The sequence below is a fragment of the Dama dama genome, chromosome 15 (genome assembly GCF_033118175.1).
Source record: "Dama dama isolate Ldn47 chromosome 15, ASM3311817v1, whole genome shotgun sequence".
NCBI lineage: Eukaryota > Metazoa > Chordata > Mammalia > Artiodactyla > Cervidae > Dama > Dama dama.
The window spans coordinates 9,273,298-9,417,476 of NC_083695.1; the positions used below are offsets into that span (position 1 = coordinate 9,273,298).

A 144,179-nucleotide genomic window follows, 5' to 3' on the forward strand; every position below is an offset into this window, starting at 1 on the left:
GAACTGCTCCACAGATGGGCCAGACGAGCCAGCTGGTGAGTGTTGTCCAAACAACCGGTTCAATATGCTTCTCATTTTTCATCATTTGTTTTGCCATAAGCTATCATTAGTATAAACCTAGAAAGCAAAAAAAACCCCGTCTCAGTTAAACACTCCTCCCCTGAGAGGATCTCAGGCATACTGTCTCTCTTTACATTTGTAAATATTTAGCACTCAAGTTCCTGGAAGAAGAAAAGTACTTGACTTTCCTAAACCTCCCTGGGCTGCGGGACAACCCCATGGGGCATATGTTCTGAACCAAAATGTCACACCATATTTGGGCTGAAATGAGTGGATGGCTGATGGTTTTTGTTTCAGATCTTCTAATGTGAATGAAGACTATTAGGTCTACACAGTTACCAGACATAAATAAACTGTATAAACTGTATGGGTAGTAGATCTGTACACTCACAAAAATAAATGACCTCAGGGGTTTCTGGCCATTTATTTATCTGCAGGGTTTTGAGGCCAAGAGGAAATTCATGTGCGTTACACACAACATCATTGGAGTCCCAAGCTGGCAGACATATATAGTTACATACACATTTCTATATTCTTTATGTGGGTCTTCCCCGGTGGCTTAGCAGGTAAAGAATTGGCCTGCAATGCGGGAGACCTGGGTTTGATCCCTGGGTTGGGAAGATCCCATGGAGAAGGGAAAGGCTACCCACTCCAATGTTCTGGCCTAGAGAATTCCATGAACTGTATAGTCCATGGGGTCGCAAAGAGTTGGACACGACTAAGTGACTTTCACTTTCACTCCTTGGTGGCTCAGATGGAAAAGAATTTGCTTGCAATATAGGAGACCCAGGTTTGATCCCCTGGTGGGAAGATCCCCTGGAGAAGCAAATGGCAGCCCACTCCAGTATTCTTGCCTGGAGAATCCCATGGACAGAAGAGCCTGGCAGGCCACAGGCCACAGGATCACAAAGAGTCAGACACAACTGAGCAACTAACACATTCACTTTTCATTCTTTAAGTGTATTTTTCATAGTTAACCATATTCAATTAAAAGAACTCTTCTTGATTCTGACCCTGTGTAATTCCTATATTTGAGTGTGAAATTATCCTGTCATTTATCAAGTGATGGTGATGACCATAGAAATTTGCTGATTCTATGTTGAGTCCCTCAAATTTCACTTTAAATTTCATAGATCTCAGGATTCCACAATTCTGGGAGCTAGTAAAAGAGATATTAATAATAGGGTCCCAGATGGCCTGGCTGTACTAGGTGATGCCCTAAAATAGAAAGCACCATCTGTGTTCCCCTCCTTTTGGTACACATAGGCTGGGGGTGGGGGCGGGGTGGGTCTTTCCTTTCGCAGGAAGTGGTTCATTTTTTCTCTCCTACAGTAAAGATCCTGAAAAACAACCACCCAAAATATCCATCCCCCTCCCATTTGTCCTTTCACCTCTCATAGGAAATCGTCTATTTTTCCCCTTCATTTCCAATCTGAGAGGTTAACTGATGTTCTAGTGAGTTTTTGACTCCCCCTTAAAACAGAGGCCCTGCTCATTAGCTTGTATTCCTAACTCTAACTCTTCCCCACAGGCCAGGAGAGGGGGCAGGCCTGGGTCAAGCCACTGCACAGACTGGAGAGGATCAGGTGAGATGACCCTGGGCAAGGACTCATAGCCGGTCCCTAACCCTAACCCTAACCCTAACCCTAACCCTTTATGGTTTAATCGGGAGGAGCAGAACAGAATCAGGCTCAGAAAATAAGGCAGAATTCAGATACCAGGTGGTGGCCCTTTCAGCAGCTGCTCTTCACACCCCAAACGCCACAGAAGCACACGTACACACACCACGCACACTCACATACACATGCACATGCACAGGAGTCTACACACACCACACACACTCACATATACATGCACACGCACAGGAGTCTACACACTGACCTCACCTACCACTCCTCCCTCTCACCCTGGCTCAGCCACCCTGACTGCCTCCATACCAGCCCTGCTCCTGCCTCAGGACCTTTGCACGGACGGTTTCCTCTGCCTGGAATCCTCATAGCTCATTCCTTGGCTTCCTCTTAGTTTTTCCTCAGTTGACACCTTTACAGTGAGACCTTCCTTGACCACCTGATTTAAAACTCACACTTCCCTATGGCAGAAAGCAACCCAATATTGTAAAGAAACTATACTTCAATAAATAAACAAAATCCACACTTTCCTTCTATCACTACATTCCCAATACCCAGTTCATCTCTGTTTTCTTGATAGCACTTAGCCCTTTTTACATATTAGATAATTTACTTATTATATTTATTTTCTGTCTCTCTCAATTAGAATGTAAATTCCATGATAAAAGGAAAGTTCATCTCTTTCATTCAACGCTCTATCCCCAGTGCCTAAAACCAGGGGTCAGCAAATAATAGCCACTGGCCAAACCCCACCCACCTTAGTTTTAGTAATAGTCAGTAAGCTCAGAAATATTTTTATATTTTATTATTTTACTATATATTATTTATTTTGATGGAAAAGCAGTTTAATGAAATGACTGAAAAATAAGCTTACATGAAATAATTATTGACTTAGCCAAGGATATAGAATGCCAAGACCAGTGAATTTCTAAATTGAAAGTTGAAATAAGAACTTTAAAATTTCTTTTAAGCTGTAAAAATAGCTTACTTTTTTGGGGGGGAAGACTGACACCATTCAATATTTAGTCTCAGAATCCACAAGTGTTCATGATATATTCAGATAATAAAGACCAATTTAGACCATTGTTTAATTTATTAGAGAGGTCACCCGCACATCTATATCATTATCTATATTTCATTTGAATATAGATTTAATATAAGTTTAATGCAGAAATTTTTTGCATTTAAATTTTTTTTTTTAAAAACAAACCAAAATAACAACAAAAACTCACTATTTAGCCTTTTGGAGAGAAAATTGTTTTAAGAGCTGAGGTCATTACCTCTTGATCCACAAAGACTAAAGTCTTTACTATTTGGCCCTTTACAGAAAGCATTCACCTATCCCAGGCTAAAACATTACCCGGCACATAGCAGATGCTGAAAGAATGAACAAACAAATAAATGAACACCATTTTCCTTTTAATCAAATAACTCAATAGAGATCAGACCTGTGGTTGCCAAGGTGAGATATGGACTGAAACCCACCAGGCTCCTTTGTCTATGGAATTCTCCAGGCAAGAATACTGGAGTGTGTTGCCATTTCCTCCTCCAGGTGATCTTCCCAACCCAGGCAGAACCGTCTGAGCTACCAGGGAAGCCCAAGTTTGAGATTACCAGCTTCAAACTAGTATGCATAAGATGGAGAAAAAACAAGGTCCTATTGTATAGAACAGGGAACTATATTCAATATCCTATGATAAACTATAATGGAAAAAATATGAAAAGTAATGTATACATATGTATAACTGAATCACTTTGCTGTATAGCATACATTAACCTAATGTTATAAATCAACTATCCTTCAATAGAATAAACTTTAAAAAAAAATAGGGAAGAAAGGTTGAAATGCCCCTCCTTGATATCTTTTCAATGTCTGGGTTTAAATTTTGTTTGTGCTTACAACTTCATTTGTGCATAAGGAATGGGTCACTTGTAATCAGAACTAAATGGAGTGATGGGAATTATCTGGAATGGAGCCTGAGGAGAAAGTCCAGTTCCAACAGTCGGCAGACGGGCAGCTTTGATCAATGATTCTCCATCTGTCCAGCCCCTTCCTTCCCACCTTGCTGTCCCACCTACTCCCCAGACCTGGGCACACTCCCAAGCCTACTGGAATCCAGGGAAGGGAACTCTGACCCCACATCCCTTCTCCTTGCCTCTCACCTCTCAGCCCACCCTGCTGGGAACCACTCTTCTGGAAGACAGTGTTTTTTTTTCTGGAACCTGGTGGAGTTTCTGAAAGCTGAAGAGGCTACCTGGCCAAGTGTAGAAGTCAGCATTATTTCAAAAAGCCAATGTAGCCAACTCTTGGGCAGCAGCCTCTTTGGACGAAGACCAAATGGTCACTAGTGATCCGAGTTGTCCTCTTATAGCTCTTTAAAGGGAAGAGCCCTGCCTTTGAAGACCGAGCACTGCCTTTTGATAATTGAGTGTCCCTGAGCCAAGTATTTACTCTGAACCTCAGTTTCCTCATCTGTAAGATGAGGTTTAAAGTACTCTTGCAATAAATAAATAAATAAATAAAGTACTCCTGCAGATTAGGTGAGATTGTAGATATACTTTGTAAACTAAAGAGTTCTCAGCCAAGATGAGATGTGGCTATAATCACTGATCTAGTAGAGTACGAGGGCTTCCCTGGTGGCTTAGCAGTAAATACACCTGCCAACGCAGGAGACTCAGGTTCAGTTCCTGGGTCGGGAAGATCCCCTGGAGGAAATGGCAAGCTGCTCCAGTATTCTGGCCTGGGAAATCCCACGGACAGAGGAGACGGGCAGGCTACAGTCCATGTGGTTGCAAAGGGTCGGACATGACTGAGCGCCCACGTGCGCGCACACACACACACACACACACACAGAAAAAGTAAAAGGTACACGTCTCATTTCTCCAGTGTCAGTGGTGATTTTGTCCACATTCTACCTCTCACCTCTCCCTACCCTCACTCCCAACAGTGGCAATACATTATCAAAGACCATAAAAATGTTCACTTTCTTTAACCCAGCAATTCTATTTGGGGAAGAAGATTGGAAGAAATAATGCCCAGAGAGAAAGAGCAATATTCACTGCAGATGTTTTTTAGTAATAGTTCCCCAAAAGGAAACACCCTAAATGTTAACAGATGGGAAATGCTCAGCTTAATTAAGTGCTAATAGATGCAATGTTTGCAAAGTAAAGATTACGAAAGCTTTGTCACAGCATGAACATTACCATGCTATCTGGAAAAAAGTGAATATAAAGTGGTGGTGGCTCAGTGGTAAAGAAACTGCCTGCCAATACAGGAGATGCAAGTTTGAACCTTGGGTCAGAAGGATTCTCTGGAGAGGAATGGCAACCCACTTCAGTATTCTTGCCTGGGAAATCCCATGGACAGAGAAGCCTGGCAAGCTATAGTCCATGGAGTTGCAAAGAGCCAGAGGCGACTTAGTGACTAAACAACAACAATGTAACCTCTAATGGCAGTTTTGTATAGAATATTTGCATATATGAGCAGGTTAGAATACAAAAAAAAATACTTCTATTTCAGGAATGGTCTTCTGTTCAGTTGCTCAGTCATGTCCGACTCTTTGTGACCCCCATGGACTGCAGCACACCAGGCTTCCCTGTCCATCACCAGCTCCCGGAGCTTACTCAAACTCATGTCCATCGAGTCAGCAATGCCATCCAACCATCTCATCCTCTGTCGTCCCCTTCTCCTCTTGCCTTCAATCCTTCCCAGCATCAGGATCTTTTCTAATGAGTCAGTTCTTCACATCAGGTGGCCAAAGTATTGGAGCTTCAGCTTCGGCATCAGTCCTTCCAATGAATATTCATGCCTGATTTCTTTTAGGATGGACTGGTTTGATCTCCTTGCTGTCCAAGGGACTCTCATGAGTCTTCTCCAACACCACAGTTCCAAAGCATCAATTCTTTAGCACTCAGCTTTAGTTATAGTCCAACTCTCACATCCACACATGACTACTGGAAAAACCATAGCTTTGACTAGATGGACCTTTGTCAGCAAAGGAATAGTCTCAGACTGGCTTTAAAAATGTTTACACAAACAGTCGAATATAATTACATGAGTAGAAAGAGTATTCTGCTTGCCGTTAGAAGAAGACCATGTTCTTTAACCTCAGCTATAACATTTATTGGCTACTGAGACCTTGGGCAACCATTTAAATACTGAGTCCCAGTTTGCTCACCAGTAAAATGAAGACTGTCATATACCCTCACAAGGCTGCTATAATGGTTAGTGCATGCTCAGTCACTCAGTCGTGTCCGACTCTATGCAACTCCCATGGACTGTAGCCCGCCAGGCTCCTCTGTCCACGGAATTTTCCAGGCAAGAATACTGGAGAGGGTTGCCATTTCCCACACCATGGAATCTTCCCGACCCAGGGATCGAACCTTAGTCTCCTATGCCTCCTGCACTGGCAGGCCAATTCTTTACCACTGGGCCACCTGGGAAGCCCTGTGATACATACCAGGTTGGTAAAAAAAAGTTCATTTAGATTTTCCATAAGATCGTACAGAAAAAGCTGAGTGGACTTTTTGGCCAGCCCAAGTACCTTGTGAATGGCACAGAGTTAATCATCCCCTTTGACCGCCAGGCGGTGAGTCAGCTGGTCCCCAACCTGGACCCATTTTCTTGGGCCTAAGGAGGACCAAGGGAGCAGGAGAAGGCAGGGAGGACCATCAGACTCAGAACAGGTCTCACACCTGTAACAGGAGGCGGGGGAAGCAGGAGGACGGTGGGAAGACACTCAGGCTGTGGCGTGACTCTTGGCCACATCACCTGAAGGAGGTGAAGGAAGCTTCCTGCAGGAGGGGGACTGCTCATCAAACTCAGGAGAGGGGGACACGGCTGGATGTGGCATGGGGGCGGGGGGCCTGCAACCCGTTCCGTCAGTCGGCTGTCCTCCCTGCATCAGATCAGAGCAGCGCCCTTCCGTGGCTACCACAACCCCCTGTTCCTTTCTCCCCTGCTTGAGTTCACCTCCATGATGGATTGATATCTTTCCATTGTCCCAGATGCTCCCATTTTCATGACATTTCTTCACTAATTCCATTTAAAGCATACTGATAGAGACAACTCCACTATGTCACCACTCAGACACTATCAGTGACTCCTCATTGCCTGAAAATATACCCCCATCTCTGACCTGTGTGATAAGCTGGGCCAGGCCTGCTCTTCCAGCCTCTTGACGCCCTAGACTGACCTTTCTTATCTATTAACTGATCATCATGAGGTAGCTGCAATGTGATTGTTCCTAGGGTTGTTATTTAACCCACAGAAAACACAAGAAGTCGGTTCTGGTTATGCAGTAAGAAACTGTACTTGGATTTTATCTTCAGGGAAGATGGGCTTGCTTTTGCAACCCAGTTTCAGGAGGAGTGAATGGGTATGTAAGAGGTTTGATAAGACCCCACTTGAGGTATTCCACAACCTGGCAGCATTTCACCTGAAGAGGTGGAAAACCACCAGCAAAAATTACCTTCTGACAGCAAAGAACTCACTAGAAAAGAAGGGTACTGAGAGTCAGCCAGTGGAAGTAAGTTCAGAGAGGTACATTAGAGTCAAATGCAGCAGAACTCTGAACATCCAGAGGGACAGCTGGGAGAGCCTAAAGTCAGGGTTTTGACATAGAAGTCTTATACAAGTCAGAGCTGACTAGCACAAGCACATTCCCTTTTTAGGGAATGGCTGGCTGAGGAATTTTCTGGAGTATCATTTCCCAAATCACCCCAACTGCCTCATGGAAAACCACATGGGCTGGTGGTTACTGAATTATTTTCAGGTGATGGCCAACTGTCCAAAGCCCTTACTGGGGCTCACTCAGTTCTGCCTCCTTGGTCCAATCGCTATTCTTTGAACAGAGGGAGTCCCTTCTCGTTCAGGAACTTGAAATCTGCACTTCCTGGTGCCCCAGTGCAGCCCTGCCCAGACATTCAACTGGAAATCTCCTTCACCCTGCCCCACCACAGCTCACTCCCTCACTTCCTCAGACCTCTCCTCCAAAGACAGATCCTTGAATATGACTTCCCTAATCACCCCAATCAAACTCTCTCTCACACCCACCTGTGTAAATTCTTTTTTAAAAACTGGAGCATAATTGCTTCACAATGTTGTGTTAGTTTCTGCTGTACAATGAAGTGAATCCGCTATGTGTATACATATATCCCCTCCCTCTTGGACCTCCCTCCCAAACCTCCATCCCACCCATCTAGGTCATCACAAAGCACTGAGCTAGGCTTCCTGTGACTGTGGCTCAGATCATGAACTCCTTATTGCAAAATTCGGACTTAAATTGAAGAAAGTAGGGAAAACCACTAGACCATTCAGGTATGACCTGAATCAAATACCTTATGATTATACAGTAGAAGTGACAAATGGATTCAAGGGATTAGATCTGACAGAGTGCCTGAAGAACTATGGACAGAGGTTCATGACATTGTACAGGAGGCAGTGATCAAGACCATCCCCAAGAAAAAGAAATGCAAAAAAGGCAAAATGGTTGTCCAGGGAAGCCTTACAAATCTCTGAGAAAAGAAAAGACGCGAAAGGCAAAGGAGAAAAGGAAAGATATACTCATTTGAATGCAGAGTTCCAAAGACTAGCAAGGAGAGATAAGAAAGCCTTCCTCAGTGATCAATGCAAAGAAATAGAGGAAAACAATAGAATGGGAAAGACTAGAGATCTATTCAAGAAAATTAGAGCTACCAAGGGAACATTTTATGCAAAGATGGGCACAATAAAGGACAGAAATGGTATGGCCCTAACAGAAGCAGAGGATATTAAGAGGTGGCAAGAATACACAGAAAAACTACATAAAAAAGATCATCGTGACCCAGATAACCACGATGGTGTGACCTAGAGCCAGACATCCTGGAATGGGAAGTCAAGTGGGCCTTCAGAAGCATTACTGTGAACAAAGTTAGTGGTGGTGATAGAATTCCAGTTGTGCTATTTCAAATCCTTAAAGATGATGCTGTGAAAGTGTTGCACGCAATACGCCAGCAAATCTGGAAAACTCAGCAGTGGCCACAGCACTGGAAAAGGTTAGTTTTCATTCCAATCCCAAAGGCAATGTAATGCTCAAAATTCTACAAGCCAGGCTTCAATAGCATGTGAACCGTGAACTTCCAGATGTTCAAGCTGGCTTTAGAAAAGGCAGAGGAACCAGAGATCAAATTGCCAACACAGAGAAAGCAAGAGAATTCCAGAAAAACATCTACTTCTGCATTATTGACTACTCCAAGGCCTTTGACTGTATGGATCACAACAAACTATGGAAAATTCTTATAATAGAGATGGGAATACCAGACCAGCTGACCTGCCTCCTGAGAAATCTGTAGGTCAGGAAGCAACAGATAGAACTGGACATGGAACAACAGACTAGTTACAACTTGGGAAAGGAGTATGTCAATGCTACATATTGTCACCTTGCTTATTTAACTTATATGCAGAGTACATCATGTGAAATGCTGGACTGGATGAAACATAAGCTGGAATCAAGATTGCTGGGAGAAATATCAATAACCTCAGATATGCAGATGACACTACCCTTATGGCAGAAAGCAAGGAGGAACTAAAGAGCCTTTTGATGAAAGTGAAAGAGGAGAGTGAAAAACTGGCTTAAAACTCAACATTCAGAAAATGAAGATCATGGCATCCGGTCCTGTCACTTCATGGCAAATAGATGGGAAAACAATGGAAACAGTAACAGACTTTATTTTCTTGGGTTCCAAAATCACTGCAGATGGTGACTGCAGCCATGAAATTAAAAGACACTTGCTCATTGGAAGAAAAGCTATGACCAATCTAGACAGCATATTAAAAAGCAAAGACATTACTTTGCTGACAAAGGTCCATCTAGTCAAAGCTATGGTTTTTCCAGTAGTCACATTTGAGTGTGAGAGCTAGACCATAAAGAAAGCTGAGCTCCAAAGAATTGATGCTCTTGAACTGTGGTGTTGGAGAAGACTCTTGAGAGTCCCATGGACAGCAAGCAGATCCAACCAGTCCATCCTAAAGGAAATCAGTCCTGAATATTCATTGGAAGGACGGATGCTGAAGCTGAAGCTCCAATACTTTGGCCACCTGATGTGAAGAGCTGACTCATTAGAAAAGACCCTGATGCTGGGGAAGAAATGAAGGCAGGAGGAGAAGGGGACGACAGAGGATGAGATGGTTGGATGGCATCACGAACTCGATGGACGTGAGTTTGAGCAAGCTCCAGGAGTTGGTGATGGACAGGGAAGCCTGGTGTGCTACAGTCCATGGGGTCACAAAGAGTCATACACAATTGAGTGACTGAAGTGAACTAGCTATTTTACACCTGATAGCATATATATGTCCATCCTCATCTCCTAATTCACCCACGCTCCCCCTCCACCCCTGGTGGCTCAGAGGTTAAAGCGTCTGCCTGCAGTGCAGGAGACCTGGGTTCGATCCCTGAGTCGGGAAGATCCCCTGGAGAAGGAAATGGCAACCCAGTCCAGTATTCTTGCCTGGAGAATCCCATGGACGGAGGAGCCTGGTAGGCTACAGTCCGTGGGGTCGCAAAGAGTCAGACACGACTGAGCGACTTCACTCACTCACTCACTCACTCACTCACTCCCCCTCCACCCCTGTGTTCACAGGTCCATTCCCTACATCTGCATCTCTATTCCTGCCCTGGAAATAGGTTCGTCAGTACCATTTTTCTAGATTCTACATATATGCATTAACATACAATATTTGCTTTTCTCTTTCTGACTTATTAAGTCTGTGTGACAAACTCTAGGTCCATTCACACCTCTACAAATGACCCAATTTTATTCATCTTAATGGCTATATAATATTCCATCCACCATTTAAATTATTATCCTAATTTCCTCTCTAATTTATTTTTATTCACATCACAGAACAGCATCAGGTACCTAGTAGGTTCTTAACAAATACTGATTGATGATAAATTACCAGTATAGGTTATTAATGGTATAATCATCAAATGCTAGATAAAATTATTTGGCATCAATTAACCCATCAAAAATTATGCCCTGTCCTGAATATTTGAATGGATACACCCAGCGGACCCCCATGGGCCTGTGAAATAGGCCAATCGTGTCTTAAGCATCCTGATTGTCCCAGGCTATTATTTTTGTTTTCATTGGTGTTCTCTCATGCCTCTTTTAGCCCCTTGAAATTCTCTGTTATGTCAAAACATGCTTTTCATAACTCACAAACTTAGGTGGCCAATTATTTTAGTTGGAAGGAAAACCTCAAGCTCAAAAAGCAAAATTAAAAACAGTTGGTAAATCAGGAATTGGAGTCTTTCATACCCTCTAAAATAGTCCCATGAAGGCAGTTGTCTCATCTATGAAGTCAGTTGTCTAGTCTATTTTATAGAAAGATAAAATATCTGGAGAGATGTTTACAATGCAATATTGCCCGGAAGGTACAGATTCTAAGCACTAGAGGGATGATATGTGGCCTGTACTACAGAACTAGGTGGTCCAAAGATGTTCTAGCTCAACATACTTTTTTTTTTTTTTAACTTTATCCCCCTAAGTATACTTGATGTCATATGGAAACAAATTTTAATTTTTTTTTTTTAAATTTTGGAAAATCTGTTCCCCACTCACTTTGTTCAATGGTTAGTTGGTCTCAGCATCAAGCATAGAACCAGAGGCCAAATGGTGATGACTGCTTAATCCCATTCCAACAAGGACATTTTTCATAAACATAATTTTGTAATTACTTGTCGTCTAACTAGTTAAGACGAAGTAATGAGCCATCAAGGTCTAACAACCTCCTCACCAGTCATCACATCAGTCATCACAATTCATGCTGAATTTACTTCATTGTGTAATTTTGATCTGTTTAGTTTTGTTACAATAGACTTTACTACGTGAAAATGGGACTTTATGAAGATTTAGTAACAAAAGAAAACCAAGAAAAGATAACTCTTTTTGCACTCAACTCAGATTGAGTGATATTCAACAATTTTGGGCCATGAGTGTGATCTAGCACAAATCACTATTTTTTCCTCTCGCTTTTTTGGCAGTATTGAGTCTTGTTGTGGTGTGCAGGCCTCTCTTGTTGTGCAGCATGGGCTCTAGAGCGTGAGGGCTCAGTAGCTGTGCCACACAGGTTTAGTTGCCCCTCGACATGTGGGATCTTGGTTCTCTGACCAGGGATCAAACCCACATCCCCTGCATTAAAAGGCAGATTCTTAACCACTGGACCAAGGAAGTCCCACAACTAATATTTTCAATATATACATGTGGGTCATCTAAAGTGATCATGGGTTACAATATTAAAAGTCTTTGCTATTCTCTCACAGAAGTAGAGAGTAGAATGGTGGTTGCCAGAGGGTGGAAAGTGAAGAAAATGGGAAGAAGCTGGTCAAAAGGTACGCATCTTCAGTTATAAGATGACTAAGTTCTGGGGATGTAATGTACAGCATGTGACTGTAGTCAATACTGTATTGTAGAATACTGGAGTGGGTAGCCTTTCCCTTCTCCAGGAGACCCTCCCAACCCAGAGATCGAACCGAGGTCTACCTCACTGCAGACGGATTCTTTACCAGCTGAGCCATAAGGGAAGCCCAAGAATATTGGAGTGGGTAACCTATCCCTTCTCCAGGGGTTCTTCTTGACCCAGGAATCGAACTGGGGTCTCCTGCATTGCAGGCAGATTCTTTACCAGCTGAGCTATCAGGGAAGCCCCATTGTAGAATTGAAATTTGCTAAAACAGTCAATTTTACGTGTTCTTACCACAAACATAAACACACACAAAATGGCAATGATGTGAAATGGCAGGTGTGTTAATTATGATAATTGTGATAGATGTGTTTATTACATGGTTATGGTAATTATTTCACAAGTATATCATAGCACATTGTACAGCCTAAGTATATACAATTTTAATTTATCAATTATATCTCCATAAGGATAGAAAAAATAATACAGGTAATTAAATTAACATATGAAAATCCATTACTGGAATAAGAAAATTATGAACTGGAGCTGAAAAGTCATTAATATAAGCTTTTGGGCTAATCTCCTAAATTTCCTGTAGTATTGTCTTGGGATGAACATATCTTGGAATTCAATGTGGTTATAATTGTTATTCTCACAAATGATTTTGGAGAGGAAAATTTATATGAAGTGAAAAATTTGAAAAATAGAGATTGGAAATGGAACTAAATATATGCAGATGTTTTACAAACCCTGAAAATGGGAAAGATGATAAGATTTTATAAACAACAAGAGTAATACTTCTGGTGCTTAAGGAAACCTTACTAGCTAATTTTACTTTTGAAAAAAAATCAAGTGGAAAAACCTGGCATACACTACTTGAATCAACTGATCAAAGTTAACAGTCATGTCAATGTCATTATTTCAACTATTATATTGTGGCTATGTAAGAGAATGTTTCAGTTTTGAGGAAATACACATCAAAGTATTTAGAGACAAAGAAACATCATGGTCAAAACGTATCCTCAATCATCTAGATAAAACTTGTGTGAGTATCTATCTATATACAGAGAGACAGAGAGAAAAAGGAGACAGAAAAAGCAATTATGGTAAAATGTTAAGAGGAAATTTGGGTGAAGGGTACATGAGAGTTTTTGTATTACTCTTGCAACATTTACATAAGTCTGTAAATTACACAAATCAAAATAAAAATAATAAAACAATGACAAGAGGCAGGTTATGCTGGAGGTCTGATGAACCAGCATAATGTCCAGATTTGAAAACAGGATGTAGAAATAGAAGGATTAAACTTTATCCTGAAAACGGTGGTATCCTCCAAATGAAATATGTTGATGGACATAACCGTATTTCCTCTAAATACTTTTAATTCAAATCTCCTTTGAAAAGACAATAGATTGAGCACCAAATCCTGTTTGATTCTCATCGTCTAGTAGGGATGGTCATTTAATTTATAGTATCCTTGGCACAGTGGTAAATATGCCAATGCAAGGGGCCCAAGAGACACAAGTTTGATCCCTGGAGTGGGAAGATCCCCTGGAGAAGGAAATGGCTACCCGTTTCGGTATTCTTACCTGGAAAAAATCCCATGGACAGAAGACCTGGTGGGCTATAGTCCATGGGGTCCCAAAGAGTCGGACACAACTGAGCAACTGAACACACATGCACACATCCTTATAACAACTGAGCTTAAGTTTTTTAAAATAGCAATCACCTTATTCCTGAATTAAGTGAGTTTCCCTGGAATTGAAACACTAATATATTGAACTCTGCATGACATCTGGTAAGTAAAGAAAGCTTCCCTGGCCATGTGGGGTCAGTGACCAAACCTCACAGGAGAGTGAGACTATAACAGATGTCTCCTTCAGTGAAACAGACAACTGAGTTATTTTTCTGCTCAATTGCCTGGATATCTGTCTGAATAAGCCAAACAGAAAAGATACCTTGGCTTCTTACAGCTACAGACTGCTTTTTAAATTTTGTCTTGTTGCCTCATCTGATTATAGCTGTCAACAAAAGAGTACACATCTCAAAAGTATAGGGTTTAACTTCAAAACAAAATGAAAACTGGTGGGGCTTCTCTGGTGGCTCAGTAGTAAAGAATCTGCCTGCCAATGCAGGAGACACAGGTTCAATCTGTGGTCTGGGAGGATTCCCACATGCCACAGAGCAACTAGGCCCATGTGCCAAAACTACTGAGCCTGTGCTCTAGGGCCCAGAGCCGCAACTACTGAGCCCATGAGCCACAGCTACTGAAGCCCGCATGCTCTAGAGCCCAAGCTCCCCAACAAGAAAGGCCACTGCAATGAGAAGCCCACACACTGCAACTAGAGAGTAGTCCCCACTCACTGCAACTAGAGAAAAGTTCACATGGCAACAAAGACACAGCACAGACCAGAAGTCAATTTTTGTTGTTGTTCAGCTGCTAAGTCATGCCCAACTTTTCGCTACCCCATGGACTGCAGCACGCCAGGCTTCCCTGTCTTTCATTGTCTCCTGGAATTTACTCAAATTCATGTCCATTGAGTTGGTGATGCTATCTAACTATCTCATCCTCTGCTGCCCTTTTAAAAGAATATAATATATGCAAGGGTTTACATTTCCAGCCATAGAAAAAAACTGGTGTAATCATGTAACTGTGAGTACATATATGAGATGGTTGGATGGCATCACCGACTTGATGGACATGAGTTTGGGCAAGCTCCAGGAGTTGGTCATGGACAGGGAAGCCTGGCGTGCTGCAGAACACGGGGTCAGACACAACTGAGCAACTGAACTGAACTGAATGCTACTGCAGATATCAAATGATTCTTAAAAGTACTAGGGAATTCTGAAACTCTTGACTTCTATTAAAGGTTGCATACAGCGTTGGGTTAGGCTCCGTGAACTTTGGAAAAGAAACAGAACACATGATCCTCACTCCAAGAAGCTTATATCTGGAAAGAAAAAACACAAAAAACAACTAGAAAGAAACATCTAGGTGTTAAATACACTTAGATAATGACCGGAGCAAAGTATGAAATTAAATATTCTATGATGTGGATTGTGATTACATCCTACATGTATTTGAAACTATAAATTCTAAAGTGGCTGGCACTCAGCCCACGTTGTTCTAATGGGAGGCACAGCAGAGATGTCACGTTCCCCCAGCCCACGAAACGTGCAGTGAGCATAGGGCTATAAATAGGAAATGAGAGACAGTTTACAGTATACCCCAGACTTATTAAGCAAGATGATGCTAATGACATTAGGGAACAGACATATATGCAAATAGGCTCCCCAGGTGGTGCTACTGGTAAAGAACCCGCCTGCCAATGCAGAAGATGTAAGGCTTAAGAGGGTTCAGTCCCTGGGTCAGGAAGATCCCCTGGAGGAGGACATGGCAACCCACTCCAGTATTCTTGCCTAGAGAATCCCATGGACAAAGGAACCTGGCAGGCTACAGGCCACAGGGTTACGTATACATGTATTGGTTTCAGATACACTGGGATTCAAACCCTGGCTCTTCCACTGACTGTGTGAAACTGGGCACATTAACTTTCGCAGCTCTCATTTCCCCTACATCTACTATAAAACTACTAGCTTGTGCAGTTGTTTTTAGTATTAAATCTGATGTTCCATAAAGCATCTAGCAGAAGCAGGCATTCAACAAGCGGCATCTGCTGTTGCTTTCTATCTGTTAAATATCCCACGGTGTTACAGGTGTGTCTGTCTTTCCCAGTAGACTATGAGCTGCTTGCAAAAGGGATCATGAGTTAACGGTCTTTGTATTTAGAATTCCTAGTACAGTGTCTGACTCCAAGTGGATTCTTAGTAATTGCGGAAATAATAAGAATCATGAAAAACATACATTTAGATGATGATGGCTTAGTATTAACTGAGTACTTCCTTTATGCTCCAGTTTGGTGCTAGGAGCATTTTGTGGATCATCTTGGGTAATTCCCATAACAATTATTTGATTGTAGGTACGAACATTCCATGCAAACGAGAAGGACACAGAAACCTGCCCAAGTGAACAGGGGTAGTAAATGGCAGAGCCCAGGCCTCAGACAGACTGGACTCCAAGCTTCCCTGAACCGGCAGAGTGGAGAAAGGCTCTTGCTTCTGTATTAGCGAAGGAGATTTCCATGGACCAATGGGAGTTTCAGAAGCGGTCTGCGTACTAAAAAGGCAGAGAATTCAGGAGAAGGGGTGAGATCATTCCAGGGGCAGACTGTGGCTTCAGAGCCGGCAGTGATGTGAGATAAAAGGTGTGGGGAAGGAGGTTTGGAAGGGGAAAATCTGAAGGGCAGGCGGGATAAGACTGGCTGGGTACACATTGGGAAATCTGAGGCCGTTCAGGTGAGCACGGAGGAGGAAGAGTCTCCTGGAGACCAAAAGACAGAAGTGGGTGATGCAGCAGCTGAGGCTACTATGGATAGCATGGGACAGAGTCAGAGGTCTTCCTGGGCAGGACAGAGGCTCCGGGGCACTGCATCTCTGGGAGGGAATTGAAAGAAAAGCCACTGAATTTGGCAACAGATTGCAGGCTGTGTTAATCACTCTTTAGCATCAAGGGAAACAACTGTAGCAATAATGGCTCCACCTAATGCTGTGGTTAAGGGGTCCCTGGAGTCGGACCACCCTGGGTCCCCATAGAGGCTTCCAGATGTGTAACTTTGGCAAAGTGATTTAAACCTCTCTGGCTCTCTCTGTCCATCTTCTGTATGTGGGGGTGGTTTCTGTCTCCCTGGGTTATTGTGATCGCAAAACATGGGTGTATTTCATTGACTTTCCTTGTAGTTTCTACTGGTCCAGGACTCATGTTTCCTAAATATCTAAATATGATACAGAATTCACTGTTTATTGGGAGAATTCTCCCAGACTGGGTCCCAGGTCTTTAATTTTAGCTGGCAACAGGGCTGGGGGTTGGGGGGTGGGGAGGGAAGGACTGAGACCCTGTTGACCTCTCCAGGTTAACAAGTCTGACATCAAACAAATCCAGCTCCCAAAGTCCCAACTCCCATTCTCTGACTTTATAATGCAGCAGAGGGTTTGCAATGCTCTAGGCTCAAAACCTTTCACTCAATGTAAAAGTTTCTCCCCTCTCCCTTCCCATATCAAGTTTATAATCAGGTTTTATTCCTTATTTATTATAATGCCTTTTAGATTTTTTTTTCTCAACTTCCACTTTTTTTTTCCTCATCCTTTTTAAATTTTTCCTTTCAATGATCCTTGGATGACCCCTGCGTCTCTTCTTTCAACCCAGGGCCAAATTAATGATCAAGGGATTATTTAGGATACAATTTACACCGTTTATCTCCCTTTGTCAAAAACTCTAAATAATTCTTCTGTGGATGTTAGAGAGAGTTCAAATTCCTAGCGTTGGTATTAAAGGTTTTACTAGGAATAGGATTCCTTTCCTGGGGGAACGGCACCCGCTCCAGCTTCTAGAAAGTTCCTTCTCCAGCCCCCTGGATGAAATTCTATCCTTTCCGGAAGAACTGATTTCCAAATCCCCAGAGACGCTATCCTTGACCAGTTATTCCAGTCCCGATGTCCTTTATCACTTGGGGGCTTACCCTGCCCAACCCTGAATGGTGTTCTACACTCATGACTTTGACTCTGGAGGTTGGACCCGATTTTTGGCCCAACTACCCATTACGAAGCACAGGATCCCGCACTCAATGTTAAGTTGAAAGAATGGATGTTTGAGTAAATAGCCGTGGTCCTGGCCGGATCCCTTCTTGTTAATCCTCAGCACCTACCTCCTCTTCCTACCAGTCTGACCATGTGAGTCCGACCTCCGGACGCCACCAAACAGCTTTGGGGTGGGCTGTGCCCGCATGCGGGGCATTTCCACGTCGCCGGATCTCCACGACTTAGCCGTGGGCCAAGGACAATGGTGCAGAGCCCGGCACTCTATTCTTACCTCCCGCAGGGGCCGTTCGGGAGGAACTGGGTTGGTTTTGGGAATCGCGGCCTCTAGCGCCCATTACCCGGCGGGGAACGAGGGCGACCGGACCCGGACGGCTGGGGGATGCGGTGTCGCCCCTCGCCCTCCCCCTCGCGGCCATTGGGCAGCCTCCGCGGACGGGGCGGGGCCCTCCCCATCTCCCCTCGGCTCCCCTCCCCTGTTTCCCGGTGTGGAACCTCGCGAGGAGGGAGGCGCGGAGGGGCTGCCGAGGGGCGTCCGGTTACATCTCCGCCTTCCTCAGCCTCCGGCCGCAGAGCTCCTCGGTTTGCGGGACGGCGCTCCGGGAACATGTTGGCCACGGTCCGCCGGAGCGGAGCTGCGTGGACGCGGGCGCTGCTGCTGCAGCTGCTGTTAGCGGGGCCTGGGGGCTGCCTGAGCCGCCAGGAGCTCTTTCCTTTCGGCCCCGAACATGGGGACCTGGAGCTGGAGGCCGGAGACGACCTCGTCTCTCCAGCCCTGGAGCTGAGCACCGCGCTCCACTTCTTCGACAGATCCGACATCGACTCGGTCTACGTGAGTGCGACCCGGGGCGGGAGGTGGGGGCACTTGGGCGGGAGGCCGCGGGGGGCTGAGGCGGCGTCTGAAGGAAGGCCCGGGCGGGCCGGGGGCGCCCGCGGAGCCGGACGGACCTGAGCGTCGTGGGCGGGTGGCCCATGGGTGGCCGGTGGCCGCCGGGGCGCGGGCTGCGGCGCTCCGTCTCCAAGCCCAAGTGGGCTCCCGCCTCTGCCCGGCCAGCCGACGCCTGCCCGCCGCCTGGTCACGGTCGCTCGAGGAGGGGCACTGGGTTCTGGGGAGCTCGCCCCGTCTGCGCCGCCCCGCGCGCGCACTGCCAGACTCCAGGACTCTGTGACCCCGGACCCCGGGACCCGGGCGGAGTTTCCTCTCCCGCGGCAGTGGGCCGGGAAGTCTGTGCGCGTCTCGCCATTGTCCCCTGCTTTTGGGGGACAGGACCCGGTCCGCTTGGGACCAGGCGCCGGACGAAGGCCAGAGCTGGGTCGCAGCCGGCGCGCGGGCCCCGGGGACTCCCGTAGGTGCCGCGGTTAGGAAAAAAACCGCCAAGCCCAGCTCTCCTCCCCGGGAATGCAGTCGACAGCCCCTGCATTTGTGTGTGCGGACTCCGGATATGTCTTGGCAACGATTCTGCTCTGTGTCCAGAGTTCAGGGCTGGGAAAGCAGGGCGCCCCGGTGATCCAATTTCCTGTAGCTGACCATTGTCACCATGGGGGGTGGGGGGCCAGATGGGGAGAGGGACAGGGAGGGACCTTTCGCTCTCTGGAGCTTCTCCGGACTGGCTGGGCGCGGGGACGCTGTCAACTTGGTTAAGTCCTTTCGTGCCGCCTCCTGTCGCTGCCGCGCACCATGTGGATTTCATATAAAGCTGTGTGCATTCCAGAAGAGGGGCGGGGGGACAGCGCCAACAGCGGCTGGAGCCTGTCCTGCCCCTGAAATGGCTCTGCTGGTCTGATCCTGGCAGACTGCGCCCGGGACAACACCCACGTGGAGCTTGTCGGCTTTGCAGAAAAAGAATGAGCCCTTGAAGTCTTCACCCACAGAGGGTGTCCCCTTGCTATCCCCACCGCCCTGACTTCTTGGGCAGTCTGCTGTAGCCTAGAAAACTCCCTCTTACGCTTTTAAATGTGCAAGATAAAATCCATAGGATTGGCAAGGAAATCAATTCTGTTGAAATACGAGTTAAAATATTTTTAAAAAGTTGTTTGAAGTCATACATGTCATTTAAAAAAAAAAAAAGCATATTAAATAACAAGGTGAAGTAGTGGCTCCAGTGTATGGTCAGCTAATGACTCAACTTTCAAGGTCATGGGACTGTAAACAGTATTCAGAGACACCTATTATAATGACTATATAGTGACTATAATGTGATAGGAGCATATCTGTGACTTCTGTTAGTGGCAAAGTCATTAAGCGCTAATACAATTGCTGCCTACACTTACAATGGAAGGAAATGCTAAATTTGGGTTATGGGCTACTGAAAATTAAGATTAAGTTTATTTTTCTAAGTTAACAGACCCATGAATTCTATTGGGGGGGGGGAAATCATTGGATTCTAAGCTCAGAACCTCTGTGTTAAATTAGGGCTCTCCTCCTCTCCTTTACTTGTGACATCAGACTAAACACATTACATTCTACAGACTTAGAGAATCTATTGTTGAAAAATGATTCCTGTCAATCCACATCTTCTGAGCCTATTTGTTTATAAAAATGTTTATATATTTGGCTGCACCAGGCCTTGATTGTGGCATGCAGAGTCTTTAGTTGCAGCCTGAATTATCTTTTTTTTTTTTAAGTTGCGACTTTGGAACCCTTAGTTGTGGCATATGGGATATAGTTCTCTGACCAGGGATAGAACCCTAGCCCTCTGCCTTGGGAGGATGGAGTATTAGCCCCTGGACCACAAGGGAAGTCCCCTAAGCCTATTTGGGGTTTTAATCTGCAAATCAAGGAGAAAGACTCCCAGAGCTCTCTTCACATTTTAACTTCTGTGCTACAGGATCAGTTCCCAGGAAGGACCCCGAGATAGAGATTGTAAGTCAAAGTGTTGGTCATTTAGTCATGTTGGACTCTTTGCAACCCCATGGACTGTATCTGGCCAGGCTCCTCTGTCCATGGGACTCTCCAGGAAGAATATTAGAGTGGGTTGCCACTCCCTTCTCCAGGGGATCTTCCCAACCCCGGGATCAAACCCAGGTCTCCCAAATTGCATGCAGATTCTTTACTGTCTGAGCCACCGTGGAAGCCCTGAGATAGAGATTAGCAGGCAGGATATTTCACTAGGGGGAGCGCCTCAGATCCACCCCTGTGGAAGGGAGGGCAGTGAAGAAGGATTGAGTGGAGGGAGTAGCTGAGCTTCAATGCAAGTCAGCAAGATGCCTGCTACCCTTCTGGGAGCTCTGGAGGTGGGATAAGCCTTTCAGAGCTCTCTCAAGTCTCCTGAGAAGGTGATCAGTGATTAGATTAGGGCTGCCCTGGAAGGAGGTATGACCCTTGGGTGAGGCAGTTATCAAAGAGGAGGGCTGAGGGCTGCATTCCCAGGAGCTGAAGAGGGATCTGGGGCCATGCCACAGCGTCCACCACTGTCTGTTGTATAGATGCTCTTTTAGCTGGTAGAAACCCTTACAGGGCTCTGAATGAAAAAGTGAATTGACGGGGAGTGTGAGTATGAACTAGATGGTCTGTACTGTTCTGGGCACTAGATTAGGAAAAAGAAAGGAAATTCACTGAAATGGAAAACAGTTATTGGGTGAGTATATCTACATGTGTCAGGGTCTAGCTAGTCTTACATTATTTAATCCTCACGGCAACTTGCCCCTCTTTTTTTAGATGAAGGAATAATAATTAGTAATTACTCAAGGCCATAGCATCAATTAAAAATGCCCAAGCTAGGATATCAGCCCAAGTCTGTGTCTGACTCATGATGCTTTCAACATCAACCCTAAAACATGTGATGGACCAAAGGGATTGCTGTGAATTGGAGTAGTGAGGGAATATTTTACAGAGAAGATTACATATAAGATTTGAAAGACAGGTCCAATTTCGGTAGATGGAGGCAGAAATGGAGAAGCCAGAAATAGAAGATACTGCTGGGGCAAGTGCATGATGGTGGAACAAGCTTGGCAGGTGCTGGGAAAGTGAGGAATATGATCCCACTGGAGCAGTGTTTTTGTTGGAATAGGAGGATTCTTCCTGGGATAGGCAGGTGGAAGTCAGAAAATAAATGTATCAGCTAGCTCTTGCTGTGTAACAAACAACCACAAAACCTCAGTGGCATGTAACAATAAGCATTTGTTGCTTATGTGTCTGGAATTAGTAGATGGTGGGTTAATATAGGGTGGCTTCAACAGGAGCAACTGGGATAATCTGGTTCTACTCTAGGCAGGGAAGTGGGAAGTGTCTATCATGTATCATAGCTGTTTTGCCTAATATGGTAGCCATTTAGCTACATATAGCTATTTTAAATTAAATTAATTAAAATGAAATAATATTAAAATTTCAGTTTTTGAATCATAATAGCTGACATTGCTGTTATTGAATGTATGCATTACCACTAAAAATTCTATTAGATGGTGATGTTTCAGAGGGCCAGCTGAAGCATGTTCTTTTTTCATGGGGTTGTCAAAAATGTAAGAGCATAAGCGGAAATGCATAGTGCTTTTTCACGTCTTCTCTTTTGGGTCTTGTTTCCTAACATCTCACGGACTAAAGCAAGTCTCATGACTGAGCCAAGGTGGGGCGAGGGGCCATCTTGGTTGCCCAACTTGCTCTTGTGGGACGTTGCATGATCTGTTTCCCCTTGTGGAATAACCTCTTATTTTTGAAGTGGCGCAGTCCCAGTGATGAAGCCAGTCATTCTTTGGACCCTATCCTGGATAATGAGTGGGGAGTGGGCCAGTCTATAAATCTGCTTAGCCAGCTCACTGATCCAACGAGCATTTTCCATGAGCTCTCCTGCCTTGGCCAATGCTGTGAACTCCGCCAGGCAAGAGTTCTTCAAAAACACAATGCAGTTGTACAGAACAATCAAGAAATTTACTTCTTTTGTTTGGAATCATATTACCTTGATTAACTAAGGCTGGTTATCTCATGCTGATTGAAAGCTCCAATTGCCTGCAGGCCAATAGAAGAAATTCTAGAACATGATTCAACTGCATATGATATTCTTTATGTCTTGATTCATACACATAGTGAAATGAATTAGTTTATTTAATATGTTCACTTGGTGTGGGGAACAAATTTCTTCCTGTGATGGGAAAAGAATAAAAGGATATCCTTGGAAGAAAAAAGATTGTATCCTGACTCTCCGGACTCATCTCCTCATCTTCCTTCCTTGTGTCTGTACGACTGTCTGTCTGTGTCTCTCACACACACACCACATCTTCCACAAATTGATTTTCATTGTACTACTTACACATAGGAATCTTTTCTTAGGTAGGGTAAATTTAACTCTCCTTTTAAGATCTTCTAATATTCTTCCAACTTTTACCCTACCTTCTATGCCAATATAGGCTGCTCATTTTCTTCAAAACTTGCTTCATTCCCACCAAGGGATTACCAAGGGATTCTTGTGTGTTGTGTGGGACTGTGCTGGTCGCTGGGGCTCTAAACCACGTGAAATGCAGCTTCTGAATATGACCAGGTCTGTGCCCTCAAGGAAGTCCCAGTGTCAGGAGGGAGCCACAGAGGAGCAAGTGGTCCAAGTGCCCTACACTGTGAATCGTGATGGAGGAACAACACCCAACCCTTGAGGAGCTCAGAGTCTCTAGACAAGCTCCACTCAACTGGGTTCAGTCCCTGAGCCCAGTAGGTTTGAGCTAAGTCTTTGAGCACATTGTACTGTGATCATTGCTGCTCTCATCCTCTATTCTGTCTGTCCACAAAGAGACAACAACGCCCCTGAAGTTGTAGAGTGTGGCGCATTTCCTTTGTTCAGTTTTTCCTTTCTTTGGGGATTGTAACCAAACTCTGTGGCTTCATCTGCCTGCTCCATGGCAGCGTCTCTGGGTTGTCTTTAAACACTGTCGTGAGGCAATGTGCTCTAAAACTGGACTTTCTTCTCCACTGAGAGCAGAGATCGCATCTTTAAAAAAAAAAAAAAAAAAAATACAAACCTTTCTTCTATACTTCACTCTTGGTATTAGAGTTTTTAATATTTATTTTTATTTATTCATTTGACTGAGCCAGATCTTAGTTTCTGCATGCAGGATCTTTAGTTGTGGCATGCAAATGCTTAGTTGCAGCATGTGGGATCTAGTTCCCTGACCAAGGGTCAAACTTGGGCCCCCCTACATTGGGAGTGAGGAGTCTTAGCCACTGGACCACCAAGGAAGTCTGTGATGTTCAATTTTTTGATGTAACTTTTGAGAAACATGTTTCATGCACAACAAACTAATGCTACTCTTTCAAAGTCATCAACAAAAAGATGTTCCTCATACACGTAATATACAGAACCATAAAATATGTCAAAGTGGAAACTCCCTGCAATTTCTTAATGTACTAGGAAGTATAGCAAGGCAAAAGAAAGCATTACAGACAAATAGTGTTTAGACATTCTGGCATATATAGTGTTCTTAGAGTAATTGGAGTGAAACTCTTCTGTGTATACATACAAAATATTTTAGAAGCCAGTAAAGTAAACAGAAGCACCAGTTCTGTAAATTATTCTTGATCATGCAGGCAAGCAAGTCTCTTATATAGTTTATGGTGTTAAGCAACACTTGTGCCCACAGAACCTACTGACTCCGTGGCAGTTGCATTTGAGATCAAGACCAGCTTCATCTGCCATTTCCTTTTTTTCTATTATTTATTTAAATTTTTTTTATTCGGGTCTAGTTCTTTTACAATGTGGTTTTCATTTCTACTATACAGCAAAGTGAATTAGCTGTAAATGTACATATATCCCCCCTTTTTTGGATTCCCTCGCATTTAGGTCACCACAGAACATTGAGTAGCATTCCCTATGCCATACAGTAGGTTCTCATTAGTTACCTGTTTCATACATAGTATCAATAGCGTCATCTGCCGTTTCCTGCAGCAACACACCCACTTGGTTTTGTGGTGTTGTTAGGGTGTGGGACTGCTCGTTGCGTCTTCCTTTTGTTCTGTTTGAACCTTCTGCACTTCCAGTTGGTGTTCTCATCTACCCATCAGGGCAAAATCTTTTCAAGGTTCATATTCCTTAGTGTAGCATCTGCAGACCCAACCAGCAGCTGTGAACTTTGTCACTTTGCTGGTAGTTTGAACTTCCCGCTGCCACAGCAGGAAGCCCAGCGTTCATGCTCAAGAAATTAATTGCTTGCTTGTGTACCTCTGGCTGATTCATGTTGATGTATGGCAGAAACCAACATAGTACTGTAAAGCAATTATCCTTCAATTAAAAATAAATAAATTAAAAACAACAAAAAAGAAATTAATTGTTTGGCTCTTCTGGTGGATTGCATTTTCAACATGTGTTCTTGTAATGTCTGGATTGCGCTTCTGAATTGGCTCTTTAACCTTGGCCTTTCCAACCTTTTATAATTTCTCATATGTCTTGGCATTCCAATTAAATTCTTTTATAGCAGACTACAAGCTGAATAGATGTTTCTCCATATTCAACATGTTCCCATGACTTTTTTGGGGAGGCTAGAGTCTGGGCTTGTTGGGAGGTTGCATGCAACTCCATCCTAGTTTTGAGTGGCTTGTGGGCCAGCCTGGCTCCCTGAGATTGTCGTATGCCTCTTGTCATCACTCATGGACCTGACGCACTTAACTGGCACAAAGAAAGTTTATGGTTAATTCCAAGATCACCACCCATGGTTATGCAAGTGGTTTGCAGCACAGGGCTCTGACTGAGAGGACAGACTGGCTAAAGTCCAGCCCACAGGCCACTCACCAAGCCCTGAACCTCAGCATGGGCCTTTCCATTCAGAGAAAAGAGTACCTGCTTCTATTTTGCCTAAAGGCCTCCTATAGTCTAACAGTGGCCCTGGCTGAGTCACAGAATACTTAATAGAGTATTAATTTCCATCAGAAGTGAAAAGGAAATTGATGAATCATGTTGATTAACTGATTTATAATTGAGGTCCAGTCACTTCATTTATCACCCTTTTACTATTCCAGACCTCTTTTTATTATTAAATGAAGAGGTTTAACAAAATTATCTCTAAGGTTCATTTTATCGTGGATCTTTGATGTTCTCTGATCAAGTGACCAGATGTTGAATAGATACCTTCACTTGCTCAGTCGCATCTGACTCTTTGAGACCCCATGGACTGTAGCCCGCCAGGCTCCTCTGTCCATGAAATTTTCCAGGCAAGAATACTGGAGTGGGTTACTGTTTCCTACTCCAGGGGATCTTCTTGACCCAAGGATCAAACCCGTGTCTCTTGAGTCTCCTGCACTGGCAGGTGGGTTCTTTACCACTCTACCACCTGGGAGGCCCTATTTCAGGACACTGGCTATTTCTTATAAAATGCAGTGCAGTGTTGAAATACATCGTCTAGTCATTCAACAAATATTTAATTTGTTGCCTAACATGCCAGGACCAGTGCCAAACTTTGGAGCTAGAGATTGAACCGAGACCAATGTTGTTTTTGCTCTTCATAGTCTAGTGAGGAAGACAGACATTAAATCAGTAATGATACAGATCACTGACCAATTGCCGCTCTGATAAGTGCTATGTAGAAGAAGTACTGTGGTGAAACTGAGGTAGATGGAAGGTCAGGAGGACCTTCTCAACCTGAAACTGAAGCCTGGAAAAAGGGGGTTAGCCATGTGAAAAAAGGGAAGGTCAGGATGGTGGCTCATCCTCTAAGACCAGGAGCATGTAGAGAGGAAGAGCTTGGCGTGTCTTTGGGATGGGATGAGAGCCAATGTGAGTGAGAGTGCTGGGGCAAGAACTGGAGGAGCTAAGTCAGACTTGGACACGCCGGCTCAAAGCCCTTTGAGCGTTTCCCTTTGGGCTTGACATCAGCTTCTCACCACGTGTCTGCAACTTACATGGTGCGGCCGCGCTGGCTACCCGCCCTCGTCCTATTACCCTGCTCTTCTCTCATGCCAGGCTGCTGCCTCACCAGCCACCTTTTCTTCCTTGAGTACAGCCAGCTTGTCCTACCCTGGTGTAGGCTCTTCTGTCTGATCTCCATGTGTCTGCACCTTCCCGTCACGCAGGTCTCTGCTTAGACACAGACCCCCCGTGTGTGATGTTTTGTTGCCTTGTCTTAATTTCATCCCAGCATGTATAGTCACCTAAAACTAGCTTGCTTATTTGTTCACTTGTTGGTTACTTGTCTTTTTCATTAGACTCTGAGCCCTTTGAGGGTGGGGTAGTCTGACCTGCCTTATTCACCGCTCTCTGCCTGGTACTGGGAGTAGTGTCTGGGGGACAAAGTGGGTGCTTCGTTATGGTTTGTTGAATGAATGAAGGAAGGAATGACTCCTAGGTATTTCTTTATTCTATAAAGCAGTGGGATGCGATTAGAGATTCTGAGTCGATGAGTGACTTGATTTGTAAAGATTTTTATTTTATATTGGAGTGTGTGTGTGTGCTAATTGCTCAGTTGTGTCAGCTCTTGGCGACCCCGTGGACTGTAGCCTGCCAGGCTCCTCTGTCCATGGACTTCTCCAGGCAGGAATGCTGGGGTGGGCTGCCGTTTCCTTCCCCAGTATTGGAGTGTAGTTGATTGACGGTGTTGCATTAGCTTCAGATGTACAGCAAAGTGATTCAGTTACACATGTCTTACTGCATGTATTTACTTTTCAGATTTACTTTCCCATTTAGGTTATTACAGAATATTGAATAGACTTCCCTGTGTTATACGGTATCCTTGTTGGTTATCAACAACAATATCCTTGTTGGTTATCTGTTTTAAATATAGCAGTGTGTTACGTCGATCCCATGATCCTAATTTATCCCCATCCCCTCCTGACATGATTTATTTTTAAAAGATTTCCATTTCCTCAGCAAAAAAATGGTGTTAGAGAAAAAGGAAGGAGAACTGCCTAGATTAAAAGGGTTTTAGAAACAGTCAAATGCAAAGTGAGGACTTTGTTGGATCCTGATGGAGACAAAGTGTTCAGAAAAAACATTTTTGAGACAAGCTGCTTTTCTAGAAGAGCTGCATAGGGAGTCACTGATGGGTGAAATAATTGGATGCCTTGGATTTCATTTAAAATACTTCAGAAGAGAAAACCAAATAATGCACATGTGTGGGGAGAATAGATAAATGAGAACTGGAGCATGTGGGTGCTTTGGGTGGTTCTTCCCTGTGTGTTTGAAATTTTTCCCTTATAAGTTATCTTATCATAAGAAGCGTTTAAAAAATTATGCTGCCTCTGGATAGAGGACTTCTGGGGGAAGTGTGGCAGAGGAAGAGCAAAGTCCCCTGTGCCAGCGTCCAGGGGAGGGTGTGACGGTGTCTGGACAGGGGTTGTGTGTGTAAGGAGGCTTGCTCGTGTGTTATCACATCTGAGACATGCAGCTGCCTTGTGAGGTCATTCGGGCAGGTGACAGGACCAGCCCCATACTATAGACAAGAAAACTGACCCCTGCAGCTTGTCACATACCTTGTCAAAAGGCACTCAGCTGGTGCTGAGGTGGGCCTTGAACTCAGATCTTACCATTCCTAGTTCCATGGTCTTTGTACTGTGCCACCTTGGACACTGATTTCTTCCCTTCCTTCACTGGTTTATCCGTTTCACAGTCTCTCATCAGCGCTGTAGTGTACAGATTTGGGGGCCAGGTGTGTGGGGCCACATCACATGATGAGTGACACCCCACGTGGTCCCTGCTCTCATGGAACTCACTACCGTCATAACATACACGGCATCACAACACTCACCATTGTATTGCTTGTGAAAAAAGTTGGTTCCTAGTCCTTAAGGAGCAGGCTTATTAACTGCTTTTTCCCCAGGTAAATTTTTTCCTTAATTTTTTTTTCTGGCTGTGACATGCATATGGGATCTTAGTTTCCCAACCGGGGGTTGAACCTCTGCCCCCTGCAGTGGAAGTGCAGTCTTAACTACTTGACCGCTAGGGAAGTCCCTTTAATTTTTACTTAGAAGTGTTTTCATACACATACAAAAAAGGAGAGAAATACTAATATCATGAACACCCATGGACACATTTCGTAAATGTAACCTTTGTTAAGATTTTCCCTATTTAATTAATTCTTCTTTACTCATGTATCCAAAGTAAATTAAAGTCAGTATGACATTTCCTCACTAAATATTTTATGTGCGTTTCTAAAACAATAAGAGCATTTCCCTAACTAGCCAGCATACTATTATCACACTAAACAAAACCAACGTGTGTGTGTTAGTCACGCAGTCGTGTCCGACTGTTTGTGATCCCATAGACTGCAGCCTGCCAGGCTTCTCTGTCCGTGGAATTCTCCAGGCAAGAATATTGGAGTGGGTTGCCATTTCCTCCTCCAGTGGATTTTCCCAATCCAGGGATCAAACCTGGGTCTCCTGCATTACAGGCAGATTCTTTACTGCCTGAGCCACCAGGGAAGCCCTAACAAAATCAATAATAACAGAAACAAAATCAATAATAATTTCCTATTTTCAATTTATGCCTGTCCATATCAAATCTCTGATATCCCCAAAGCTGTCTTTATAAGCTAGAATTGTTCGGACTGGGGACCAAAGAATGACAAGTGCTGCATTTGACTCTTTAGTCTCTTTTAATTTTACCAATCCTCTCCCTACTTTTAATTTATCAAGTTATTTAAGTGTCACTGCTTATTGTCATATATAATGCCCTATTTTCTGCATTTAGCTATTTTTTGTAATGTAGTCTAGCCTGTTTTTGCATCTCTGTAATTTCTGAAAACTGGTAATTTTGGAAATATTCAGGTTCTTGTTTTTGTTAAAAAAGGTAGAATTTTATTTTCAAATTAACTTGGGGAATAGTAAGACAGTGCAAATGGTTAAAAAAAACTCACAAAAACAGTGTTAAGTTTTCTTACTAGCCTGGCCTTCAGCCCCATTGTTCTCTCCCCAGAGACAATTATTATTCATGAATTTTTTATCTCCTCGCAGAGAGATTCTCAAATGTACAAACATATGTATGTACACTTTCCCTCTTGTTTTGTACACTTCCTTGATTTTCTAAATAGCAGCCTTAGGAGATATAATTTACGTACTATAAAATTCGCCCCTTTACAGTGTACAATTCAATGGTTTTGCATATCCCAGGGAATTGTGCAACCGTCATCATGGTCTAACTCTGGAATATTTTGCTCACACCTCCACCCAAACAGACCCAGTAACCTTTAGCAATCATTCCCATCTCTCCCCACCTCCCCCAGCCCCTGGAAACCACTATCTACTGTCCGTCTCTATGGACGTGTCTGCTCTGGACTTTTCACATAAATAGAATCATACAACATGTCATCTTTTGTGACAGGCTTCTCTTGCCCAGCATAACATTTTCGAGGCTTGTCCACTTGGCAGTACATGTCAGTTCCCGGTTCTATGACTGAATAATATTCTGTTGTTTAATTTGTCCATCTATAGGCTCATGGATATTCAGCTTGTTTCTCCTTTCTGGCTGCTAGGAATAATGCTGCTATGAACGTCGTGTCCAGGTTTTGTGTGGACATCTGCTTTTAGGTCTCTTAGATAAACCTAGGAGTGGAATTGCTAGATCTTATGATAACTCTATGTTTAACATTTTGATGAACTGTCAAACCAGTTTTAAAAGAAGCTGTACCATTTAACATTCCCATCAACAATGTATGAGGGTTCCAGTTTCTCCATATCATCCTCAACACTTGTTGTTATCTGACTTTATGATTTTAGCTGTTCTAGTGGGTATAATGTGGTATCTCATTGTGCTTTTGATTTGCATGTCCCTGATGCTAATGAGGAAAAGGAGTATGTCAAGACTGTATATTGTCACCCTACTTATTTAACATATGCAGAGTACATCATGAGAAATGCTGGGCTGGAAGAAGCACACGCTGGAATCAAGATTGCCAGGAGAAATACCAATAATCTCAGATATGCAGATGACACCATCCTTATGGCAGAGAGTGAAGAGCAACTAAAAAGCCTCTTGATGAAAGTGAAGGAGGAGAGTGAAAAAGTTGGCTTAAAGCTCAACATTAAGAAAACTAAGATCATGGCATCCGGTCCCATCACTTCATGGCAAATAGATGGGGAAACAGTGGAAACAGTATCAGACTTCATTTTTTTGGGCTCCAAAATCACTGCAAATGGTGATTGCAGCCATGAAATTAAAAGACACTTACTCCTTGGAAGGAAAGTTATGACCAACCTAGATAGCATATTAAAAAGCAGAGACATTACTTTGCCAACAAATGTCCATCTAGTCAAGGCTATGGTTTTTCCAGTGGTCATGTATGGATGTGAGAGTTTGACTGTGAAGAAAGCTGAGCACTGAAGAATTGATGCTTTTGAACTGTGGTGTTGGAGAAGACTCTTGAGAGTCCCTTGGACTGCAAGGAGATCCAACTAGTCCATCCTAAAGGAGATCAGTCCTGGGTGTTCATTAGAAGGACTGATGCTGAAGCTGAAACTCCAATACTTTGGCCACCTTGTGCAAAGAGTTGACTCATTGGAGAAGACCCTGATGCTGGGAGGGGTTGGGGGCAGGAGGACAAGGGGACAACGGAGGATGAGATGGCTGGATGTCATCACTGACTCAATGGACATGAGTTTGGGTAAACTCTGGGAGTTGGTGATGGACAGGGAGGCCTGGCGTGCTGCAGTTCATGGGGTCGCAAAGAGTCGGACACGACTGAGCGACTGAACTGAACTGAACTGATGTTAATGATGTTGAGCATCTTTTCATGTCCTTATTGGCTATTTGTATATCTGCTTTGGAGAAACATCTGTTCATATCCCTTGCTCATTTTTAACTGGGTTCGTATTTTCATTGATGAGTAAGTTAAACATTTAACAAGAATATTTCATAAATGAAGCTGTGTATGTCACACTGTATAACATCAGGAGACAAGTGATGTCTGCTTACTCTGTTAGCTACTTGTGTTAAGGTGATGACAGCTTAGATCATGTCTGTTGGGTTACATTTTCCCCCTTGTGAGCAGAGGGCAAGCAATGGGGTGATACTTTGATTTTACACAGCTGTCCTCTTGCCCACCAACTTTTCACTTAATGTCTTTAGCAACTATTGATAATCTTTGCCTATATCAATTACTTAATTAAGGGTTGCAAAATGGTGTTCTATTTTGTCTTGCTGTTGGCTTGTTGCCTTTGTTGGTTTCTAGCATTCTTTCAGTTAATACATCATTAGCTGACTTCACGTGTGAAGTGAGTGAAGTGAAAGTCCTTCATCAAATGGGGCTTTGGGGTTATACTGGGGTTCTGTTAGGTAGTTAGAATAGAAAACAGGAGTCCAAAATGGCAGTGGCTAAAAGACAAGGAAGGGAAAAGCCCATGAAAATAGAACAAAGGAAGGTCCGAGGACCAGAGTGAGGACTTCAGTTAGAACAAACAGCACTCCTGGCTAAGCCAGTTTACATAGGGCAGGCCGGGGGTGGGGAGGTGGGGAGGGGAAACATATAAAAAGAGGAGCCAAAGGGCTGGGGGGGTCTCTCTCTCTCCCGTGTGTTGGGGCGCTCTTCTCTTTGTGTATTTGGGTCGACATGCCCTCACGCCTCGAGGATGGATTTTCCTGCTATTATCTAAATAAAATAGAGCTGTAACACGGAGCTGTAACACTGATTTGTCTAAGAGCTATGACACAGTCTGTTCAAGACCTGAGAGCTATAACACGGTCTGTCCAAGACCTGAGAGCTGTGACACGCCGAGGGGGCTTTAATGTCCATCACTCCAAATCTTTGTTGTGACCAGACAGAACCAAGGAGAATACACTCACCTAACCGTTCATTCTGGAAAGGCAGATGAGTGCTTAATTCTTTCTTTGTAATATTTGATGTTCAAATTAGGGGTTGATATAATCCAAGTTCAGGGAATCCTGGTGCCCTAGTCAGCACAGGTAAACTTCTGATTTCTTCATCGGAGGTGGTAGAGAGGCAGGCTTCTCCCCAGAGACTGCCGGTTTGGACAAGGTCCTTCTCTTCCCTTCCCTGATCACCTACTGTTCTGGAATGCGGAAGGACACTTCTACCTCTTCTGTGATAGACACATCAGAAGTTAAAATTTAAAGACTCCCAGCCACTTTTCAATGTCTCAGTAGTAATTCCCTGCAGAAGAAATGGCTAACTGATCCAGAGCCTCTCATTAGGCATTAGCTGGATTAAGTTTAAAACATTGGCTCATCTTTTAACTATTACCCCTAGGTTGCCCCTTGTTTTTAATCTGCTAATCCTTTTGTTTCTGTTTGAATTCAAGCCAGAGTCATTTCCCTGGCTCAGTGGGGTTAAGAGAAAACATTTGCAGTTTAGACTCAAGAGTTTTGTTCTGGCACTTCTAGTGTATGATCTTAGGCAAGTCTTATAAACGGAAATTCATTTTTTTCTCAAGTGAAAGATGAATATGATATTGAATCTGCCTGCCAATGCAGTGAGACACAAGAGATGCAGTTTTGATCCCTGGGTCGGGAAGATCCCCTGGAGTAGGAAATGACAACCCACTCTGGTATTCTTGCTGGGAAAATTCCATGGACAGAGGAGCCTGGCAGGCTACAGTCCATGCGGCCGCAAAGAGTTGGACACGACTGAGCAACTGAGCACTTATTAGATCCACTGTGATATCTGGAGTAAAAATGCTTTGTAAACTGTCAAATACCACAAAAGTGGGTCAGGGGTTTCTTGGTGGTCCGGTGGCTAAGACTCCCATGTTCCCACACGTTCTGGGAAACAAACTCACTCAGAAGGACAATGCAAATAGTGGAGTGCAGTTTATTACACCAGAGGGCCCAAGGCAGAGTCTCCACTTAGCCAAGGACCTTGACCAGTTTTGCTGAAAATCCTATATACCCTAAGTGTACGTGCCCAAACCCACCTCCCCAAATTCCCTGAAACTAGTCTGAACAAAGGAAAAGAAAGATACAATCAAAGTTAACCCATGATTCATATGCCTTAAGCCTAGGTAGTTAACAGTGGACAATTATCAATAGGCCTGTGGTCATACCCCAATAAGCATAATAGAATTTATGATTCTATTTGGTTACACAGATAATTAGGGTATTCTTTTAGGCAACAGAGAGTCTAAGTATGAGCCCTGGGGCTCTTCCATCCGGGGGGCCTGGTTCCAGTAGGTATGTCGTTTCCATAGATACTGGGCATATAGCTCAAAGGCCACAGTCCGGCCCAAGATGGAGTCCTGCTTTCAAGATGGAGCCTGTTCTGTCTGTTTCCTCCTTCATTCCCCCCTCTTGATGCTCTTACCTCAGAGTATGAGCATCATTCATAGGGATATATTGCACCCTGACTCTTCGACCTTCAGTTTGGGAGAACGACATCAACCTTTGGGTTACCAAGTTCACAATACGTTGTAAAATGAAGGGTCCACAAAGCAGAGCTATCAAGGCAACTGAGTGAAGTGAGTGAAGTTGCTCAGTCGTGTCCGACTCTTTGCGACCCCATGGACTCATGTGGCCTACCAGGCTCCTCCATCCATGGGATTCTCCAGGCAAAAATACTGGAGTGGGTTGCCATTTCCTTTTCCAGGGGACCTTCCCGACCCAGGGATCGAACCCAGGTCTCCCGCATTGCAGGCAGACACTTTAACCTCTGAGCCACAATGGTAAATATAGTTTTCCACCAATCACCCTTCACCCAAGATAGGACTGAAGTTCAAAAAGGAAGACCATCATCAGACATAACTTTTACCTGACCTTTCATGTCATTTAGGGAGGCTGATATATAGCCAGATAAATCAGGAATATATGCACAACATTCAACTTTAATTATAGCACAGGTCCTTCCTTGTGCTGAAACTATGGTTAGTCTCAAGATGATACCAGCAAGTCCTTGTAGCAGCAGTTGATTGTAGCGCTTCATCTCTTTTTCTTCTGTAAGATGATCTTGGTTTCCCGGGGATCAGTGGGGTCCTTTGTGTGGTCCCCTCGGCGTCCTCCAGGTCTGCATGGTATGCGCTCCTCACCCTCACGTGGTGGACCCAGGCGGTGACACCTGCAGCCTTAACCGCAGTCGGGCTGCTTAGAACAACAGTGCACGGACCCCTCCAGTGTGGGGCCAAGGAGTCGTGAGTCCAGTCCTTGACCACACCTGATCCCCGGGCACAGATTCGTGAGTCTCCTCCCCAAGGGGGAATGGCGCCCTTTCTTGCACAAACTTAGGTACCTGATTTATTACCTTACCCAATTCCATCTGCTGTGAAATCTCATCTCCCCTTAGCTGAGGCAAATTTGTTGACACCTGTTTTATTATGGGAGGGGGCCTCCCATACTTAATTTTGTACAGAGAAGAGCCGTGGGACTGTGGGGTCATCCTGAGTCTGAGCAGAGCCGTCGGCAGCAAGCCCACCCAGGAGCAGTCAGTCTCTAAGATCCACTTGGAGAGTGTCTCTTTAAGTGTCCAGTTGGTTCCTTCCACCGTCCCAGAACTCTGGAGCCTATATGCTGTATGTAATTTCGACTTGATGTTTTAAGTTTTGCTTACTTGTTATACTAAATCAGTTACGAAAGCCAGGCCATTGTCTGATCCAGTGCTGGTAGGAAATCCAAATCTGGGAACTATTTCCCTAAGCAGACAACTGGCTACTTTTGATGCTCTTTCAGTCTGGGTAGGAAAGGCTTCTACCCATCCTGAGAGCATACATACTATGACCAGCAGGTAATAGTAGTGTCGGTGAGGTTTCATTTCAGTGAAGTCCACTTCCAGATGTTCAAAGGGCAGCGTGCCTTTTACCTGAATCCCTGGAGGTTTCTGTCTGTGCCGAGAAGCAGCATGGACCTGTGAGCAGGCAGTGCAGTTCTGAGATTTTGTCCTGCAGAAGGAAGAGAGGCGGGGAACAAGAAATATTTTCGAATTAGCTCTTCCAGTTTATCATGGCCTAGATGGGTCGCTTGGTGTGTTTGGCTTACCAGAGTGGGTGCCAGCTCCTCTGGTACCAATAATTTACCACTTGGCAATTCCCACCATCCCTTTTCAGTCTTAATGGCCCCTCTGCTTTGGCTAGTTGGTTTTGGGCTTCAGTGTATTTTGGAGACTCCAGCGTTAGCTCAGGCAGCTCCGCCAATATGAGAGCTTTAATAGGGGCTTCACTTGTCACTCCCAAGCCCTCGGCTGCTTGTTTAGCAGTCTTATCTGCCAGTGTGTTCCCTGAGCCCAGGGGGCATCCTCTTTTTGATGTCCTCAGCAGTGTAAGACTGCAACCCTTTCTGGTTCCCAGGCAGCATCTAACAGGGTCTTAATTTCTTCCTTATTTTTAATATCTTTTTCACTAGCTGTCAAAGGCCTCTCTCCTCTTACAGAGCCCTGTAGTGTGGCAAAAGCATACCTGGAGTCTGTGTAAATGTTTGTCTTCTTACCTTTTGACAGCTGGAGGGCCCGGATTAGAGTATATAGTTCAGCCCGTTGAGTGGACCAGTGTGTTGGCAGAGAGCTAGCCTCAACGATGGTTTCTTCCATGACTACTGCACATCCCGACAGTCCTTGTCCTCATTTCACCAGCCTGGCGCCATTGGTGTGCAGGACCAAATCTGGGTCCGGGGTTGGCTGGTGTCTCAAGTCAGGTCTGCTGACATATTTCCTTTCAGTCATGTGAGGGCCCACCTTCTCCCACAAGAGAGAGAGTGGCCAGATTCAGGGCCTGACAAGGCTCAGTAGTAACATGGGGGTTCTCACACAACAGTCCCTGGTATTGAGTAATCCGGGATGTTGACAGCCATTTATGGGGGTCCCCTCGCAGGAGAGTGTTGACCTCATGCGGGACTTTTACGATCAAATCTTGGCCCAAAGTCAGCTTGGTTACCTCCCAGACCAGTAAGGAAACTGCAGCCACTGCCCGTAACCCTGTGAGCATCCCAGCCACCCAGTGGAGGTTACTTTTGCAACTCCTACCAATTTCATTGTCTTCCCAGTACGGCTATTTGCATTTCTAAAATGGGCCCATTTGTTTCTTATTTGTGCCTGCCTCAAGGATTCTTAACCGCATCTGTTCTAAAGAAGGCTTTCCCCTCAGTAGTTGCAGGCTGCTTTCTGCCCTGAGGTTCTGCTACTAGGCTCATTGAAGCCAAAAAAGATGGATGTTGTTTCACTGCCTCAGTGTGCACTTAAATGTGAGAAATCTAACACATGATTTTAATGTTTGGAGTATCTGCCTTTGACTTTCTCCTAGGCTTCACGTGTCTCTAAGCTCACTTTAAAGATGCACGGAGATTGGAAGTGCTTTTTAAAATGGGGACCACTGCTCCGCTGTGAGTTTGTGCTCTGCCCCACGTCTTCTTACTGTCAATAAAGTTGAAAGGATGGTAAGTGGATCCAGCTGTTAGCTGCGTGGCGCTTGCATTTTCACCAGGGGCGTTTTGTGATGTAATTGATGGTGCAGCTGGATGAAGAGCCTAGTGTTTGGTGTGTCCTTGGGGTGAATGAATAGGCGTGTTCTGTACAGGGGTGTTAAGTTGTGCTAGTAACACGTTAGGCTGAACATTACCTTTGCTGAAGGAACTTCTTTTTTCGCAGTGTAAACTGTCAGCAAGATTCAGGGAGGTATTTACTTACATTGGTCAATGTGCTGGATGTGGCTGTTTTTCAATAAAGAAGCAATGTATTATTTACTCTGCCAAAAACCTCAGCTAGGCAGTATTTGGTGAGAGTTACCCTAAGACAATAATATTATTACTACTTTAGCCCTCAATGATCCAGACAGACTTTCTCAGGAATGCATTCAATTTACAATCGTTTTGACAATTCCCTGGCAGTGCACTGGTTAGGACTCTGAGCTTCCACTGCAAGGGGCACAGGTTCAATCCCTGGCCAGGGAACTAAGATTCCACAAGCCGCATGGCACAGCCCCCCCCAAAAAAAATTCACAAGAGTTTTGCCATGTAACAGTTACCAAGTCCAAGCTCATACTGCTCACCTCATGACAAGGCAGTAAATGAGAGTGGTTGGGGCAAGGAGTAGTGGCTTTTTCAGAAAGTCAGCAGACCAAGGAGATGGTGGACTTGTGTCCCAGAAAACCATCTTCCCCAAGTTACCAGTCAGGTTGTTTTTTATACCAAACAGGAAGAGGTATTGGTTGCTGCAAGCTTTTTGGTGTGAGAATCCTCTGTTCTTACAGTGCTCCATGTAGGTTTGGTGACAGTGTCCCTATAAACTTCCAACAAGACAGCTGTTATTCTCTGTCTTGCAACTTTTTATCTCTAGTGAATGGAAAATGTTACACCTTTAAAGGTCAGGGCCTTGAAAATGCCTGTATATTTCAGGCCATAGGCAACATGCTTGTAGCAAAAGCAATAGGATACAAAGGATAAAGGAAAAGAAAGATCCAATATGGAGTCAGATTTGCTCTTCCCTATTACATAATCTACAGCAAGGAATGTGCTGCTGCCATTGCAACTCAGGGAACCTGAGTCAGGATTCCAAGGTGCTGATTTGCAAACTGTTAAAAGATAAACTGAGGCATATATTTTAAAAAATTGAGAGTTTATTTGAGCAAAAATTGATTTGAATTGGGCAGCATCCAATCTAGCAAATAGAAAGAAGCTCTGAGGAGCTGTATGAAGTGAAAGCCTTTATTAGGCAGAAGGGAGTGGGAAGAGGAAAGTTATCTGGCAAAAGAAAAAAGTAGGTTGTATTATTGCAAAGTTATTTTTCTTTAGGGTAGCAGGAGTCTACCCAGAAGATTACCTCACTACTGCTAATCAGATGGTTCCTGATTTAACTTTCCATATAGTGGAAACTATAATTAAGCCTCAGTTTGGTAATGTGGGGCTTTAGCATAAGTGACTCCATTTTGGGCCTGTTGTCTTTTTCTTTGTTTGTTTTTTCCTTTTTTGTTATTGTTGCTTGTTCCTTTTTTTTTTTTCAACAAAAGAGAGAGAGGTGCAGATGTTCAGGAGCTGGTGGTAAACCCTACTTGGAGAGGGCAGGAGGGCTTCACAGGGAGAAATGAGACTTTGCCAAGGAAGAAAGCTGAGCAAGGATCTTTGGGGCTGAGGGAACCATAGACGCAAAAACTTTTATGCAGCTAAGTAGGTGAAACACCATGGTAAGTTTGGAGAAGTGTAAGCAATTAAACAAATTTTTCTAGCACATGTATTTCTGCTTTAGCCTTCTCCTTACCACCCATTTCTCCTCACCCCCTCCACCCTCTCTGCCACCTGCCCCTCTAGGTTGTCACGGAGCACCAGGCTGGGCTCCCTGTGTTATATAGCCGCTCCCCACTAGTTATCTGTTTTACAGATGGTAGTGTGTGTATGTCAGTAGTACTTTCTCAGTTTGTCACATCCTCTACATCCCCTGCTGTGTCCACAAGTCCATTCTCCACATCTGTCTCCATTCTTTCCCTGCAGACAGGTTCATCAGTATCATTTTTCTAGATTCCATATATATGCATTAACATACAATATTTGCTTTTCTCTTTCTGTCTTACTTCACTCTGTATTAATAGGCTCTAGGTTCATACACTTCACTGCAACTTATTCAAATTTGTTCTTTTTTATGGCTGAGTAATATTCCTTTGTATATATGTAAAATAACTTCTTATCCATTCATCTGTTAAAATTCATTCAGGTTGCTTTCATGTCCTGGCTATTGTAAATAGTGTTGCAATGAATATCGGGGCACTGCTGCTGCTGCTAAGTTGCTCCTGTCGTGTCCGACTCTTTGCAACCCCATGGACTGTAGTCCACCAGACTCCTCTGTCCATGGGATTCTCCAGGCAAGAATACTGGAGTGGGTTGCCATTACCTTCTCCAGAGGATCTTCCCAACCCAGGGACCAAACCCAATTCTCTGCATCTCCTGTATTGGCAGGCAGGTTCTTTACCACTAGTGCCACCTGGGAAGCCTGAATGTACACAAGGGGTATGTGTGTCTTTTAGAATTGTGGTTTTCTCAGGGTATATGCCCAGTAGTGGGATTGCTGGGTCATATGGTAGCTTTATTCCTAGTTTTTTGAAGAATCTCCATCCTGTTCTCCATAGTGGCTGTATCAATTTACATACCCACCAACAGTGCAAGAAGGTTTCCTTTTCTCCACATCCTCTCCAGCATTTACAGTTCGTAGATTTTTTGATGATAGCCATTCTGACTGGTGTGAGGTGGTACCTCATTGTAATTTTGATTTGCCTTTCTCTAATAATGAGCGGTATTGAGTATCTTTTCATGTGTTTATTGGCCATCTGTATGGCTTCTTTGGAGAAGTGTCTGCTTAGGTCTTCTGCCCATTTTTTAAATTGGATTGCTTGTTTTTCTAGTATTGAATTGCATGAGCTGCTTATATATTTTGGAAATTAATCCTTTGTTGATTGTTTAATTTGCAATTATTTTCTCCTGTTCTAAGGGTTGTCTTTTCATCTTGTTTATAGTTTCCTTTGCTGTGCAAAAGTTTGTAAATTTAATTAGATCCCATTTGTTTATTTTTGTTTTTATTTCCATTAAACTAGGAGGTGGGTCAAAGAGGATATTGCTTTGATTTATGTCAGAGTGTTCTACCTATGTTTTCCTCTAAGAGTTTTATAGTTTCTGGCCTGACATTTAAGTCTTTAATCCATTTTGAATTTATATTTGTGTATTGTGTTAGGAAGTGTTCTAATTCAGTCTTTTACATGTAGCTGTCCAGTTGTCCTAGCACCACTTATTGAAGAGGTTGTCTTTTCTCCATTGTATATTCTTTCCTCCTTTGTCAAAGATAAGGTACCCATTGGTGCATGGTTTATCCCTGGGCTTTCTATTTTGTTCCATTGGTCTATATTTCTGTTTTTTTTGTGCCAGTACCGTACTCTCTTGATGACTGTGACTTTGTAGTATAGTCTGAAGTCGAGGAGATTGATTCCACCAGTTCCGTTTTTCTTTCCCAAGATTCCTTTGGCTACTCAGGGTCTTTTGTATTTCCATACAAATTGTGAAATTTTTTGGCCTAGTTCTTTTGAAAAATACCCAGAAATAAACCTACCTAAAGGGATTAAAGACCTGTATGCAGAAAATTATTAGACACTGATGAAAGAAATCAAAGATGACACAAACAGATAGAGAGATATACCATGTTCTTAGAAGAATCAGTATTGTGAAAATGACTGTACTACCTAAAGAAATCTCAGAAGGTGTTATTTCAGTGGAGCCCTGGAGGATGTGAGAAACAGCCCATTATGTGGATGCAAGAGGTGGGGAACAGGGTGCTGGTGGTCTCAGGGATGGAGAAAGTGCTGTATACTTCGGAGACAGGACGCACGGTACATGGGATGAAAGAGAGGAAGAAATCAAGGCCGAATGCCAGGTTTCTTGGCTTAAGCAGCTGGGTCAGTGGCGGTGATGGGCATAGCCCTGGGCAGCTGGACAGGGGGACTGCATGACTCTCTGTGGTCTGCAGTCTAGTCCCCTTGGAGATGGTGTTACGCACCTGGTTCTTGGACTCTTTAATCAATAGAAATTGATAAGAAGCCAGACAAGAAACTCAGGCAAGGCTCTACGGGGACTCATGCTGTAGCATGAGGGGCCAAAAACAAGAAACAGGTGCCCTTGCTCGCTCTCCTAGAGAGAAGTGAACTGGTCCCCTAAATGTGGTGAGGGCGGAGGCAGATTGGTGAGCTGGGCGGAAGGGGAGGCCTGCGTGGCCAGCCTGCCCCCGTGGTGGTGCTGTGTGCAGGGATCATGTGCCGTTACCTGCTTTTGCTCCAGGCTCCTCAGAAGTGGCCCTTGGTTTGTGGCTTTTTTGTATCTTATTGTTCACAGTGTGTCTCAACTGCCATTGCCTGTGGTTATTTTTAGTACTTTATAGTTTCCTTGTATTCTGTTGCTGGGGGAGGCATTTGTCCAGGTCCAAGTGCAGGCGCTCAAGTAGAGGGTCACAGGTCCCAGCCTGTCTCAATTGTACTCAGTCGCTCCTCATGGTCCACTAGGGGCCTTTGAGGCCCTTCTTTTTGTGCGCCTGCCCTTCTATTGAATTGCTCAACTTCAAAAAGATTGAGAAAAGGAACCAGTCCAGTAGGAGCATTACAAGCTGGATGGATTTGTGAAATGAGACTGGCACCCAAATGTAAGAGAACGTTGTTCATCAAGTCTGCCATTAGTTGTTACATCTGGAGAAAACAAAATCAGAAATGTTTACTGAGACGTTTAAGAATCGAAACTTCAGGATGTTCTGTATATGACATCTTTTTTTCATTATCACAGAGAAGTGAGTTGAAGGTGCCATAAAACTGGCTGAAAAGTAATTTTCCTAATAGTGCGAATATTAATGACCGTTATCTGGTCTTTGTCCAAAGTATTTGCAGGCAGGGATTCATGATACTTGTCTAAAACCTCAATTCCTAAAGCATTTCTTGTGAAAATAGGAACATTCCTGTGCCCAGATTCTCAACAATAAAAGACACCAGGAACGTTTTCAAAACTGTTGGCCTGATTTAAATTTCACTGGAAAACAGCTTTTTAAAACCAAGTTGTCTGTATGTGGTCTCCGTGTGATCACTTCCCACTGGCAGCTGGTAACTGCCAGCTTCTGGTGGCTTGAGAAAGTGAGCTGTTTCCCACGCTCCCACACGGCAACCCAATCAGGATGTTTGTGCTGGGAGATGTTTGGATGGGGTTGAGGCAAAAAGGGCGAGAGACCAGCTGGACGAGGCTCCTTCCCCAACTCCTGTCTCTACAGCCTGTCCATGCATTCCAGAAAATCATTGCTGGTGCCAGGTGGTGATGGAAATTATGTCACCTGAATACTTAACAGCCCATGAACTTTGGTCAAATGGGAGGGTTTTGCTAAGTCTACAGTAACTCCCAAACCTGTTGCTCTTCTCCCTTCCCGGGGCCCAGAGTGGCTCCATCAACGCTGAACCTTTTACCTGGTTCTTGGCAGGTTGTAGTTTATTGTCTGCCTCTGCCCCCTCTAGGAATGAGGTCTGAAGTGACTGAGTGATAAGGCCATGGGCAGAGGAGGGAGGGAAGTAAGTCAGCTGGAAAACTCACAGGACTTCTAATCAACTGAACAACTGCAACTCCCTTCGATGCATTCCTGTTCTTCCAGTCTGTAGCTTCTTGAAGTGCAAACTAGGGTGCTACATGCAAAGTCGCTCCCATTGCATTCAGGATTTTTTAAAAAATTAATGGACTCCAGAAGTAAAAAGACCACTTGTGTGGTGTTCTTTGCCCCCAGATTCTTTACCACTGAGTCACCAGGGAAGCCCTGGAAGGATATGGGAGAGGCTCAAAGCCTCATCGTAAGCCCGGTTTTGCAAGGAGGCCCAAGCATGCCCACCACCAGGGGGGATATGGTCCCTTCCCCATTTTCCCAGGGAATGTGGATTTTCATAGGCTTTAGACTGGTTTCAAGAAGTGTTACCTGGACTTCCCTGGTGGTCCAGTGGTTAAGAATTTGCCTGCCAATGCAGGAGACATGGGTTTGATCCCTGGTCCTGGAGGATCCCACATGCCATGGGGAAACTGAGCCCATATGCCACAACTACTGAGCCTGCACTCTAGAAAAGCCACCACAGTGAGAAACCCAAGCCTTGCAACTAGAAAGTAGCCTTGCTTGCTACAACTAGAAAAAGCCCTGGTGCAGCAACGAAGATCCAGTGCAGATTAAAAAAAGAAAAAGAAAAAACATGATAATTGATTTCAAGAAGTGGTAACTGATAACTGGTTTCAAGAAGGCTGAATTAAGTGACTAAGTGAACATAATGAACTAAGTGAATTAAGTGAACATAGTGATTTTAAGAAGGGTCGATTTGGAGTTGGTCTCCCTGGGTTCAAATCCTGGTGCTGCCACTTATTGGTAACTTTGGACAAATTGATTCACTTATTAATACCTTATTTTCCACCTAAGAAAAATGTGGATAATAGTAACAGCTATTCTTGGGTCTGTCCTCCATGATAAATAGTGAAAGTTCTGTTTGACAACTTCATTGGCAAAAGACAGGGTTAATCTATGTTTGATTCATTATCATAGTCATTTTTCTTATTTTAAAAGAAATTCAATTGCAAACATCTTTGGGACCCCAGACACTGTGCCTGCTATCTGCCTGGCGGGGCTGTTAAAAACACCCTCAGCTGAGAGTAGCACCGTATTGCTTTTCTTGGCACCTTTTGATACCTGGTGAGGTTGAAATGGAACATGTTCCTCTTATTGGTCTTTCTTCTTGAAAACTGTTTGAAATACCCTTTGGCCTGCTTCCCATTGGAATCTTGATATTCTTTTATTTACATATAAACTTTGTTTTCTGATCATGCACATAATACATTTATCTTGAAAATTTTGGGGAAAAAGCAAATTTATTAGAATAAAAATGACCCTCAGAATTAAAAAAAATGGTAATAGCTATTCCTATGGGGTTCTTTTGAGGATTAGATATTAATAAGAGGTCTGGAACATGGTAAGCATCCAGTGATGTTAGCTATTGATGTAGGTCATTAATCTGCTCAAAATAACAACACCCTCGTGGCCCATTCACATTTACTTCTTGACTCTCATTTGCTTATTGTCTCATCATCTGTTTGTGTTAGTCCTCCACATCCTTCTGGATTGGGGGCGCCTTGAAAGCAGAGTCTGGGTTGTGCCCATTTGTGGACCCACAGCTCTAGCACAGCCCTGGTTTGTCATGATTAGTTCATCTGTTGAGTAAATTAAGGCAGGCTTTGATGATGACTTATGTTTGAATGGTGCTTTTTGTGCCACGAAGCACACACATGGGAAGCCTAAGACTCGAAGTTTAGAACCCTTGCCGAAGTCATATGACAGAGCCAGGTCCTGTGATTCTTTTATTTATGTGTTTATTTAGTTGGGTCAGGTCTTAGTTGCAGCTCCTGGGCACTCTAGTTGCTGTGTTAGGGCTTAGTTGCTCCGAGGCATGTGGGATCTTAGTTCCCCAACTGAATCAAACCTGTGTCGCCTGCATTGCAAGGCAGATTCTTAGCCACTGGATTACCATGGAAGGCCCAAGGTCTGTGATTCTTGCCCTTGCTCCTTCCAGTAGGCTGTCCTCTCTAGGAAGAGAATGCCAACTTCTGTAAGTCCAGATCATGTCTTTTGCCAGTTCTATTGTATCCGAATCTCACATAAGTGAAATTTTATAGCATGTACTACAGTTGTGTCTGGATTCTTTTGCTCAGCTTAATACTTGCGAGATTCACTCATGTTGTTTTGTGTATTTTTAAAAATCACTGCAGAGTATTCCACTATATGCTAAGACCAAAATTTATTTACCTGTTCTCTTGTTGATGGGTATCTAGGTGGTTCCCAATATTTGGTTGGGCTTCCCCAGTGGCTCAGTGGTAAAGAATCCCTCTGCCAGTGCAGGAGATGCAGGAGATGTGGGTTTGATCCCTGGGTCAGGAAATGGCAACCTGCTCCAGTGTTCTTGCCTGGAGAATCCCATGGCCAGAGGAGCCTGGTGGGCTATAGTCCCATAGGGTCATAAAGAATTGGACATGACTGAGCATGCACCAAATTTGGTTCTAAGTCTCTGCACTCCTTTTAATGATGCTTGGTTTTTTTACAGGTCACCACAAATGGCATCATTGCCATGAGTGAACCCCCAGCCAAAGAAACCCACCCTGGACCCTTCCCACCAACCTTTGGAGCAGTCGCCCCTTTCCTGGCGGACTTGGACACAACAGATGGCCTGGGGAAGGTCTACTATCGGGAAGACTTGTCTCCCTCTGTCACTCAGCTGGCTGCGGAGTGTGTCCAGAGAGGGTTCCCAGAAGTCTCTTTCAAGCCCAATAGTGCGGTGGTTGTCACTTGGGAATCCGTGGCTCCCTACCAAGGGCCTAGCAAGGACCCCGCGCTGGAAGGCAAGGTAAGCACCCGTCCAGGCACAGGGGCAAATAGTCTAACACGTTGGCTTTGCACACTTTGGTCTTCTGGTTTGTGCTACTCTGATGTACACCACATCCATGCGATTGATAAAGATAGGACATCCAAAGCAAAATCTAATAAGCTATTTATTGCAGGTCTGAAATGTCCAAAATCGTATCCACAGGGCTACCTAAATCTGTGTTGTAATGATGATCCAATGTAAAGAAAGCCAAGATCCCTGAGATAACTAGCCACATGGCAAGGACAGAGTTGATAAATTACAGCCCTAGCTGCTCTTACTTTGGGTGGTAGATAATGGGAGGTGGTTTCTAGACAGAGAATTTATTATGAGTTTATGAATATGCAGTGATAAAATAATAAAGCAGTCCCAAGAGATGTGAAGAACTAAAGACAAGACCCAAGTTCTAGTTGGGGGGACAAACCCCCCACCATCTATTTGTACCATGTGAATGGTTCAGGACACAGGTTTCTTTATAACCAGGGCTGCGGTTTCTGTAGATTCAGTGGTTGGGAAAGATGTTAGGCTGTGTAGAGCTTGGACCTGCACTTAGACGGGGAATATTTGAGCAGGTCAAGAAGCCCATCTCTAGATCTGAAGTGAGCCTTTAGGACATGCTTCAGTTTCTCCTTGGAAAAATAAATTCACTCCACCATTATTTAACTTTTATAGCATGACAGGGTAGAGTACAACTTGAAAGGTCCAAAAGCATCTTTAAATGGAGGAAATGTTCCAGGCTGGTGGTTCCCAACGTGTGTACCACAGAATACTGGTCCTACAGACAGTCCTTGAGGAAAAAGACTCCTTGGGCCAAATAAGTTTGGGAGATGCTAAAACTATAGGTCCCTCTTGGTGTCTCAGTCTGGAAAGCCCTACAGTATGGAAACCTGCTTACCTTAGTTTAATTTAGTCAGCCCTAAACCTCTTGGCTGTGCCGTTTTCCCTCCCAAATAAGACATTGCATCCCAGAGAGCACACTTTGGAGAAATCTGACACGTTTTGCTTTGGCACCTATACCCGCCTGAGTGGCATGCTTGAAAACTGTTTAAAACCTTCAGTTTCTTGGGACTTCCCTGATGGTCCAGTGGTTGAGATTCCATGCGTCCATGACGGGGGCATGGATTCCTTCCCTGGTGGAACTAAGATCCCACATGCCACATGGCATGGCAAAAAATAAATCAATAAAATAAAACCTTAAATTTCTCAAGTGTGCATCCTCTTTACTTGAGTAATAACTGCCCGACCCATTGTACAGAGCTCTTGCCTGCCTCAAGGGTCCAGTCCCCTCTCATCCTGACTTCTCCAGTCCCCCCTGTAGCAGCTGGACCAGATTGTTTGCAATCCCCTGATGAGGCTTTTTGCTTGCTTGTTTCAGCCACAGCCTCATGCGCTGGTTGTGCTCTGCTTGTGATGGCCTCTCCCTGACCCTCACTGCTCGCGTTGAGCGCCTGCTTGTTCACTCAGCCTCCTCTGCCCCCGCCCCTTCCAGCCCTGGGCACTCTGCCTGCACGCAGCTCGGTTACAGAATCCATGCTTTAGTTTGGGAATGTTTTGTTCAGATGTCAGTCTTCCCACCTAAACTGTTAAATTCTCAAGTGCCGGGATCATGTATTTTTATCCTTCGTCTTCACAGTGCTTGGGGCCATGTCTCGCACCCAGGAAAGGTACTAACGTGAAGGAATACGTTCTCTGCCCGATTCTCATGTGCTGGCTCACATAGTCCTCCTAACATTTCTGTGCAGTAGGTGATTTTCTCTCCATTTTACAGATTCAGAAGTCAAGGTTCAGAGAGGTTAAGTAACATGCCCAAGGTCACTCAGCCAATGATGAGGGCAAGGAGTTGGATTCAGATCTGTTTTCTCCCAAAGCTCATGTTCTTTCTCACTGAACAGTGCCTGGGCTCAATAAACTAAATAATAAATGTGGTTCAATATGTTTAATGACTGTGTAAACAATTTCTGGGGATAAGAATTTGCAAATTTGCTTGAGAGAGAGAGGTAGCATCTCTATAATTTTTGGTTAACCCTAGGGTCACAGTTAGGCAGAAGGTATTCATTGGCTAATTAGAAAATTTCATGTTGACGTAGCCTTAGAGATATTTAAGTGGAATTATCCTGGAATACTGTCCTTGCTACAAAAATATTTCTTTAGAATAAGGTGCAAATAGTGCCATCTCTGTATTTTTTATATGTAGTCTGGTGAATAGCACAGTTTAAGATCCTGAGTAACTGAATCTTAACTCATCTTTGCAGAGAAACACATTCCAGTCCATTCTGGCCTCCTCTGATTCCAGCACCTATGCCATTTTCCTTTATCCTGAGGATGGTCTGCAATTCTACACGACGTTCTCAAAGAAGGAGGAGAACCAGGTTCCTGCGGTGGTTGCTTTCAGCCAAGGTTTAGTAGGATTGATATGGAAGAGTGACGGCGCTTATAATATATTTGCTAATGACAGAGAATCAATTGGAAATCTGGCCAAGTATGCTTTTTTATTCTTCAGTAGATTCTTCCTTTAATAAGATTCTCAACTGACTGTTTTATAAGAATAATGTAATGGGCTTTATAGAATATCACCTAAAAATGTGGATTTAAATTCTGTAGGGGACTTTGCTGCAAGTTCACTGGTTAGGACTCTGCATTCTCACTGCCAACCGCCCAGGTTCAATCCCTGGTTGGGGAATTAAAATCCTTTAAGCCGTGCAGTGTGACCAAAAACAAACAAAAAGTTTAAATTTTGTGTATAGTTTTTATATTATGTAGTACTTTTCTCCTGATGAATTCAGGGAATATACTCTTAGAATGAAAGGCATCCAAGTTTTTAGATATCATTTTCATTTGAAACAGTTTTATCATGTCTTCTATAAAGTTAGAAATACAAATTATTCAAAACTATCTCTTGCTATGAATCCATGGCTGAGAGGGTTTTTCCCTACACTGACTGGGGCTGGGAATGTTGTTATGATAGAAACAGTGCTCTCTTGGCCTATTTTGTAGAATTTGGCAAAAGGGGGGAAAGCTCAGACTTCTTTTTCTAATAATTAAACTTAATTATTCTTTAAAAAAGGAAGCACCTCCTCCCCCCAATTTCATTTTGTCAGTGGAGTCTGAAACTCCTCTACCTTTTGATAATGTACTGGTAAATATTTAACAACTGACTTTATGCAGGTTGGGGAAGCCCTCACTCATTTATAGCATTTGCCTATTTCCGTGGTATAAATATGTCTACCATGGCCGGTTTTCAGCTGTTACATCATGTCACTCACCCGGAGGTTGAGAAAAGGTGAACCATTATATAGTATTCTCACCCTAGAGGTGCAGTAGATCCAGATAACTTCAAGAACATAGCTAATAGGAACATAATTCATATGGGATAGCTTTTTAATATAGTTTGTTTAATTGTAAGTTTATATAATTTGATTTTTTATAAGCTGGTTCAAGCATCACTGCCTTTACTCAAGTCCCAGGTAGACAGACTGATTAGACATCCAATTTCTGCAGGACTTTCTTGATTTCTCATTCCCTGTCCCAGTCCAGTCTTTTGCTCAATGTTCTCCATTGAATAATGTATGTCCCTTCTTTCTATCATAAAATCTGGTCACTTTGTACAATTTCTGATAGTAAAACAGTATCAGAACAGTAAAAATGGTAGTGTAAGAGGCAGAGATTAGGGCTATTGTATTTTATAACTATAAAATGCCCTTAGATTCTGAATATCATTTGCATTTTACTATACCCTCTGAGCATAAAAAGGTTAACTGAGACCTGTCCAAGGTTCCACAGCCAACAGTGTTAGGATTTCTAATAAACCAAGTCTGTCCTGTTTTCACTCATAACTTTTGACACTAAATGCATGGTTTTTTCCCCTCTTATCAACTAATTCTTCAACTCTTCAGATACCAACTGGGTATCCTATAACTTAATTCAGTTCTGACACTAACTGCTTAGAATCAGCACAGACCTCACAGCTTAAGGGCTCACTCCTGCAAGGCTGCCCCCCCTTCAGACATCCCTTGAAAGTCCCAAGTTGCTGCCTACACTTCCTATTAACCAGCTATAAATTGGGGTCTCCATGACTCCCTGCTCAGGTTTGATAATTTGCTAGAAAGGCTCACAGAATTCAGGGAAGTACTTCACTGACTATTACTAGTTTATTATAAAGGATACAACTCAGGAACAGCCAAATAGAAGAGATACATAGGGCAAGGGGCAAGGTATGAGGGGAGGAGGAGGTAAGGGGCTTCCATGCCCTCTCTGGGCACACCACCCTCCTAGCACACTTCAACTGTGTCCACCAGTCCAAGAGCTCTGTCAACCTGATAACTTAGGAATTTTTATTGCATAGGCATGATTGATTAAATCATTGGCCATTGGTGATTAACTAATCTCCAACCCCACTTCCCCACCCCCTTCCTGGAAGTCAGGGTGTGGGGCTGAAAATTCCAACCCTATAATCATGCCTTGGTCTTCCTAGTGACCAACCGCCTTTCTGAAGCTACCCAGGGTCCCGAGCCACTAGTCATCTCATTAGCATACAAAAAGGCATTCTTATCACTCCAGAGATTACAAGGACCTTAGGGGTTATATGCCAGAACCAGAGACAAAGACCAAATACTCTCATATCACAGCATGTCCCCAGAAAGAGCATAATGGGAAAAAAATGCACACAAATCCAGTCAACAGGTTGCTCATACTGATGAGCAATTTGTATAAACACATTTTAAAGTCTGAAAATATCCCTGAGCATGCCTCTGGAGTGGCTGAGAAGAAGCCTTTGCTGGGGTTGGGCCCACTGGATATAGCTTCACCATATCCTGCTGGATGTTCTCAGCTCTGTGAGGAACAGACAGGACCACATCTGCTCACCTATCCTCCACCAAGGCTGTGGGCAGTAGCAGGCCATGGGGTTTGAATTGACATGGATCTCCGGGGCTCCTTCTGCTTGGTTGGTGGGGGCTGTTGGTAGGTTGCTGGCCTGTTTCCAAGAAGCCTGTCCTTCCTTCTAGGAGCAGCAACTCTGGGCAACAGGGCGTCTGGGTGTTTGAGATTGGGAGTCCGGCCACGGCCAGTGGCGTGGTCCCCGCGGACGTGAACCTGGGACTGGATGATGGAGCAGAGTATGACGATGAGGATTATGACTCAGTGACGCATCTGGGCCTGGAGGACGTGGTTACTACATCCTTCCCTTATGAGGCCCCAAGAAGGGGAGACAGTGGCACGTACAACACACCCAGTGACCTCTCCCCCCGCCGCATGGCTACTGAGAGACCCCTCACACCTCCCACGGAGAGGACCAGGTCTTTCCAGCTACCCGGGGAGAGGTTTCCCCAGCAGCAGCCACAGGTCATAGATGTGGACGAAGTCGAGGAAACAGGAATCGGTAAGGCCATTTGTGTGGCAGGTGGTATGTTGTTGGATATTTGCGTTTCCACACAGGGGAGCGTTGCTGGGGGTTGTCAGCTGTGTGCATTATTTGGAAGTTTGTAAGGATGAGAGCCTGGAAAAGGAGGGGGTGGAACTTATGGCTACAAAGCATGAGTGAAGTGAGAAGTGAAAGTATTAGCTGCTCAGTTGTGTCCAACTCTTTGCGACCCCGTGAACTGTGGCCTGCCAGGTTCCTCTGTCCATGGAATTCTCCAGGCAAGAATGCTGAAGTGGGTAGCCATACCCTTCTATAGGGGATCCTCCTGACCCAGGGATTGAACCCAGCCCTCCCACGTTGAAGGCATATTCTTTACCACTGGAGCCACCAGAACACGGGTGGAGGGACCCAAAGGCTGCAAAGACCAAGGGATCCAGAGTTAGGGCTGGGGTTAGGGATCCAGAGTTAGGGCTGGGGTTAGGGATCCAGAGTTAGGGCTGGGGTTAGGGATCCAGAGTTAGGGCTGGGGTTAGGAAGAGTGTAGAATGCGTCCTCTTTCAAGTTTCCTATTGTTCTTTTTGTGTGTGTTTTAAAGAGAAAAGTGCTTTAGAATTAGTTTGAAAGTCAGATTTCCTTCCTTATTTGTGATTTCTGAGATCAGCAATATACTCACCCACCTGAAAAAACATTTTAGAAGTTCCTCTGTTGACATGGTTTATCTTTGACATTTATTTCCTCTTGGTTTATGGAAGGAGGATGGTTGATTATTTTTCCTCCAGGCTCCAGTCAGTTTCAGAGTTTGTGAACATTAAAAATACAAAATAACCGGATCTACTTTTCGAGGATGGTTTTAAAGTACAACGTCTGTTTTTTCCATAAGATGTTATGGAAAAACCCAAGCAAACTTAACTTTTTGGCCAAATCAATATATCAGACCATGACTTCATGGCAAATAGATGGGGAAACAATGGAAACAGTGACAGACTTTATTTTCTTTGGCTCCAAAATCACTTCAGATGGTGATTGCAGCCTTGAAATTAAAAGATGCTTGCTCCTTGGAAGAAAAGCTACGACCAACCTAGACAGCATACTAAAAAGCAGAGACATTACTTTGCCAACAAAGGTCCGTCTAGTCAAAGCTATGGTTTTTCCAGTAGTCATGTACGAATGTGAGAGTTGGACTATAAAGAAAGCTGAGCGCCAAAGAATTGATGCTTTTGAACTGTGGTGTTGGAGAAGACTCTTGAGAGTCCTTTGGACAACAAACAGATTCAACCGGTCCATCCTAAAGGAGATCAGTCCTGAATATTCATTGGAAGGACTGATGCTAAAGCTGAAGCTCCAATACTTTGGCCACCTGATGTGAAGAAGTGACTCATTGGAAAAGACCCTGATGCTGGGAAAGATTAAAGGCAGGAGGAGAAGGGAACGACAGAGTATGAGATGGTTGGCATTGCTGACTCAATGGACATGAGTTTGAGCAAGCTCTGAGAGTTGTTGCTAGACCAGGAAGCCTGGCGTGTTGCAGTCCATGGGGTTGCAAAGAGTCAGACAGGACTGAGATACTGAAGTGAACTGAACTGAATGTATCATATTTTTGCTAGTTTCAGAGGAAAATGTAGCATTTTCAAGTGTACCATTTGAATTCCAGCATGCTTTGAATTGTCTTATAAAAGACATTGGAACTAGACTGTGTTCTTTTTTTATTTTTGCCCTTCAGGTTGACCAGTAATATTCCTGTCAAGGGGCTGGCCCAAGCCTTTAAATGATACTTAACTATGATTGTTTCTACTATGAAGTTATCATAAGGCCCTCAAAAAACCTACTCTTAAAAAAAAAAAGAAAAAAAAAAAACCCTACTCTCCCCCCCAAAAAAGAATTTAAGATAGACAAAGTCAGATTTCCCACACTTGAAAACCTTGAAGAAATGTAGTAGAAGCTAATAATAAATAATCACACTCAAAAAAGAAAAATCTACCCCATTCCACGTTATTCACCCATTTTTATTTCTCCTTACTTGTTGTGGTTTGTCTCATAGCAATTGCCATAAATGTTTATTCTTATCAAGTATCCCAAAGCATGGGCAGGATTTGGTGGCCAGAGAAGTGTGCTTACTTCCTTCTGAGGCACAGAGATGGAGAGGTGACGTTTAGTGACATGATGAGGACCTGGGTTCATGTCTCAGGGCTCCCCTTACACACATGGCACCCTGGATTTCCCGGGGTGATGCTGACATCTAGCATGTGGATCTTACAGCTGGATCTCAGAGTGATCTCTCTAGGATAGGTCATGCGCATGTTTATTTGCATATGTTGAGTTTTGAGGGCTTCTCAGGTGGTGCTAGTGGTAAAGAAAGTGTTAATCGCTTAGTCGTGTCCAACTCTTTGCGACCCCTGGCGACTATAGGCTGCCAGGCTCCTCTGTCCATGAAATTCTCCAGGCAAGAATACTGGAGTGGGTTGCCATGCCTTCCTCCAGGTGATCTTCCCGACCCAGGGATCGAACCCAGGTTTCCTGCATTGCAGACAGACTCTTTACTGTCAGATCCACCAGGGAAACTCCAGAGTGGTAAAGAACCCACCTGCCAATGCAGGAGATGTAAGAGAGGCGGGTTTGATGCCTGGGTCGGGAAGATCCCCCGGAAGAGGGCATGGCAACCCACTCCAGTATTCTTGTCTAGAGAATCCCATGGACAGAGCCTGGTGAGCTATAGTCAGAGTCAGCAAAAATTCAGACACAACTGAAGTGACTTAGCATGTGTGCATGCATGTTGAGTTTTGAGTCTCATCCTGCTTTCACACCACATAGGTGTCTCTGAAATTCTCATTTGTGAAGCCATCACTTTGAAATGAGAGCATAGCTAGTCCCAACAACTCATGGTAATATATTAGTTGGTACTGGTAACAACAACAACAAAAAGCCTAGATCTGAACCCCAACTGTGTTTAAAAGAGATCTTTCTCTGCCCTTAATCCCAGTTATTTCACTGTTTTTATTAGAAAGGTTGGTCTTCTGTAGCCAGCAGTGCATTCCTGGTGTTATTTGAATAGTCATCCACAGATATATCAGCCATAACAGACCCACTGGGAGCTGAGCTTAAGCAATCAGTAGCATCACATGCGTTCAGCTCAGGGCCCAAGTGTCTTTGACTCCAAATGCCATGTATACATCCAGGAAATTCCCTTCTGGGTGTGTAGAACTCCTGGAATCTACCTGGGGTCAAACTTTACTGTTATTTTCACTCATAACAATTATAAATTGGGTCATTATCCCCTCCAAAAGTTCATCCCTTCTTGTGCTTTTGAATTCATTCCAAATTAGTGTGCTTTGGATTTTTAAGTTTAATGAGCTTGCTCATCATTCTAATAAAAGCAACCTTGGCGGGAGAACCATTTGCACTAGGGAGAAATTCATGTTTCTTGGGCCAAAGGCTGTTAGAGCAGGTATGACTGAGGAATAAACCAGCTTTTAACTCTAAGAGCTTCTGACTTACCCCCTGGTGAGAACAATGGGGCCAACAAGTTTAAAATACTTTAAGCTCATTAAAATGGCACATTTTGTGTTATATGTATTTTACCACGATAAAAAAATAATTTTAAAATATTTTAACGTCTGCATCCAAATTTGATGCTGTTTTTATTAGAAAGGTCAGTCTGATGCATATCTGATGATGTTTGATGGATGCCATATTAAGATTGACATTGGACAGCTATCACCCAATATTGATTCATTGATACCAAGGACATTGGATTATAGCATTTAAAAAAAATTCACCCTTGCGACTTCCCTGGCAGTCCAGTGGTTAAGACTCCATGCATCCATCTCGAGGGGAGCAGGTTCAATCCCTAGTCAGGAAACTAAAATCCCACATCCCTCATGGCACAGCCAAAAGGTAAAAATTAAAATAGTAATAATTCACCTATGTGATTTCTCAAACTCCTTTTAGACCTACATGCCTCAATGATTGAGTGATGGAACCACTGTACTAGTTAAGTGGCTACAGGTAGAGAGCCCTGTGTCTGAAGGGCCTGAGCAGACGTCTCTGCAGGTAGAGAGCCCTGTGTCTGAACGGCCTGCGCAGATGTCTCTGCAGGTAGAGAGCCCTGTGTCTGAAGGGCCTGCGCAGACGTCTTTGCAGGTAGAGAGCCCTGTGTCTGAAGGGCCTGCGCAGACATCTCTGCAGGTAGAGAGCCCTGTGTCTGAAGGGCCTGAGCCGACGTCTCTGCAGGTAGAGAGCCCTGTGTCTGGAGGGCCTGAGCGGACGTCTCTGCAGGTAGAGAGCCCTGTGTCTGAAGGGCCTGAGCAGACGTCTCTGCAGGTAGAGAGCCCCGTGTCTGAACGGCCTGCGCAGTCTTGCACACTCGGGGGTGCAGTGTTCTAAAGCCCCCTCATCCCGAGTCCGGCGAAGCGCTCACTGGTGTGCTGTGTTCTCTCCGAGCAGTGTTCAGCTACAACACGGACTCCCGGCAGACGTGCGCCACCAACAGACACCAGTGCTCTGTGCACGCGCAGTGCAGGGACTTTGCCACCGGCTTCTGTTGCCGCTGTGTTGCTGGCTACACGGGGAATGGCCGGCAGTGTGTTGCGGAAGGTACTGTGCCTTTCTCTGATCCTTTTTAAGGGGGAGAAAAGGGAGGAGTGGAGATTTTGTTTTTGTGCTTGTTTTGAAATCTTGCCTTTACCCAGATCTCTAAAGGTCGGTGGTGGTTTCAGCTGGGCAGTGATATTTCATCTCTCACTCCTCGTTCTCGCTCTGTTTCTCTATGGGGGTGAGGGGCGGTCCTGGGGAATGCCCTTTTTACTAATAAGGGGAGGTCTCTTTCCTTCCTGTGGTGTTTCTCCATCTCTGAAATGATGACTGTTGAGAACCCATCTTCAGGCTGAAATGTTGAAATTATGCAACCTGGACCATGAATTGTCAGCCCCCCTCGTTTTCCTCCATTTCTTTCAAACCTCTTCTTTTGGCATCATTCAGACTTATGTTGATGGTGGTTCAACTCCAGCAGGGCCATGGTGGGCTGGCCAACCCAAAATGTTGGGTTGGCCCAAAAGTTTGTTCAATAAGTACTTTATTCAGTAAAGGTCTTGGTGAAAATGAAGAATATGTCTTTTATTTGTACTTTAAACCAAACTAACTTTCTGGCCAATGCAATATGTAGGGGGTAAGGACTATTCCAGTCCCCCTTCTCTCTGGTATTCCTGTCCTTGTGTCCCCAGAACCCCAGCATGGTGATGGAGGAGCAGAAGGGGCGCATCACAGCTAACTTTGGAGACCAGACCCATTGTGCTGTCAACTCCAAAACAGATTTGTCTGTGGACTGGCTTCAGTCCTGAGCTCTGCACCCCCAAAAAAGGATCAACCAGTCTTGATGTTCTCAGATGTTCTGAAAAATCTCTGTAAAAGTCTAGAGGGTCCAAATAACACTTTACTTAGAGAGGTAGACTTATGGGAACCCAAGACCATAAATTAGAATGAAAGCAAAAATAAAACAAACTGTACTGAACACCTGTCTCTGCAGATGCCAAATCACTCCACTTGTCACCCGTCATTTTCCTTGTGTGTTTAAGGAGGAACATCAGTTGCTTGGCAAAATATGACTAAATAAAACTCAATTGGAGGAATACTTTTCTGTTTTTCAGATTTCCTGCCATAGCTAAAGTTAAATCAGTTATTTTAATTTGCTTAAAAAAAAGAAAAAAAGAAAGGTTCCAAAAAAAAAGTTCCTTCTAGGTCACAATTAATCTTGTAAATACTGTCTTTAGCAAGGACAGAAAATTCTGTATGCTTTGCGTGTTAATTTGGGGGGATGTTTTAAACATCTATAAATGTGTTATCTCTTTTCTTGCCCGTTGCCCCAAGAATGACATGCTTTTGCTGCTTTGTTTCGGGCTTGGCTTTTATATTTCGCTTGCCCTGGGAAGAACTTCCACAATTTACAATGAACCCTTCTTCTCAAAGACCAATCTCATGAGCTCTTTCCATGCCAAATGTCAGAGCTGGAAATGCTGACAGGTTGCATTTGGCAGCAAGCTTGGATATGAAAGATTGCTCAGCTACATTTTTTGACGTACTAAACACGCCCTGTCATAGTTTTGTGGTTTAAATATTTGTTGGAATCTTACTACTTTTGAAATATTTTTCTAGCTCCAAGTTTGATGGAAAAAATTTGGTTTTCTTCCCTTGGCTTTCCTGCTTGTTTCTGTAATTGTTTGGGGGAGGCATTTTTTCGATATTAGTCTTCTAACTTTGTAGCATTTCCCCGGTGTAATGACACAGTTTATGTGCAGAAATACTCTGTGTGTCAAATCTGCCTTGACTTGTCAGTGACCTTGTTTTGGGGGGTTTTGTTGCTTTGGGGGCCACACCGTGTGGCATGAGGGCCCAACCAGGGATTGAACCCATGCCCCCTCCAGTGAAAGTGTGGAATCTTAACTGCGGGACTGCCAGGGAGGTCCCTCAGTGACTGTTTAGCAGCTGTGCTATACTTAGTCGCTCAGTCATGTCTGACTCTGCGACCCCATGGACTATATGTAACTCACCAGGCTCCTCTGTCCATGGGGATTCACCAGGCAAGAATACTGGAGTGGGTTGCCATGTCCTTCTCCAGGGGATCTCCCCAACCCAGGGGTCGAACTCAGGTCTCTCACATTGCAGGCGGATTCCTTACCGCCTGAATCACCAGGGAAGCCCTGCTGCTGCCGCTGCTAAGTCGCTTCAGTCGTGTCCGACCCTGCGCGACCCCATAGACGGCAGCCCACCAGGCTCCTCCGTCCCTGGGATTCTCCAGGCAAGAACACTGGAGTGGGTTGCCATTTCCTTCTCCAATGCATGAAAGTGAGAAGTGAAAGTGAAGTCGCTCAGTCGTGTCCGACTCTTAGCGACCCCATGGACTGCAGCCTACCAGGCTCCTCCGTCCATGGGATTTACCAGGCAAGAGTACTGGAGTGGGGTGCCATTGCCTTCTCCAAGGGAAGCCCTAGGGTATATTAAACACAGCAGAAAGTCTTTAGAACACAGGCAGTGGTGCTCAGATGAGAGCTCATTTGTCTGAGATTAGTCTACAAATTTTACTGAGAACTTACCATGTACAGAAAGCTCTGCTATGATGGAACCAGGGAATTGGGTGTGAAGATCCTGTCTCTAGTCATTTACAATCTAGGAAGAGAAACATGATATGTACAATCAATAAGTGGTAGAATTTAATTCTATATCAAACCTGATGTACTTACCTCTTCCTTCAGCTTTTTTTTTTTAAAGATGTCAGTAACACAATCAAGGTATACCATTTGGTGGTTTTTAGTATTTTCACTAAGTTATTCAACCGTTACCTCTAATTTTAGAGCATTTTCATCACACCAGAAGGAAACCTGGATCTTTTAGCTGCTATCCTCAATTCATCCTCACTCCCAGGCTCTGTCAACAGCTAATCTGCTGTCTGCCCGTGTGGGTCTTCCTGTTCTGGACATTCCATATAAATGGAATCATATATCATAGGACTTTTGTGTTTGGCTTCTTTTACTTAGCATAATGTATTCAGGGTGTATCCATGTTTTAGGATATATCAGTACCTTATTCCTTTTTCCTAGCTAAATAATATTCTACTGTATGGATTTTCCACATTTTATTTATCTGTGCATCAGTTGATGGACATTTGAGTGCTTTCCCATTTTGGCTATTAATGAATAATGCTGTTAAGAACATTCATGTATAAGTTTTCAAGTGAACAAATGTTTTCTGTTTTCTTGGGTGTGTATATATACTCAGGAGTTGGAATTGCTGGGTCATATGGCAACCTTCCATTTCCTTATTCAAATATAAGAACAACTTAATTTCTTGAGATTTTTTTCTTTTCCTGATTAAGCAGTAATAAATACATGCAAGTTATTAATATCCCAACATTATAGAGATATATAGTATAGAAAATGAAAGTTCACCATATCACCCTGAATTAACCTCTGTTAGCAATTTTATATACCTCTCTTAAGACATTTTTCCTCTATGAGTATGCTAGCATTTATCATTAATGCAATTTTTAAAGATGGTGTCCTACATATACTATTTGGTAATATATGAAGAAAGCTTTTAAATATGCCATAGTAAGTATGCCATCTTTCCCAGTTATCTAAAAGAAATGATCAACAACAAACACACCCTAGCCCACAGGCTGGTTCTGGGTCAGAGGGCGTATTTGTGTGACCTGCAGTACCCACTGTGGCTACTTCCATCTGGCTTGGGTTGAGTGAGGGTCTGGGACTCAGACTGGCCAACTTATATTTGAGCCAGAGATGCTCTTTGAGAGAAGTCCCTGAGAGTCTAGGGCCTTCCCTGGTGGCCCAGTAGGTGAGAATCCATGTGCAGGGGACACGGGTTTGATCCCTGGTCCAAGAAGGTTCCACGTGCTGTGGAGCAACTAAACCTGGGCACCACAACTACTGAAGCCCGGGCGCCTAGAGCCCATGCTCCGAAACAAGAGAAGCCCCTGCAATGAGAATCCCGCACATCGCAATGAAGAGAAGCTCCCCCAGCCCCTGCTTACTGCATCTTAAAAAAGCCCATGCACAGCAACAAAGACCTAGCTCAGCCAAAAATAATTATTTTTTTTTAAAAAAGATATGTTAAAAATCAGACAACCTAATGTCCCATCCAGTTTAGCCCCATTGTCCCAATGAAATGACTAATTCTGTCCCTGATATTCTCAAAAGTAATCAGTTATATATCACCGTAGTTCTGGGTCACCCATGATGCTGTTCTCCTGAATTGTTTCATTTGCCTCTGATGTTCCTTCATCATACAGTGGGTCCCACTTTTCTGCTATCCATTATCCATCAGTATGGAAGAGAGAAAGAAAGTTGGGATTTCTACAGCTTACAGACACAGCTGCAGGGACTGCCTTCGTCTTGGGAAGAATGACTTCTTTCACTTACCCCAAAAGCCCTTTACCCCAGCACTGTTGGGCTCTTTGCTTTACAGGTGCAGAGTCCACCAGACACAATATTCTATTCTGAAGGGCTGGCTTCTTTCTTTGTTTCTCGTTCAGGTTCCCCCCAGCGAGTTAACGGCAAGGTGAAAGGGAGGATCTTTGTGGGGGCCAGCCAGGTTCCCATTGTCTTTGAGAATACCGACCTCCATTCTTACGTGGTCATGAACCACGGACGATCCTACACGGCCATCAGCACCATTCCTGAGACTGTCGGGTACTCGCTGCTTCCCCTGGCCCCTATTGGAGGCATCATTGGATGGATGTTTGCAGTGGAGCAAGATGGATTCAAGAATGGCTTCAGCATCACAGGTAATTGACCTTAAAATTAATGGGCTGGGTTGAATGGAAAGGGAACTCTATGTGTCTGCAAATAAGTTACAAATAAATATTTTGTGGCTCTGGAAATAAGGTGTTGGGGTAAAATCATCAAGTGTTTCATTAGTATACAGAGATCAGACCAGTCAATCCTAAAGGAAATCAAGCCTGAATATTCATTGGGAGGACTGATGCTGAAGTTCCATTACTTTGGCCACTTAAAGCAAAGAACCGACTCATTGGAAAAGAATCTGATGCTGGGAAAGATTGAGGGCAAGAGGAGAAGGGGGTGAGAGATGATGAGATGGCTAGATGACATCAATGGACGTAAGTCTGAGCAAACTCCAGGAGATAGTGAAGGACAGGGAAGCCAGGCATGCTGCAGTTCATGGGGTCGCAGAGAGTCGGACACGACTGAGCCACTGAACAACAACAGCAATATGTTAACTCAGACTATCTAGAATTGCATTTTGATCAGGGAGCAATTTCATATTGGTGATGCTTTGTATGTGGGTTGATTTAAACTGAAGATACTTTGTAACTTACATCAACATCAGGGAGGCAGAGGTCATCTTTACAAATTCCCTACAACAGCAAATATTTGTTTCTACAATGGCCCTTCTTAACTGCCCCAGAACATGTGTTATCAGCGGGGTATCTGCTTAGACCTGGGGACTGTAAAGCAGAAGTTGTCAGACTTTTTCTGCAAAGGGCCAGAGAATAAATATTTTTAAGCTTTGCCTAAATATTTTAGGCTATTCGTTCTCTGTTGCAGCTATTCAGCTCTGTTGTTATCAGTTGAAAGTAGGCATAGATAATATATAAATGAATGAGCATGACTGTGTTCCAATGAAATTATTCATGGGCACTGAAATGTAAATTTCATATAATTTTCACATATCATGAAATAGCTGCCAGCCATGCTAACAGGGGAGACTGAAAACGGGGAGAAGGGAGGAAGCTGGAAGAAGGTGGAGTATTTTTTTCCTACTTGTCTGGGGCTGCTGCCCTGCATAGACCAAGGGGAGGTCCTGAGCCAGCACATGTGGCATGTGCTCCTAGGATGGTATCTGGACTTGGTGATGGTTTGCCCTGAACAACTCACCCATTCTGGCCGGGGCTTAGCTGTGAACAATAGTCATCCCCCTAACTGATGTCCTAGAGCCCTTGATATTTGGCAGAGCACTTTTTAACATACTTATCTAATTTCTGCAAGATAGATATTGTGCACCTTTCATCATCAGGAAATGGAGGCTCAGTGGGTTTAAGTAACTCATTCAAGTTCACCCAACCAGTTTTGAGCACAAACCCCGATACCCTGCTTTTTCCAGCACAAATCCTGAGCCCACCCATCTCAGATGCTGGTTTTTCAGATGGGAAATGGCTTTTGTTTCTTGTGCGTGACTGAGTTGGGCTGCGAGGATGGTCCAGCTCTTTCCTTGACATCACCGGCCCTGTTTCTACTCCCGAGACTAAAGCATCTGTAGAGGAGGTGAGAGCCTGTCCCCACCGTGAGTCGGGGCAGGCATGAGTGTGACTTCTCTGACAGCAAAGTGACAGACTGACCTTGCTTTGCAGGAGGGGAGTTCACCCGCCAGGCTGAGGTGACCTTCGTGGGGCACCCAGACAAGCTGATCATTAAGCAGCAGTTCAGCGGCATTGATGAGCACGGACACCTGACCATCGACACGGAGCTGGAGGGCCGCGTGCCGCAGATCGCCTTCGGCTCCACGGTGCACATCGAGCCCTACACGGAGCTCTACCACTACTCACGGCAGGGTAAGCCACGTCCCGCATCCCGCATCCCGGGGCAGTGCTACACACGGGCTCCAGCCTGGGCTCACGCTGGCTGCCGGTCCAGAAAGGAAACGCAGGGGTTACCTCACTCAGATCACCTTCCCTTAACACAGACACTGAGCATGCTCACTGGAGAGGCTTTAGTGCAGAAAAGAAAATAAGCATAACTTACAGACCTAAAACCAGGACACGATTGTTAAATTAAGTGTATTTCTTTTCAGCCTTTTCCTTATATACAAAATATGTCTCAATGTATATATATCTCACATATAATAATTTATATATCAACAAGTATTCTGTCCTTATATATAAAAAGTCATGTACTTCTCTTTATATACAAAAAATATCCAAACATATATATATTGCACATGTATTCACATATATATCAACATGTATACTAGCCCAACATAAATGGCTCATCATATTCTATAATTTCAGAATAAAATAATTTTATTACATATCTATATGTAGTTTTTAAATTTTTTATTTCAAATTTACACAAAGTTGAAAATAGCACAATATCCACATATCATTTCCCCAGCTTCACCAGTTGTTAACATTTTGCTACATTCTCTTTATTGTTCTCTCCCTTCCTTATATATAAGAGAGAGTAAGTTGTAGACGCTGTGATCCTGCATCTCCTAAATATTCTACAATATTTCACATGTTTTTTCTAATGACAAGAATATTCTCTCATGGTCCCAGTACAGTCATCAAAATCAGGAAGTTTAACATTGATGCAATACTATTGTATACTCTACAGTCAAGTATATAGTTTCAATTTAAATTGCAATCATACCACATTATTGTACATTTACTTTTCCAGTTAGGTCAAATCACGACTGCTGGATAGTTCCATTAAATAGGCGTTGCAAACACTTTTTAATGAATCTATTCCATTTTATTGTATGGCTATCAATTTAAACCATTCTCTTTTCTAAAGCTTACATTATTTCCAATTTTTCCTTGTCTCCATGAGTTGCAATGATCATCTTCATCATAAACCTTGACCAAATTTCTGATTCTTTTCTGACCGAATTCCTAGAAATAGAAGTGATGAGTCAAAGGAAACTCTTTAAAGTCTCTTATTAAATTGCCATCTAGAAAGGTTGTACCGATTACCATGACTTCGTGGCCTGTTCGGGCTCTCCTGGGGGAAATGAGAGGGTGGGTGGGAGGTGGGCGGAGTAGCAGGACCCCACCTGCATGTCAGGCTGTGACCAGATGGTGTTTCTGGCAGTCCCGCACATGGCGGCTGGACAAGAGGCAGCTTACATCAATCTTTTATTTATCTTCTGGCTTTTATTGCCAACTACAGCAGAGCACACAAACATAAAGAGCCTTTTGTGCTTCTTTTTTTTAAATAGGAAGTCAAGATTTTTCACTGCATGGGCCAAAAGTAAACTAGCTCTCTTCTGAGAAGTGAAGACTGTCTCTCTTCTCTGTTGAGATCTGCTCACAGCTCTTTAGTAATTTATAGAAATTGGCTACTGAAACCTATTAGTGTCTCATTTTTATACATCAGAGAACCATTTAATCAAGGGTTATTTATAGCAGCCACTACTTATTGAATCCTAAGTGAGATAACCCATAGAAAGCAGTTAGCACTCTGCTCGTCACGTGGTCAATGCTCCATAAATGGTAGTTTGTCTTATAGAGTATTAGCCTGCTTGATTCCAGAAATTTTATATACATTACCTCATCCTTACCCCAGTCCATGTTGTAAAGGAGACAGGGTAAAGAAGTTAGTAACTGGTCTGTGATCATGCTCCTTGGGAATGAAGGTGCAAGTTGTGAATTCTCTTTTCAAGCTGGTGCTCTTTCCATCAGGCCTTAGTCCCTGAGTTGACCAAGGAACTTACAGAGAAACACTTGACGAGAAAAAGCAGTAAATATTCCTAATGCAAATAACAGCAATAATACAAAATCTAGGTAGTGGAATGAATCTCAACACTGAAATAAATGGTTTTATTTATCGTGTTCCATCTGACCTCTCATCTGGTCGCATTATGAGCAGAGAATACTGCTGATGATTTTATTTATTTATTTTGGGTCTTGGCTGGGTCTTCATTTCTGATCAGGCTTTTCCTCTAATTTCTGCTAGTGGGGGCTACTCTCTAGTTGTGGTGGGCAGGCTTCTCATCGCAGTGGCTTCACTTGTTATGGAACACCAACCAGCTCTAGGGTCCCAGGGCTTCAGGAGTTGCAGCTCCTGGGCTCTAGAGCACCAGCTCAATAGTTTTGGCACAGGGGTTTAGTTGCTCCACAGCATGTGGTATCTTCCTGGACCAGGGATCGAACCCGTGTCCCCTGCATTGGCAGGCAGATTCTTTACCACTGAGCCACCAGGGAAGCCCTGCTGATGATTTTCATGTCCTAAGCCTCTTGCATCCTCAAGCTCTCTCCTCTGTCTCCCTGCTTGCCGCCCGTATCCAGTGATCACATCATCCTCCACCCGGGAGTACACAGTGACGGAGCCCGAACGAGATGGCACTGCCCCTTCGCACGTCCACACTTACCAGTGGCGCCAGACCATCACCTTCCAGGAGTGCGTCCACGACAACTCCCAGCCGGTCCTGCCCAGCACCCAGCAGCTCTCCGTGGACAGCGTGTTTGTCCTGTACAACCAGGAGGAGCGGATCCTGCGTTATGCTCTCAGCAACTCCATTGGCCCCGTGCGGGGTGAGAGGCGGCGGCTCGGACTGGGCGTGTGTGTGTGTGTGTGTGTGTGTACATGTGTACGTGTGTGTGCGCACGTGCGCGCGCGCATGTGTACATGTGTGTGCGTGTGCATGCGTGCATGTGTGCGCGCGTGTACATGTGTGTGCATGCACGTGTGTGCATGTGCGCGTGCACGCGCATGAGTGTGTGCCTGTGTGTACGTGTGTGTGCGTGCGTGCGTGTGTACGTGTGTGTGTGCGTGTCCACCTGCACGGCCCACTCTGGGCTTTTGACGTGTTGTTTTTCGTCTCTTGTTCTCCGTAAGAAGAAAGTCATGCTAAAATAGCTCCTGACAGAAATAAACAGCTTCTCACCTATGATTCTTAGAAAACTTAAGGTAAAGAGTAGACCATTCAAGGGCTGCACCTGCCTGCAGTGGGCATTTATTTTTATTTATGTATTTATTTTCTCTTCTTTTCTGTTATGATTTATTACAGGATAGTGAATATAGTTCCCTCTGCTATACAGTAGGACCTTGTTCTTTATCCAGTCTATACCATTTTATATGTAATAGTGTGTATCTGCTAATCCCAAACTCCCCAGTCCAACCCTCCCTTGCCCCCCAACTTGACAACACAGGTCTGTTGTCTATATCTGTGAGTCTGTTTCTGTTTTGTAAATAAGTTCATTTGTGTCATATTTCAGGTCGCACATATAAATGGTAACATTTATTTGTCTTTCTGACTTCTTCACTTAGTATGGTAGTCTCTAGGTTCATCCATGTAGCTGCAAAATGACATTATTTCATTCCTTTTTCCCTGTTATGGCTGAGTAATATTCTGTTGTATGTATGTACCACATCTTTGTCCATTCATCTGTCAGTGGGCACTTAGGTTCTTCCCTGTCTTAGCTATTGTGAATAGTGCTGCTATGGACATAGGGGCACATTATCTTTTTGTAGTTTTGTCTGGATATATGCCCAGGGGTGGGAGTGCTGGATCATATTGCAACACTGGTTTCAGCTTTTTGAGGAACCTCCATACTGTTTTCCATAGTAGCTACACAAATTTACATTCCCGCCACAGTGCAGGAGGTTCCGTTTTCTCCACACCCTCCCCAACATTTGTTATGTATAGACTTTTTAATGATGACCATTCTGACTGGTGAAAGGTAGTACCCCTTGTAGTTTTTATTTGCATTTACCTAATAATTAGTGATATTGAGCATCTTTCCATGTGCCTATTGATGGAGGGTATTTTAAAAACTGACACTCTCTATGAAAGGAATGTGTGCTCAGGGCTTGGGGAAATCCAAGTCAAATCTGCTAAGTCAGGCACCGAGCCTACAGTGAGTTCTCTGCCCTGGGACAGCGTGGAGCTGGGGTCTGGTCTGGGGTGCTTCTGGGTGTGGAAGAAGCTGGAACCAGTGTAACAGCCCAGCCTCAAGGTCTCACATAGTCCAAATCTTGAAGCCCTAGAGGTTCTGTATGTTTGGTGCCTGGGTGTGGCATTTCTCTGTCTCAGTTATTTTTGGTTCTCCCTCCCTACCCAGGCCACTTCTCCAGCTGGCCAGATTGGCCCTTGGCTGTCCATAAACCAGAAGAGGACAGGTGTTTCTCTCCCTCCTGTGACCGCTGTAGCTCCAGGCATCAGGGGTTGGCATATTTTTTCTTAAAAGGCCAAACAGTAGATATTTGAGGCTTTGCTAGTCATGCAGTCTCTGTCATGAGTGCAGATCTACAACTGTAGCACAACAGCAGCCATAGACCACTTGCAAGTGAATGCATGTGGCCGGTTTCCAACTTTATAAACATAGACATGAGTCCAAAGGGACGTAGTTTACTGATCCCACTCCGAGTAAGCAGGAGTCCACAGGTTTCCTGGTCATCAGTCCTGTCCTGCTCTCTGGGGGAGGAGGTGACCTGTAAGCATTTCTGAATCCTCATGGGGTTTCAATGTCTCCGCCTTCACAGATGGCTCCCCTGACGCCCTCCAGAACCCTTGCTACATCGGCAGTCATGGGTGTGACGCCAACGCGGCCTGCCGCCCTGGCCCAGGGACCCAGTTCACCTGCGAGTGCTCCGTCGGCTTCCGAGGAGATGGACGGGCCTGCTACGGTACGGCTGTTCTCTCTGACGTGTGGGGAGGTTTGCAGGGGGCAAGCAGATACTGTAGAGCAGAGAGCTGGGAGAGGCAAGGAAACACAGGGGAGATAAACACTGATGGGCATGCCGGGTTGTTTAAGCCCCACACTCGGTGTTTCCCCACGATGTTAAGGGTCCTGGCCCTTTCATCTTCTGATCAGATGCCCCGACTCTAAGCAGCAGAGCAGAATTTATAAGGCCATACACCACTTCAACTTGAGAATACGCAGGTTTAAAGGAAAGAGAGAGTCAGGGCTGCTTATAACACACATAATGTGACCATATGGAGTAGGAAATGGCAACCCACTCCAGTATGCTTGTCTGGAAAATTCCAGGGACAGAGGAGCCTGGTGGGCTACAGTCCATGGGGTCCAAAAGAGTCTGATACGACTGAAGTGACTTAGCATGTGACCATAACTGCTAGTAACATTGTTGTGTTTGGTGCTTCATAAACATCATCTCATCTAATTCAGCAACTCTGATGAGATAGATGTTTTCATTTCTGTCTTTTAAAAATTATTTTTAATTGTGGTAAAGTGCACATAATATAAAATTGATCCTTCTAACCATTTTTAAGCGTCCGGTTCAGTGGCATTAAGTACTTTCACGTTGTTGTGTGACCATCACCACCGTCCATGTCCAGATCTTTCATTTGCAAAACTGAAAGTCTATTGCCATTAAATAATGACTTTCCATAGACCCTGGCCCCAGCCCCTGGCAACCACCATTCTACTTTCTACAAATTCCAGGACTCTAGGTAACTCATGTAAGTGGAATCATGCACTGTTTGTCCTTTTGTGACTGGCTTATTTCACATAGTATCATATCCTCAAGGTTCGTACATATTGTAGCCTGTGTCACAATTCCCTTACTTTTAAAAAAAAATTTTATTGGACTATAGTTGATTTACAACGTGGTATTAGTTTCAGCTGTACAGCAAAGTGAATATGTTATATGTATGCATATATCTACTCTTTTTTAGATTCTTTTCCCTTATAGGCCATTACAGAGTATTGAGTAGAGTTCCCTGTGTGAAACAGTAGGTCCTTATTAGTTATCCATTTTATATACAGTAGTGTGTTTGTGTTATCCCAGTCTTCCAGTTTGTCCCTTCCCCCTTACCCCCTTCCCTCCTTTTTAAAAATGAGAAATATTCCATGGTATGAATATATTCCTTTTTTTACAAAAAAAACCCATTCATTTGTCTATGGACAGTTGGGTTGCTTCACTTCTTGGGCTCTTGTGAATATTTCTGCTGTGAACATGGGGGTACAAATATCTGTTTAAGACTCTGCTTTCGACTCTTTTGGGGATATACCCAGAAGTAGAATTGCTGGATCACATCAATTCTGTGTTTGGCTTTTTTGAAGAACCATCATGTTGTTTTCCACAGCAGCTGCATCATTTTATATCCCACCACCAGTACACAAGGGCTGCAGTTTCTCCACATCCTTGCCAACACTTGTTGTTTTTTTGATAGCGGCCACCCTAATGGGTGGGAAGTTTATTCCTGTTTTTACAGATGAGAAACGTGAACTAAGGATATTAGAATGTTGGACCTTGAGTAGCTGACTCAAGTGCCTATATTCCACTGTCCTCATTGTATAATACTTATTACTTATAATTTCACTTTGAATACTTTCACATAAACAGCTTGATATTTATGTTTATTACTAAATTTTAATTCACCACCAAAAGACAGTTAGTTGATGCCTATCTCGATGAAAAATCCACACAGATGCAACTAGTGGAAGAATATCAAATGCTAGGAATGCCCTGGTGGTCCAGTAGTTAGGACTGTGAGCTCCTACTGCAAGGGGCACAGGTTTGATCCCTAACTGGGGGACTAAGATCCCACAAGCTGAGCTTTGTGGCCAAAAACAAAAACGAAAACCCACAATGTCGAATGCTTCCTTAACCTGCCACGGTAGGCTCACCAACAAATGTAAGGGATGCTAGAGGTAAGCTTCCCTAGTGAAATGGGTAGTGTGCACGTGTCTGTTTGGTTAGAGTGATGAGCAGCCCCCTTGAATGACTGCAGCCAAAATAATCTGGGGAGCCCAGCAGAATTTGGAGTATGGGAATGATGCCTCTGGTCTGGAATCCACTGAACTGAATCCACTGAATGCCTCCAATTAATGGCAGCTTTAGTGTGCTGATTTAATGTGAGGGTTAACTGATCAGGCTGCATTGGCTTCAGAGTGAAATTTATGAATGGTGCTCATTGGAACGTCTAAAAGGATGAAGAACAGAAACTAGGCTTATGGGAACAGCTTGTACGATTGTTCAGCCAGCTTGCTGATAACTTTGTCCGTGTGATAGAATTCAGTCTGAGACTTGTTTCCCTTGTGACATACCACTGCGTAGGGGACATAGTTCCTACTCACCCCTGATCTTCAGGTTCCCAGTGTTTCTCTGGAGAGCCCATCAGTCTTGAATGGCTGAATTGGCTCAGGCTGGTTTAGAGCAGCATGATCCCGTGTGTTTGTGAGCCAGACAACACACAGAGACGGGGCGACCCCATCTCTCCAGCAGAAGCCTCCAACTCTGTAGTCTTTATGCAGCCCAGCTTCAGCTTCCTAAGCAAACTGAGCATTAATAAAACGTGGAGCCATCTTCTCCAACTGCTGAAGCCACACGTGCGTGAGTGCTCAGTCGCTCCAGTTGTGTCCAGCTCTTTGCGACCCCATGGACTGTAGCCCACCAGGCTCCTCTGTCCAAGGGAGTCTCCAGGCAGGAGTACTGGAGTGGGTCACTGTGCCTGCCTCACTGAAGCTGTAACCTTTGGCTGATTCTGCTCTGGCTGGCTGCTTCATCTCCCAAGGCACAACCAGCCACGCTTTATGGATTGATGTGTTGCTGCCCTGGAAACCCTTCTTATGTCCTTGCCCACGAAGACACGTTCGTGTGTACTTGGTTTTGCCCTGTGATTAGCCCTCAACGTGGCAGATTTGCACCATGGAATGCGGGTCTGTCCCCAGTCCTGCCACTTTTTGTTCTGGGTCATGAGAATAAGCCTCATAGTATTAATGCATTGAGACACCAGGCTGTTGGTAGGAAATTGCATTAAGCAGATCACTTCACATGTTATTTTGACCCGGAAAGTGCCTCAGAAGAGAAGAATGAGGATGGGCTTTTGTCATTCAGTGTGTGTAGCATTGACATAATAATAGATGACATGCAGAACAAGGATGGGGTTGGTTGGACACTGCAGGGTGACCATCCAAGGTAATTTGGAGAAGATTTCCAGTTGAATCAGAGCTCTGGTGCCTGGTAGGACGACTTCCCTGTATTTCTCAGTTGGGAGGCTATAAGAGAGTTTTGGACAATCTCTCATTGAGTAATTTTGAGTGCACTCAAGGCATTTAACAAATCTGTCCTGAGACTGTTCTCCTCCCAGAGCCTGGCATTTATGAGGAGGGCACACTGGAGAAACTTTTATTTGTTGGAATTTTTGAAAATATGTGAAAAGTAGGTACTCAGAAAAAAAGTCAAAACGGAAGCAGTGATTACAGAATAATTCAGGATCTTCCTGTTGGGTTAGGGAATGATTTATTTGAGAGGAAATCTCTTCCTAGAGAAAATGTTGTCCAGATATTGACCAGTAAGAATAGTAATGGACTTCCCAGGTGGCTCAGTTGTAAGGAACCCGCCTGCCAATGCAGGAGACAGAAGAGACGCAGGTTCCATTCGTGAGTCAGGAAGATCCCTGGAGTAGGGAATGGCAACCCACTCCAGTATTCTTGCCTAGAAAATTCCATGGACAGAGGAACCTGGAGGACTATAGTTCACAGGGTTGCAAAGAGTTGGACACAACTGAGAACATATGCACGCACACACATACACACAAGAACACTCATCTTCAAGGAGATATTGTGATATATTCATAAGGAACAGTTATCACTAGTTCATTGTTTCTGCTGAAGAATGGATTAGAGTCCTAGCCTCCACTTACAGGAGACAGGGTTTCAATCAGGCATTCAAAGAATTTCCAAACTGTAAGGACCGTGAGATATTAGCAGGGAGATTGCTAGGGTTTTGCTGTACAAATAAAAAAAAAAAAAAAGGCATCACCCAGCTTGGATTTTGTGTGTAGACCTGCATGGAGGTGGGAGTGGTGCTAGTGGACCATCCCCTCCCTCATCCCAGGAGCCCCCAGATCCTATCTGCCAGTGGTTCTCCTGGTAGGGCCTGCCAGAGACCATCTTTCCAGTCACCTAAGAAACTTTCTTGAAACATGCAGTCTGCCTTTCCATAAACCTTCCAGCAGCAGACTTCCCCAGTGGCCCAGTGGATGAGACTCTGCACTCCCAGGGCAGGGAGGCTGAGTGCCGCCCCTGGTCAAGGAGCTAAGACTCCCAACTGCGACTAAAGATCGCACGTGCTACTGCTAAGACCCAGCACAGCCAGATAAATAAATAATTTTTAAAAAACCTTCCGGGGGGGAAACGAAGCTTGGAAAATTTCCCCCGGTGATTGCGTTCTGTCCCTGTGATTGAATACTGCTGCTCTGTGCTCTGGCAGTTAAGTCTGGGCTGTGGAGCCCTGCAGTCTGCACGCGGTGTCCAGACATCTGGTCCCGGGGTGTCCTCTGAGAGCTGCAGTGCAGAGACAGTGAAGCCAGAGTGAGCTTTTCCCCCCATGTTGCTGAGGCAGCAGCTGGTGGATAGAGCTGGGAAGCCACACTTGCTGAATATCCCTCTACCCCAGCCCAGCTCCAGCTTCTTAAGAGGGGGCTTCGGAGGGGCTTTGTTCTGTAACCTTCCAGTGGTGCCTAGACTTGTCCCCTGATCTGACAACTTGTAGCTTTTTTTTTTTAATTGAATAGTTGACTTACAGTGTTGTGCCAATCTCTGCTATACCGTAAAGAACTCAGTTATACACATATATAGCTTGCATTTTTAATATTCGTTTACATTATGGTTTATCTCAGGATATTGAATATAGTTTCCTGTGCTATACAGTAGGACCTTGGTTTTTATCCATTCTAAGTGTAATAGTTTGCATCTTCCAACCCCAGACTCCCAGTCTGTTCCTCCCACCCTGCCTCTTGGCAACCACAAGTCTGTTCTCTATGTCTGCGAGTCAGTTTCTGTTTTGTTGCTGTTGTTCAGTTGTTAAGTCGTGTCCAACTCTTTGCGATCCAATGGGCTGCAGCACAGCAGGCTTCCCTGTCCTTCACCGTCTCCCGGAGTTTGCTCAAACTCACGTGCATTGAGTCAGTGATGCGACCCAACCAGCTCATCCTCTGTCACCCCCTTTTCCTCCTGCCCTCAATCTTTCCCAGCATCAGAGTCTCTTTCAGTGAGTCGGCTCTTTACATCAGGTGGCCAGAGTACTGGGGTGTCATCTTCAGCATCAGTCCTTTCAATGAATATTCAGGATTGATTTCCTTTAGGATTGACTGGTTTGATCTGTTTTGTGGATAGGTTCATTTGTGCCATAGTTTAGATTCCACATATAAGTGATATGAGATCTTATATCTTAAGCATAGCACAGAAATGTACGTTGCAGGACAGTTTCAAAAAGCTGAATGCCATCTGGTTTGTGTTTTTGTCTGAGTGTAGGTCCACCTATGGGGCTGAAGTGGCAAAAATGCTTGTGTTGTGTGACATTGTCTAATAAGACAGCAGGACTTTTGCCTCATCAGGGAAGAGACTGGCTAGACAGGCCATTGGAGATGGATGCACAAGCAAGATTCATGTTATGGAATTGAGGAGGGGAGGTTGAGAGGGGAGGGGAGTTGTGTGGTCTCAGCCATTGTGAAATCTTCCTCACATGCATCTCCAAGAGTTCGAAAAATGCCAGAAGTAACTACACCCTGAGAATGAGGTTGGCACAGAGTCATCTTGTGTGACTGTTTATTTCAGATTATCAGTGGGCAGGTAACCAAGGTGATGACAGACCAGCTTGATTTTTTGTCTGGGCCAACCAGCCTTAGTATAGTGGTAACTACAGACTGGCCTCCCAATGCCATGGCCATCCAAGGGCTGTGTTCCTAGAAATAGAACATCCCCATGCTGGTGGTATAGGTATTATACTTAATAATAGGCACATTTCTTTTATTTTTATTTCTTTTTTCTTTTTTTGGCCATACCACATGACATGAGACATCTTAGTTTTCCAACCGGGGATAAAACCCATGCCCCTGCACTGGAATCATGAAGTCTTAACCACTGGACCACTAGGCAAGTCCAAATAGGTACATTTCTTGAGCAGGTTAGGCTTACATCTATTTTCTGTAATCTTCAGAAGGACTTCTTAAGATGAATAGTAGTGTATGTACTTACTAACAGGGAAACTGAGGCAGAGTAGTTTGGCAGCGTCTCCAGGACCACACAAGCTAATCACCAAAGGAGGAAGGATTTGAACCTTAGCTGTGTTCAGCTCCAGTATTCTTGCCTGGAGAATTCCATGGACAGAGGAGCCTGGCGGGCTACAGTCCATGGGGTTGCAAAGAGTCGGACACAATTGAGCAACCAACACATGTATATGTAAGTATGTGTTCAGCTTAGAAATGTGCATTTTTTTGTTCCCGTCACATCACTTGATGACCTCAGAATTGTCCTATGAGAGAACATCACTTTTAATCTTATGAGTTAATGGTTTGCCTTTTAGTGCATTAAACTCAGGATGGTGGCATGTGTGTGATCAGTCATGTCTGACTCTTTGCAACCTCATGGACTGTAGCCCACCAGACTCCTCTGTCCATGGGATTCTCCAGGCAAAAATATGTGCCTTCTTCCAGGGGATCTTCCCCACCCAAGGACTGAACCTGAATCTCTTATGTCTCCTGTATTGAAAGCTGATTCTTTACCACTAGCACCACCAGAGCATATTTAATTGCAGTTTGTAGTTTAGGAACCTTATTCAGAGTCTGGAGACTTGTCTGCACATCTTTCTAACACAGATTTGCCCATCTGATGTTAGTGGTACCCAGGTCAACAACTAACTCCAGAAGATGGAAGGTGGGAAGGGTTGGGGGGAGGTGGGAGAAGCACAGTTTTATTTATGAGGAGGGCCTTGGGATCACTGTCTCCAGTTATGCACAGAAGAAAATATTTAGTGATACTTTTGGAATACTAAAAATGTGTTTTAAAATGGATCCATTTGCAGGCAAAAATACTTTATATTTTATTATAGTGATGTTGGGACAGGTGTTTTTCTTTAAAGTCTGCTTTTAAAACAAAATTTTGCTTTAGATATTGACGAATGTTCCGAGCAGCCCTCGGTGTGTGGCAATCACGCGATCTGCAATAACCACCCAGGAACCTTCCGCTGTGAGTGTGTGGAGGGCTACCGGTTTTCAGAGGCAGGAACATGTGTGGGTAAGTTCTGTGGGTGACTTTTTTTTACGTTCTTTTACCATATTCTTTTCTATTATAGTTTATCCCAGGATATGGAATATGGCTCCCTGCATTACCCAGTAGGACCTTGCTGTTTATTCTGTACATAATAGTTTGGATCTGCTAACTCCAAACTCCCAGTCCTTCCCTTTCCCACCTCCCTCCCCCAGGCAACCACTAGTCTGTTCTTTATGTCTGTGAGTAGGTGACTTTTCAGAACGAGTGTTCATAGGATGTATGTCAGCACCTGTGTGAATGGTATAGCCTCAGTAATTATCCTGGCTGAGATGGAAGATTCCTGGTCTTGTTGTTGGGGAGGGCAGTTTACAAAGGTGAATCAGTCTCTGCTCCTTTCTTCTGACCGCCTGGAGAGTCACAGGTACAAGGCATAAGCAGTGTTATTTGTCTACACTAGTAATACCATTCTCTTCTTATAAAACTCCTTTTAATTCTTTCCATTATTATTTAAATAGCTATTCAAACAATTAGACATGCTTCTCCTTATAATCAGTGGCCTTGGGATTCATGTGGAGGGAATACCTTATAGGTATTTGTGTCATTATCTGCCTTTGATTAAATTCCTCTTGGTTTGCATCTAAAACTCATTTGGGGCCTTTCTGTTTATGGATTTCCATTTTACAAACCACAAGTACTAGCATAACTTCATAGCCTATCAAAGTTAGAAGTGTTAAGGGGACTTCCTTGACGGTCCAGTGGTTAAGACTGCATCTTCCATGGCAGAGGGCCTGGGTTCAATCCCTGACTGGGGAACTAAGATCCCACATGCCATGCAATGTGGCCAAAAGAAATTTTTTTAAGTTAGAAGTTAAGGCCATTAATTAGACTAATTATGCTTTACATTGATAATTTTGGTGGTGATGATGGGCCAACTACAAAGAGCCAGATTGTTTAAATTTCCTCCTCCCCTTTTCCACTGCTGCATTTTGACCTGTAGTTTCCAAGACTTTCAAGTTCAAAGATTTCTAGATATTTCCAGGTCTGGAGGGCAGCATGCTGAAGGGGGCATCTGAACTCAACATTTATTCCCAATTTAAAACATATTTCTCTTTCATTGCATCAATGAACCATCTCTTTGCCCCTTCCTTGCTGTTTACTAAACCCTAGCAGGCTTTGTGTTTGCTCTGTCTTGAAACACATATGAGGCTGCCAAGGTCCCAGGGTGAGGTGGTGTCTTGAGGGTGGAGGGAACAGGCCGTTCTCATATTTTGAGTATGACCCAAACATCTGTGAACTGAGACATGGCCAGGCCCCTTTGCACAGAGCTGAGATTTCAGCTCTGCTAAAGTTACCTCTATCTTTTTTTTTCCCATTGAGAACAACAATTTCTGTGAATTTGGCCTGACTTCTTTCTCTGCTTTTTTAAATGAAGAAGATTCAAAGCTCTATTTTTGTGGCAGTACCATTTACATTACATTTCGGCTCAAACTTGGGTGGCAGATCCTTTAACCCTTGGGTGGTGACATGAACGAATGCTGGAACAGATATGCGTGAGGCATGATGTCCTGGGTTTCTGTTTCCAGCCGTTCCTGGCGTCTACCCTCATGGAAGGGCTAGAGCGGGGTGTAACACAGGTGGTAAGCAAATGTCTACTCCTAGGCTTTTGATTTTGAGGAAGACACTTAACTGCTCTGGGCCTCAGTTCCTCACCTGTAAAATGAGGTGATTAGACTGAACCACGGGCTTCCTGTGTCCCAAAGAGCCCTTAGAGATGCCCCAGGATCTGCCAATAAGGACACAAGTAAGCCATGGACAGACTATTTCCCTATATATGAAATTCCGAGTAACATTTTGTTTAAGTAATGGATCCCATTGCTCAGAAACAAGTGTGAAAACCACTTGATGATCATTGAGTTCAAGTGCTTCTCCCCCTGTCAGTAGCCCCTGTGCAATTCCATTTTCCTTGGCCTTTTGTCTGTTTTAATTGGCTCCTTTGAGACTTAACCACACAGAGTGATGGCTCACTGGATAAAACCAAGTCTGCCTGAAAGCAAAAAAGATACTCTGGCTCATCACTGGATAATTTAGTGGTCAGTTTCACTCTCCCGGAATTCCTTGTTAAAACTGGATCCTGGGAACTGGTGATCCAGTGGTTAAGACTCCATGCTTCCACTGCAGGGAGCACAGTTTCAACCCCTGGTTGGAGGAGTAGGGTACCACAAGCCTCGCAGCTTGGCTGCCCCCCAAATAATAATAAAATAAATAGAAGCATAGATGAAGCTGGTGGCTGAGCAGGACCCATCCATCCAGGCTGTAGCAGGTTCCTTCCCTGTTATGATGGGTGGGGCGAAATGAGGCGGGAGCAAACAACATGTGAAGTGGTCACTCACATACTTTAAATGACAAATATTTAATGGAGGAGGACTGAGACTCCTTTGCTGGTTATTCTGTCTGAATACATTTTTTCTACCTTTTTTTGACCCCAATTCTGCATAAGTGTCCTTTTCACATTTTGTGAGCTGAAGGAATTGGTCAAGAGAGGACCCTGGAGGAAAGAAGAATGTTAGAAATGATGGGGAGTGAGAAGATGGGAGGGGTTCAAGGAAACAGAGTGTGTCCTTGGGTTGGTTCTGTGTAATCTGGTTTTCTGTTTTCCAGGCAGAAATTTGGACCGCTTGTAGCAATTTAAAATCTAGTAACCCTCTGGCCCACAGGAGTTTCTTCAGTGATCCCTGTTCCATTCCTTCGGAGTTAGTTAACATTTAAACTTCAGGAGTTTAAGCTGCTAAGTCCACAGGCTGGGCCTTCATCCACCAATACGGTACTTTGCTAACCTCTCATGGACCCAGACCTTTGAAGGGCTTCCTCTTCTTTACCTGTCCTCTGGCAGTGTTAAGAACTCTCTCTCTCAAAGCCCTTGAGGCAGGATAAACTGGAACTAATCTTGGGAAGGCTCACTGAGGAAAAAGATGAGGAGTACTCTTGTATCCAGGATAATCTAAACATTGAGGGCCTCCTTGGAGGGAAGGAAAGGTTCTATTATGACATTGTGAGGGCTAGTACTCTGACCTGGGCCTTAGAACTGTAAAACCAGAAGTTAAAGTACCTTATGAACCCCGGAGTATCTGAACCAGTCATCAGAAATCTCCTCCTAGACCTCAGCCCTTGACTTTTTTTAGGCTTAAATTATTGTTATTACGGAAAATTTCAAACATATACAAAAGTAGAGAGAAAAATATAATGAACCCTGTGTACCTATTATTCACTTTCCATATTATAAAACACTTTGTTAGTCTTAATTTATTTCCCATCCCTATTACTACTATTTCTACTGCTGGGGAGGGTGGTAGTGTTTTGCTGGTATATTTCAGTCTTTAAAGAAAACCCCAAATATCCTGTCATCTAACTAGAGTTACTAGTTTTTTATGCACATTTTATGCATAATATATATCTGACATATAAGGGCGAATATTTTTTAACACAAATATAATGCTGTTACCATACCTAACAAAATGAATAATTTCTTAACATGATTGAATACCCAGTCCATATTCAAGTTTCCTTGATTATTTCCAGCATCTTTTAGAGTTAGTTCATCTCAACCCTTGCCTGTCATCTTGAGGCAAGAGTACAAGATGGAGTCTGAATGGAGCCTCTGTGTCACATGCCTATTTCCTGAGTCCTCATCCGAGGAGTCTTGTCATCAGGACCCTTTAGAAAATAATAGTCCCAGCTCCTGGACCTGTCTGTGCTTGGAAAGCTGGAAGTCATTCCTATTCTACAGAGGAAGAAAGTGCAACTCTGGAAGGTTAATAGGATTTATCCAAAGCCACATAGTTGACTCATATGCGCCTGGTGGAAACCCAGGGCTTCCCTCCCCAGATCCCCGCAGTCATTCCACTCTCCCTGTCTCACTTCCCTGGGAAAGTTTGTCTCTCCTTCCTTGGTGGGAAATGGATGACTTTGACTTTGGCATTCATAATAAATATTCCTCCCACCTAGTGAGCCAAGGGCTTCCCGGGTGGCTCAGTGGTGAAGAACCCACCTGCCAATGCAGGAGACATAAGAGACACAGGTTCAATCCCTGGGTCAGGAAGATCCCCTGGAGGAGGCATGGCCACCCACTCCAATATACTTGCCTGGAGAATCCCATGGACAGAGGAGCCTGGTGGGCTATAGTCCCTAGGGTCATAAAGAGTCAGGCATGACTGAAGTGACTTCACGCACGCACAGTGAGCCAAGATAAAAAATACTGTGTGGAAGTCTCAGATCCTCAGGCCCAAATGCTCCACCAACAGAGTTACACAGGAAACGTGTCTGCCTGCAGCGTTCCACCTCCACATCCAGATGAAGGGGGAGCTGGGTTCCAGGCACTGGGTGTGGAGAGTGGCCTGAGACAGAGCCACTTGACGTTGAGGTCGAAAGCCAGGCTGTGTGACCCAGTGTGGGGTCAGTCTGTGAACACTTAGAAGAGGCGGGATCCAGGGGGCAGGCAACAAAGGCGGGCAGGGATAGAGCCCTGCTGTGAGAGGGGATGGACCTGAAGAGACGTCTGGGAGTCTGGGCCCCAGGTACAGTCTCCACTCATTGGACTACACTGCTTGGAAGGCCTGGGGACTGCTTAGGGGACTCACCTAAACCCTGTGTGTTAACTTTCTGTCTGAAGCTGTCATGGACCAGCGCCCCGTCAACTACTGCGAGACTGGCCTCCATGACTGTGACATCTCCCAGCGGGCCCAGTGCATCTACACAGGCGGCTCCTCCTACACCTGCTCCTGCCTCCCAGGCTTCTCTGGGGATGGCCGAGCCTGCAAAGGTGCGTGGCTGCTCTGACCTTCCTCTCTGTGCCGCCTGAAAAAATGCCCCAGGTGATGCTCATCATATGCTAATTACTCACTCACCTCTGAATTCAAGAGAATTAGTCTCTCTAGGAAACAGCAACCCACTCCAGTATTCTTGCCTGGGAAATCCCATGGCCAGAGGAGCCTGGCAGGCTACAATCCGTGGGGTCACAAACACCACTTAGAAACTAAACAACAAATTCTCTCAACTCTATTGAGTAAACAGACTGCATTTTGTGTCTCTAGTAGTCTGAATTATGCATGTTGTTTGGGGAGCTCTGTCTTGTTGGAGAAGACACCTGTTCTCCCCATTTTGTTCCATGTCACTTGCTTGTTTGGGCATAATTAAATGCCTGCTGTCTGCTAGGGACTAAGGAGATTGTTTGTCTTTCGTGAAAAGACTGACATTGCTTATACATGTAACTTCCGTGTAAAGTCCATGTAATGTCCAGCCTTTAATTTAATAAGCTATATACAGTTGTTCATCTGGCCTGCTCTAATTTTTTGCTTCCCCTAAAATTAAGTCCCCCTTTTGACTGCAGAGGCAGAGAATAAACAACTCCACAAAATTCTCTCAGACCTCAGATCAGCCGATCGCTGGTGGCCAGGGTGCTCGAAATAAGATAACTCTGAACATAGTTTCCTGGTCCCTTGGTTTGCAAAATTACTTAACATTATACCCTAGAGTATTTCTGGAAAGTCCGAGCTTTTCTAAGAGATCATGATTTCTGAAATACTTTCTCTTTGTTACTGAGAATATGAATTTTCTCTGGTCTCTGAGATTTTTCTGTTTCTGTCAATCAGTTTCTGTCAATCTGTCTCCCAATTCTTAGACGTTTTTGAAGCTCTCATTTATAAGAAGGAAATAATGAAAAAAAATCCTTTCATTTTTTTCCTTTTGTATGCTTGATTTTTCATGAGAACATCAAAGTGAAATGCATTTGTAAATGTACTAGATAGAAATTGAGGAATCTGTTTTATAATTAATGTTTAGTGAGTTCTTAAATCATGGTTCCCAGATCAGAAATTGGGTCCCTAAAAGTGGAGCGAGTGGCTTATATTATTGTGTAAACTAGGAATTCTGGAAGAAATCTCACTCCCTGGGCTTGGTGGCTGTCTTGCAGATGTGGATGAATGCCAGCCAAGCCGATGCCACCCCGATGCTTTCTGCTACAACACACCAGGGTCCTTCACCTGCCAGTGCAAACCTGGTTACCAAGGAGACGGCTTCCATTGCATGCCTGGAGGTGAGGTGTTGGGGTGTTTGGAATAGATAGGTCATTGCTGTCTATATCCATGAGCACAGAGTCCATAGCCCTGGGAGAGAAGACAAGGTGGGTAGTGGGAGGCTCATGGAGAGCTGAGGTGGGTGATCAGAGCACAACTGTGGTATTGAGCAGTACAGTTGTGTACTGCACAATTCCAGGGGTACCACACCTAGATCAGAAGCATAAGAACTGGTCTGTATTATTCAGGGTTCTCCAGAGAAGTAGATCTAACAAATATGTGTGTGTGTGGAGAGAGAGAGAGAGAAATGTATTTATTTACATATAAAGATATTTATTAGAAGGAATTGACCCACACACAGTTATAGAAGTCTGTTGGTCTCAAGGACTGTAGTCAGCCAGCTGGAGACCCAGGAATAGCCAGTATTTCTGTTCAAGTCCAAAGGCAACAAAAAGCTCATGCTCCATTCATAGGTCATCAAGAAGGGAGAATTCTTTTTTACTTGGAGAAGGGTCCACATTTGTGTCCAATTCTGGCCTTCAACTGATTGGATGAGGCCCACCCACGTAAGGGAGGGCTATCTGCTTTGCCTAGTTTGCAGAGTGAAAGGTTAGTCTCAGGCAAAAACACCCTCACAGAAACCAAACATCTGGGCACTCTGTGGCCCAGTCAAGTTGACACCTGGTATTAACCATCGCACGTTCTGAAGAGTCATGGGAAATAGAGCTGCGGTGGGGGTGAGGGAGGTGAAGGGCCACCAGTTATGGGAAGAGGCAGGCTGAGGACTCTGCAGAATTGTCTGTATTACCTATTATACCTGGACTGTGCAGCTTCTAAAGTTGCTTACTGACCTGAGACTTTTGTGATAGTCTCATTAGATCATAAGGATAATGATGGCCCTAGTTCTGTACCTGGAATGATCCTGGATCTCAACAAATGCTTTTGAATGAATACATATAATTGGCTGCCTTTTCTGTGGCGCCTACTGTGTGCTGGGTGCTTTATCTACTGCTTCATATAATGTTCCTAATCTTCTCTTTAAAGTAAGTAGTAGTATTATTTCTATTTATATAGAAGATGCTAAAACATAAAGAAGTAAAAGCACAGTCAAGATCCCAGAGATAGTAAGTGCTAGAACTAAGACTCAAAGTAAGCCCAAACTCTGCCCAATGGACTCTAACCCGAATTCAGTTCCCCAAACCACATGGTTACCTGTCATGAGATTAAGGATGCATTTGACACCTCTGACTGGAGTTAACCAGTTGTGTTGGTATTTACTTTAACTGTTGATACCGTTGATGGTCAAATTTATTTATCAATGTTTCAATAAGAAATACATGGAACTTTCCACATAACCACTTTTTTGAGTGATTAAGAACTGTTTCAATGTCTGTCTCCTCCACTAGCCTTGAATGCCTTGAGCATAGGTGCCTATGCATTTTATTTTCATGTTTCCAGTGTCCAGTAGAATTACATGGTCTGTAGGGGCTCATAGTTCTTTATAGTTATCAAGGAAATAAATGACTGCATTAGTTTCCATTCCTGCTGTGGTATATACAAGTATTTATTTATTCATACTCTCAGCAGGACTGGTGTGGCTGGTTTTTAGGACAGTTGAGGATCTAAAATGAGAAAAATATTAAAGTAAGTTTAAATTTTGGTACATAATACTACATATTGCTGGTCTAAATTGTTTTCTTCTGCTTAGGACAGAGATCAGTAAACTATGACTCGCAGGTCAAATCTGGCCCACTGCCTGTGTTTTTGCAAATAAAGTTTTATTGAAACACTCAGACTCTTTAGTTTATGAATAGTCTACAACTGCTTTCATTCCACAGAGGCAGAGGTCAGTAGTTGTGGCAGAGCCTTTAAGGCCTGCAAAGCCTGAAATATTTACTACCTGGCCCTAGACAGAAAAAATTTACCAACCTCCAGCCTAGATGAACCCAAGCAGCACCAACCTTTTGTGCCTGAAATTAATCAAGACATTCCAGCAACTATTAAAAATGACTAAGTCATTATTTCCTTAGGCTTCCTTCACATCTCCAGTTCAAAAGGAAGCAGATGTTTCATTTTTTTCTTTTTGTTTTTTTAACCCAACTCCTTGCCCCCCTTGGCTCTGTTGACTGTACAGAAACAAATCCAGACCTGTAGCCTGGGATACAAAAGCGGGACAAGGATAAAACCAATCAGAGTTCTTTGCTAGGATAATTTTGGTATTTAATCCTGTTTTCTTAAGAAATTCATCATCTATTTATATGCTTGAGAGAGAATGTACTTTAGAAATATACATGTCTCCATCAAGTATTGTTTATAAGAGAAAAAAAATCTAAGAGACTACCAACAGGAGAAATGGACAAATGAATGTGGGTGCAGTTCATACCATGAAATAATATATGCCGGTAGTTGAAATGAGTGAACTAAACGGAATTCCCTAGTGGTCCAGTGGTTAGGAGTGTGCCCTTTGACTGCCATGGGCCTGAGTTCAGTCCCTGGTCAGGGAACTAGGATCCCGCAAGCCATACAGTGTGGCCCCCAAAATTAATTAATTAAATGAATGAACGAGAGTTAATGAAAAAACCTCAACAGTCTATTGGGCGAAAAATGTAGTCATACAAAGCTCTCACTTTTCGAGATGGCCCACACTCATTGTGTGTGTCTCTCTCAATAAATTTACTTCTTACCTATTAAAAAAATATTCACAAAAGGATATAGGCAGTGTGATCACATTTATATAAAATATAAGTCTATATGAAAGGAAACCTGCATATGTGTATACATACATGATAAAATGATAAACTGCACAGATGAGAATGGGAAACCAAAACTTCAGGATGAAGGTTACCTTCTATGACAGGAAAGGAAACTGGGGTTAGGGAGCCTTGCTGCATTCATATTTCTACTGTATTTCCAGTTGGAATAGGAACCCTGACATTTTCATCATGTTTTTTAAAAATTTTATATGACTAAATACCTAATGAAATATTGACCAAAAAATTAAGTATAGTATCATTCAAACTCCTATTGCCAAACATAATGAAGTGTAAGGATTAGATATTCAGCATTTTTTGGTACCTACTCTATACAAAGGGGATTGATTTTTAAATAAAAACTAGCTTTAGAGGTTAGTCAGTTAAGGGCGTGGCTATTGCATTGTTAACCAACGATAAGTAAAACAAAAAAATGATGACTTGTTCTCTGCTGTCTTTCTGCACTCTTCACCCAAAATGCGTGTGTGGATTGTGAAATCAACTTAGTGGGTTGTTATTACCATTTTCGTTTAAATGGAATGGAGTGAAATAGAAAACAGTAATCAAGAAAATAGAGTATGCAGAGTATGTGCAGTAGGAATAAGTCTTGTCTTATGAAATGATAGTAGTATATCCTTGTCTAGCGCATGACTGAGTTTGTGTGCACATGTGTATATGTGTAAGTGTGTGTATGTGTATATGACCTGAATTGCAGAGTGGAATGCATTTCTATGGCTCATGGTCAGGAAGTTTGAAAACTGCCGTATTAGTTATCTATTTCTCTGAAACAAATTATCCCCCAGAGTTAGCAGCTTAAAACAGTAAATGTATATTACCTCACAGTTTGTGTGGGTCAAGGATTTAGGAGCATAGCTTGTTTTTCTGTCTGTAGTTCCCTCTGCCATCCCTTTCTTATCCTTTAAGTTTGTCTATTGAAGGACCTCCTGTCTTTCTCTTTGTCCTCAGTTTGAGAAAAGTCACCCCAGACTCCCTGCTGTTCCCCAGATAAGTATATCCTAAACGCTTCCTCCCTCAAGCAAATAAAGAGATGAGTAAAGAGAGGAGATGAGTAAGGAGTGAGGAGAATCTCGCCTCAGTTATCACTGTACCAACCAGAAGCCAGGACGGGATATGTGTCTTTACCATCCTACCCTTACCCCACCCAGAGTGGGACCCTCCCCATGTGGCCTGGAGGGGCCGCTGTGGGCCAGGCTGAGAAGCCATTCCCAGGAACACAGTGGCATCGTAAACACAGCTTCCATAAACACACTTGAAGCTCTGTTTCCTGAGGCACCACTGAGGTCTCCCCCCACTGTTATGTAAGTTCAAGACACAGCACTTCAAAGTTCCACTGGAAATTCTAGATCACTGGAGAGTTCGTGTATTGGCTCACACAGTCCTGTCAGCCACAGAAGAGGGAGGTGCCTCTGCTCCCTTCGAAGTCTGGTTTTGTGGACAGTACACAGAACACCAGGCGTGATTGCTGATTGGAAAGGCAGCACCATATATAGATGGTGATGGAAGGGAAACAAGTCCATGGGCCTCAGATAATTTCAGTGAGTGTGTTAAGCTAGTGTGTGTGTATGTGTGTGAGAGAGAGAGAGACCACGGACGTAACATGTTCAGTGTGCAGGGGCCGTCCTGGGCACTGGGGGTGTGTGTGCAGAGGGCCCGCGGCCGGGCTGGGCATCCAGAGACCTGGATTCCAGCTTGAGCTAAAGCATGTGCTAGTGCTGTGGCCTGGGGGAGCCAATCCACACTTCAGTCCTCTCATTTGACCTAAAGCCATAGTTGCCTGTTGCACAGGATTATAGTGAGAATTAAGTGACCCCTGTGTGAACAGACACAGCTGGTACAGAAACTAAAACCCTGTACAGATGTCAGATGCTGAGGAAGTAAGCAAGCCCTGCACCTCAGAGTGAGCAAGACCGACATTTTTATTATCAACCTGATGGCTTATTTGTAAGCCATCTTTGTTCGGCTCTTCCTACATCAAATACTTTTTCTTTTTTTAACTGAGGTATAGTGAAGGACAGGGAAACCTGGTGTGCCGCAGTCCATGGGGTCACAAAGAGTTGGACACGACTGAGTGACTGAACGAAAATAGTTGATTTACAGTGTTGGGCAAATTTCTGCTGTACCATGAGGTGGCTCAGTTACACACAAGGAGACATTCTTTTTTTAATATTCTTTACCATTCTGGTTTATCACAGAATATTGAATATAGCTCGCTGTGCTGTACAGTAGGACCTTGTTTTTGGTTTTTTTTAGTTTTTCTATTAGCCTCTGGGACAAAAGAGCAGACCCAGTTGCACCTTGCCAGGCTCAACACACACTTTTCTGGCGGGCTCACTGCTGCTAATCAAGAGGGCAGCCACATCTAGCAGGCTGTCGTGAGAGCTGGCAGTGCAGACAGAGGCACTTGCAACATTCACTGGCAGCTCACACCGAGTGTCGAATGTCGCTGTGAAGGCCTGGTGAAGATACAGTCACAGACGAGCACTGGAGTGCAGGACTTAAAATTCCAGCCGTGCACATTGTCTCATCACATTCCTCCCTTGTCTCAAATAATACCAGCGGATTAGTTACTCCTGACATCACTGGCTGACCAGCATTGCTGACAAGAGCAGAAGTGGTGGAACTGAGGAACAGAAACACTTTTCAGACGTGAAATTCTATGAAATATGTAACATATTATTATCTATTCTATTATCACTATATATATAGTATTAACACAGTAATATATTAATACACGAGTATTTATATAAGATTTCTCCCTAATGTAACTAGCAATGTCTTAGAGCCAGGGTTGAAAGCTACATCCCCCACAGGCCAAATGTGGCCACCATTTGTGTCTGTTAATAAAGTGTATTGAAACACACATTCATTTACATATTAAACTTGAATGCTTTCATGCCACATCCATAGAATTAAATTGTGACAGAAATCATATAGCCCACAAAACCCAAATATTTGCTCTCTGCTCCGTAGCAGAAAAAGTCAGTAGAGCCCTGCCCTGGATTGTATAACCACAGTCTTCCGATAAAGATTAAAATAAAAAAGCACTCCCACCACACCTTTGCTCTCCAAGCCCTACAGAGAGGATATTTTGGGAATTCCCTGACGGTCCAATGGCTAGGACTCCATAGTCTCACTGCCAAGGACTCGGTTGGGGACTGGTTGGGGAACTAAGATTCCGCAAGCCATGTGGTGCAGCCAAGAAAAAGAAAGGATGTCTTCAGTGTATCTTTTGTGTCCCAGGCTCTCCTGTCAAGCAGTGACTCACTGGATTGTCACTGTGTTTGCTCGTTCCCTTCCCTCCGGACTAGGAGCTCCTTGAGGGCAGGGCCCGGGGGTTCCCATGTGCATCCTGACTCCAGCCCAGGAAGTGCTTCCCAAGTTAAGGCTAAGGGGATGCACTCACTCGCTGTCTTCTCAGAGCCTAAAATCTGCTCAGGGAGACAGACAAGGAACGTCCTCTGAATCTCAGCATCAGAGTGACGAGAACCCAGAGCGTCCTGGGAACTCTTGGGAGGCCTGAGAAGCCTTGCTGGAGGGAGCACGTGCCTGAGCTGATTCTTATAGGATTCACCGAGGAGGAGGAGGGGGAGTCACACAATAAATGAATGAATGGATGAGGGAACGGAAAGGCCTGCAAAAGAAGGGCAGCTGACATGGTTCAGTCTGGCTGAAGTGTGACTCAGCTGTGTCTGGGCATCTCTTTATATGGAGGATGCTGCACAGGCCATGGCGATGCTGACCTGTCTGGATGCTGTCATGGCTAGGCTCTAGTCACTGTGGAAGTGGCTTTTGTTGTTGTTGTTCAGTCACTTAGTCATGTCTGACTGTTTGTGACCCCGTGTACTGCAGCACACCAGGCTCCTCTGTCCTTCACTATCTCCCAGAGTTTGCTCAAATTCCTGTCCATTGAGTCAGTGATGCCATCCAACCATCTCATTCTCTGGAGCCCACTTCTCCCTTTGCCTTAAGTCTTTCCCAGCATCAGGGTCTTTTTCAGTGAGCTGGCTCTTCATATCAGGTGGCCAAAGTATTGGAGCTTCAGCTCAGCATCAGTCCTTCCAACGAATATTCAGGGTTGATTTCCTTTAGGATTGACTGGTTTGATCTCCTTGCTGTCCAGGGGATTCTCAAGAGTCTTCTCCAACACCACAGTTCAAAAGCATCAATTCTTTGTCACTCAGCCTTCTTTATGGTCCAACTCTCATATTCATATGTGACTTACTGGAAAAACTATAGCTTTGACTATGTGGATCTTTATTGGCAAAGTGATGTCTCTGCTTTTTAATATGCTCTCTGGGTTTGTCATAGCTTTCCTTCCAAGGAGCAAGCATCTTCTAATTTCATGGCTGCAGTCACCATCTGCAGTGATTTTGGAGCTCCCCAAAATAAAATCTATCACTGCTTCCACTTTTTCCCCTTCTATTAGCCATGAAGTGATGGGGGTGGTGCATACTTGAGAATTGTTTATTCTAGAATATAGCATCTCATCAGCAATTCCACACAGATGGAGTGGTATTTCCCAGCCTCGGGATATGAGTTGCACACTTGAAAGGCCATATTTCATGCCAAACACTAGCCCATAATTAAAAGGAAACACACATATGCTGGTAAATGGGCCCGATCATCACCCATATCTTTGACCTGGACTCAGTGTGGGTAATCAAGAAACTGGTGATGACAAAAAGAACACATTTAAGAAAAACTTAAAGTTTCTTGAAACAAATGTCAGTGCTGTCCATGAAGTGATGAACAGTAAACAAAATGTGGTGTAGACATGCAATAGAATATTATTCAGCTATGAGTAAAGAACTAAGTACTGTTACATGGCTACAGTGTGGATGAACCTTGAAAACATCCTGCTGAGTGAAAGCAGCTAGACACAAAAGGTCACTTATTGTAAGATTCCATTTATGAGAACGAACCAAAATAGGTAAATCCATAGAGACAGAAGCAGATTTGTGGTTGCCAGGGGCTGGAAGGAAGGAGGAAGTGGAGACAACTGTTTAATAGATCTGGGATTTCCTTTTGAGGTAAGGAAAATGTGTTGCTACTACTAGAGGGAGTTGGTGGTCACTCAGCATTGTGACTGCACTAAATACCCCTGAATTGTTCATTGTAAAATGGTAGATTATGTATTATGTCAATTTTGCCTCAGTTTTTCAAAACTGAAAAAAAAAAAAACATGGCCTAGAAAGGAAAAGAAAATGTGGACATACTCTTCTTGACTGTTAAGTCCACTAACTAATAATGATGTTTAAAAATTTTTTTTTATTAGTTGGAGGCTAATTGCTTCACATTTCAGTGGGTTTTGTCATACATAATAAAACATCTGGGATTAAAATATACACACTTCTGTGTATAAGATAATCAGCACGGCCTACTGTAGAGCACCGGGAAGTCTGCTCAATACACTGTAATAACCTCTGTGGGAAAAGAACCTGAAAAAGAATGCATATGTGTGTATGTATATGTATAATCACTTAGCTGTATACCTGAAGCCAGAACGACATTGTAAGTCAACTATACTCATTCAATATACAGTAAAAATTAAATTAAAAAAAATGTTAAAATAAGCTCACAGCATAGGGAGTATAGGGCTTCTGAGGTGGCTCGGTGGTAAAGAATCTGCCTGCCAGGAAGCATACTCAAGTTCGATCCCTGGGTCGGGAAGATCCCCTGGAGGAGGAAATGGCAACCCACTCCTGTATTCTTGCCTGGGAAACCCCATGGACAGAGGACCCTGGCAGGCCACGGTCCATGGTGTCGCAAAGAGTCAGACACGCCTGAGCGACTGAAAAACGGCAGCAACAACAGAGAATAAAATCAATATTTTATAATAAGCTTAAAAGGAGTATAATCTATAAAAATTTTGAATTATTGTCATGTACCTGAAACTAATAGAATATTGTAAGTCAACAAACATCCTTCAATAAAGGTGAACAAAAAATTTTTTTAAATTAATAAAACAAAATGGGGCGATGACCAGGCAGCTCCCCAGGTTCCGAGTTGGGTTTGGGGACTTGAACTGACGACCCTCCTTTTGCCCCTCTCTCGGACAGAAGTGGAGAAAACCCGATGCCAGCTTGAGCGGGAACACATCCTTGGGGCGGTGGACTCCCAGCGGCCCCGGCCGCCTGGGCTCTTCGTTCCCGAGTGTGACGAACACGGCCACTACGCTCCGGTCCAGTGCCACGGCAGCACCGGCTACTGCTGGTGTGTGGACCGCGACGGCCGGGAGGTGCAGGGGACCAGGACGAGGCCCGGGATGAGGCCGCCGTGTAAGTCAGAGAGCCGCGCTGGGGGCGGGACGGCCGGGCGTCCGCGAGCAGTGCTGGGGACCCTTGCCTGGGGCACAGTTGGCGCGCTCTGCCTGCCCTGAATCCTGACCTGCTCCGCTGACTGTCCCCTCCCTTCCTCTCTCCCCTCTGCCCTGCTTTCCATCTCCCTATCACTCACACCCCTTCACCATCTCTCTCCCCACTCCCCTCTCCTTCCTCTCCCCTTTTTCTTTTCCTTTTCTGCAAATGATGGGCCTGCCGGATAAGACTGCAATTGAGAGCAGAGAGTGTCTGTGTGCTTGGGGCTCCTGCGGGCAAACCCTGCCCTGGGCAGCCTGGCCTTGCAGTGGCTCTGTGCTGGGGCATGGCAGGGATGGGAGAGACCAACCAGAGCCCCTCCTCAGCACCCTGGTACTCAGGCATGGAGCTCTTCTCCTTCTGTCACACCGGCCCCCTGCAAGGTTGTGCCTGGACCTTTAGGTACTTGATCCATCGGTAATGATGCCAGGAACCAACAGCCACAACGGTTTCTGCCAGCTGGCTCTGCGACAGTCCGTGCTGGTAGGAAGGCACCAAGGTGGGACTGGGCCAGGTTGTGTGACACTGGACAGGCACTTGCCTGAGGCTTGGCGTCCTTGGCTCCAACATCACACTTGAGCAAAATAAACTCTAGGATGCTTTTCAGCTCTAAAATTCAGTCCCAGATGTAGAAAATGCTAATTATCACAAGTTACCAAAATCGAATCTAATCATTCCTGACATCTCCATTTGCCAGATAGCCAATAATCATAAATTGATCCCCTACCAGATAGTTTCCCAGAGCTGCTAAGAAGGAATCACTCACAAACTTCATTATCCCACCCAGCCAGCATTAACCTGGTGTGTCAGATGCCGTGGTCTTACAGGGATCCTCAGAGGGAAAGGCCCCAGTGTGGGCCCTAGAACCTCAGGGGACAGGCAAACAGAGGCAGGGTAGGGAAAGGAACCCTGAGAGAGAGAGGCAGACCAAGGACCACGGTGTCCCTGACTTGGGGGGGTAGTGGGTTGGCCAGAGAAGGCTTTGCAGGCAATACCGCCTGACCCAAGGTTTTGACAGGACCAGAGTCACCCGCACTGGGAAAGTGGGGTTGAGGAGATCTGTGCTCCAGGTGGCAGGAACAGGTTGAGGGGCAGGAAGGAAGCCATCAAGAGTTTGTGTTCCATGCTGGGGGAGCAGAATGGAAGTGAAGACATCAGAGGCTCTGCTCAGGCACCTGGCTTGATTCTGAGGGCAGAGGGGAGCCCAGGAAGGGTTTTGAGCAGGTGCTGGTGTGACCAGGTTTCAGTTTTAGAAAAGCTGAGAGGAAGGAATGAGACCGTGGCCATGGGGAGGCGGGGGCTGCTGCAGTATTTACAGTTAATCCAGGTGAGAAATGGCAAGGGTTGACCTGAAGTACGGGCAGTGTGTTTGGAGGGATAGATTCGAGAGATATTAAAAAGTTCCACCAGATTGGTTTATGTCACTGAGTGGGTCTAACAGGCACAATGGGCCAGAGAAAAGAACTGAAAATGAGCTTGGGCATGACCTGGTTCTGCCCTCTCACCGCAGAGGTCCGTAACGTGTCCACGTGGTGAGTGGCAGGACCGGGGCGGGGACCCAGGTTTCCCAGCACCTACCGCGTGTTCCTTACCCTCAGCACAGGTCCCCTCCTGGGACCTTCTCCTGTCAGGTGAACCAGAGCTTTGCTGGACATGCAGGTCAGCGGGGAGGAGGCAAGGCTGCATCTCAGGGAGGATGAGCCTCGCCCCGCGTTTTTGTCCTGGACAGTCCAGAAGGACTGTGTTCCTGCTTGTGGGGCCTGAGACCCTCCTGCCCCCGGCGGTTGGGGTGAGTGGGGCAAGTCCACTCTGATGGACTTGCCTAGACTTTCAAGTCCACTGGGCATGGAAATGCTCAGCAGCTTCCTATGGGGGTGCGAGTTCCCTGTGGCCAGGATTTTGGGGTTTCTGCTGTTGCCTTGTTTTGGATCGCTGCTGCAGCCTGAGTGCCCAGCATCCAGGGCGGGGCAGCCTTAGCCAGGTTAGTTCCATTAAGGGGGAGGCTGAGCCATTTTTTTCACTTGATGTTTAATGTTATCCTCAAGCCCTGTGTCATCTTCATCACAAATGCCCTTTGATTGGCTGCAGTCTTTCTGTGCTCCTTGTGCTCTCAGATATTAATAGGCATATGTGATTGTGCAGTTTGTGGTGCCTAGAAGGTGACATGGCCGGGTGTGTGGGTGCACATGTGTGAGTCCGTGCATTGCCCACACACGTGTTTGTGCATTCCTGCTGCATACGGGCCTCGCTCAATGCCATCTCTTGCCACCCAGGTCTGAGTACAGTGGCTCCTCCAGTTCACCATGGACCCCCAGTTCCTACTGCTGTGATCCCCCTGCCTCCTGGGACCCACCTACTCTTTGCCCAGACAGGGAAGATAGAGCACCTTCCCCTGGAGGGAAGCACCATGACCAAGTCGGAAGCCAAGGCACTGCTTCACGCCCCGGTAAGTGTTGGCTGATGGCACTTTAGTGACGATTTCTGCTTCCGTGGCCTAGAGCCACAAGCCAGCTGTGGTCAAACCAGGGACTGGGACTAGATCCCTGGACCCAGGGCCTCTTCATTCTGTGTGACCCTGGGTGTCCACCTCTAAATAGGATCACTTTATTCCCAAGTCCCCTCCCCTCCCCCCAGGAGATTCAAGGGTGGGAGACCACTTTGGAATCTGAGCCCTAGTTGGGGGCATCACCTGCACTTGCTATATCTTATCTGCGCGCATCTGCTGGGTTTGATCTCACCATCCTTGCTAAATCCACAAAGTGACTCATCTTTTGGCAGCCACTCAAACGAGATCCTCATGTCTGCCTGGAGGCAGTAACCAGAGCTTTTCAAAGCTTCAAAGATGCATTTTGTGAGCTGGGGAATTTTTGTCCATTAGATAGAGGTCGGACACTTCTGAGAACCTATTGTTTTATCTGGGATCCTGACCTTCTGCCAGAAAACCAAACTTAAGACCTGGTGGAGATTTCTGACTGTGGACTTAAGGGGTGCCAGGACAGTGCAGCAAGTGGTCCATCAGGCCTTGGAGATGAAAGTCCAGCAGAAATCCTCGTCGCCCCTCAGTGCTGGTTGCAGAGCCGTCTTGAAAATTCTGGATAGAAATGTTGCTTTCTTCTCGTCTTCCTTCCCCACTTCCCTGTCTTTGCTGCCTGCATCAGTCTCCACATCATAGATGACACACACTGCCACACCCCCTCTTCTTTTTGGCCAAGGTCAAAGCAAGTCTGCAAAGTAAAAATGCTTCTTTTTTTAAATTTTATTTTACTGAAGTATAGTTGATTTACAATGCTGTGTTAATTTCTGCTGTACACCATAGTGTCTCAGTTACATACACACACACACACACACACACACACATTCTTTTTCACATTCTTTTCCTTTATGGTTTATCACAGGATATTGAATGTCGTTCCCTATGCTATACAGTAGGACCTTGTTGTTTATCCATTCTCTACACAGTAGTTTGCATCTACTAATCCCGAACTCCCACTCCTACCCCTCCACACCCCACTGCCTTGGCGACCACAAGTCTGTTCTCTGTCTGGGTCTGTTTCATAGATAAGCTCATTTGTGTCATATTTTAGATTCCACATGTGAGTGATGTCATATGGTATTTGTCTTTCTCTTTCTGGCTTACTAACTTACTAGAGATGGTAATCTTTAGGTCCATCCATGGTAAAAAATGCTTTTCAAAAGCCTCTTGCAAAGCAGCCTTGATTGTTCTTCCCCAGCACAAAGCCCTCTGATGGATTCCCCCTTCACCCTGAGGAAGAAAAAAAAATCAGTTCTTTTCATGGCCTTTGGCTACCTGTCCCAACCCCATTTCCTACAGCTACACCTCACTCAGTGGCTGCAGCCCTCTGGCCTTCTGGCTGATCCCCAACTCACCACACACACTTGCCCCTCAGGGCATTTGCATTTGCTGTCCCCTGCCTGGAGTTTTCTCACTCTAGACACTTGCACGGTTCACATGTACATAGACACAGCCACATGTGCATTACGCAAATTTCTGCTGCATATCACTTCTGGGAGAAGCCTGTCCTGGCTGCCCTGTTCAGACTGCAGCCTCCAGTCACCTGTCTCTGTCTTTCAGCAAGCACTCAGCACTACTCAATACATTGTATATCAGGGTACATGTTCTATGTCTCATGTATCTCTTCCCACCAAGAATAGAGACCTGGATGGACCTAATGTCTGTCATATAGAGTGAAATAAGTCAGAGAAAAACAAGTATCATATACTAAAGCGTGTATGTGGAATCTAAAAAAATGGCACAGATGAACCTGTTTGCAACACAGGAATAGAGACGCACACATAGGGAACGGATGAGTGGACGGGGGTGGGGGTGGGGGGTCAGGTAAGATGAACTGGGAGATTGGGATTGACACGTGCACTCCCATGTGTAAAACAGGTAGCTAATGGGAATGTTCTGTCTTGCACAAGGAGCTCAGCTCAGTGCTGTGATGCCCTAGAGGGGGTGGCTTGGGGGAGGTCCAAGAGAGAGGAGACAGGTGTACACATATGGCTGATTCACTTTGTTGTAAGTGGAAACTAACACAACATTGTAAAGCAACTATACCCCAATTAAAAAAAAAGAATGTAAGCACACCAAGACCAGAAATTGTCCGTCTATTTCATGGAGGTATTTGTTTCACAATGGTGTTTCCAGACCCCAAACAGTGTTTGGCACTTTAAAAGTATTTACTGAAGGAATGCATAAGTGATCTTTATGATTTCCCGTTGCTTCACTGAAGCATAAATCCCTCAAGGGGCAATCATTGTTCTTCTTTTGTATCCACTAGCACATACTCCCAGGTAGTAGGAGTGGGTTAAATTCCATGGGAAAGTCATTTTCCCCCAACACCAAGGGGAGAGGCTTAAGTGTCAAATGAGGCTATGAAAAGCAGGAAACTGAGATGTGATCAGTGGAGGGGAAGGTGCTGAAACAACAATATTCACTGTGTCTTTCCTATCTATTATCTCAATCAATCATTTATCTATCCACTTATGGATACCTCTATCTAGCTATCTGTTTTTACCATCTAGGTATTTTAGTTTAACTGTACCTAATGCCACCACTCAATGGCATTAAATACCACCATCATTACCATCCATTGTCCCAAACTGAAATTCTGGATCCATTCTGCAACCTCATTCTAGTTTCTATCTCTATGAATTAGCCTGTTCTAGGGAAACACCTCTTAGTGGAATCATGCAGTGCTTGCTCTCTTGTAACTGGCTTACTTCACTTAACATGATATCTTCAGATTTCATCCATATTGTGACATGTGTCAGAATTTCCTTCCTTTTTATGACTGAGTAATATTCCATCATGTGGATATTTCATATTTTGTTTATCTGTTCATCAGTGGAGAACTTGGGCTGCTTCTACTTTCTGGCTTTGTGAATAATGTTGCTATAAACATGGGTTTACAAGCATCTGTTCAAGTCCTTACTTTCACTTCTTTTAGAAATAAACCAGACATGGAATTACATGGTAATTCTATTTTTAATTTTTTGAGGAATTGCCATACTATTTTCCTTAGCAACTGCACCATTTTGCATTCCACCACCAGAGCACAAAAATTCCAAATTTCCCTGCTACTTTGCTAACATTTATTATTCTCTGTTTTTTTCATTGTAGCCATACTAATATGTGTGAAGTGGTATTTTGTGATTTTGATTTGCATTTCTCTAGTTGGTAAAGAATCGACCTGCAGTACAGGAGACCCTAGTTCAATTCCTGGGTTGGGAAGATCCCTTGGAGAAGGGATAGGCTACCCACTCCAGTATTATTGGACTTCCCTTGTGGCTCAGCTGGTAAAGAATCCGCCTGCAGTGTGGGAGACCTGGGTTCAATCCCTAGGTTGGGAAAATCCCCTGGAGAAGGGAAAGGCTATCCACTCCAGTATTCTGGCCTGGAGAATTCCATGGACTATATAGTCCATGGGATTGCAAAGAGTCGGACACAGCTGAGCGACTTTCACTTCACATTCACAATGATTAGGGATGTTCAGTTCAGTTCAGTTCAGTTCAGTCACTCAGTCATGTCCGACTCTTTGCAACCCCATGGACTGTAGCACGCCAGGCTTCACTGTCCATCACCAACTCCCAGAGCTTACTTAAACTCATGTCCATTGAGTCAGTGATGCCATCCAGCCATCTCATCCTCTGTCATCCCCTTCTCCTCCCGCCTTCAATCTTTCCCAGCATCAGGGTCTTTTCCAATGAGTCAGTTCTTTGCATCAGGTGGCCAAAGTTTTGGAGTTTCAGCTTCAGCATCAGTCCTTCCAATGAGTATTCAGGACTGATTTCCTTTAGGATGGACTGGTTGGATCTTGTTGAAGTCCAAGGGACTCTCTAGAGTCTTCTCCAACACCACAGTTCAAAAGCATCAATTCTTCGGCACTCAGCTTTCTTTATGGTCCAACTCACATCCATACATGACTACTGAAAAAACCATAGCTTTGACCAGACGGACCTTTGTTAGCATCTTTTCATATGCTTAAGGGCCACTTATATATCTTCTTTGGAAAAATATCTGTTCATATCCTTTGCCCATTTTGTGGTTGGGTTATTTTGTTGTTGTTACTGAACTGTAGGAGTTCTTTATATATTTTATCAGCCCCTCATCAGATACATGATTTGCAAATATTTCCTCACCTTCCATGAGTTGGTTAACTTTTCACTTTGTTGACTGTATCTTTTACTGAACAAAAGTTTTCCATTTTGATAAGATCCAATTTATCTGTCTTTTGCTTTTGATGTCATAGCCAAGAAATTATTGTTAAATCCAACATTATGAGGCTTTTAACCATGTTTTCTTCTAAGAGATTTATAGTTTTAATTGTTACATTTGGGTTTCTGATTCATTTTGAGCTTATTTTTGTATATGGTGTAAGGTAAGGGTCTCTGTGTCCTTTATGACCTGACCTCTGAAGGGGAAGTGTTTGCTGATAACTCTAGTTCTGCCCTAAAACATCTTCCTGGTCTTCCACTTCTATGGTGTCTAGGGTCTTTACTTTAAGTTTCCACATACATTTTGGAGTGAGCTTGTAAGTTTCTACTTTAAAAAAAGGAAGGAATTAAAAGCCTTCTTGGATTTTGATATAGATAGCATTGGATCTTTAATTCTTAATTAGGGAGAATTGACATCTTAGCAGTATTAAATCTCTTGATCCATTAAACTAACATCTCTTCATTTATTTGCATCTTCTTTAATTTTGCTATGCAATGTTTTATAGTATTCAGTCTAAAATATTTTGGTTTTGTTGCTATTGCAAACATTATTATCTTAAAATTCTACTTTTTGCTGATATGTGGAAATACAGTTTTCTGTTGATCTTGGATCCTGCAACCTTGCTAGATTCAATTATTAATAAATATTAGTATAGATTCCCTAGGAGTCTCTACGTAAATAATCATATTGTCTTAAAATAGAGTGATTTTACTTCTTCCTTTCCAATATTTATGTGTTTTATTTCTTTTTTATGATCTTCAGTTAAGGTTTCTTAGATAATATACAAAAAGCATTATCCATAAAAGAATAATAAATTGGACTTTACAAAAATTTAAAACTTTTGCTCCCAAAAAACATCATTTAAGAAAATGAAAAAGTGCTATTTGCTGAGAGAAACTGAAGCAGGTTCCCATGCGCTTCTCCAGGGGAATTCCTAACTCAGGGATCAAACCCATGTCTCTTACGTCTCCTATATTGGCAGATGGGTTCCTTACCACTAGTGCCTCCTGGGAAGCCCCATAAATATACAGACTTACACACATATGACAACAGATTTTTATCTGAAGTTTATAAAGAACTCCTGCCACTCAATAATTTAATTTTAAAAATGAACAAAAGACTTGAAGACACTTCATTTTGAAAGGTGTCCAAATGCCTGTAAGCACAGGAAAGATTCCTCCTATCCTGAGGCACTAGTAGACTGACCACCCTCACCACTGCTCTACACTCCCAGGACAAAGTCATCATTGGACTGGCCTTTGACTGTGTGGACAAGATGGTTTACTGGACCGACATCAGTCAGCCTTCCATCGGGAGAGCCAGTCTGCATGGCGGAGAGCCAACCACCATCATTCGACAAGGTGAGCAAGCATCATTGTTGGTTTTGCTTTTAGTAGCCCACGTGGCTCTTGGGGGAGAGAGCAGAATTGTGCGGTGTATAGTTGCTTGCAGGATATGGTGATCGGAGATGGACTGGGTTCTCGGGCTCAAACATCATCCTTTCTAGCCTTCTCTGAACAGTCCTCCAAGGACTCATCACTAAATCATGAACATCTTAGCTGGGATGTGGTGCTAGAATAAAATTAAAGCAGGGTAAGTGGCCTTGCCTGTCTCTGAAAGCTTATGTAGCCCATTTTAAGGAATAATAAAGGCCAAACTCAACCATCCAGTTGGGATATGTGCGTCTCCCTCTGGCTACTGAGCCTAGAGTTGATTCTCAGACTGTCTGCCCCATGGGGTGGTCCATTAGGCAAAAAACAGAAAAATCATAAAGATGGGAGGGTCACAAGCATATTGGCAAATACTGTTCCTGAGAGGTGAGTCTATTCCCAAGACAGTTTTCAAGCTGAAGGGTTATCACTTCAACCTGTAACCTCTTGGTGGGGTGGGTCTCCTCTCTTCCATCTCACCCTCACTGGACCTTGCTCAGATTGCCAGAGGAGTACCACATATCAGGCTGAACTTTTACAGACATTTCTGTTTTTGTTGCATCACTAATGATAAACCACATGACAGTTTGGCACAGCCCACCCCTCAACATTTAACCTCAATTTCTTAACTTACGGGTGCCAATTTAAGCCAAGGACTCTATTATTTTAATGCCTACATTCAACAAATCAAGACTATTTTAAGTGGATATGTTTTATCAAGATTCAAGTCCATTATGACAAAAAGTCCGAGGACCTGTAAAAATTCTCTACTGAAAAGGTCAAATATTGCACATTGCTAAGTCTGTGACTTAACCAGCTGCCTTGCAGATATTTTCAGTCAAAAGACATTGCCATGCCAGGGATATGTGCTGTGTAAAATCATCTTGTTTTCTCTGCAAAACACTCAAAGTTACATCTTTAAGGACTTCCTGGCTTGGGGGAAAAAGCAAAGATACATCTTTAAAATATTTGAGCCTCTTTGGTATTTCTTTTTACTGATGCTTGGGGCTGAGTGTTATTGTTCAATTGCCAAGTTATGTCTGACTCTTTGCAACCCCATGGACTGCAGCATGCCAGGCCTCCCTGTCCCTCACCATCTCCTGGAGTTTACTCAAACTCATGTCCATTGAGTCAGTGATGCCATCCAACCATCTCATCCTCTGTCGTCCCTTTCTCCTCCTGCCTTCAGTCTTTCCCAGCATCAGGGTCTTTTCCAGTGAGTCTGCTTTTAGCATCAAGTGGCTAAAGTTTTGGAGCTTCAGCTTCAGTATCAGTCCTTCCAGTGAATATTCAGGTTGATTTCCTTTAGGATTGGCTGGTTTGATCTCCTTGCAGTCCAAAGGACTCTCAAGAGTCCTCTCCAGCACCACAGTTCAAAAGTGTCAGTTCTTTGGCACTCAGCCTTCTTTATGGTCCAACTCTCACATCTGAACATGACTACTGGAAAAACCAAAGCCTTGACTAGACGAACCTTTTTCGGCAAAGTGATGTCTCTGTTTTTTAATACGCTGTCTAGGTTTGTCATAGCTTTTCTTCCAAGGGCTAAGTGTAGCTTTTCTAATTTAACGTCTCCATAACAACTTTTGATAATGTCAGAAAGGCCCTTGTGCCTGTGGAACAGCCTCTGGGGTATATTTTTCCTTCCTTGGCTCCTTCATAAGAGATAGTATAGCAGGAATTAAGCTGAGGTTGAGTTAAACATGTTGACTATGGACTCAGACCTCAAATCCTTTCCTGGAAGCCAATGTGCTATTTAAATAATGTCTGCTAGTTTTCATGGCTTGCTTTAATCAATAGAATGAAGTTTCTAATGAAAAGAAGTTTGAAGATGCCTTTTTGCATCTTAATGCTGTTGAAAATGTTGCTATTATCTGTAATTTGACTTCAAAACCCACAGGAAGTGGGGAGTAGGTCATCGTTTGCTATTTCCTGTTGTTTTTGGAACTGATAATGATCCAAGAAAGCTTTAAGATCAGTAAGAAACATTCCAGACAAAAGCCCACTGGGAAAACACAGAATTAAATCAGAATGTGATCTTTGTAGAAGAAAGATCACTAGGAATACATTGTCTTTTTAATTTCAAAAAAGAGAAAGAAACTTCCACTTACATTTTCATCATGGTATATTCCTAGTGAGTGAAAATGGCAGTGGGTATCTTTTCTTTTTCTTCCTAATTTCATAATGTCTGAATCCTGGGCTTCTCTGTTTTTCCTTGAGTTAAGGTCCTAACCAGATATCTTTAATAAGTATCATCATCTGTTTCCTTTTGATATAATCAGTGTGGAATATATTGCCCTGCAGTTTTCCCATCTTGCCCTGACTCACAGGAAAGGATGAGGTTTTCCAGGCCTTTCCTTTGGCTCCTTAGCCCATAAAGAAGTATTTTTCTGGTTGGGGGAGGAGTTCTGGTTGCTCATGGGTTTGACGTCAAGACCAGACTATTTCTAAAGAGACAATTGGCATGGAGTTCCTTCCAGGAACTTGTAAAGATACTCTCGTTAACAGTCTTCCCTGGTCCCACCATGTCTGAATAGCCTATGCCTCTCAGACAGGATGTACTTGTTCCAAATATACCCCAGAATGATTTCTTCTGATTTTGTCTGAAGGTCGGAAGGAGTCTTTGGAGGTCAGTCTCACCGTCCCTTTCCCTCCAGGGATGTGGGAAATATTTTCAGTTGGTTCAATCGCTCAGTCGTGTCCAACTCTTTGTGACCCCATGGACTGTAGCACACCAGGCCTCCCTGTCCATCACCAACTCCCAGAGCTTACTTAAACTCATGTCCATTGAGTCAGTGATGCCATCCAACCATCTCGTCCTCTGTCATCCCCTTCTCCTCCCACCTTCAAGCTTTCTCAGCATCAGGGTCTTTCAAATGAGTCAGTTGTTTGCATCAGGTGACCCAAGTATTAGAGCTTCAGCTTCAGCATCAGTCCTTCCAATGAATATTCTGGACTGATTTCCTTTAGGATGGACCGGTTGGATCTCCTTGCAGTCCAAGGGACTCTCAAGAGTCTTCTCCAACACCACAGTTCAAAAGCATCAATTCTTTGGCGCTCAGCTTTCTTCATAGTCCAACTCTCACATCCATACATGACTACTGGAAAAATCATAGCTTTGACTAGACAGACCTTTGTTGGCAAAGTAATGTCTCTGCTTTTTAGTATGCTGTCTAGGTTGATAATAGCTTTTCTTCCAAGGAGCAAACATCTTTTAATTTCATGGCTGCAGTCACCATCTGCAGTGATTTTGGAGCCCCACAAAATAAAGTCTCACTGTTTCCATTGTTTCCCCATCTATTTGCCATGAAGTGATGGGACCGGATGCCATGATCTTCGTTTTCTGAATGTTGAGTTTTGCTGCTGCTGAGTCGCTTCAGTCGTGTCCGACTCTGTGTGACCCCATAGGTGGCAGCCCACCAGGCTCCCCAGTCCCTGGGATTCTCCAGGCAAGAACACTGGAGTGGGTTGCCATTTCCTTCTCCAATGCATGAAAGTGAAAACTGAAAGTGAAGTCGCTCAGTCGTGTCTGACTCTTAGCGACCCCATGGACTGCAGCCCACCAGGCTCCTCCATCCATGGGATTTTTCAGGCAAGAGTACTGGAGTGGGGTGCCATTGCCTTCTCCGTGTTGAGTTTTAAACCAGCTTTTTCACTCTCTTCTTTCACTTTCATTAAGAGGCTCTTTAGTTCTTCGCTTTCTGCCATAAGAGTGGCGTCATCGGCATATCTGAGGTTATTGCTATTTCTCCCTGCAATCTTGATTCCAGCTTGTGCTTCATCCAGCCTGGCATTTCGCATGATGTACTCTGTATATAATGTAAATAAACGGGGTGACAATATACATCCTTGACATACTCCTTTCCGGATTTGGAACCAGTTTGTTGTACTTTATAAATCTTTGCTTTGGGTTGAAATAATAAAGACCTTGTTGAGAATTAGAAACGCTTGTTTCTAACTCTTAATAAGTTTTCTCTGCTGGAAGTCCTTCAAGGGGGCTTAGATGTTTCCATCATTCATAGTCATGATCATCTTAGGAGTTTAGTGAAAGCTGACATGGAGGGGGCTGAGGGTCGGGACTGCTTCTCTATTGAAAGAACACAGTGCTGCAGGGATGGTTTCATACCAGGTCCCTGGGGCAGGGTAGCTCCATCCTTGGCTCTTCCCCTTCCTGTTTCCACTTCCAGCCGTACTAAATGACCTTCAGCTCCATAATCAGCAGAGGAGAGAGAGTCCAAGGTGACCCCAGTAAAACCCCAGTAGGGTTTTAGCTTTTAATTTGGTTGTATTTATAGTCACGAAACCATTGCAATCCTGAACTCCTGGTTAGGTTTGGTGGGTGCTAAAGGCTCCCATTGCAATCAGCTTATACTGCAGCAACCCCTGGCTTGAAAATCAGTTACTTAGAGCCTAGTAAAGAGTTCTGGGGTGTTATTTGCAACACTGATACCCCTTCTTTGTACTCTTAACACTTGTATGAAAGTAATAACAGCTGTGATTTCTTGCATATATTATTTCTTGGAAATGACCTTTTTTCCCCTGTTGATGAATAAGATAAGTCTGTCCATTCCTCATCTTTAGATCTTCCTGTGCCTCCCCTTTATACAAGAGATAAGCTCTAAGCTTGTTAACACAGGCATCCTAGCTTCATCTCTGCCACCCTCCACCCTCGGGGTCTCCAGCCACATAGAATAACATCATATACTTCAAGCCATATCCATTCTTCCTTTATATCAGTGTGCTGGTCTCACTACCTGGAAAACTTTTACCAGGATCTTTGCCTGAGAAACCCCTGCTGTTCCTGCAGTAGCCAGCCTTATGAGGTATTGCCTCCCCAGGAAGTGTTCCTTGGTCTCCCCAGGCTAAGTCCAGCATTCCTCCTCCATGCTCCCATAGAACCTGGAACTCAGTCTGAATTGTGATTGGCTGTGGGCCCCTCGAAGGCAGGGCCACAGCTTCAGCATCCTTATGGGTTGGATTCGCAGTATGGTACACAGAATGAGTAGCAGTGTAACATTTGTCACTAAGTGTTATTTATCTTAACAAGCATTTAACACTCCCATTGGTTTTCTCAAAGTGCAAGGGTTGGATGCCAGATGAAATAGCACTGAGTAATCAGAAAAACCTCATCTCACTCGTTTAAAAAAAAAAAGTCAACAATGTTCGGTGTTTGCTTCTAGATCTTGGAAGCCCTGAAGGCATTGCTCTTGACCACCTTGGGCGCAACATCTTTTGGACCGATTCTCACCTGGATCGGATAGAAGTTGCAAAGCTAGACGGGACCCAGCGCCGCGTGCTGTTTGAGACTGATTTGGTGAATCCCAGAGGCATCGCAACAGATTCCGTGAGAGGGTGCGTGCATGCTTAGTTGTTTCAGTCATGTCCAACTCTGTGTGACCCTGTAGACTATAGCCCGCCAGGCTCCACTGTCCTTGGGATTCTTCAGGCAAGGATACTGGGATGGGTTGCCCTCCTCCAGAGGGTCTTGCCACCAGGGAAGCCCCCGTGAAAGGGTATCTTTGTGTAGATCTCTGTGTGTGTCTATTCTATTTGCATCTGCCCTTGTGCATATTCTCAGAGTTTGACTGTAACTCCAGCATTGCTCTCCTGAAGTGAATGAGTTTAGGATGAATGAGTCCACAGTTGGTGGCTTATAGATATCTGAGATGAAGCCAGAACATTTATTATAATCCACCGGAATCATGAACTCAGTACCATGTTCCACTTTCAGATCTTTTACCAAGAGCTTTGTAAGTTGACAGCTCAGAAATTGGATATTTCCACTTGGATTGAATGTTAATCAAATATTTGAGTTGTATCAACCGCAGAAGAATATCAAGGTAGCATCAATGTCCCCCTGGGGCTCCTTCCTGGGGCCCAACCCAGCATGAACACCTTGGAGGCCCTCCCCAGGGGTTTTGTGAACACATTTTTTCCCTCACTGCAGGCTCTGAGTCTTACACCCTAGGCCCATGCCTCCTTGATGCTTTGACATGAGGCCACATCTCTTGTTCTGTGGCCATTTGGCTGCCTCTCTAATTTCAGGTGCCTTGACCACTTCTCCTGCCAGCATTGCTTCTGGGCTTCATCCTCTCGGTCTGCTGTGCCTTCCTGTGTGCTGACAGCATATGAGAATCCCCATGTGTTTATGTTAGTTATGGTGCTCTATTTTTTAAAAACAGTTTCATTGAGATATGTCAGTTATATTTCAGGGAAGTGAAGTTGTTAGTAACAGGATTCAAGTGAAAAACTAAATAGAAGGGTCTTTACAAAGGCAGTGTGTCTTGGCACCTCCAGATCCTTTATAGCCATTAATTTTTATTTTATTTTTGAATTTCTTGGTCGCACTGCATGACCTGCAGGATCTTAATTCCCTGGTCAGGTATTGAACTCAAGCCCCCTGAAGTGGAAATGCGAAGTTCTAGTCCCTGGACTGCCAGGGAATTCCCTATCATAGGTTCTTTTTAAGTGCCTTTAAGTGAACTTTTTCTTATGCATCTTCATTGTTTCTCTTGCCCTCTCACTTCCTTTTCCTCCAGGAATCTTTATTGGACAGATTGGAACAGAGATAACCCCAAAATTGAAACTTCCTACATGGATGGCACAAACCGGAGGATCCTGGTGCAGGATGACCTGGGCTTGCCCAACGGGCTGACCTTCGACGCCTACTCGTCTCAGCTCTGCTGGGTGGATGCAGGTGACGGAAAGCCCCGGGCCTGGCTCCTGGGTCGGAACAGGGCTTCGTTTTTTACCAAATAATCATTGTTACCTACTGTACTATCAAGAGTAGCTGTTGTGGGGAATAAGGAATAAGATAATTGCTTTTTTTCTGCACAAACATCAGCTGCATATCTTTGCTCTGAAGCTGTTTCCCTCAGCTTGATGTAGTCCAGGGAGTATTCTCAATCTTTCAGGTCAGGGGTCAGCAAACTACAGCCTTGTGCCAAATGGTTTGGACACCTGTTTCGGTATAATCTGGGAGCTGTAAAAGGTTTTTACATTTTGAAATGTTACATTTTAAAAGCTTATACAAATGCTTGTATAATATCCTTGATTTCATCTCTTGGCCGGCCCGCACAACCTAAAATAGTTACTATCTGGCCCTTTAAGAGAAAGTTTGCTGACCCCCAGAGCCTGTCCTTATCCTGGTACCTATTAAGCAATTCGTGACTTACATTTTTGTAGCTCCTGCTTGTCCCCAGGCAGGGCTAAGGCAGGACTTGAAGCCAAGGAAGATAAAGTAAGGCAGCCCCAGTGTGTGCGCTCCTGCCTGGGCAGATTTGGGGTGCCCCTGATGTGGGCCGGATGCTCAGTTGGGAAAGAATGTCAATCATCCATCCAGTCTCTGTTGAGTTCCTCCTTTGTTCTAGACACTGTCAGGTACCACGGGAGATGCAGGAAGTAAGGCATGCACAGTTAAGTGGAAACTCAAGCCTTAACTTGGTCATAATGCAGGCATTGATGCGCGGCTGTGCATAGCTGCTAGCCCAGTGGGAGCAGCTTAGCAATTCTGAGGGCTCTGAAAATGGGGACGGGGGGCAGGGAGGGTAGGTCTAGAGAGGCAGGAGGGATTTGAACAGGAGCTGGAAGATGGCATCCTTCTTACTAAGCCCCTGGCTGCTCCAGAAGTGGGTGAAACGGGGTGCTCTTCCTCTGCTCTGGCTCCCTTCTCCCCATCAGAACCAGGTATGGGTACCGGATGGAGGTGGGACTGACCAATGAGGGGGGCAAGGGAGGATGAACAGACAACTTCCCAGGTTAGAAGAGCACACCGTGTGTTCTCTCGGGTCTGAGCCTGTAACACTGACTCTCACCCTTGCCCTCCTTGCTTTTGGTTTTGGACACAAAGGGACCATTTCTTGTGTGAACAATGGACGACTTGTTCTCACCCCACACAGGCACCCATCGGGCCGAGTGCCTGAAGCCTGGTCAGCCCAACAGACGCACGGTTCTTGAAGGGCTGCAGTATCCTTTTGGGGTTACAAGCTTCGGGAAGAATCTGTACTACACAGACTGGAAGACGTACGTCAGCTGCTGCAGCGCGGGGGCTGGGGGACCTGCCCTGCTGCCCTCTCTGGAGGCCACACCCTTTCCAAGCAGCCTCTTGGCTTGACCTTCCGCCTCCAGAGATGCCCCCTCTGCCTCACCCTCTGGTTGTCAGAGAGGAGGGTGAGGAAGGAGAGGGCAGGGACCTTCGGGGAGCAGGGAGTGCCATGTGTCATCTGGATGCTCCAGGATGGGCAGCTTCAAGTCCACAAACGGGGACGTCCTGCACATGTGCCTTCTCTCCCTAGGAGAGATCATGCCTACTCCATGCCACTATTTTATTATAATTCTTAAACTGCAGTATTCCCAAAGTTCCTTCTTGACCTTTCCTGCAGGAAAGTAGGCTTAAACCAAGCAAGCAGCTGTGGCAGGAGCATCAGTATAGAAAGTGGGTATCCCAGCTTGGAATTTAGAGCCAGAGGGCAGAGCTAGCTGACCTTTGTTCTCTCTTTAAGAAGCCAGAGAATTGCAGGCTTCAGGAAGAGGGAGGGATGGCTAGGAAGTAAGGCCAATGTATCTGTTTTTTGTGTCTGTCTGTGCTCAGTCTTGTCTGACTCTTTGCCACCCCATGGACTGTAGCCCACCAGGCTTCTCTGTCCATGGGATTTCCCTGGCAAGAATACTGGAGTGGGTTGCCATTTCCTCCTCCAGGGAATCTTCCCAACCCAGAGATCAAAGCCACATCTCCTGCATGGGCAGGCAGATTCTTGACTGTCTGAGCCACCTGGGAAGCCATTTATGGCCTCCAATTTATCCCCCAAGGGCTTTCCTGGTGGCTCAGATGGTAAAGAATCCACCTGCAATGCAGGAGACCCAGGTTCAATCCCAGGGTCGGGAAGATCCCCCGGAGAAGGGAATAGCTACCCATTCCAGTGTTCTTGCCTGGAGAATCCCATGGACAGAGGAGCCTGGCAGGCTACAGTCCATGGAGTCACAAAGAGTCAGACAGGACAGAGAGACTAACACTTTTACTTTATCCTCCAAGCGACAAAAGAGGTTGCCATGTAGAGAAAAGTTCAAGCCATTAGATGTGGTTTTTTTTGTTAGTATATTTTTGGGTTTTGTTTGTTTGGCCGTACTGCATAGCATGCGGGAATCTTAGTTCACCCACCAGGGATCAAACCACGCCCCTTGCATTGGAAGTGAAGAGTCCTATCCACTGGACCATCAGGGAAATCCTGCCATTAGATGCGTTTTTAACTTTCCATCCTTTGACACTCTGTAGGAATTCTGTGGTCGCTGTAGATCTCGCCATTTCCAAAGAGACGGATTCCTTCCACCCCCACAAGCAGACCCGGCTGTATGGCATCACCTCCGCCCTGTCTCAGTGTCCTGAAGGTAAGTCGCCTGTGCTGTAAGTCGTCAGGGGCTGGGCTGGCCCCTGGGGCTCAGAGCCCACACTCTGGCTGCCCCCTGTGTGGCCTCTGCTAGCCCTGATCACAGGGCAGGTGAGACCTAGTCCATTTCATTAAGGGTCTTCATTAATTAGTAGGTAAAGCAGATGAATCAATAGAAAATGTTAGGGAATGAAGTGGATAGTGGATAAAGGTGAGGAAAAGTATTGACTCTTGGAGTGGGTCTAAAAGTATAATGTCTTCAGGCCCCAAGGAGGGAAGGCAGTGTTAGGATCTCTCCTGCTTTAAAAGTTCATCCATTTGGCCAGACAGCAACAACAATAATTGATAGTAATAATAATCGCAAACATGGATGTGATACTACCTGTGTGCTGGGTACATCCCATGTATTAGAAGTCACTATGTGCTTTGTATCCACTGGTTCACTCAATCCTCAAGAAAGCCCTGAGGTAGGTGTTATTATTTTGCCCACTTTATAAATGAGGATACTGAAACCACTTGCCCAGAGTCACACGGTCACTTCCGGTGCTCATGGCAGCAGACATGGGGGTAAGTTAGGCACCTGGCTGCAAAGTCTATGCTATGCCGCCTCCTTCCTGACTTCCCTCCTGCCCCCTAGTCAAGCGGCCAACCTGGATAGAAAGCACATTCTGCTTTAAAATTCCAGCTCCGTGTTATGACCAGAGCTGAAAAACCTTCCCTGAGCTTTGCTAATAGCTTTGATGGTAAATCTGCATATCCCTCAGATCAGGAATCAAGGTTTTGGCACATTTGGCAAATCCTCAATGATGAGGAAACAGCCAGGAGATAAGCTGAGTTAAATTTTCTATACAAATTCCTTGTTCTCCAGGACCCCCCGTAAGCTTGGCCTCCCAGAGACCAAAAAGCGGTTCAGTGTGGAGGTCACTGTCTTACCTGATTGAACCACTGAGCCTGCCTCTACCTTCCCCAGGTCACAACTACTGCTCAGTGAACAATGGCGGCTGCACGCACCTCTGCCTGGCCACCCCCGGAAGCAGGACCTGCCGTTGCCCTGACAACACCCTGGGAGTTGACTGTATCGAGCAGAAATGAAGAGTTCCTCGTGTGCTCTCCAGAGTATTTCACAGCAGCACCCTTCTTGAAAGGGTCCAGACTGAAAACTGTCTGACCTGGTGGCTGAATGGCCACCAGGCCCAGGTCCAACCCAGCCTGAGCCCCAACAGCATTGCCCTCACCGTTCCCCAGAACACATGCCCTCAGCTTCTGGAATGCGAAAGCCTCTACTCCTACGCAAAGAAAGTCTCCCTGATCCCAGCCCTCGGACTAGCTTATATAGCCCTGAGTGAGGATTATATGCCCCATCCTGGTGCTGGAAACTGGCCCCAACCTTCATGCCCCCATGGTGAGCAGAGCTTCCCCAGGCCTGAGCTGCCCCACTTCCTGTGGCCTTACGAGCTCAGCCTCGCTTTGAGACACCCATCGTTCCTTCAGCTGCTGGACACAACAAGGCTGTGAGCGAAGGAGGGAGTTTGCTCTCCCACAGTTTTTCTTGGTGCTCTGATTTCCCTCTTTATACTCCTAGCATTTAACCCCTGAGTTCTATATCACCTGCATCCTGCCCAAGGCAGGAAGTGAGCAAGCCCTGCCTTTTGGCCAAAACTCACCCTGTCCAAAAGATATATGGGTATTTGGTGGATGATACTGAGCAGCCTCTCCCAGATAAGTTATTGGCATTTCTGCAGTAGTTGTTGGTAGTCAAAGGCTTAAATCAAGAGTGTCCAGAGAAATTCAAGGTGCAGAGTCAGATATTTGAGGATGGGGATTTTATTGATGTGCCTTAAATTATACCAAAGATTACCAAAGTATTCCTCTTTATCCAAAGCACTTGGATCGTAGCATCTGGTTCTTGGGGCAGCAGAGCCCCACTGCTGCCACCTGTGTCCAGCCTCCACATGGAGACCCATCTGAGATACAGGCTGGGACTGGTACCAGTGACCCCTTGTAGTCCCTCACATCTGCCGTCCACCCACGAGAGCCAATCTACAATCAACCATGAGCTCTGTGCTCCTTTGTTTATCCTCCATCCATGGCCCTTGCTCACTGTATTCTCATCCAAAGACACAATCCAGGAAGGCCAAACTGAATATTGGTCCTCCAGACACTTTGTTGCTCATTGGTGTAATTAAAAGGACCATTACCACATTTCACATTTATGTTTCTAGAGCTTGTGTAGAAAACATCTCCTGACCATATATAGCTAGTGTTACTTTTTTTTGGAGGGGTGGTCACTGCTTCCCAAAGTCCTAAAAGAATAGAAATTTTGAATTGAAAGCTAAGGATAAGGAATTTGAGTCGGTGAAGATTGGGTTAAGGGAAGTGAGACGACTCAGTGAAAAGTATCACAAAGAGATTGATCAAGAGCGGGAATGAAAAACCCAAGAGGAAGGATAAAGGAGAAGATTTAACAATAGCAATAAGAAAAGCTTTTAAATAATGCCAAAGAAAAAAATGGTATGTTCTTTGCCAGAGGACACTTCTACACTTAACGACATGGAAGAATTTCCCTGTTTTTCTTCTTAAGGAAGATATCCCTCTTCTAATCTGCAAACCTCAGTACCCTGAACTCCCCGCTACACACACTTCTTTTCTGCAGCACATAGGAGCCTGAATGGAAAGAGCCTTTCCTTGAATAACTGAAGTTTGTTTTGAGAAGTAACTATATTCCCAAGAATCACAAGGTTTGGGGAACACATGAGTCTAGCCCAACCACATAAATTAGTTTAACTTTCCTTTTCTATTTATCATTCCATATCCAATCCTCTATATCAAATGTTTTGTCATGATTTTTGTATAATGTTTATAACTATTTTATTCATTTTGCTAGATTCATTCTAAAATATTTTTAAATGGTAAATTTGTAAACTGTGGAAACCATTGAAGGTGCTTATTAACTGTTCCCCAGATTTGTACAAGTATTGGATAACTCCTTGAGTTTACAGCTGTATAAATTTTAGTGCAGAAAATAAACTTTTTTTGTTAAAAAAAGTCTTCTTTTATCTTGTTTGAATGAAGATACTTAATCTCAGGAGGCAGATTCACAATGGAAAGACAGGCATTTAATAATCTGCAAAACCTATTTAGCCCCTAGTGTTATAAGGGATGTTTTTTTCCCCCAAATGAGTCTGCAAACTTAGGGGCTGATAATTGACTTGAAAATAATTCTATCATGGACTTCACCCTTTTAAACATTGTTTTCATTTTTTATAAAAATTTTAGCTACAGGCAATAGCATTTCCTGGTTCAGTTCTGAAGATGAACTGTGTTTCCCTGCACCCGCCCCCCCCACCCTTTTCATATCCAGAAAGAACAAAGATATCTTCCTGGCATTGGCCATGGAAGATATGAGACCCCCCTGGTCTGTTCTCAACTGCCACCAAAGGGTAGTTCCACCTATGTTGGCCCCTGAGGGGGATGAGAATGGGCCTTTGACTTGGACAGAGTGAAGGGGGCTCAGAAATGGCAGGAATGAGGTTGCAATCATTGTAAAGAAGGGACCTGGTGCGTCAGGGCCTGCCTATAGAATAGCACCACCAATGGAATCAGTTATTAATGCATCCTGCCAGTGTGGACTTACTGATGGATAACTTATATTAGGGCTAAATATTAATACCAGTGTTTTATTCTGGTCATAAAATCTAGATACATTAAAGTGATGTCAGGGAAGATGGTGCAATAGGAAGCTTTAGGAATCCACCCCTCTATCAAAACAGTGGTTGAACTGGCAGGAGCCATCTGAATAAACTACTTTAGAACTTTGTGTCTAGTAGAATGCTTGCAGCACCCAGGAGAGAGTTTGATGAAGAGACTGGTAAGTTTCAGCTTCCCCTTAATAGTGGCAGCCATCCCCTTTCCCCAGCCCCAAGACGCTCAGCTATGGGGACAGTAGCCCATGTTCCTAGTGCAGTTCACTAGGACCAGGTTGGGCGATAAGAACCAGCATTGCTCTCCAAAAATCAGATTTGTGGGTTCTGACTTCTGCTGCTAATTGTTTGGGGGCCAGCATAGAGGAAAAATCTTCCTGACATTGAATTTGGCAATAATTCCTTGTATATGACACCAAAAGTACAACCAACAAAAGAAAAAGATACAAACTAATTGCTAGAGAGGGTGTGGAGAAAAGGGAGCCCTCCTATGCTGTTGGTGGGAATATAATTTGGTACAACCATTATGGAGAACACTGTAGAGGTTCCTTTTAAAAAAAAAAGTTGCCATAAGATCCAACAAAGCCACTCCTGGGCATATGTCCAGAGAACACCATAATTCAAAAAGATACATGCACCTCAGTGTTGACTGCAGCCCTATTAACAATAGCCAAGACATGGAAACAACCAAAAGGTCCGTTCCCTGAGGCATGGGTACAGAAGATGTGGTATGTTGGAATATTACGTAGCCATAAAATGAATGAAATAAGGCCGTTTGCAGCATTATTTATTATCTAGGTCCATGGGGACCTAGAAACTGTCATACTGAGTGAAGTAAATCAGACAGAGAGCAATACCATATGATATCACTTACATGTGCACTCAAAAAATGGTACAAATGAATTTATTTCCAGAACAGAAGTAGTTACAGATGTAAAAAACACAGAACAAATTTATGGTTATCAGGGGGGAGGTGGAGGGATCAGTTGGAAGATTAGAATAAACATATACACACTACTATATATATACTATATATAATATATATATATATATACTATATATAAAATGGATAACTAATTAGCACCTATTGTATAGCACAGGGAACTCTACTCAACGCCCTATAATGACCTACATGGGAAAAGAGTCTAAAAAAAGACTGGATACATGTATACATATATCTGTTTCACTTGGCTGTACAGCAGAAAGTGACACAACATTGGAAACCAACTACACTCCAATAAAAAAAATTTTTTAAAGAAAAATTGGTCTTCATCAAAATTAAAAACTTTTGTGCATCAAAGGATACTCTCAAGAGAGTGAAATGACAACCAACCCATGAAAGAGTAGAAAGTATATGTGAATCCTCTATCTAATAACGGTTAATATCCAGAATATATAAAGAACTACAACTCATCAATAACAATAGCAAAAACAACCCAATTAAAAAATGAACAAAGGGTTTGAATAAACATTTTTTCAAAGAGGGATTCCTTGGTGGCTCAGATGGTAAAGCATCTGCCTGCGATGCAGGAGACCCATGTTCAATCCCTGAGTCGGGAAGATCCCCTGGAGAAGGAAATGGCAACCCACTCCAGTACTCTTGCCTGGAGAATCCCATGGATGGAGGAGTCTGGTGGGCTACAGTTCATGGGGTCACAAAGAGTCAGACATGACTGAGTGATTTCACTTTTTCAAAGAAGATATGCAAATGGCCAATAAGCACATGAAAAGATGGTCAACATTATTATTCTTTAAGGAAATGCCAGTCAAAATCACAATTAGATACCACTTCATACCCATTAAGACAGAGGATGGCTATCAGAAACAGAAAGGAACAAGTGTTGAGGATGTGGAGAATTGGAACCCTTGTGTATTTCCACTGGGAATGTAAAGTGCAATCACCATGGAAGTCAGTTTTGTAGTTCCTTACAATGTTGGATATAGAATTACCACATGACCCAGCAATTCCACTTGGCGGAATATACCCAAAAACTTGAAAGCAGGGAGTCAGATGCTTTAAGGACACCACTGTTTACAGCAGCTTTATTCACGAAAGCCGGAAAATGAAAATAACCTGAGTTCATCCACAGATGAAAGGAGAAACAAAATCCAAAGTACACATACAATGGAGTAATATCAAGCCATAAAAGGATATACAGTTCTTACATATGCTACAACATGGATAAACCTTGAAGTCATCATGCTAAATGAAATAATCCAGTCACAAAGGAATGAATATTATTATTCCACTTATGTTAATAGACATATTCATCGAGACACAAAGTAGATTAGAGGCTACCAGATGCTAGGGGCAGGAGGAATGGGGACTTACTGCTTTATGGTTTCAGAGTTTTTGCTTAGGGTAATTAAAAAGTTTTGAATATAAATAGTGGTGATGGTTACAGAACACTATGAATGTACTTAATAGCACTGAATTGTACACTTAAAAATGGCAAATTTTATGCAATATATAGTCTACCACAATTTTTAAAAATTACTAATATGCCAAAGAACACTGAATGTACACTTTACATGGGTGAATTGCATGGCATGTAAATTGTTTCTCAATAAATCTGCTTTCTAAAAGATCACTGTAATTTTTTAAAAAGTGAGTAACATAAGTTTGGCAAAACGCTTATTTTTTGTTGTTTGTTGTAGTTGGCTGAGTTCTAACATTTCCGAGATTCTAATCTAGGTGCTTTGCAGATGGAATTAAGATTATTGGTTAGCTGGACCCCAAGAGGCCAATCCACTCAAGGATGACATCAGTGTCTCCTTTGCCACCTGGCTTCCAGCAGGGAGGGAGGGAGAGAGGAGCATGAATCCAAGTGTTTATTCCCCACTCCCTCCTTGCTGAGTTGCTGAAGGCTGTCTGTACCTCTTGACCACTGAAGGTCACTGCCCATCTCCAGGTGTCCCCTCTGTCTGCTAGGGTCCCAGGAAGCACTCCCTTCCCTGGCCTCTGGGTCTCAGGGAGTTAGCAGGCCCCTGGCACTATCTGCTAGGACTGCTCTATTCTAAGGTTCCCCACAGGCCAGCCATAACTTTAAGCTTCCCTCAAATTATCCAAGTATGAGCACAACTGGCTTTTTTTGAGACTTGTTGCTCTTGTTCAGTCGCTAAGTCGTGTCCGACTCTTTGCGACCCCATGGACTGCAGCATGCCAGGCTTCCCTGTCCTTCACCATCTCCCGGAGTTTGCTCAAACTCATGTCTATTGAGTCAGTGATGCTATCCAGCCATCTTGTACTCTGTCGTTCCCTTCTCCTCCTGCCTTCAATCTGTTGAGACTGCTGGCTGAAAAAAATTGCACAAGCTGAAAGTTGAGAATTATGTTCTATTCTGCAGACTTATGAGGACTTTACCATCTCAGATTACTCTGAGGGACTGCTCTGAAGAGATAAGAGAGGAGCCAGGATACAAACGAGTTTTGCAAAAGCAAAAAATAGAGAACCAGAACATCAAAAAGTTATTGTTAACTAAAGAAAACAAGACATCTCAATGAATTTAGCACTTTTCTATGTATCCATGCATGCTAGGAAATGGCAACCCACTCCAGTATTCTTGCCTGGAGAATTCCATGGAGAGAGGAGCCTGGTGGGCTACAGTTGGACACACAAGAAATGTGTGCTCATGGGAGGTCACAAAGAGTCGGACATGACTGAGTGACTAACACACATGCATGCTAAGTCGCTTTAGTCATGTCTGACTCTGTGTGATCCTATGGACTATAGCCTGCCAGGCTCCTCTGTCCATGGGATTCTCCAGGCAAGAATACTGGAGTGGGTAGCCATGTCCTTCTCCAGGGGATCTTTGCAACCCAGGAATAGAACCCAGGTCTCTTTACTGCCTGAGCCACGAAGGCAAGGAAAGATGTATGGGAAGATGTCTATGTATGGGAAGATGCAAACATCTGGGTTTATTAAAACTGTTCCTTTGATGTGCACCTTATCTAGGTATGTAGGGCCAGTATTCTGTTTTCCTCCATCCTGAATCCCCTCAGGGTGTGTGGTCCAAAGTGGCTGCAGTGACTAATGGCAGCAACATCCTTTGTTTACTGATATTCCACAACCCCTGACTGATACGTAAGATCATAGCTCTATGATCTGCTTTTGAGCTTTTTTTCTTTTTTGAGTTTGTTTTTAAATGTTTGTTCAGTTCAGTCGCTCAGTCGTGTCCAACTCTGTGCAACCCCATGAATCACAGTATGCTAGGCCTCTCTGTCCATCACCAACTTCTGGAGTCCACCCAAACTCATGCCCATCGAGTCGGTGATGCCAACCAGCCATCTCATCCTCTGTCATCCCCTTCTCCTCCTGCCCCCAATCCCTCCCAGCATCAGGTTCTTTTCCAATGCTTGTAGTTAAGTCTAAAAAATTAAAAATCTTTTTTTATAACCACACTTCACATGTACTAGTGTCCAGTTAGGATACATGTCAGTAACTAACAGAAATGAATTATACAGGTGTACCAAAAAAATATACCAAAAGGCCCTATTTATTTTGTAGCTCATTTTGATTTTCAGAAACAGAGCCTGCAACTGCAGAAAGAATCTGCTCACCCAGTTCAGTACAGTGATTGCTCAGTCACTCTGGGGTCATAACTCAGTTATATTAAGGAGCATCATTGCCCTAGTCTTCCTCAGGTTCTCCCCCAGACCCAAACCCAAGCTTCATGTGAAACTGAGCAAGACCCTGTGAGGTTCTCCTGGGCACAAAAACATTTGTGTCCCCAGTTTTTTGTTTGCAGGGTAAAGGCTTCAACCTCCTAGACCTTCCTGAGTACCAAAGAGCAGATTCAAACAATTACTAATCAGGGAAGGCAGAGAATGCAGAAACAAAAGAGGATCAACCAAGAAACTGGTGCAGCCATTAAAGCAGGATCCTGGTTCCTCCTCAAGGGAAATACACGTCAACTTAAAAAATATTCACAACCTAAAAGTTGAGAGTTATGTTTTATTCGGTGGGAATTTTTAGGACTTCAAGCCTGGGAAGCAGCATCTCAAGCACCCCAAGAAAACTGCTCTGAGGAGGCGAGGGGAGGATCCAGGTTATATAGAAGTTTTGCAGGTAGTCTGAACATCAAAAGATTATTGCTAATTAAAGAAAGTGGGCTTCCCTGGTGATGCAGATGATAAACTATTTGCCCACAATGCAGGAGACCGGGGTCCCATCCCTGAGTTGGGAAGATCTCCTGGAGAAGGGAATGGCTACCGACTCCAGTATTCTTGCCTGGAGAATTCCATGGACTGGCAGACTACAGTCCATGGGGTGGCAAAGGGTAGGGACACAGCCGAGCGATATTTTTCACTTTCAAAGAAAACCAGGTATCCCAAGTTAAGGAATGTAGCACTCTTCTATGTATGGGAAGATGCAAGAGTCTGGGCTCACTGGAACCTTTCAGAGAGCTCAGCTATCTGGGACCAGTGTCCTGTGTTTTCACATCCTGAGCTTCCTTTCCTCAGGGCTCTCCTTAGGGAGTGGCTGGCAACTGGTGGCTGCTAGACAGCAGGTCTTCTACCCCTTCCCAAGTTCCCCAAGGGCTCACCATCTCACGTTGGAGGGCTGCAATCCCCGACGACTGTGACACCCTTGTTTACTGATATGGTAGGAAACATTTCATTTCTCATACATAGCAATGCCTTTGAGTTCTTCTTCAGGAACTAAAGCCCCCACCCAGGTGGAGGATGGTAACTTCAGGCTGAACACAAGGCACCTCACCACAAACTAATCAGGAGAAAGACACACACTCTGTGGCCCTCACCCCACATTTTGCCTATAACAGCTTCTCTCCCCCAAACAGTTTGGGGTTGTTGAGCATGAGCCATTCATTCCCCTTGCTTGGCCCTACAATAAACCTTTCTCTGCTCCAAACTCCTGAAACCACAAAACTCAGATGGGATTTGAACCCAGCCAAAACTCAGATTTGGGACTTGAGCCCACGGGCTGGGACTCAACCCCACTATCTTTTTTTAAAATTTCTTAATCCATTTTAATTTGAGGCTAATTACTTTACAATATTGTGGTGATTTTTGCCATACATTGACATAAATCAGCCGTGGGTGTACATGTGTCCCCCATCCCAAACCTCCCTCCTACCTCCCTCCCCGTCCATGAAGCTCAAGTTCTTTATCTCTCAGGGCAGAAGGGATTCAGCAAGAGGCAAAGTGATAGGTAAGAAGTGGATTTATTTAGAGAGCTACACATTTCATTGACAGAATATGGACCATCTCAAAAGGCGAGCATGCACTAAAATATGAGGTGGCTATTTTGGGGGGCTCCAAAATCACTGCAGATGGTGATTGCAGCCATGAAATTAAAAGACACTCACTCCTTGGAAGGAAAGTTATGACCAACCTAGATAGCATATTAAAAAGCAGAGACATTAGTTTGCCAACAAAGGTCCGTCTAGTCAAGGCTATGGTTTTTCCAGTGGTCATGTATGGATGTGAGAGTTGGACTATAAAGAAAGCTGAGTGCCGAAGAATTGATGCTTTTGAACTGTGGTGTTGGAGAAGACTCTTGAGAGTCCCCTGGACTGCAAGGAGATCCAACTAGTCCATCCTAAAGGAGATCAGTCCTGGGTGTTCATTGGAAGGACTGATGCTGAAGCTGAAACTCCAGTACTTTGGCCACTTCATGCGAAGCGTTGACTCATTGGAAAAGACCCTGATGCTGGGAGGGACTGGGGGCAGGAGGAGAAGGGGATGACAGAGGATGAGATGGCTGGATGGCATCACTAACTCGATGGGCATGAGTTTGAGTAGACTCTGGGAGTTTGTGATGGACAGGGAGGCCTGGCGTGCTGCAATTCACAGGGTCGCAAAGAGTTGGACAGAACTGAGCGACTGAACCGAACTGATTTTCTATGGGCGGGGCAATTTCCCAGCTAATAAGTGGGAGAATTATTCCTACTATTTTCAAGATGAGGCGGGAATTTCCAGGACTTGGGCTACCCGCTCACCTTTCGGCTTTCTATGATTGGCCTGGAAGGTGTCATGGCGCCTGCGGGTGTGTCATTAGCATACGCTAATACGCTACAATGAGTGCCCAGCGGGTCTCAAGGTCTGCTGGAAGTCGAATTTCCACCGGCTTGAGTCTGACAGTTGTAACCAGTTCTCGTCATACCCTCACAGACCGTCATCCTTTTGAAGGGTGTGCCCTGCCCCCTTCCCCTCCTGTTTCACTGCCTCCGCCTCGCCGCGTGTGGAGCACATGGACCCGTTTGGAAGCGCCTGGAGCTGGCGGACCAGCTGCTGAGGTTGTGTCCAGCCTCTCCCCCCAAGTGGCTCTCTGGGGGTGCTGCCTGCGCTCCGAAGCCCTCTCGCCCCAGCGTCTCCCTCAGTGGGTCTCAGAATCTTCGATCGGCTGATCCTCACGGGTCACTCCGTAGCCTCCTAGTCCTGACCACTTGGCCGGCCTGGATGGCAGCGCCCCAGTCCTTCTACAGACGGGGTGGGCAAGCTGTCCTCTCCTCTCCCAGGGAGACAGGCCCTCCCCCCCGATGCCCTTTCCTGGGGACTTTCCGGCGGAGGTCCCTGCGGGATACGAGAGGGGCCTCCACGCCCCCCACTCCCCGCCACCACCAGCACGCCCACCGCCGCCAGCAACCCCGCCCCACCAAGAGCGCTTGCCTCTGTCTCCTGCCCTCCCCCTCTCGCCTCTGCTCGGAGCTCTTCTCGGGGCGATGAGGGTGGGGACTCCCCTGCCCACAGGCATGGCGGTGGCAGTCTTCTCTGTCTCAACCCTTGTTCACCATCATTCCAACTACATCCTTCCTGGGACCAATGTAGCCCCAGTGGTATAGACCCAGAGGGTAGAGAGAAAGGGTAGGTTGATGCCTCAAATAATAAATTTACCTACACATGCGCACACAGAGTTTAAGGAGCCAGTAAAGATGGGGAGTCTCCTGGCTGTCCAGTGGTTAAGATTCCATGCTTCCACTGCAGGGGGGGCATGGGCTCAATCCCTGATTGGGAAACAGATCCTTTATGTTGCATGATGTAGCCAAGAAAAAAAAGAAGAAGAAGAAAGAAAGGAGGATATGTCTACCTAAAAAAATTGAGAGTTGCAAGTTAACTTTTATTTAGGGCAAAATGAGGACTGCAGCCCCAGAGATAGCACCTCAGATAGCTCTGAGAAACTGCTCCAAAGAGGCAGCGACCTAGCTCAGTACATATGTGATTTTGGTGAAAGGGGACTTTATAGAATCAAGCACATATTTTTGCAGAAGGTTTAGTAGATGTCACTGTGAAGGAATTTAGTGCTTTCCTAGATATGAGGAGATACAAGAATTGGGCTCATAATATCAGCTCCTGAAAATATTTAACTATCTGAAGATGTGGTCTGCCTGTTTTTCAGGGGACAGAGTGCTTCATTTCTGCTCTCCACCCTGAACTCCCTTCAGGGGGTATTGAAGGTCAGCAGCTGTAGCAGCATATGACTTAATCCTTGTAGAGGTAGATGGTTAGTGCCCATGGCAAGTGCCAATTTGTAGCCGACAGGTATAAGTAATTCAAAAAGTCTTCTCAGAAGAAATAAAGTGTTAGGTCTTAAAAGACAGACATGCTGTGCAAATACAGTTGCTTTGATCAGCCATCCTCAAAGCCAAATGAATCCCCTCTATTACTTAAGCCATTTCATTTTAATACTTATACCAACTAACTTTTCTTACCTGAGGAATAAAGGTTTAGGGATCTGATTACTAAGCCCAAGAGGGTTTCCACTGTTTTGTTTATCCACTCACAGGTTTAGTTTAAAAACGACCACCTTGCATTGAGTATATTTCAGGTGCACACACGGCGCTGGGCTTAGACAACGTAAATATTAACACTTAGAATTGCTGACAGTACAGGAGGGATGAAATTGTTGCAAGAATGGGGATCCCTTCCAGGGCCCGACAGCAGGCTCTTGTCTAACACTCAGAAATGAAATGTCCAAAGAGACGCATGTGCCGACAAAGCAAGAGCCTTCACTGGGAAGGGGCACCCGGTGGGAGAACAGGAGGGCACAGGAACCTAGGAGAACTGCTCCGCCACTTGGCTCCCAGTCTCAGGTTTTACGGCAATGGGGTGAGTTTCCAGGTTGTCTCTGGCCAATCACTCTGACTCAGGGTCTTTCCTGGTGGCACACGCGTCACCCATTCAAGATGGATTCCAACTTGAAGGATTCTGGGAGGTTGGTGGGATATATGAACTGGCATCTCCTCTCTCCTTTTGGCCTTTCCTGAGTTCTGGTTGGTGGTAGTTTGTTAGTTCGGAGTTCCTTACCAGGACCTCCTGTTGTAACTCATGTAAGTGGTTACTACTTGGCCAAGGCAGGCGGTTTTGGACTGTGGTTCCCCTGACAAAAGGAAAAGTCTCATAACAGAAGTAGGTGAGGGGGGACTTCCCTGGGGGCCCAGTGGTTAAGACGCCATACTGCCAATGGGAAGACTCAGGTTCGATCTCTGGTCAGGTTATTAAAATCTCACATTTTAATGATTAAAAAAAAAAAAAAAGAAGTGAGGGGAGTTCAGGCACATTCCCTCAGGAACCGAGCGCTCTGGGACCAGGCACGGTGTTGGGAGGGGGCAGCTGCCAGGACCTCTGGCATTTCTAGCTGGCATCCATCTGCGCCGAGTTGCCCTCCGGCTGCTGAGCCTGTGGGTCTGTGTTAGTCTCTGCTCCATGGGGGCCTCTGGGGTCTGGTGCTGACACCCACATGCCCCCTGCAGCCCCCCCAAGTCCAGACTGCCATCTTCCTCCTCAAAGGTCTCCAAGGAGAAGCAGAGCAGTGGGCAGACCCTGCCTCCCCCTCATCTCCTTCCACAGCAGTGCTCCAGCTACTGCAGTGAGGGTGACAGAACCTCCAGAAGCAAGCACGGGGACGGAGAATAACAGTGAGGAGTCCAGGATGCAGCCTACATATCCCTCGGCCTCGCTCCTCAGAGCGAGCCGTCTGGACCCCCGTCTGCTCCCGTCTCTGTGGGTCTGCACGAAATTATAGGACACTTGCTCCTTGGAAGAAAAGCTATGACAAACCTAAACAGCATATTAAAAAGCAGAGACGTTACTTTGCCAACAAAGGTCCATTTAGTCAAAGCTATAGTTTTTCCAGTGGTCATGTATGGATGTGAGAGTTGGACTGTGAAGAAAGCTGAGCACCAGAGAACTGATGCCTTCAGACTGTGGTGTTGGAGAAGACTCTTGAGAGTCCCTTGGACCACAAGGAGATCAAACCAGTCAGTTCAAAAGGAGATCAGTCCTGGGTGTTCATTGGAAGGACTGATGCTGAAGCTGAAACTCCAGTACTTCGGCCACCTCATGTGAAGAGCTGACTCATTAGAAAAGACCTTGATGCTGGGGAAGATTGGGGGCAGGAGGAGAAGGGGACGACAGAGGATGAGATGGCTGGATGGCATCACCGACTCGATGGACATGGGTTTGTGTGGACTCCGGGAGTTGGTGATGAACAGGGAGGCCTGGCGTGCTGCAGTCCATGGCGTAGCAAAGAGTCAGACACGACTGAACAGGTGAACACCAGCAACAACCACGTGGCAGGCTTCCCCGCCCTTCCCCATGGGGTGCCTCGCTCCAGCGTTCTTTCCTTTTCCTCAGATCCGGGTTATTCAGTTCATCGTAGTCAATAAGAGACTTTGCAGGACAAAAACATATCCCCTAACAATAACATTTTAGGGAATGGGAATACAAGTACGAAGACAGAAAGGTCGTAAGGGATTTATTCATAGTTCTTTTCAACCGCTGACACTAGATCTAAAATGCTCCTGTATTCGGGTTCGCTGAATAAATTAGTAGAGTGAAGTAACAGTTTAATTTTTAATACCAATATGGACAATACACCTTAAGTTACATCTTTCTGTAGCTGAGCAAACCTCTGTTGAAAAATGTTTCGAATACAAATGCAAGAGGAAATCTGGTTTTGCAAAATTCTTTTAGCGGATCCTGGAGCAAGCAGGTTGAGGAGGACTGGAAAGACCCAGCCACTCTGGCAGGATGGTCACTGCCCATCTGCAGCTCGGAGATCCAGCCCTGGCTGCTCGCCAAACTCTTGACCCAGGATGCCTAAAGGAGAGTCCCTTATTTTGGAGAAGAACGCTTACAAGGGGCTCTTGTCAAAACAACACACCATTATGGGGTGGAAGGGCCAAAAAGTCATGAAAAACAGGCTCTGAGATTGGCTGCTGGTGGTTTGAAGTGAAGTACAGATTAAGGACATGTGCATGCTCAGTTGCTTCCAATCATGTCCAATTCTGTGATCCTATGCATGTAGCCTGCCAGGCTCCTCTGTCCATGGGATTGTCCAGGCAGAATACTGGACTGGGTTGTCATGCCCTCCTCTGGGGGATCTTCCTGACCCAGGGATCAAACCCACATCTCTTGTGCCTCTTGCACTGACAGGTGGATTCTTTACCCACTGAGCCACGTGGGGATAGATGGACCCAAAAGAGAGCATGAGAGAGCTCTCCTGCCCCAGGGAGTCAAGGTTTCTCCTAGGAGGCAATTCCAGAAGAGACCACTAGAGGGCAGAAAACACTGCTCAATAGCTGCTTGGGTCGGTGATCAGACAACTTCCCCCAAAGAAGCTGGATTTCAGGCTTTCCCCACCATTCTAGGGAAGAACTTTCTTGGCCTTACTGCCTGTGGAATCTTAGTTCCCACACTAGGGATCAACCATGCCTGCTGGAATGAAAGCACAGAGTCTTAACCACTGGATCCTTGTTGTTCGGTAGATCAGCCGTGGCCAATTCTTTGAGACTCCATGGACTGCAGCACTCCAGGCGTCCCTGACTTGCACCATCTCCCAGAGCTTGCTCAGATGCCTGACCATTGAGTTGGTGATGCCACCCAATCATCTCATCTCTGTCGTTCCCTTCTCCTCCCGCCTTCAACCTTTCCCAGCATCAGGGTCTTTTCCAATGAGTCAGCTGTTCACATCAGGTGTCCAAAGTATTGGAGCTTCAGCTTCAATCAGTGCTTCCAATGAGTATTTAGGGTTGATTTCCTTTAGGATTGACTGGTTTGATCTCCTTGCTGTCCAAGGGACTCTCAAGAGTCTTCTCCAACACCACAGTTCAAAAGCATCAATTCTTTGGTGCTCAGCCTTCTTTATGGTCCAGCTTTCACATCTGTACATGACTGCTGGAAAAACCATTGTTTTGACTAGACGGACCTTTGTTGGCAAAGTAATGTCTCCGCTTTTTATTATGCTGTCTAGGTTTATTATAGCTTTTCTTCCAAGGAGCAAGTGTCTTTTAATTTCATGGCTGCAGTCACCATCTGCAGTGATTTTGGAGCCCAAGAAAATAGTCTGTCACTGTTTCCATTGTTTCCCCATCTATTTGCCATGAAGTGATGGGACCTGATGCCATGATCTTCTTAGTTTTTTCAATGTTGAGCTCTAAACCAACTTTTCACTCTCGCCTTTCACCTTCATCAGGAGGCTCTTTAGTTCCTCTTTGCCTTCCGCCATAAGGGTGGTGTCATGCTGGACCCTTAGGCAATTCTTTTTATCTATCATCTGATCTATTTAGTTTTAGCCTGGCCTGTGCCGGGTCTTTGTTGCTGCACGGGCTTTCTCTCGTTGCAGCAAACAGGGGCTGCTCCCGATTTGAGCGGCAGGGGTTTCTTGTTGCGGTGGCTTCCCTTGTTGCCGAGCACAGGCTCTGGGGTGCATGGGCTTCAGTAGTTGAAGCGCGTGGACTCAGTAGCTGCGGCTCCCAGGCTCTAGGGCACAGGTTCAATAGTGATGGCCTCGGGCTTAGTTGTTCCGTGGGATGTGGAACATCCCAGATCAGGGATCCTCCTGGTGTCTCCTGCATTGTCAGGCGGATTCTTTACCACTGAGCCAGCAGGGAAGCACCCCTTAGGGAATTCTTTTTTTTTTTTTTTTTTTTTTTAATTTTTATTATTATTATTTTTTTTTCCAGTGGGTTTTGTCATACATTGATATGAATCAGCCATGGATTTACATGTATTCCCAATCCGGATAAAAGAACTTTCTTAAGGCCAGTTGCCTAACCGGCTACCAGAGGAAGTCTAACTTTTACTGTCCCAACTGTGTTCAGGCCTCTACCTTTTAGTGCAGGCTTCCCCGAAACAGCCCAGTGTTGCCTCTGAGAGTCATTTTTTAAAATTGGACTTTTGGGCTTCCCGGGTTGCTCAACAGTAAAGAATACACCTGCCACTGCAGGAGACATGGGTTCGATCCCTGGGCTGGGAAGATCCCTGGAGAAGGAAAGGACAACCTGCCTGGCTGTATTCTTGCCTGGAAAATTCCACGGACAGAGGAGCCTGGCGGGACACGGTCCACGAGGTTGGAACGACTGAGAGACTGAGCACACATGTTTGGTTTATAGTGGATGTTAGTTTCGGGAGTACGGCAAAGTGATTCAGGCAGGAGAGCTGGTCAGAGTTTATTATGCATTCATGTAACAGACAAACAGTCATTAAAAACGATATTCATCAGACTTATAGTTACCCTAGAGGAAGTGGGGAGAAGGGAGACACCTTGCTCTGATATGACAAGTCCTTATTTATTTCTGTAAATACTGGAGTGGGTTGCCATTTCCTTTTCCAGGGGATCTTCCCAAGCCAGGGATCGAACCCAGGTCTCCAGCATTGCAGGCATATTCTTACCACTCAAGTCACCAGGGAAGCCCAGAGTAAAGTCCAACTCACTATTAAAATTTTTAAGGTTTTAATAAATATTGCCCAACTGCCCCCAGAGAGTTGTACCAACTTATCCTGCCACCAGCAGGAGTGCTTGAGAGTGCCCATTTGCAATATTTTTGCCTTTGGAAAGTTCTTTTTTTACCTTGACAATCAGATTAGATACACATGGGAGGGGTGTTTATATTTCTAAATGTATACTTCTCATTTCACTTTCAATTGTCTCTTTGAGTGTTTATTTTTTTAAATATTGGGACAATCATTGATTTATAAGGGCTTTACATATTTTTAAAACATTTATTTATTTGGCTGCACCAGGTCTTAGTTGAAACAAGCAGAACCTTTAGTTGCAACAATGTGAACTCTCAGTTGTGGCCTGTGTGAATCTAGTTTCCTGACCAGGCATCAAACCTGGCCATATGCATTGAGAGCACAGAGTCTTAGCCACTGGACAACCAGGGAAGTGCCAGAGCCTTATATATTTTAAAGTTAATTCACCTAGAGCCAGACACTCTGGAATGTGAAATCAAGTGGGCCTTAAAAAGCATTACTATGAACAAAGCTAGTGGAGGTGATGAAATTCCAGCTGAGCTATTTCAGATCCTAAAAGCTGATGCTGTTAAAGTGCTGCACTCAATATGTCAGCAAATCTGGAAAACTCATCAGAGGCCACAGAACTGGAAAAGGTCAGTTTTCATTCCAATCCCAAAGAAACACTATGCCAAAGAATGTTCAAACTACTGCACAATTGCGGTCATTTCACATGCTAGCAAGAGCATGCTCAAAATCCTTCAAGCTAGGTTTCAGCAGTATGTGAACCAAGAACTTCCAGATGTACAAGCTTGATTTAGAAAAGGCAGAGGAACCAGAGATCAAAGTGAAATCATCTGCTGGATCATAGAAAAAGCAAGGGAATTCCAAAAAAAACCCTTTCACTTCCACCTCATTGAATACATTAAAGTCTTTGACTGTGTGAATCACAACAAACTGTGGAAAATTCTTAAAGAGATGGGAATACCAGACCGCCTCCTGAGAAATCTGTTTGCAGGTCAAGAACCAACAGTTAGAACCAGACAGGGAACAATGGACTGGTTCCAAATTGGAAAAGGAGCATGTCAAGGCTGTATATTGTCACCCTGTTTATTTAACTTATATGTAGAGTACATCATGGGAAATGCTGGGCTGGATGAACCACAAGCTGGAATTGAGATTGCTGGGAGAAATATCAACAACCTCAGATATGCAGATGATATCACCCTTATGGCAGAAAGTGAACAGGAACTAAAGAGCCTCTTGATGAAAGCAAAAGAGGAAAATGAAAAGCTGGCTTAATACTCAACATTCAAAAAATGAAGATCACGGCATATGGTTCCATCACTTCATGGCAAATAGATGGGGAAACAATGGAAATAGTGACAGATTTTATTTTCTTGGACTCCAAAATCACTGCAGATAGTGACTGCAGCCATGAAATTAAAAGATGCTCACTCCTTGAAAGAAAAGCTATGACAAACCTAGACAGCATATTAAAAATCAGAGACATCACTTTGTTGACAAAGGTCCATATAATCAAATCTATGGTTTTTTTCAGTAGTCATGTATGGATATGAGAGCTGGGCCATAAAGAAGGCTTAGCACTGTAGAACTGATACTTTCAACTAGTGGTGCTGGAGAAGACTCTTAAGAGTCCCTTTGACAGCAAGGAAATCAAACCAGTCAATCCTAAAGGAAATTAATCCTGAATACTCATCGGAAGGACTGATGCTGAAGCTGAAGCTGAATCTCCAATACTTTGGACACAGGATATGAAGAGCTGACTCATTAGAAAAGACCCTGATGCTGGGAAAAACTTAAGGCAGGAGGAGAAGGGGACGACAGAGGATGAGATGCTTGAATGGCATCACCTATTCAATGGACAGGAGTTTGAGCAAGCTCCGGGAGATGGTGAGGGTCAGGGAAGCCTGGTGTGCTGCAGTTCATGGGATCTCAAAGAGTTGGACATGACTTAGTAACTGAACAACAGCAACAGGCCTTTTGTCACAGTTATTAGAAATAATATACCCCAGGGATTTTGTTTTGTTTTGTTTTGAGGGTTTCTGTATCCTATAGAAGGGTTTAATCTACAGGTGGTCAACTTTACTACCCCACATGCCTCGCAAAGCAGTGAACTGAAGTAAAAGCATCGAGCTAGAGGTCACGAAGTCAAGCTCGTCCAGCTCCGCAGCCCAGATAATGTTTCCCAAGATGGCCTTAGCACCATCTCCCATCACATGTTCTTAAAGAGTTGTGTCGAGGTGATGCTGTGTTGATGTGTTGTTGTGTCGATGTGATGTTGACATTCCTCCCATTGAGAAGCAGGATCATGTTCCCTCTCTGACTCAGGAGAGGGGGAAAACAGACTTCAGAGGAGCCGCAGTGTGAGTTCCAAGGCCAGGCTATGCAGGGTGAAACAGCTTCCCTCTGGGCCTCTTGGATTCTCTCTCTAGGAACCCAGCCTCCATAATGTGAGGAAGTTCAGGCCACACAAGGAGGCCGAGGGTAGGTGTCTGGGAGGGCAGCCCTCCCCGAGGTCCTAGTCAATGACAGGCATCAACTATCAGATGGACAGGGAAGGAGACCACCCCCCACCAGGCAAAGAGCAGCCAGAGCCAGTGTCTGACAGCAACTGCAAGAGCGCAGCTCAAGTGACCCCAGTTCACACCCAGGAGTGTAGGAGACAATAATAAAATGATCATTGCTTTCAGCTCAGTGTCAGGGAGAGCTCATCACACGGCAATGAATAGCTGGCATTCACTGGGGCTGACTGATACTACAGGCCCTGAAGCAGGCACTGCCCTGGCCCTGACTCAGTTTTCTTATTTGGAAAATGCAGACAGACACAAAGCAAGCAGGGTCCTGCTCTCTGGGCAGGATACCACGGAACTTGAGTCCTTGGCCTTGCCACACGTGGCTGACACACGAGGATCTTCTACACAATATGTAAGCAAGCAGGTGGGCTGTCCTCCCTTGAGAGGCACCTCAACAGGAAAACCAGAAGAAGAGGAAGAGTGGTCCCCTGGTCTCTGCCTGTCCTGAAATACATCTTGGCAAGTGGTCAGATTTGAAACTGCTTTGCGTCCCGGTTCACTCGGTCCTACCAAATCAGGAAATAACCTGAACTGATGCAGAAACATCTTTCTAGCATTGAGGCAAGAGTAGAATCCTTTGGGAGAGGGGAAGCAAGAAACTGTGAATCTGAGATAAACAGTGACTTTTGGTGTGTTTAGAGGCTCACTGGGGTTTTGGTTTGAATAATTCATAAGCAAGCAGCTGTTTGCCAGCCCTTCAGCCATCGCCAATCAAAGTCGAGCTCTTTGGGGTCCTTGTTCTGGGATGTGCCCCTTCCTGCCACTTGGCAAGCAAACGTGCCTTCTGGGAGTGGCAGCATTAGTCACTCAGTTGTGTTGGACTCTTGGCGAGACCACGCCCTTGGAATTCTCCAGACAAAAATACTGGAGTGGGTTGCCATTCCCTTCTTCGGGAGATCTTCCCAACCCAGGGATTGAACCCAGGTCTCCATCATTGCAGGCGGATTCTTCACCATCTGCGCCACCAGGGAATGGGAGGGATATGTGTAAAGCCTGGGTCTGCCACGTGTTGAGGCAAGCCCCTGCGCCTGCCTGAATATTCATGTTCTTCTTTGTAAACTGAGGATTTTAATATCCCTCTCCCCGTCACTGTGGGGCTCCCTGGGATAGCAGGTGAGAGAGCCTGCCTGCAGCAAAAACACAGGCGTGCTGGTTGTGAACGCTGCTATTTCTGGCATTGGCAGAAGCACTCGAAAATTCACATAGTGCTTTCACCTTAACCAAGCTGTGGGTGATGCAGTGTAAAATACTTCTGTCCTGTTTCCTGTGTGATTACACCGAGGCACAAGCAGGTTAAGTCTCTTGTTCAAGGTCTCCCCGTTAGTACATTTCAGGTCTCAGATGCAAATGGACCTCTCTCCAGCGCCAGGAGCCCATGCTGTCTCCATAATCCACTCATCTTGCCTGAAAGTTCATTCACCTATGCATTCAACATATGCCTTCGTGGAGCACCCATGCTGTGCCAGATGCTGGGGGTAGAAGCAGGGTGCAGAGATAAACAGGAGGATGGGGAGGGCCATGCCTGAGCTGAATCTTGAAGGGAAAGAGGAGTTTACCAAGCAGATAAAGAGAGTGGGCCATCCAGGAAGTCCCTATTTTCAGTTTTCACAAAGGCTTTCTTGAGTTCCTATTTTCCTTTCCTGGTCCTGGGTGCAGGTGTATAGTTTAGCTCCTGCCTCAAAGGTCCAGGAAAAAACCCAACAGTAGTGAAGCTGCAGTGACAGGTTCTGAAATATGTCATCTCCCCCATGACCATCAATGATCCCAGAGCCTTTGTGAAAACTGAAAAAACAGGAAGAGAATGAACAGAGGTCTGGGACTCGGAAATGTCACGCAGAACCACGGTGGGCCATTCTTCTTTTTATTCTTTTTAAAAATAATTTTATTTCTTTACTTCTGACTGGTCTGGGTCTCCACTGCCGCGCCTGGGCTTTCTCTGGCTGCAGTGAGCAGGGCCTCCTCTCCGCCGCAGTGCTCAGGCTTCTCACTGGGGGCGCCCCTCTGGTTGCAGAGCACAGGCCCAGGGTGCGTGGGCTCAGTGGTTGTAGCACACGGGCTGAGTTGCCCTGCAGCATGTGGAATCCTCCTGGACCGGGGATCAAACCCATGTCCCCTGCATTGGCAGGTGGATTCTTATCCACTGGAACACCAGGAAAGTCCAGTGGGTCTCTTTAAGGGGAACAAGAAAGAGCAGGACTCCTATAACTCGATCCCTGAGGCCTCTAATGAGTATTGCTTATGAATTGTACCTCTGCCCACCCTGCCTCCTCCTCCCGAAGTAGGAAGGGCAGGACTGGTCCATGGTTCCCCCCAGAATGACTGGTGCCCACTCACGGCTCTCATCTTGTCCTCTCCAGCCCTCAGAGGGCATGGCTCTGAGACATCAGCAGCATGGAGCTAGCATCCCCTCCTGGCTTTCTTGAGTTCCTATCTGCCTTTCCTGGTCCCAGGTGCAGGTGTATAGTCTGGCTTCTGCCTCAAAGGTCCAGGAAAAAAACCCAACAACTGTAAAACTGGAGTAACAGGCAGGTTCTGAAATGTAACATCTCCCCCATTTCCATCAATGAGCCTTTGTGAAAACTGAAAATAGGGACTTCCCTGGTGGTCCAGTGGTTAGGACCCCAGGCTGCTAATGCAGGGAGCATGCAGGGAGCATGGGTTCCATCCCTGGTCAGGGAACTAAGATCCCACATGCTGTGCAGTGAGGCCAAATGATTTAAAAACAAAACAAAACAAATTTTTAAAAAATTGAAAATAGAGACAAAGAATTCTCAGTCCTGATTCCATAGATATCAACTGAAATCTACATGCTAGAGAAGCAAGAGTTCATGGAAGCTAAATAAAACACATTCATCTTCTTAATTCATTGTAAATTTTGGACTGTGAAATCATATCATCCAATTGGAGTAGAAGGATTTGTGTATCTCGGAGATACTGGGGATTCTATTCCAAACCACTCCAATAAAGCGAATGTGGCACTAGAGCAGTCACGTGATTTTTTTGGTTTCCCAGTGCATATAAAAGTCATGTTTACACTATGCTGTGGTCTCTTGAGTGTGCAATAGTATTATGTTTAAAAAACAATGTGCATAGGTTAATTAAAAATTATTTTATTGCTAAAGTATGCTAACCATCATCTGAGCCTTCAGTGAGTTAAAGCAACAGCAAAGGTCACTAATCACAGATCATAACAAGTATGATAATAATGAAAAGATTTGAAATACTGCAAGAATTACTGAAATGTGACAGAGACTTAGTGAACAAATGCTGTTCGAAAAATGGCACCCCATAGTCTTGCTCACTATAGGATTGCCACCAAACTTCAGTTTGTTTCTTTTTTATTAAAAAAAAAGGCAGTATCATTGAAGTATAATCAAGTGAAGGAAGGGCAATAGAAAGAGGTGTGTCTGTGTATTATCAGATAACCTCCTAAAGTAAAACCTTCCCCTTGATTTTCAAATCCATGCCGCATCTGTGACAAACTGTGGACAGAGGCAGAAATGGGTATTTCCATGCAGTAAAAATCATTCTAATATTTAACAAAAGTTATTTCATGATGTTACAGAACGTTTGAAGAATAGACACACACACACAAATATTATCACTAACCCCAGTGTTTTTCAAATATATTGTTTGTTTTTATTGGGCTGCACTGGGTCTAGGTCATGGCAAGAGAGATCTTTGACCTTTGCTGCAGCACGCAGGATCTTTAGTTGAGGCATGTGGAATCTAGTTCCCTGAAGAGGTATCGAACCTGGGCCCCCTGAACTGGAAATATGGAGTCTTAGCCACTGGACCACCAGGGAAGTCCCAGGTATCCATTTTTTAAATGTAGAGCATCATTTTAATTCTTTTACCACCCATTATGGATTGAATTGTGTCCCCTCAAAAAGAAATGTTGAAGTCCTAATCCCAAGGATCTCAGAATGTGACCTTGTTTGGAGTTAAGGTCTCTACAGAGGTAATTAGATTCAAAAGAGTTCATCCGGGTGAGCCTTCGTCTAGTATGAACTGGTGTCTTGATGAAAAAGAGAACTTTGGTTACAGAGACAGATAGGCACACAGGGGGAACAATGTGAAATGGAAGCCAGCACTGAGGTGATATACCTGCAACAAAATGTCAGATATGACCATCAAGGCCCCAGAAGCTAGGAGCACATTCCTCCCCAGCCATTAAAAGGAACCAGCCCTGGCCCCGGACTTCTGGCCTCCAGAACTGTGAAACTATAAATTCATTACAGCAGCCCCAGGAACGAATGCATGTGTGAGAGGCCCCACCTCAATTATTACCAAAGTGAGAGCACTTTGTAAGTTAAGGAGCACGTGGGGTGCAGAAAGGAAGCCAACAGTAGCTGTGAAGTGCTCAACCCCAAGCCAGGAGCCTCCGCAAGACCCAGCTCACTCAAAACTCAATGATTCCCATGTGCAGCAGGTGAGATATTCAGGGTTAAAAAAAAAAAACAAAAAACACCTTAATGGGATGTTGACGGGGATGGAGTTTCATCTACAGACTGATTTGGGGAGAATTACTTAATTCTTAGTGGCACTAGTGGTAAAGAACCTGCCCACCAATGCAGGAGACGAAAGGGACTCGGGTTTGATCCCGGAGTCAGGTAGATCCCGTGGAGGAGGGCACGGCAACCCACACCAGTATTCTTGCCTGGAGAATCCCTGCGGACAAAGGAGCCTGGCTGGCTACAGTCCCTAGGGTTGCAGAGTCAGACAAATCTGAAGTGACTTAGCATGCGCGCCCTTAATTCTCAGTAACATTGAGGCTTCTAATCCATCAACATGGGATGTCTCTCCATGTATTTAAGAAGAGCTACAATTCTTCTTCTTCTTTTTTTTTCTATATCAGCTTTGGAATTTTTTATTTTTTAAGTTTATTTATTTGTAATTGGAGGATAATTGCTTTACAATATTGTGCTGGTTTCTGCCATACATCAACATGAATTAGCCATAGGCATACATATGTCCCCTCCCTTGTGCGCCTCCCTCCTACTTAACACCCCATCCTATCCCTCTAGGTTGTCGTAGAGCGCCAGATTTCCTGCATCATGCAGCAAATCCCCACTGGCTATCTATTTTACATATGGTAATTTACATGTTTCAATGCCAGTCTCTGAATTCCTGCCACCCTCTTCTTCCACTGTGTCTACAAGTCTGTTCTGTGTGCCTGCGTCTCCACTGCTGCCCTGCAAATAGGTTCATCAGTACAGTTCTTGAGCAACTGTTACACTCCAACCCCTAACCTAAGTCAACAGTAATCTGCATTTGATGGATGTGGCATCTGAGCCCATAGAAGTGTAGAAATCTACAAAGGCAACAGAACAAGCGCACTGGAATTCTGGGCTCGATCTGTCAAATGCTTTTTCCACTTCATTCCGTGGCCTCTTCTACTACTAAGGTGGGCAATAGCCCCCAGCCAGTTCTAGTTTATGGTCTTTCACGAGCATAAGCCATTGCCTCCAAAAGCAGACAAGGGATTAATAAAAAGAAAAGGTTAAGTTGGGTTGTCTATAGTAATATGGAAAAATATCCAAACTGTAGAGATAAGTGAATAAGGAGCTCGCAGAACACTCTATCCCACTGCCTATTTCCCTCCAGCCAGAGATGTGTATGTTTTTCCCTTGGGGAAGGAGACACAAGAAGTGGTGACCGTGGTCCTATCTGGGGAGAGTGATGTGGCGGTGGGTTAATGAGAAGGGTTTTAACTTTTCAGCCTAGACTACGCTCTACTGTCATTGAAGGTTTTACCAGAAGTGTGCATTGCCTTGACAACCAAAAGAACTTCCAGTAGTGAGAGATGGGGAAAGATTCCCCCGATATTGCCTATTGCAGAAACTTGAAAATGGGAAGTTGCTTGGTTCCCCTTCACAAGTGTGCGATAACCACCTTCCTGAGGGTCTCCTTGTGGGGAGGGGGGTGGCAAGATGATGGAAGGAACACTGAAGGAACACATCTGGCACTGCCCGCCCCAGGGTCCTCGGCTAGGCTGACCGTGAGTGTAGCCACTGCTGCTGCACTGAAAGGAGCCGTTGGTTGCCCCCCTGGGGTGTGAGGGCCCCCTTACCCATCTCCAGAGCTGCTTAGCCCACAGGTGCCCAGGGCTTTGCAGCAGTTCCTGTCTGGGGGCCACGCGAAAGTGACAAAGAGGAAGCTGTGGCCGTGACAGAGAGAGTGCTGTAGGGAGAGGCCTGGTCCCTGCCCTCTGGGGATGGAATGCCCCTGGCACGTCTGCAAAAGGCTCAGCCATAGGGGGGTGCTCCCTTGTGCTGCCCTGGGGACCCCTGAAGACCACGGAGTAGGTGAGACCTTCACCCTGACTCTCCTCCCCTCCAGTGGTCTTCCCCACCCCCACTGTACCTACCGGGCATGTCTCATCCTACACTGAAATGACCTGTTTCTTTTTTCACTTCCCAGACCGGCTTCTGTGGTTTTTGAAGGCCAGCTGAGAACTCTGTTTTTAGTCATCTTTGTTTTCCTAATGCCTGGAATCTGGCAGGGTACGTAGTAGGCACACCTTATGTATCAGGTAGATAGACAGACGGATGGATGGAGCTAGTACAATGAAAGCTGACATACTTCCATACATTCCTCCAATCCAGTCCGTCTCCCACCGCCTAGATGTGGCCCCAAACGTCAGCCTGCTGCCCTGTGAGCGTGGGCACACATTACATACGCTGCAGACACGGGGTATCTGTCCTCATTGGCCCTTCTGAGCATCTGGAAGGACAGACTCACAAGAATGAGAAGACAAGTCATAGACTGTGAGAAGATGTTTGCAAAATATGTATCTGATAAAGGATCGGTATCTGAAATACACAGAGAACTCTCAAAACTCAATAGTAAGAAAGCAAATGGCCCAACTTAAAAATGGGCAAAATATCTAAAGAGATGTCTCACCAAAGAAGATATACAGTGACAAATATCATATGAAAAGATGTTCAGCATCATATATAATTAGGGAATTTTTAATTTAAGCAATGATGAGATACCACTATATAGCTATTAGAATGGCCAAAATCCAGAACATTGAAAATGCCAGATGGTGACAAAGATGTCAAGCAACAGGGACTCTTGTTAATTTTTGTGGGAATTCACAATGGAACAGACACTTTGGAAGACAGCTTAATCATTTCATACACAAATAAATATACTCCTACCAGATGATCCAGCAATCATGCTCCTTGGTGTTTATCAAAAGAAGTTGAAAACTTATGTCCATACAAAAGCCTGTACACAAATGTTTATTCATAATTGACAAAACTTGGAAACAATGAAAATGTCTTTCAGAAGGTGAATGGATCAATAAACTTTGGTATATCCAAACAGTAGAATATCAGTGCTAAAAATATATGAGCTATCAAGCCAGGAGAAGATATGGATGAGCCTTAATTGCAAGTTGCTAAGTGAAAGAAGCCAATCTGAAAGTCTACATACTATATAACTATATATATATAGCCCAACTATATAACATTCTGGAAAGGAAAAACTATAGTGATAGTATAAAAATCAATGGTTTCCAGGGAGATGGGAAGGACGAATAAATAGGTAGAGTGCAGAGGGGTTTTAGAGCTATGAAACTATTGTTCTGATATTGTATTAGTGAATACATGTCATTATACTGGACAAAACCCATAGAATGTACAGCACCAAGAGTGAACTTTAATGTAAATTGGGCTTTATTCAATAACAGTGTGTCAATATTGGTTCATCTACTGTGACAAGTGTACCACGTTCACTAATGCAAGATGTTAATAATTGGGTAAATGTGTGTGTGTGTGTGAGAAGGGTATATGGTAACTATGTACTTTTAAAAATAGGATCTGTTATGTTCTATTTATTTTGGTGCACTGCGTCTTAGTTGCAGGATCTTCGATCTTCCTTGTAATATGTGAACCCTTAGTTGCAGCATGTGGGTTCTAGTTCTCTGACCAGATATCAAACCCAGGCCCCCTGTATTGGGAGAAGAGAGTCTTAGCCACTGGACCACCAGGGAAGTCCTCATTATGCACTTTCTTCCGCTCAGTTTTTTCTGTAAATATAAAACAGCTCACAAAACAAAGTCCATAAAAAAAAAAAAACCCACCACCAACAAAAAAACCTAAAAGCAGCCTCTGTCAACTAATTATTTGACACAAAGAAACATGGAAATGTCAGGGTAGCCATAATAATCTCTCCCTGCAACCATCAGTAGCATCAGATATTTACAAATCAAGGGTCTTCTCTGTGCCAGGAACTGCACTGGGAAGGAAGCACAGAGGTGTGGCAGGAGAGTCTAGCCGTATGATCACTTCTGCCCCACGGTCCAGGCTGGCCATCTCATCTGCTCTGGGTCCTGTCCTTGCTCTGTGACAGGAGCCACAGGAACACTGGGGACCGAGCATCCCATTCTGAAGTACCTGATTCCTTTCAGCAAGCCAGCTGGCTATTTATAGCACTCCTGCTTCCCCACAAAACTCCCTCGTGGCTCAGATTCCCAGGTAAAGAATCTGCCTGCAATGCAGGAGACTCAAGTTCCATCCCTGGGTTGGGAAGATCTCCTGGAGATGGGAATGACAACCCATACTCCAGAATACTCCAGTATTCTTGCCTGGAGAATCCTATGGACAGAGGAGCCTGGTAGACTATAGTCCATGGGGTCACAAAGAGTCAGACCCAACTGAGTGACTAATCCTTTCAATTTCACTTTCACTGCTTCCCCAGGAAGACATCTTTTTTTACCTTCTCTGGCATTTTCCAGGGATGCTCTTAGTGAGGGTGCTCCTGGAGAGCTGTCCCTAACAGCTAAACATGGGAACAATTAGAACCCTTCACCTCTGGGCAGTGGAACTGGGCTGGGAAGACAAGAGGCTGGGAGCTGCTGCCTTTTAATAGAAACCTATTTATACAAACTGAGTTTTAAAACTGCATGTACAGTCATCCTGAAGTATTTAAAACAAAATAAAATAAAAGACAAAATCAAAAGTTTTGTTTTGGGACCAGAGATTAAAGGGCTGGAACTGAAGTGGTTGAAGATGTGGGATTGTGTTGGTCTGAGGGTTCCTGGGCTCGGCAGAGGACCCCGCTGGCTGTGTCAGTGTCCTGGGGCTGCCACAGCAGAGCTCACAGAACGGTTGATGTAGACAACAGACATTTGTTGTCTCAGAGTTCTGGAGTCTGAAGTCTGAGACGGAAGTGTGGGCAGGGCTGGTTCCTTCTGAAGGCTGTCGGGAATGGTCCATTCCAGGCTTCCCTCCCTGGTTTGTAGATGGCCATCTTCATGTTCACGTGGCATTCTTTCAGTGTGTGTGTCCAAATTGCCCCTTTCTATAGGGACACCAGTCAAACTGGGTTAGTATCCACCCTAATGACCTCCTTGTAACTTGATGGCCTCTATAATGATCACACCTCCAAATATGGTCCCATTCTGAAGTAGTGAGGGTTGGGACTTCAACAGATGAATTTAGGGGGACACAACTCAGCCTGTAACAACATCAGAGCATCTAATAGCCAGACAGGAGGTTTTTACAGTAATGAAAGAGGTTCTTAAAGCAATCAAATCCCAGGTCCCCAGTGTCCTGGGGGATGCAAAGGACACAGAGATGCTTCAGTCACCTCAGGAAAAAGGCTACCAGTGCAAGAGCTCGAGGAGTGAGAGGTCAGCAGGGTTTAGGGCACAAGGGCTCAAAAAGCCCTTGGCTGTCTGCCCAGCTGGCTCCGTCTTGGGCCACATGGCTCTCCCTTCTCCTCTCTCGCATCTGCTGCTACAGCTGCTACCTGATTGCAGCCCCCATCCCTCCGTCTTATTCCCTTGGGCCAGCTGTCGCCCACCCCTGCTCTTATCAGAATGCTGGGGCCAGGAACGAAGCGGGAGGGTCAAGTGGTTTATGATCATCTCAGCTCTGAGCTTAGTCCTTTAATGTTTTGATTTCCTCAGCTCTCCCTGCCTTTGATAAACTCTGGTGTTACAATTGAGAAATAATTCCTCTTTTGAAAAGCTAGAGGTTGTTGGTCCCTCATTTAATTTTTATAGAATTTACTTTCTCAGCTAGAGTTTCAGCAAAGATGAAACTGGACTCCTACCCTGGGACAATGTATCATCAGCTCAATGTTAACAAGTCCTTCAAAAATGTAAGGGAATTAGCAATTTTAGCATGGGTTTTGTTAATGATTAGACTCCCTTTGCCGTATTATTTTCTTCATTACTACTGAAATATCCACCCAGTGTTTATAGATTACTAATAAAACTTCACAGCTATTTTTTAAAGTTTTGAGATATAATTGACACATAACATTCTATTGGTTTCAGGCGTACAACATGATTCAACATTTGTATATACTGTAAAATGATCACCACCGTAAGTCTAGCTAACATCTGTCACCACAGTCGGTACAAATTCTGTTTTCTCTTGTGATAAGATCTTTAAGATCTATTCAGCAGCTCTCAAATACACATTACAGGGACTTCCCTGGCGGTCCAGTGGTTAAGACTCTGCACTTGCAAACATGGGGCTTGGGTTCGATCCCTGGTCGAGGAGCTAAGATTCCACATGCCATGCGACTTGGCCAAAAATGGGGGGAAAAAATACCCAAATACACAATACAGTATTATCAACTAGAGTCACTGTGCTACATGTTACATTTCCAGGACTTACTTATCTTATGACTGGCAGTCTGTACCTCTTGGCCCCTTTCACTGTAAATGAATTGTCACAGTAAGATGCACTGTTTCTTTTACATCTGCCTGGCTGTGCTGAGCGGGAGAAAACACCTGTGATGTTACTCAACACGTGTTTGCGTGGGGCCTCTGTGAGAACCTCAGCTGGCATCAGTCACCCCTAAGCCCCGAGTACAACACGGGCGAGGAGACTGCTCACCAGGCGGGGTCACGCAGGCCACAGAGCTCCCTCCGGAACCGAGTAGACCCATCGCTGGGACCAGTCTCTTCTCTGGGACTGAATCCCGGTGAGGCAGCTTGTCCAGGAACCATGCCCATCAGTTATAACCGGGGACTTACAGAACGGTGAGAGGAACACAGATCTGGAGGTGGAAGCGGCAGCCTGGAGCGCTGATTTCCCACTTGGCTGGCTGTACCCCTCCGCCTTTCTGAGCCTTAGCCGCCTCCTGGCGGCCCGGTGAGCCTGTGTGCCCCCGGTGATGTGCTGGCTTGTGTCCGACCCGTCGATCTCACACGCGAGGTTATCACTGCAAGGAGCTTCCTGACTTTGTCTGGAGGGCTCATCTGTCTGGGAGGTGCTCTCTGTTTCTAGATCCTAGAGGGCAGCAGGGGCCCACCCATCCCCAATTCTGGACCATCCTAGAGGAATACAGGGAAACAGATGAGCCAAGTCCATGCAGCTGATGGCTGGGCCTCGGCTCATGGAATTATCCAGGATTCCCAGAGAATCCATTGAGTTGGAGGGGCCAAGCCCAGGGGAAGAGAAGGAATTGGGGGTATCAGGTCTTAATGTGGACACAGAAGGCATGGGGTCCCCAGTCTGGTCACGTGACAAGGACATCCTGGGAAAGAAACCTGGATGTAACATTACGCAGAACCTTTCCCTGAGTGAAAAAGCAGCAAAGGAAGGACTCGTCCACAAATAGTAAGTGAAACCAAACCTTGCGTCACTTAGGGTGAAAGTTCAGCCCACAAAACCCCGCTTGGTGAGCCTCCAGATCCTGCCCAATTAGCCCTGCCCACAAGGAAACTGGCCGGTTGGGTCTGAGTCCAGATTCTCAGCCCAGTTTACGGGTGCGGAACCGTCTGTGGTCACATCAGTGACCTTTCTGTACTCAGCACAAATGATCATTTTTGTAAGCAGACCTCATGCACGATCAGGTCTCAGGCCTGATTTCCAATTTGTGTTTCTTTCCCTTTAGCCTCAGCTCGGATGTGTCTCCATAGGCCTGCACTGTGTGACGATCCATTCTCACGCTCTATCCCGCTGTGGTTTTCTCCTGCCCTCTTACCAGCCTCCTTCTGCCCAGTTGTCATGTCCTGCCTTAAAAAAAAAATTATTTATTTGGCTGCAGCTGTTTTTAGTTGTGATGGTGGTGCTATCTATGCGCAGTCTGTCTGACTCTTTGCAACCCCGTGGACTGTAGCCCGCAAGGCTCCTCTGTCCATGCAGTTTTCCAGGCAAGAATCCTGGAGTGGGTTGTCATTTTCTTCTCCAGGGGACCTTCCCCACCCAGGGATTGACACCGCGCCTCTTGTGTTTCCTGCGTCGGTAGGCAGACTCTTTACCACTGCACCACCTGGGAACTCCCCCTGAGTTGCCGCACACAGGATCTTCAGTTGCAGCATGCGGGGTCTAGCTCCCTGACCAGGGAACCCCTGCCCTGGGAGTGTGGAGTCTTAGCCACTGGACCACCAGGGGAGGCCCTGTCCTATCTCTTTCTTCTCTCCTCCTTTTGGCCCCTCCTCCAGCCCCAGAGCATGAGCACGTGTGTGTGTGTGTGTGTACGTACATGTATACAAAGCTGCCCCTGATGAAAAACCTAGTAGCTGGAACAAGAGCTCATTCATTCAGTCAATAAATTTGGCACTTCCTGTATGTGAAAACTAAGGATAGAGCAGACAGACAGAACTCCTGTTGTCCTGGTGGGGCCCGGCCCAGCGGTGTCCTGCTAGGGAGACCAGGGTGAGGGGGCTAGGGGACCAGGAGGGGCAGCCTCAGGGGGACCTGGCTTCTCTGCTCACACCAGTCCCGTGGTGGGCCCTCCTTCTGCTCCGTGCCCACATGCCCCAGGCCTCAGCTATGGAAACGCTAGGGAAGCCTTGTTCTTCCACAGCATTTTGCATTGCATGAGGATCAAGACTCAACATCACCTGCAGGAGGCTTTTCTGTTAGAGGAAGTTGGGAGGGAAGAGGCTGTGTTTTTTCAGGCCATCACAGGCTTGAACTTAGGCCTGGTCTCTTTCCTCTAGGAGCCAAATTGGCTCCAGCAGTGGTGCCAACCTGTGGACCGGCTGTGATGACTCGCTGTCCATCACCATGGAAGTCGGAGGAAGGCAGGGCTTGGCGTCGGACTGAGGGTGGGAGGAGGGGCCGAGCTGGAAGGTCCTGTAACAGGGAGGGCAGGGAGGGAGGCTGGCAAGTAGTTATGGTGGGAAGAGCAGGTCGCCAGACCACCAGAAAGTGAGGGACCTCCTCGGAATGCTGACAGGGGCCCAGGCCCTCATCACTGTGGTGGCCCAGGTGGAGTGGTGGGGAACCACGCAATGAGGGGCCTGGGTGCAAAGCTTTCTCCTGCTTCTCTCCAGCTGTGTGTCCTTTTGTGAGTTACTTAACCTCTCTGGGCCTCATTTCCTTCATATGGAAAATACATTTAATGACACCTACTTTAGAGGGTTGTTATAGAGACAATGTTTGCAAAGAGCTGAGCACATTGAAGTTATTTCATAAATAATGCCCACCATAATGACCACATGTCTGGGAGGTTTATCTTCCCTACCAGGAATTTTAGAGATCCTCCAGTTGAGCGGTTCTCAAACCTTAGCCTGCACCAGAACTGCCCAAAGAACATGTTAAAAACTGACTTATGGGCTCCTCTCCCCTGCCCCCCTGAGGTTCTGATGAGTAGGTCTGGGTGGGGCCTGAGTATCTGTTCCCATAACAAGTTCCAGGTGGTCCTGACGCCGCTGTCTGGGGGCCACACTTTGAGGACTGCTGTGCTAGCGTAAACCCTGACTTTGGAGATGAGGATCTTGAGGTTCTGAGTGTTTGCTCCTTACCATGGTCAGCAGAGTCTAGGCCTCCCAGCTCCTGGTCCAGGCCAAGGTCAGGACAGAGAGCTTGTTGCCAGGGTCAGAATGCAGGAAGTCAAGAGTGCAGGCAAAGGGCTCAGGATGCATCTGAGGTGAGACCAGTGAGCTTGACAGAGAGCAAAGAAGGGAACTGGCCTCGGTGTGGGCCTGAGCCAAAGTCAAAACCACAGCCGGAGTCTCTGGCCTTAGGAAGTATGTGTGAGCGTGTGAGAAAGTGTGTGAATGGAGCAAGTGTTGTGTAGATGGCATGTGGATGGAAGATGAGTGTGTGTTTGGGGGGGCAGGGGTAAGTGTTTGAGTGTGAGAGTCTTTGTGAGCCTCATGTGGGTGAGTGATTTTTGTATGAGAGAGAGTGTCTGGGTGTGTTTGCGTGTGTGTTTGTGGGAAGACTATTTGTCTGTTCAGGCTGCCATAACAAAGTACCATAGTTTGAGCACCTTAAACAGATGGCATTTATTGCCTCACAGATTTGGAGGCTGGAAGTTTGAGATCTAGGTGTCTGCTGGCTTGGCTTCTCCTGAGGCATCTCTCCTTGGCTTGTAGACGGCCATCTTCTCCCCAAGTCCACATGGTTTTCCTCTGCGTATGTCTGTCTCCTGATCACCTCTTCTCATAATGACACCAGTCATATTGGATTAGGGCCCAGCCTAATGATCTTATTTTATGTCTATTATCTCTTTAAAGGCCCCGTCTCCAAATACAGTCACGTTCTGAGGTTCTGGGGGCGAAGACTTCAACATGTGGGTATTAGGGAGACTCAACTCAGCCTATGACCGTTTGTGTGTGTGTGTGTGTGTGTGTGTGTGTGTGTGTGCGCGTGTGCATGCACACGCACACAAACGCACATGCCTGTGGAAGGTCCACAGTTCTGAAGGATACACTGCTCGGCCGTCTGCCCCATCAGAGTGCCGGTATGTGAGAAATTCAACTTTCTTTCCTGCCTCATCCTGAGTTCGTGAGCTTATGGGGAGGCTAATGCACCACCCCTTCCCCGCCCCAGTCCCAGGGGCCTATAGGTCTCAGGATTGGAGATGAGTTCCTTCCAGGCTGGTGTAGAATTTTGCCTCCATCCAAGCAATCCCTTCCTCCGAGCCCCATCCTTCGGCAACGTGACCTTTCTGAGCCCACCCTCCTGACATTTCCTGAAGCAGAAGCTTGGGAAAGGTGGAGGCTTCCTGCCCCGGGGGGGCCCCACTGCCTCAACCGCACTCCCTGGAGCTCCCCTCAAGCAGCTCACCCCTCGTCACCTTGAGGTCAGAGTCCCTGTTCTCTTTAAAGCTAGAAACGACATTTGGGGCTCTCTGTAGTTAGTTAAGCCTCGTTGTTTCAGAGTGGAAGGGACTGTTTGTGGGCTCAGGGGGATGTGGCAAGAGTTTATTTCAGGCTTTACAAAAGGCGTGTTTTCCATTTGGAATGGATTATTACCTAACAGCCCAGCCTTCATAGCAACGGAACAAGGGCTCACTGCCGCAATCTCAACCGTGGGCTTTCTTAGCGCAGCTGGACAGTTATTCTGCTTCTGAGTGCAGCTCACACAAAAGAAGGGTCCTAGGGGCACGTGGACTCCTAGTTGGAACTGGAAGAGTCTTGAACAATACAGGGTCCTGGGACTGCACGAGAGCTGGTGGGGGCCATGTACAGGCTGCAGGCAGCCCACGCCCCAGAGAAGTGAGCACAAGGCCCGGTCTGGGGCCCACTCTGTGATTAGCACTTGCGTTTGTGGACTAAATGTTGTTGGCCGAATGAATAAAAAGGAATAAAAATAAGATCCAAAGGGAAGGAATTCCCTAGCTGTCTACTGGTTAGAACTCTGTGCTCTCACTGCCAAGGCCTGGGTTGGATCCTTGGTTGGGGAACTGAGATCCCACAAGTTGGGGAGGGGAAAGATTTAAAGGGAAAAAGTGGGCTTGGGGTAGAAAAGCGAGGACCCGAAGTGACGGAAAGATATGATCACAGCCTTCCTTCTGCAAAAATCACGGCCAGGGTGACAGTGCCTTTGAGGAAAGCTTCTAGTCAGGTTACATGCCAGTCTGCCTCAAATGGCTTCTTGAGCACCCATTGTATGTAGAACACTGGGAAGCTAACAAAAGATGTCTTTGATAGAATTTTGATTTACCACTTACATATTATATTTAAAAAGCCAGAATTGCAACAGTAGATATATATTAGTAGAGGTCTCCTGAGAAACAGAACCAATAGGATATGTATGCTAAGTCACTTCAGTCGTGTCCGACTCTGTGCGACCCCACCCCTGGGATTCTCCAGGCAAGAACACTGGAGTGGGTTGCCATTTCCTTTTCCAATGCATAAAAGTGAAAAGTGAAAGTGAAGTCGCTCAGTCGTGTCCGACTCTTCGCGACCCCATGGACTGCAGCCTACCAGGCTCCTCCGTCTATGGGATTTTCCAGGCAAGAATACCGGAGTGGGGTGCCATTGCCTTCTCCAGTATATGTATAGATATATGGAAAGAGATTTCACCCCTTCCCCCAGCTTTATTGAGATACAGCTGACATATGACATGTCAGTAAGGGTAAGGTATACAATGTGTTGATTTGAGGAAGAGATTTATTATGAGGGATGGGCTCCTGTGTTGACAGATGTTGAGAAGTCCCATAGTCTGCCATCTGCAAGCTGGAAGCCTGCGAAGGCTGGTGGTGTGGTTCAGTCCAAATCTGAAGGCCTGGGAACCAGTTGTACGTCTGAGTCCAAGTCTGAAAGCCTGATGTCCAAGGGTAGTAGATGGTGTCCCAGCTCAAGGAGAAGGAAAGAATTCACTCTTCCTCTGCCTTCTTGTTCTATCAAGGCCCTCAGTGGATTAGACGACACCCTCCCACGAGGGTGAGAAAGATTTTTTTTTTTAATAATTATTCATCTGGCTGCATCAGGTCTCAGCTGCGGCATACAGGCTCAGCAGCGTGTGGGCTTAGTTGTCCCACAGCGTGTGGGATCTTGGTTCACTAACCAGGGATGGCAACTGAGCTCCCTGCCTTGGAAGGCACATTCTTAACCACAGGACCACCAGGGAAGACCAGGTCTTTACTCCAATCTACTGCCTTAAATGCTAATCTCCTTCGAATCACCCTTGAAGACACATAGAGCATATTTTGCCAGTTCATCCCTTGGCCCTGTCATGATGACACATAAAAGTATCACAAGACATAAGGGAAAACACTGGAAGGGAATTTAAAAAGTAATAGTACTTGATTGTATTGAGGGATTATGGCTAAATTCATTTTTTCTTTCTGAATTACTGTGTTATGTTTGGACTTCTAACATCAAAACAATCCTTGAAGTAAGCTTTGGTCTAGGGGTGCCCCTCTGGGAAGACTAATCCCAGCATGAAAGACTGCGGGTGTCAGTAACACAAGGGGTGACCCCGGCAAGGCAAACCTGAGCAATTTGTGGGGCCATCTCTGTCCAAATTGTCTTCTATTCATTTACTCCAAATAGCCTGAAAACCCGGAGAAGGCAATGGCAACCCACTCTAGTACTCTTGCCTGGGAAATCCCATGGATGGAGGAGCCTGGTAGGCTGCAATCCATGGAGTAGCGAAGAGTCAGACACGACTGAGCGACTTCACTTTCAATTTTCACTTTCACGCATTGGAGGAGGAAAGGGCAACCCACTCCAG

General features: G+C 44.9%; 1 protein-coding gene across 1 annotated transcript; it reads left to right on the forward strand.

The window, feature by feature from the left end:
- Positions 1-18,139: 18,139 nt before the first annotated feature.
- NID1 (nidogen 1) lies at positions 18,140-109,737 on the forward strand. Its single transcript, XM_061161426.1, has 20 exons — positions 18,140-18,616; positions 45,176-45,475; positions 47,746-47,972; positions 50,497-50,870; positions 55,293-55,442; positions 59,890-60,141; positions 61,726-61,926; positions 64,381-64,626; positions 66,578-66,721; positions 73,951-74,076; positions 78,719-78,868; positions 80,018-80,140; positions 88,951-89,169; positions 91,521-91,693; positions 97,221-97,347; positions 102,594-102,765; positions 103,953-104,110; positions 105,312-105,435; positions 106,685-106,797; positions 107,767-109,737. The coding sequence occupies exons 1-20, from the start codon at positions 18,167-18,169 to the stop codon at positions 107,886-107,888; spliced, it is 3,951 nt and encodes a 1,316-aa protein (XP_061017409.1). The 5' UTR covers positions 18,140-18,166; the 3' UTR covers positions 107,889-109,737.
- The last annotated feature ends 34,442 nt before the right edge of the window (positions 109,738-144,179 follow it).

Excerpts from the sequence above, each read along its gene's own strand:
- NID1 (XM_061161426.1), top strand. The coding sequence starts at position 18,167 with ATGCGGTGTCGCCCCTCGCCCTCCCCCTCGCGGCCATTGGGCAGCCTC. Across the intron at positions 66,722-73,950 it reads AGATGGACGGGCCTGCTACG|ATATTGACGAATGTTCCGAG; the intron begins GTACGGCTGTTC and ends ATTTTGCTTTAG. Across the intron at positions 105,436-106,684 it reads TACTACACAGACTGGAAGAC|GAATTCTGTGGTCGCTGTAG; the intron begins GTACGTCAGCTG and ends GACACTCTGTAG.